We start from the raw sequence: 126,011 nt of genomic DNA on the forward strand, positions 1-126,011 counted from the left end.
CTATTCACCTGCCAAAGCTCACAGCTGCGAGCATCCCCATGTAGGGAGCTGGGTCCCCAAACCAATCAGCCCCAGGACCTGGGAGCCCCTTATCTCAAGGCCTTGCAAACTTTTCCACAGTCTGGACTCACTTCTTAATAGAGAAAGTGTCTCACGGACACCTCTGCTCCCAGTCACCTGTCACTCCTCCACTCAAAGCTTCCTCATCAGATCCCCCTTGCTTCTCTACCAGTTCTGCCATTGTCTCCCCCTCCCTCTGTCTCACCATCCATCATGTGCTATCCACCCCACTCCTGGCCTCTGCACCCCATCCCCTGGGCCACCCCACTACCACCACCACTCCTGTTCTCGTCTGCCTGCCTGCCCTCTGTTCGCTATCATGCAGGTCATGGAAGAATTGATGGAATGGAAAGATGCATAGCTAGGAGTTCTCAAGATGGTCTCTGCACTGCATGGGTATCTAGAGTGCATCCACTGACCTCCCAAAGTCCTGCCCCAGCCTGCACAAGGATCAGTGTAAAGCCTGGGACGGACCTTTTGGGGCAGCCTCTTGAGTTAGGAACATGGCGGTGACATTGCGATTAAACCGGGGGCCAGCTTCTATCTTTGTCCATCCAGCAGGGGCTTTTCAGAGACCCTGCTCGTTAACCAAGGTAAAAGTGACAAATTAACCCTTCCTGGAACAGATCCTTCCCTGTGACTCCTGGACTCGAGCCCTTTTATCCAGTAGGCCTGGACTCCGCTTTTCAGAAGCAGCTCCCCATGCTGGCTGCTCCCCATGCAGATGATGCCTGTTTGCATGCCCCCTCCCCATGCTCTGGAATGCAGAGGGGCCCAGTGGAATGCTCCAAGCCACTGGGTCTGCATGTACTGCGCTGAGAGAGGAGGGATCAAGCCCCGCAGTCCCTGCACCTGTCTCCTCATTCACAGACAAATGACAGGCCCCAGCCCAACCAGAAAACCTCATCGCTGGAGCCCACTGCCACCAGAGCCAGGGAAAATCCGCTGTTCCCCAGGCTAACCCTCCCTCCAACCTGGGTGCTGCCTGGCACCTTTCCCTACCATCAGGACACAGGTCACATGTCCACAACCTCACAGCCACTGTTCTTGGAGTAGGGTTACCAGAGAGCAACTGTGAACAAACAGGAGGGGGGTGGGGAGTAATAGGCACCTATGTAAGAAAAAGCCCCCAAAACAGGACTATCCCTTTAAAAAACAGGAAATCTGGTCACCCTACCCTGGTGCAGTCCTGGCCTCTGCAAGCCATGAACCCATTCACCAGGGTGGGTAGAGTGGAGCCTCTATAGCACCAATGAAATCACCGTGCAGGGCTCAAGCTCAGAGAGGGGAAGCATCTGCATGTGACTGTAGCTACTAGCAGCTGCAGGAGCAGGATGCTGCAAAGGATGATTTAGGAGCCTTCCGAAGAAGGCAAAGCAGAGCTGATCAATCCCAGACTGATTCACAGCCTCCGTGTGCGCTGCAAATGGGCTCTGGCACCGTACCTGCATTAGCAGCGGCCACTTCCTGATAACTGTTTTAATGAGAGAGAAAGTGAAATTGCCGTTGCAACAATCACCATCCCCTAGGCCCTGCAGTGTGAAGCGGGAGCAGCAGCTGCACCATTTAGCTGCATTCTCACTTGCTCCCATATCCTGCAGCAGCTGCCATTAGCCTATACAGAGCCCAGGAAAGGACTCCCTGAGCAGCCAGATTTTAGCAGTGTGGCTGCAAGAGGATAAATGGCCCCAATGGGGCACCTGCAAGGCTGAATTCCACAGTCCCTCTCCCCATCAAACGCAAGCTGCAATTCGGAGGGTTGCACTGATTACAGAACAATCCCACAATGCATCATTCCACAATAACAGAAAGAGAAAGTCACCTGAGGCCTGTTCAGGTGGAAACCTCTGAATGCTGGCACTAGGGGCTGGGCTCTTTGCATGTTCAGAGGTGGCTGGGTGACTCGGGGCAGTGGGGGGTTGTGACTGGACAAGGACAGAAATAGAATTCTGGAGACTCAGCAGGCATCAGGGCTCAAACTGCTGAGGTCAGAAGCCTGAAACTCAAGATTTGTTCTCTGTAGCACTTGCCCTGGGTTTTCCCTTAACTGGCAAATAGCCAACGAATGATGAACGAGGCAGCAGCAGGCAGGCTGCACACACTCATGGCCTCTCCTGGGGCTGGCTCATTAAGCACACTCATCACATCCCAACAGCTGCAGAACTGGCTCCCCTGTCTTGTGATGTGCTCCCTGGGCTGCTCCAGAGGAAAAGCCCAATGAAGAAGAGCGCCCTCGCCCCTTAACTTGGGACAGAATGGGAAGGAGGCCCCCAGCTCCAGACATGGGCTGCAGGCTCTGTACAACTGTGAGAATGGGATCAAAGCAAAGCCGGGCTCAGCTTGATGCTCCTGCCACAGCGAGATGGCTGAGCCACAGAGAAAGCTGCAGCAGGAGAGCTGAGAACAACCCTGGTCACAAGCCGTTTGCTGAGACTGAAAATGTCCCAAAACACTTTTTATGTTTGCGTTTTGTAAGTCTGCTGGCCCCTGGCTGGCTCTTGCACCTCATCCCTGGGGCACCAGAACTGTCTTGCTCCCTCCGTCTGTGTCACAAGAGATATTTGTATGGGAAAGCCACCCTGCTCCTTAGCTAGTCCACTGTTCTGCTCCCTGCTCAGCAGTCACACCACGCTCGCTGCAGGATCCAGAACGCTCACGGCATTGCAAATTAGTGCTATAACAACCCAGCATGACCCGAGAGGTGCTGAGCACCTGGAGCTCCCTTACACCTTCCCAGCCTCAGGGATCAGCTCCGGTAAACCTGCTTCTCTTCTCTGTCCCACCAGAACTCCAGCTCTTGACGCCTTGCCCCTTCATACTGCCCCCACCCCACCACCCGCCTGCCTCTCTGCCAATTGGCCTGTTAGAGACAGCTCTTAGCTTCCCTCTCTTCCTGTTCTTGGCATCCTACTGATGGCCTAAGGTGCTAGCCACCTTATAGATTCATAGACTCTAGGACTGGAAGGGACCTCGAGAGGTCATCGAGTCCAGTCCCCTGCCCTCATGGCAGGACCAGATACTGTCTAGACCATCCCTGATAGACATTTATCTAACCTACTCTTAAATATCTCCAGAGATGGAGATTCCACAACCTCCCTAGGCAATTTATTCCAGTGTTTAACTACCCTGACAGTTAGGAACTTTTTCCTAATGTCCAACCTAAATCTCCCTTGCTGCTGTTTAAGCCCATTGCTTCTTGTTCTATCATTAGAGGCTAAGGTGAACAAGTTTTCTCCCTCCTCCTGATGACACCCTTTTAGATACCTGAAAACTGCTATCATGTCCCCTCTCAGTCTTCTCTTTTCCAAACTAAACAAACCCAATTCTTTCAGCCTTCCTTCATAAGTCATGTTCTCAAGACCTTTAATCATTCTTGTTGCTCTTCTCTGGACCCTCTCCAATTTCTCCACATCTTTCTTGAAATGCAGTGCCCAGAACTGGACACAATACTCCAGCTGAGGCCTAACCAGCGCAGAGTAGAGCGGAAGAATGACTTCTCATGTCTTGTTTACAACACACCTGTTAATGCATCCCAAAATCATGTTTGCTTTTTTTGCAACAGTATCACACTGTTGACTCATATTTAGCTTGTAGTCCACTATGACTCCTAGATCTCTTTCTGCAGTACTCCTTCCTAGACAGTGTCTTCCCGCTCTGTATGTGTGAAACTGATTGTTCCTTCCTATGTGGAGCACTTTGCATTTGTCTTTATTGAACTTCATCTGGTTTACCTCAGACCATTTCTCCAATTTGTCCAGATCATTTTGAATTTTGACCCTGTCCTCCAAAGCAGTTACAATCCCTCCCAGTTTGGTATCATCTGCAAACTTAATAAGCGTACTTTCTATGCCAACATCTAAGTCGTTGATGAAGATATTGAACAGAGCCGGTCCCAAAACAGACCCCTGCGGAACCCCACTTGTTATACCTTTCCAGCAGGATTGGAAGCCATTAATAACTACTCTCTGAGTACGGTTATCCAGCTAGTTATGCACCCACCTTATAGTAGCCCCATCTAAATTGTATTTGCCTAGTTTATTGATAAGGATATCATGCAAGACCATATCAAATGCCTTACTAAAGTCTAGGTATACCACATCCACCGCTTCTCCCTTATCCACATGACTCGTTATCCTATCAAAGAAAGCTATCAGATTGGTTTGACACGATTTGTTCTTTACAAATCCATGCTGGCTATTCCCTATCACCTTACCACCTTCCAAGTGTTTGCAGATGATTTCTTTAATTACTTGCTCCATTATCTTCCCTGGCACAGAAGTTAAACTAACTGGTCTGTAGTTTCCTGGGTTGTTTTTATTTCCCTTTTTATAGATGGGCACTATATTTGCCCTTTTCCAGTCTTCTGGAATCTCTCCCGTCTCCCATGACTTTCCAAAGATAAGAGCTAGAAGCTCAGATCCCTCCTCTATTAACTCCTTGAGTATTCTAGGATGCATTTCATCAGGCCCTGGTGACTTGCAGGCGTCGAACGTTTCTAAGTGATTTTTAACTTGCTCTTTTTTTATTTTATCTTCTAAACCTACCCCCTTCCCATAAGCATTCACTATGTTAGACATTCCTTCAGACTTCTCAGTGAAGACAGAAACAAAGAAGTCATTAAGCATCTCTGCAATTTCCAAGTTTCCTGTTACCGTTTCTCCCTCCTCACTGAGCAGTGGGCCTACCCTGTCCTTGGTCTTCCTCTTGCTTCTAATGTATTGATAAAAAGTTTTCTTGTTTCCCTTTATTCCCATAGCTAGTTTGAGCTCATTTTGTGCCTTTGCCTTTCTACCCTTGCCCCTGCATTCCTGTGTTGTTTGCCTATATTCATCCTTTGTAATCTGACCTAGTTTCCATTTTTTATATGACTCCTTTTTATTTTGTAGGTCACGCAAGATCTCGTGGTTAAGCCAAGGTGGTCTTTTGCCACATTTTCTATCTTTCCTACTCATCAGAATAGCTTGCTTTTGGGCCCTTAATAGCATCCCTTTGAAAAACTGCCAACTCTCCTCAGTTGTTTTTCCCCTCAGTCTTAATTCCCATGGGACCTTACCTATCAGCTCTCTGAGCTTACCAAAATCTGCCTTCCTGAAATCTATTGTCTCTGTTTTGCTGTACTCTCTTCTACCCTTCCTTAGAATTGCAAACTCTATGATTTCATGATCACTTTCACCCAAGCTTCCTTCTACTTTCAAATTCTCAACGAGTTCCTCCCTATTTGTTAAAATCAAGCCTAGAACAGCTTCCCCCCAGTAGCTTTCTCAACCTTCTGAAATAAAAAGTTGTCTGCAGTGCAGTCCAGGAACTTATTAGATAGTCTGTGCCCCGCGGTGTTATTTTCCCAGCATATATCTGGATAGTTGAAGTCCCCCATCACCACCAAATCTTGGGCTTTGGATGATTTTGTTAGTTGTTTAAAAAAAGCCTCACCCACCTCTTCCACCTGTTAGGTGGCCTGTAGTAGACTCCCAGCACGACATCACCCTTGTTTTTTACCCCTTTTAGCCTAATCCAGAGACTCTCAACACTTCCGTCTCCTATGTCCATCTCCACCTCAGTCCAAGTGTGTACATTTTTAATATATAAGGCAACACCTCCTCCCTTTTTCCCCTATCTATCCTTCCTGAGCAAACTATACCCATCCACACCAACATTCCAATCATGTGTATTATCCCACCAAGTTTCAGTGATGCCAACAATGTCATAGTTGTGCTTATTTATTAGCACTTCCAGTTCTTCCTGCTTATCACCCATACTTCTCGCATTTGTATATAGCCATCTAAGACACTGGTTTGATCTTGCCTCCCAGTTTTTCCCTGACCCTCCTTTCGCTCTGCCAGTATAGCCCACGCTCTCTCTTGTTTCCGACCCATCTCCCAGGTCTTCATGTTCCCCACTTACCTGTTGGCTTTGCTCACCTGTCCCCGTCGAACCTAGTTTAAAGCCCTCCTCACTAGGTTAGCCAGTCTGTGTGCAAATAGGGTCTTTCCCCTCCTCGAAAGGTGAACGCCATCTCTGCCTAGCAGTCCTTCCTCGAATAGCACCCCTTCTCCCAGCACAGCCCACAGCTTCTTCTGCAGTCCTGTTCTTCCCACTCCCCCTGCTGCATTCAGTGCTGACAGGTCTCCACCCCAATTCCCATGACTCCAGGAGCTCCTGATTCTCACCTCCACCATGCTGTCTTCTTCCTGAGGGTCTCCCCACCTCCACTCACTCAGAGTCCCCTCCCTCTTCACTCTCTGCCTTGGCAGCTTTATGCATGCCTCAGGCACCAGCAACCAGCTCCGTGTAGCGAACATCAAACCCTGCCTCTCAGCCCAGCTTGAGACAAGTGGGGCTGTTCGGTGCATCGATGTGACAGAGGTACAGAGAATAGGCACTGGGCCAGGGAAGGTCTCATGATAGACGAATAACAGGGACAGCTAATGCACTTAACACTGAACTTCAAAGGCAACACATTTAAAACAGATTAAAGGAAGCATTTTAAGCTCAGCAGTTAAACTGTGGAACTCATTGCCACAAAATACCATGGAGGCCCAGAGCTCTCTGTAGGTTCAAGAGCGGATTGGATGCTCATATAGACAATGAGATCACCCTGGAGGGACATAACAGGATATTTTATAGAACAGATTAAAAAGCCTCTTGCTTCAGGGCAGGATTAAATCACTTAGTGATATGGGCTACTGACCACATGGGCAGGTTCCACCAGCATTCAGAGCGTGGGGCATCTTGCACCTTCTCCTGGCCACGGTTAGAGACAAGACCGGCCTGGATGCATTGCTGGTCTGACTGGGAGAGCAGCTACTATATTTGTGTGCACCTCTGCCCTGTCTCCAGTGTTTCACCTGCAGAGGCAGCTGGCCACCTCTTCCTTCGAGGCTCAGCTTCCATCACACTGTCCAAAGGAGAATAAAACATTAACCAAAATAGAAAACAGGAAAGAATTAAACAAATTCAAAGAGTTAAAATAGAACCAGGCAAGGGGAGCCCCCCCTCCACACACACATGTAAGGGGCTAACACACAGGTACACATGGGATGAGGCCTATAAGCCAATATGAGATAACGTACTGAAAGGCAAAGGATAATCAAAATAAATGGGAAAAACAAGCATGAAAAGGGGAGAAAGAAGCACTGGAGCAGCTGGAAGCCTGACTGAGGAGGTACAGGAATACAGCCGCAGCTTGCAGGGCACCACCCCGCACCCTGGCACCTAAGCAAGAGGCCCAGGTTAGGGAGCTGTTCCCTGACCAGCAGTGTCATCAGAACCCTGCCTACTTCTGTCAATGGGCTGAAGCCTTGGGCATGCCCAAGCATGTGAATGCACAAACCACCGCGTACATCTACACTGCAGAAAGAGGGGTGCTCATAACTTGGGTCATAAATGGCAGTGAAGACACAGCAACTCAGCTTTTACTTTGGGTTAGCCCCTTGAGTTCAACCCCAGGCCCCAGTAGGCCTTCACTGGAGCCCTAACTCAAGTCAAAAGCTGAGCTGCTGTGTCTTCCTTGATGCCTTAACCTGAGCTAGCTAAGCTGAGTTGGGAACACACCTTTTTTTGCAGGGAGACATATCCATGGCAGGGTTTCCATCCACTGTGCATTTCAACCATGCTGTCCTTGCCTTTGTCCTGGGCTCAGCCATGTTGTAGCCAGTGCCCTCCCCCAGCTGCAGTGGTAGGGTGCACTTGGATCAGCGATTAGCACCGGCCAAGCCATTGCTAGCAAAAGAGTGAAGCAGCTAGACCATCTCATTAGCTCCCTGTCCGGATCCTGACAGTCCCTGCTGGGAAGGAGAGAGACTCAGGGGTCCTGCTGGGAGCTTTTCAACAGCGCTGATTAACCTGAATATGAAAGAGAAGGGTCACATGTGGGAAGCATTATAGAAATCTTCCTAGTGAGAGTTAGAATGCTGGAGCAGAAGTTGTGAGATCAGGTTACTCGGCTCTTGACTGTGCTATGTGATCTGGGCTAACTCACTTTCCCCTTTCTGTGCCTCAGTTTCCCATCTGTGAACTGGTAACAGCACTGGTCCACCCCACAGAGGTGGTAGGGAGAGGAGGATTGGAAACATATTTATTAGATGTTTGCAAAGTGCATTGGGCTTGCTCCTCACAGGGGCAAGGTTAGCAAAGAGTGACGTAGTTATGGTTAATTGTTGTCCCAGAAGGATCCCTTGAGGCTGCTGAGCTCACATAGAAGGCAGATTACTCTAATGCAAGGCGGATGACCACTGGCTGTGAGAGGAGTCTTGTTCCTTACCAGCCCCAAGATCTCTGACACCCAAAGCCCTAACCAGGAACATCATCAACTAATTTGAGGGGAGGAAAATCAATCTGTCCAGATTCACCCCAGCAAACCAGGCATGACCAAGAGAGGGCAGATTCCTCTGGTGGCACTTGACTGTAAAAGCCATTAACATTGCACGGTTCCTTATGAAGGTCTGTGTGACCCACGCTAGGAAACCAGGGGCTTGCACACTACGACAGCCAGCCGTTTGCTTTTGAGCATTCAGAGACGTGGCCTGCAGGGTGACGCTGGATCAGCGGAGCGCCTGTCACTTCTCATAGGAGAGAGACCAGGTGGGTGAGGCAATATCATGCATTGCACCCACCTCTGCTGGTGGGCGAGAGGAGCTTTTGCACTGCACAGCACTCTCCTTCAGACACCTGCTCCCCTGGGGGAGCCAGAGAGAGAGCAGTGGAATCAGCAGCTGGAGGAGCCCAAGCTCTCAGAACCATGATGTCAGTGGAACTGTTAACTGCACCCAATAGCGACCTGGCCTGAGGGATTGAGAGCAGCAGCCTGGGCACATGCGGTGCGGAACAGGGAGGTAACAGGGATCAACACGCTCGCTGGTGCTGATGGAATGAGGGAGGGGGGCAAGGCACAAGGGGGCATGTGAGGTCAGTTGCTAAGATCTGACCTTGCAGATGTACCGTCTGTCTGGCCAGCGTATTTAAATTGTAGGTTCCTCCAGGCTGGAGCCATGTCTCCCTGTGCATTAGTGCCATGTGGTGCCTGATTGAGCCTATGGCATTGCTAGAATAAAAATGACAAACCACCCCTGCTCCCAGCCTGCCCCAAAAGCAGGTGTCAAGACTCCCATGGAGCCAAGCCTGGGCTGGCATCTAGTGAGGCCCCAGGTAGAGACAGAGAGTGCACCAGCTGATGGTAGTACACAGACTCTGGCACTGGCCCTGCCCTATTGGGGGATTCTGGGAAGGTGCAGTTGGCTCTCTCTGATCTGGGTGGCTCTACAGGGCCATGGTATCTCCTGCGCCCTGGGCAGACTCACCTCATGAGCCCCAGGAGGTTTCACTCCCTGGGCACAGAGACTGCTGTTGTGCCTGGTCCTTGTGTGGCATGTGCAAAATGTGAGCGAAAGGGGCTTCTCGTGCTCCTGCAAAGACCTCCTGCCCCTGGGGCCTGGCCCGCTTGGGCCCCTCCCCCAAAGGATTCCCCCCACCTCCACCCAGCCCAGTCAGGGTCCTCCCCAAAATGACCCATTCTGCAGCTGAGCCCAGGACCAGACTCAAACCCCTCACCCAGAGTCCCCCCAAGGGGGCACAGACCCGGTCAGGCCCTTCCCTGTTAAATTAAGAGGAGAAATATCTCAAGGCCCAGCATCCCCTTTGCATGCTGGTTTATCAGTGCTGAGGACAGAGTATTAATCTCATACCCCTGCTGGATCACATCTGTAGGTATAGGGACTATGGGGCCATCCAGGCAGCCTGTCTCCCTCCCTGAGCCTCACCTGCTCTGGAGACAGGGACCGTGTCCTTCCCTTGTGCGATGTGCCCGGCCTTGCATGCGAGAGCAGAGACACTGTCCTGGCAGTGCAGCACTGGCTCCATTCCTCCCTCCATGGGCTCTGCCCTCTCTCTCAAGGCGCTTCCTAGAGGCCGCGTTCTCCATGATCCTAAGTGTTCCCCGGCACAAACCCAAGCCCCTGGGGGGATGGTCGCTGTAGTAACCTGCTCACCTCAGGGTTCAGGATCCGTGGCCCCACGCAGCCACGAGACCTCCTTGCCAATCCCTCCTGGCGCTGGCTATGGTGGCTGGCCATTGCGCAGGAGAGAGGCTGGACGTGGAGGTGCTCTGCGACTGTGGGCCCATTTCGCTGCTCCCTTCGCTCACGTGTCTGGGCCGAGCACCTCTAGGCCACGGCCGCTGGCTCCCTAGACACCTTGCAGCAGCAGTGGGCACAGCCAGGGTTCTTTGCTCACTGTCCCCTTCGGGGCCCCTGATTTGGCCTCTGACCTCATGCCCGTCTCTCTTCTTCCTCTGTTGTCCCTTGAACTCGCTTGAGCTGCGGGTCCAGTAGCTCCTCCCATTTAGCTGGGGGAGGGGCCCTGAGATCTGGGCAGGCTTCTCCCCCAGCCCACCCCCGGATGTCAGTGGGGCCTGGCTCAGTGTCAGAAAACAAACTGTGAAGCTAAGAGGCTGCAAAGTGGTGGGCAACAGGTGACGGGCAACACTTTCTGTCCCACCTGCCCTGTTTTCCTGCGGCCAGACAGTCCTGCTCCCACGGGGGGTAGCTGGGCTTGGAAACGGGCCGTTAGGTGTTCCCTCACACAAGCCCCAGAAGGAAAGCGAGGCTCAGCCCACGCCAGAGACGCCTGGATCCGCTGGCGAAGCCACGGTGGCTTGGAACAGCCATTCTGCTGGGGAACCGGCCCCTCGCGGGCACAGTGGGCTGGAACTCCAGGTGAGGAAATCGTCCAAGTGTTCACAGCTTAGCCCCTCTCAGGTAGAGCTGAGCAGGGTTTCAAGTATGCATACCTGCAGCGCTCAGGGGCCAACGGGCCCATGCATGAGCCCCACCCCTCCCAGTGCTCTGAGTCCAACAGGCCCACGCACGTGCGCTACTCCTCCCCAATGCTCTGGATCCACACATGCGACCCTGCCCCAGTGCTCCGAGTCCCAACAGGCCTGCACACACCCCCACCCAGCGCTACAGGTCCAACGGGCCTGTGTATGTGCGCATCTCCACAATACTCCGAGTTCAACGGGCCCACGCACATGCCCCCCCAATGCTCCAGGTCCAGCAGGACTGTGCACACACGTGCCTGCAGTGCTCCAGGTCCAACGGGCCCACACATGCATGTCTCCACAGCACTCTGGGCCCACATGCAGTCCTTCAGGGCTCCAGGTTCGACAAGCCCGTGCACGTGCCCCCACAGCGCTCTGGGTCCAACAGACCTGTGCTGTAGAGCTTGGAGGCCAGTGATGCATTTGCTGATGGCTCTTTTGGGTCACAGACACTGAAGTATGTTTCTGGAACATCAGGTTTGCAGTTTCACACCAAGACTCAAGTGTCTGTTGTTAGGTGTATCTCCCCATGTCACTGGACAGGGCATTTCCAGACTCTCTGATGCTGAGGGTTTATGAAATGCAACACCCCAGACATGAAGTAGTGGATAACTGAAATTGGGTTTCTTTTGTGCACCGGGCTTCTGGTCTGGGAGAAGTGGGCCACAGGGGATGCTGTATGTGAGGGAAAAGAAACCTCCGCAGTCCTTACTACAACAGCATGGCAAGGATTGAGGAGTGAAAGGGGGTAGTACTTGCAAAATGTGCTTCCTAGGAGTTCTGTTTGTCAGTCAGCTCACCCTCCTCTGCCCTGCCCTGCCCCAGTGATTCATCTGCTCAGAAGGTATTTAAACTGATGAAAAGCAGGGTGGGGCAAGAACTTAGGCAGTGGATGGCTCATAGCTTTTTGCTGCTTCCTGTGACACAGAGACCCCTTGGCAAAGGACCCCCTGTTCTTTGCAAACAACTTTCACCTCATAAAGAATACCATGTCAGTATATCTACTGAAAGCTAATCACTTGTCAAGCTTGACACTCATTGCGAGATGTATGTACAGGTAATATCTCAGGAATAATGTATTTACATTGAGAGTACTCTACATGGATTTGGAAGTAAAAAGGTAAAAAGTAAAGATTAGTCAGCAGGAGGTCTCAATAATTGGACATTCAGACAATGGGAGTTGTCACTCGGCCCTGTCGGGCCTGTGATGCAGAGCAGGGCACAGTTGTTTGGCCTGGGACACTACAAAAACTTTGAATGGGAAACCAACAGAGGCAACAACAAACAGTTAAAACCACGTAAAGTAAAAAATAAACTGTACAACAGGACAGTTGTTTGCCTCATCTATAATCAAACCAAAGACTGTTTTCAGTGTAACAGTGTGAGAAATTATGCTGCACCCAGTCACAGAAGAGACCTTGGGAGGAGCAGGGGAGCATTCATGAATGCTTGGATCCTAGTTAATCTGAACCCAGCCAGCTCTTCAAGAGACTGAACTTTTGGTGAAAAAGATCTATTCCATTAGACAAGAAAAGTGTCCACCCAGGTTTGCATGCTAGATTTTCTTTTGTATAATAACCATTTGCTTCCACCACTCTCGCTCTTCTAGTCAGTCATTTTTCTTTCTTAAATAAACCTATTTTTGCTGTATCATAAGTGCTCACAAAGTGCTGTGGAGTTTATGGTAGAATTGGTAAGTTGGGGTACACTGCACTTTTGGGTGCAGAGGATCTGGAAATGGTTGTGAGCAGCAGTGCCAGGGGTTGGATACCACAGGCAGGGAGCTCAAGGATCAGGATGCACCTACTGTTAACCTACAAGGCTTAAGAGGAGATTGTTCGAGTGGCCCAAGGGCTGGCAGTGTCTGGGAGTTGGCACCCTGCCACTGCAAGAATGAATCTCTCTTGCTGGAGGTAGGAGGTAACAGTTCTCACCATCCTGGGTACCCTGAGACCCATCACACCTGTTTCCTAGTAAGCAGAGATAAGAGCAGGCTAAAGTGCAGGCTGGAGGGAGGGGAATTTGGAGAAATGAGGCAAATGGGCTTCTCTCCCTGGCCCAAACACACAATGTGCAAAAATAGCAACCTGTGGGTGGCAGCAGGAAATTGTTATTTTACAGGAACATTTTGGGCTCTAATTCAGAATAAAAAGAACTTTTACCATTTTCCCCCCAAAATATAAAGTTTTAGGATTTGTATTGCAGTGGCACCTAGGGACCCTAATCAGAGGTCACCAGGATCTCAGTGTGCCAGGCCCAGGACAAAGACAATGGTGTAAGCAGCTCCACTCACTGCTGTTGCCCTTCTGTGCCCTGTGCTAAACCCCTCTCTAGCTCCATCTTCTATGGCCCAGCCCTTCATCCAGGTCTCCCTTTTTGTTCAGTCCCCTTTTGGAGTAACGATTCCAACTCAAGAATCCACACCAACATCCAAACAGATCCTTCTGCCCCTGGGGAGCTACATGGAAATTCCCTGCTCTTCATCACTACTCCCAGGGACTGCAGCATTCCTTCTTTGCTCCTTCTGCTCAGCACTGCCTCCATGCTTCTTACAGCCTCTATCCCAGAGCCTCCCACAGGAGCCTAAGCTACTCCCTGTGGTTCTCTCCAGTCTGCCTCAGCACCGGCCCTTCTCAGAGAGCAGAAACTCACCTTTTCCCACTCTCCTGGGTCTCCCCCTCACAGAGTTCTTGTCCCTCTCTACGTAGTTCTTTCTGACCCTTTCACAGCTGGGATCTGTAACTGTAACTGAGTGCAAATCAGGATCAACAGGGTTTAGCTGCAGGGTCACAGGCAAGGCTGAGCGCATCTCCCCTTAAAGAGCCAGCGAGCTTGGGATGGATGGCCTGGAATAGATACAGTCAGACAAGGGAGTACAAAGAAACACAGACAAAAATGAGAAAGCCCAACGTGTGCTGCCACATACACTGATCTCTTCTGTGGACAAGAGTTCCTCTACTGGAAGAGGGAGAGGAGGAGGAAATTGTGCTGTGTGTGTTCAAGGTGTTGTGTAAATATTTAATTATTTTTTCAACTTGTGAGAGGGAAACTGTGGCCTTAGCCCTGCCCTACTCGGGAGGGAGCTAGCTCATTCAATTAAATTGCTAGGGTGCCCTATGTCAGGGCAAGAGGCTTTTACAGTCTAGAGCAGGGCCGCCCGGGAGGGGGGGCAAGAGGGGCAATTTGCCCCGGGCTCCGCAGGGGCCCCCAAGAGAGTTTTTCAGGCCCCTGGAGCGGGGTCCTTCACTCGCTCCGGGAGTCCCAGAAAACTCTTGCGGGGCTGGGCCCCGGAGCTTCTTCTGCTCCCGGTCTTCTCCAGCGGGGGGGGATCCTTCTGCTCCGGGGTAGAAGGACCCCACCGCCAGCGAATTACTGCCGAAGCGGGACCTGCCGCCGAAGTGCAACCCGGTCTTCGGCGGTAATTCGGCGGCGGGGGGCCCTTCCGTTCCGGGACCCGCCACCGAAGTACCCCGAAGAACCGTGGCAGGGGCCCCCCGCCGGTGAATTACCGCCGAAGACCGAGTTGCACTTCGGCGGCGGGTCCCGCTTTGGCAGTAATTCGCCGGCGAGGAGCCCCCGCTACAGGTCTTCGGGGCACTTCGGCTGCGGGTCCTGGAACGGAAGGGCCCCCCGCCACCGAACAGGACTGGCTGTAGACATTTCGCCGCGCGGGGGGCGCCCTGCCGCTTGCCGGTCCCAAGGCTCCGGTGGACCTCCCGCAGGCGTGCCTGCGGATGCTCCACCGGAGCCGCGGGTCCAGCGGAGCCGCCTGCCTCCGATGGCCCCAGGTCCCCGAAATCCTCTGGGCGACCCTGGTCTAGAGCTCAATTTCAAGCTGTTATTTTTAGCCTAAATTATTCTGGCTGACATGTTCTGAAGATAAAAGATGCTGCAGGCCAAACCTTAGCTGCTGCAGGCTTAGCTGGCCTCGATCTGTCTGCATTGCCCAATTACTGCAGTGGCAGGACCTTGGTAAGGAGCTCTCTTGCTGAGTTGGGAACCTAATTAAGATGGTTCTATTCTTTTTAGCCTTTCCATAATTATCTCACTGATGAGATTTGAGAGCTGTCAGCCCCTTTAAGATCATTCTTCCTTTCTATTAGCCTCTTTCAGAGTCACACAATTGATATCCTGGGTGGAAGTTCATACATTGCTGCAGGATTGCACCGCAGCTCCTCCCTGCATATTGAAAGAGTTGGATGGTGATGGTTTGGTCCATGTATCAACGTGATTGAGAGAAAACCTGCTGACATCAAAGACCACCCACAGAGTGCACATTTTAAATGCACAGCAATACACAGACTACAGTGGCAGCTGATCAGGCCAATGCTGCAAGATACTTACAGTCTTTTACTTTATTTCTGTCCAGTTTCAGCTCCAGTGCAGCTCTGGGTCTTGTGTGCAGTTCTGAAAAGCCTCCTTGATCTTCCTCTCACTGAAAAGTTTGATAATCGTTTGTACAATAAGATTCTGTGATAGAATCATAGAAATGTGGGATTGGAAGGTACCTCAGTAGGTCATCTAGGCTAGTCCCGTGCACTGAGGCAGGACTAAGTGTTATCTAGACCATCCCTGACAGGTGTTGTCTAACCTGCTCTTAAAAGTCCCCAATGATGGAGATTCCACAGCATCCCTACAACACAGCAATTTGTTCCAGTGCTTAGCCATCCTGACAGGAAGTTTTTCCTAACGTCTCACCTAAACCTCCCTAGCTTAAATTCAAGCCCATTGCTTCTTGTCCTGTCCTCAGAGATTAGAGAACAATTAATTACTCTCCTCTCTGTAACAGTCTTTTATGTACTTGAAGACTTTTATCATGTTCTCCCCTTAGTCTTCTCTCCTTCAAAGTAAATAAACCCCATTTTTTCAATCTTTCCACATAGGTCATTTTCTAGACCTTTAATAATGTTTGTTGCTCTCCTGTTGACATTCTCCAATTTGTCCACATCTTTCCTGAAGTATGGTGCCCAGAACTGGACACAATACTCCAGCTGAGGCCTCATCAGTGCTGTGTCCAGTGAAAGAATTATTTCTCATGTCTTGCTTACAACATTCCTGCTAATACATCCCAGAATGATGTTCACTCTTTTTGCAGCAGGTTTATATTGTTGACTCGTATTTAGTTTGTGATTCACTATACCCTCACATCCTTTGATGTAGTACTCCTTCCTAGGCAGCCATTTCCCATTTTGTATTTGTGCAGCTGATTATTCCTTCCCAAATGTAGTATTTTGCATTTGTCCTTATTGAATTTCCTCCTGTTTATTTCAGACCATTTCTCCAGTTTAAGATAATTTTGAATTCTAATCCTGTCCTCCAAAGGCTTGCAATCCCTCCCAGTTTGATATTGTCCACACACTTTATCGGTGTAATCTCTATGCCATTATCCAAATAATGTATGAAGATATTGAATAAAATTGGACCTAGGCCAGATCCTTGTGGGACCCATTCACTATGCCCTTCCAGCTTGACTGTGAACCATTGGTAACTCTACTCTATGAATATGGTTTTCCAACCTACTTTATAGTAGGTTCATCTAGGGTATATTCCCTGAGTTTGCTTATGAGGCCCTGTTAGACTAGATAATACTTAGGCCTGCCCTGAGTGCAGGGGACTGGACTAGATGATCTCTTGAGGTTCCTTCCAGTCCTACGACATGATAGGATTCCATTAAGACAATATCAAAAGCTTTGGGAAGCCTCCAGTCCTTGCTCCCAGGATCACCCACTCCCATGACCCTGAATGTGGTAATCATCAAGTTAACAAGAAGCAGCCCCCTCAACTGAGGGTCCATTATAACAACAGATTGACAGAGCCATACGAGTACCCAGAAGTCACCTACTACAAGACAGGCCCAACAAAGAAAGTAACAGAACGCCACTAGCCGTCACCTACAGCCCCCAACTAAAACCTCTCCAGCACATCATCAAGGATCTACAACCCATCCTGAAGGATGATCCCTCACTCTCACAGACCTTGGGAGACAGGCCAGTCCTCACTTACAGACAGCCCCCCAACCTGAAGCAAAAACTCACCAGCAACTACATACCACACAACAAAAACATCAACCCAGGAACCAAACCCTGGTTCCAACTCTGTCCGCATATCTATTCAAGGGGCACCATCATAGGACCTAACCACATCAGCTACACCATCAGGGGCTCGTTCACCTGCACATTTACCAATATGATATATGCCATCATGTGCCGGCAATGCCTCTCTGCCATGTACATTGGCCAAGCTGGACAGTCTCTATGCAAAAGAATAAATGGACACAAATCTGACATCAAGAATCATAACATTCAAAAACCAGTAGAACACCACTTCGGTCTCCCTGGTCACGCAATAACAGACGTAAAAGTGGCAATTCTTCAACCAAAAAAACTTCAAAAACAGACTCCAACATGAAACTGAAGAACTGAAATCAATTTGCAAACTGGACACCATCAAATTAGGCCTAAATAAAGACTGGGAGTGGATGGGTGTCATAAACAGATAGTTAAGGGTAAATGTCTCTTTTACCTGTTAAGGGTTACAAGCAGTGAACCTGGACCACCTGACCAGAGGACCAATCAGAAGACAAGATACTTTCAAATCTCGGTGGAGGGAAGTCTTTGTTTTGTGTTGTTTGTCTGTTGTTCTCTCTGGGTTCTCAGAGTAACCAGACATACCTACAGGCTCTCTAATTTTCTGTTCAAATAGTAAGTACAAGTACAAAGGCGGTTTAGTCTTTTTGATTGTTTTCTTTACTTGCAAATGTGTATTTTGCTGGAAAGATTTTAATTTGTATTTGTGCTGGGGGGAAGGCTTCTCTCTGTGTCTATAAGCTGAAAGACCCTGTAACCTTTACCATCTAAATTACAGAGAAAACTTTTACTTTTTTTCTTTCTTTTATTAAAAACTTTTCTTTTTTAAGACCTGATTGATTTTTTCCCCTTGTTGAGGCTCAAGGGAATTGGTGGGAGATAGGGAGAGAAAAGAGAGGGGGGAATGTGCATTTCCCTTTGTTTTAAGATTCAAGGAGTTTGAATCACAGTGATCTTCCAGGGTAACCCAGGGAGGGAAAGCCTGGGAGAGGCAACGGTGGGGGAAAGGGTTTACTTTCCTTGTGTAAGATCCAGGGGGTCTGGGTCTTGGGGTCCCCTGGGAAGGTTTTGGGGGGACCAGAGTGTACCAGGCACTGCAAGTCCTGGTTGGTGGCAGCACTACAAGATCTAAACTGGTAATTAAGCTTAGGGGGATTCATGCTGGTACCCCATCTTTTGGACGCTAAGGTTCAGAGTGGGGGTTATACCATGACAATGGGTCATTACGAAACCTAATTTCCCCCTACTATTACTCACACCTTCTTGTCAACTGTTTGAAATGGGCCACTCTCATTACCACTACAAAAGTGATTTTTCCTCCCTTGGGATCCTGCTGAATTGTCTTAATTGAATTGTCTTATTAGACTGACTTCATACTTGGTAAGGCAACTCCTCTCTTTTCATGTATTTATACCTGCTCCTGTATTTTCCACTCCATGCATCTGATGAAGTAGGCTGTAGCCCATAAAAGCTTATGCCCAAATAAATTTGTTAGGTGCCACAAAGACTCCTTGTTGTTTTTATTATAACCACTGACACTGCTGTTTATAGAAAGAAGCCACTGCAGCCTATTGGAGCAAAGAATGCCCTTTTAAAACATTTAGAAGTAGGAGTTATTGTTATCAGATCATTAACTCTGGAAATACAAATTTCTATAATCTAATACAAAGATATCCATAAACACTTATTTTTGTATTGGGGGGGCCACAAAGCTGGAGGGGAAGTTGTTACAAACTATTATGTCAAATACAGAGATTTGCTTTTCTTTTTTTGAATTGATTGAACCACCTGGAGAACTGGGAAAATACAGAAGCAGCTGAATTTAAATTCACCATTAGCAGTGACGCTACTCATTCCTGACCTGTTTCTGATTAAGTACTTGGATCTCATAAAATGAGGTGAGAGGTGTTATGTACCAGTGCATGTAGTAATATACCTAGACACAAGGAAAGTAGGGAAGGACTTGGAATGTCTTTAGGCTTATCATTTTTTGTTACAAACTTTTTACTTAAAAGTAACTGCACATCTGACTTGCAAAAAGTGATGACTTTACAAAGGAGACGCCAATCTGGCCATTTTAATTTAAAATACCCACAGCAATTGGACCATGTTTTGGCCTAATCGCTCATCATATTTAATTATTGAAGAAAAAGCCATTGAGAGTCGCTGGAGGGCAGATAAGTGTTCTCAATGGATAATTATTTTATTTTTAGATTTTACATTGTACCTTTAAAATGAATGATGGCTTTGAAAATTGATAAATGAAAGAGCTCCCAGGCAGAGTTATTTGCAAATAACTGTTCAACCCAAAGCACATTTTAATGGTCAAATTATAAACCCTATGAATTCACATGATGCTTGGTAAACAGTGCAAAAACATGCAACCAAATAAACAAACATTTTTTAAAAACAGTCTTGTGTGACTGAACCAGTTCTGTTTTAAAAATGGGGCTGAGACAAAGACCAAGAAGTTTTCTATAAGGAACATTTTTTGAGAAAGTGATGGAACGACAGAAAAGATTGCTTTATAATTTAATGGCTCTTTCAACCTGAACGCTTGCATTGATACTGGGACACTAAATATATAGCTGTATAGGCGCACACACAGTATCAGTAGAAATCCTGACAGCCATTAGCGGTTACATTACTGGAGCACCTTGCTAAGTACTAAGTTACTGAAAGCTGCAGTGAGAACCTTTAACTCGGGTTACCCTATTTCTCTCAAATCTACTTCATGTTTGACTAACCTAAAAACAGTCAGAAAAAAATTGAACAAATCTGTGTCCTGTAAGATTAATTTTTAATCTATGTCTTTATTAATTTGTATCTTACAATCATTGTAACAAGTTTAAGGAGACAATCTGTGACTTCAAGGGCTAGCAGCAATGCCTCACCCTATGTAATTCAGTGTTTGTTCTTATCAGATCTTCGCAGATACTGGAAAGTTTTATTTGAACAGTTTGAATAAAACTCACAAAATCACTTTACTGACCCTCCAAGTCCTTTTTGTTAATGTTCCACAAATATTCACAAGAGGTTTTTTTGGTTTTGTTTTGGGTTGTGGAAAAATCATTCAAATACTTGTGCAAATGTGTCTGTGGAAAGGTTGGGGGTGGAAGTGTCTGAACTTTCAGATTTCCCTACTTCCTATTTATGAAAAATTGGGATCCAATTAGGGCACAGAATCCATAAATCATGCCATATATGACCAATCACACAAGTAATTAATAGCAGAGCACTGCAGTACTGTAAATAGCAACTCCTCATCAGAAATCTGTTCGCATAGGATGTTCCAACAATTTGGAGTAATGAATAAAAAGTTTGTGGATAAAAGTAACAAACATAAAAAGAGGCCTAAATTAATAAAATTATTAGCTACAAAATTTGCACCTGGGTGAAATTTTCATTATAATCACAAGGATGGTTATTGATACTTTGCCTCCATCTAGAGCAGGGCTCTCAAACTCAATTTATCTTAGGGCCAGTGCCAGTCCTCAAATCCTCCCAGCGGGCCAATAATGTCACTCATGCTACCCAGAACCCGCCCCCACTTGCTTAACGCACTGGGAGGGAGTTGGGTTGGGGAAGGAGGTCTGGGGTAGGGGATTGTGGTGCAGGCTGTGGGAGGGAGTTTGGATGCAGAAGGGGTGAGAGGTTGGACTCTGGGAGGGATTTTGGGTTTGGGAGTGGGTCTGGGGTGCAGGCTCTGGGAGGGAGTTTGGGTGCTGGGTGCAGGCTGTGGCAGAAGGTGGGGGTGCAGAAGGGGGTGGGGTTGCAGGCTTTGGAAGGGAGGAAGGGGAGGGATGCAAGCTCTTGGAGGGAGTTTGGGGGTGGGAGGGGATGTGGGTGAAGAGGAAGGGGATGCAGGCTCTGGGAGGGAGTTTGGGGGCTGGGGGTGTGTGCGGAGGGGGTTGGGGCTCTGGGAGGCGGGGACAGGAGTTTGGGGGTGGGAAGGGGTATGTAGGGAGGGGATGGGGGTGCAGTCTCTGGGAGGAGTTGGGGAGTGAGGTGCTTGCCTGGGACTCCAAGGCAGGCCGGGGGACCTCCATGCGCTTCTGCCCCAAGCACTGGCCCCGCAGCTTCCCATTGGCCGCAGGGGCCCTCAGGGTGGGGCCAGCGTGCGGAGGCACAGCCCTGCCGCAGCCGCGTTTGGCGAGCAAGCAGGAAGCCACTCAGCTCTGCTGCACTGCCAGTGGTGGGCGGGGCCCCGGACCATTTTAAATCACCTGGGGGATGCGTAGGGGAGGGGAGCGCCTGGGGAGTGCAGGCAGGGCCAAGGGAGAGACCCAGCCCCAAAATTGCTGGAGCCCCACGGGCCACATTGGGGAGGCTACTGGGCTGCAGATGGCCCCTGAGCTGGGCGTTTGAGATGCCAGATCTAGTGCTTTAAAAGCTCCTTAGGTCTGCAGGATGCTCATGCCTAGATCTCTTCTTATATGGCCACCAAATCTAGTAATAGACAAGCAGGGGCAGACACTTGTTGAAGGCTCAGCACTCTTGGACTGATCTAATTCTGTCTTAATGTGTTAGGGCCTTTGTGCACAGCACATGTACAGCGCCAGTGATTGCTTGGACAGGATTTCTGGTTTTCATATCCAAATTTTTGTCTGTTTTTAAATCACCAAAGGAAACCTGGAACTTCATGAAAAGCTTGGATCACAGGTATTAAATTCTCTCTCTCTATACTGAGACTATTTTTCTTTTTTCCTCTTTCCTTTAAGCACAAACACCTCAAGATAATTTAACCATTGAAAACTGATTCTTGACCTCATTTTTAAACCCATTATATGCAAACTTGTTTGCATCCTCAACAAAATCTGCTTGTCCTTACAAAACCCCAGCAAAGCTCTGAGTTTAAAATCAACAGTACCAGGGAGCTGAGAGGGGAGAGTCAGTCAAGAACCAGGGACTGTTAATTGAATGTTGCAGTTACGAACCAGCTCAGGCCAGAAACTGGGTTCCTACTGATACACTAATTTTTAACTTGTTAACTTTCAGTAATGGTCTGAAAATCCCAGAGCCACCATTATAGCGGAGGTACCTTCCTCATCTTTCCAGAGTTTACCAAGGTCTCACTGCAGTGCTGACCAGAGACAGAAAGCATTTCCCAAGCTGTAAAAAGGTCTAAACACAAAGTACAAAAACTGGCAAAGTGTCAGTCAGGAGGTTGTTCTCTCCAGATAACCTTCCTGAAGAGGGAGTACTAGGCCCGGTCTGCACAAAAGAGTCATATTTAATACACTTGTAAAAACACGGTCAAGTGACAGGAGTATGGTCTTGTAGCTAAGACACCGCAGGGTGATCAGAGAGCTAGTGTGAAAAATTGGGACAGGGTGATAGGCGCCTATATATGATAAAGCCTCATATCAGGGCTGTCCCTATAAAATCAGAACATTTGGTCACTCTAAGGCACTGGGCTGTGACTCGGCTGATTTGGGTTCAGCTCTTGGCTCTGTTTCAGATGCCCTGTGTATAATCTCTGTGCTTCAACTCTCACTTCTGCAAAATGGGGGATAAAGAAACCAGGGAAGCATTACCTCCATTTTGCAGAAGTGCTCAGATACTCTGCTGATGGGGGCTATGGAAGCAGAGATAAGTCTGACTGGTTTATAATTAGTTCATATATGTGGACAGAAAAAAACATTATTATTAGGGTTAAAACATGGTTTCCACCATCGGTTTTTCTGTTCACATAGGCAACAGAAAACATGTTGTAACTTAGAGGGGCCACACCCATATTTTCAAACCTTGTGTAATCATTGCTAGTTTGTAGCTGAGACATACCAATACCAGACAGCGTACAATGCTAGGAAACCAACAGACAGTTTTGATCTCAATTTTATCACCTGTACTGAATCAAGTGATTGTGGCTGCCAACAAATATTTCTCCAAATAAAATGATGTTGCCTATTGTTCTGGCTTTTGCTTTTTTAGGATGCAAATGCCTGTGCAAATAGGCAGCTGGGATGAAGTCCTCTCATACATCCAAACTAGCGTGACCAGACATCCTGATTTTATAGGGACAGTCCCGATATTCTGGGCTCCATCTTATATAGGCACCGATTACTCCCCACCGCTCTCCTGATTTATCAGGTTCAGTTTTCTTTGGTGTGCAGCTTCCACTCAGAGGAGGTGACATTATGGGCAGAGACTGTTCTTGGATTTATGTGCACAGTCTCCCTAAGGTGCTGTACCTCTTCTGGATCAAGTCATACAAGAGGAATTAAATTTACAGACCCCTGGCAACAGTTACAGGATTAAATTCTCAAATGCTCTGGAAGAAGAAAAATTCCACATGCACAACAGACATCCAAAATGGCTCAACATAATTTATTTTTTTATGTTAAAATGTACAGAGTTCTTTTGAAAGTACTTGCTAGAAAGGGAAAAAAAAGTGATATTACATACAAGGAGAGGAAGGGAGGCCAGCCGGCCAGGAGCGCATGACATGGAGAATTACAAAGGCATCTAGGCCCCCCTTCCCCTTAGCTTACAAGTCACCATGAACAAAGTACAAAGAGGTTACAAAACAGGAAAAGCAAATATAAACAGACAGGAATAGACTTAGCTTCATTTGTACATGCGGCTTTTAGAGGCATCTGGAGCTCTATTCACACACTCTAGAGATCTCTTTAAAGAGAATTTTTATCTTTCTTAAAATAGTTTTTAATATTCTACAACAAAGATAAAAAATTTTAAAGATGGAATGAAATGAAAAAGCTCTTATTTTAAAAGGCATCAAAGTCACTAACAGTGATTTTTTTAAATTTCTTTTAGAAGATTACCCAAGTTATCTTGCTAAAAATACATTTTTTTTTAAACAGAAGTGAAAAAATGGTAGGTACCAATATTACTTGTGTTGGATAATTTCTTTTTATAATATAGAAAAGAACTTTTTTTTCTACAATAGTTCTACAGTCACAAAGGTTTGTGGAAAAGGGAGCTGCCCAATTGATTAAAAAAACATACAAAAACCAAACCAAACATAACACCAAACAAACTAAATTCACAGCCCTCATTTCAACAGTTTCTCCTTCTGTCTTTAACCCTCTTTCTCCCTGCTCCCCCGCCCTCCCTCCCACAACCACGAAGCAATGACACAGCTGAAGATCTAGGAAGGAGAGGGCAGCACAGTGCGCTTTCTACATGGATGAGTTAAAACCGGAATAGTATATACAGAGAAACAGGATTCTACACAGCCTCACACATGCTCAAAACAAAGAAATAAGGAGTGGAAGTCCTTGGAGTTCTGCCTTTTTATATTTGGCAGTTATTGAAGAAAGGTCCGTTTTAGTGCATCTGAAGAAACCTCAAATCTTCATTTAGATGTTTTTTTGTTTTGTTTACAACTAATTGTTTTTATTATTGTCTGTATCTCTACAGAATATACAATAAAAGAGAGAGTTTTACACTAAAGGGTAAATAATGGCCCTTCTTTGTATATTTGCTGGCATGCCAACAGGTGCAGTCACTCTCTTTTATGATACACAGTTGAGTAGCAGAAAGAGAATAGGAACAGTGGGAATAGCGTGGAACACGCACACTACAAAATCCTGCTGACTAGGTCCCACTGCTGTTGCTGACGGTCCCACTCCCATTTCCTCCCTTGAGAGGAGCTGAAATTCCCTTCACTTCCCACACACAGACTCAAAGGTGATCAATTTCTTAAGCAATGATCTCAAAAGAAACCGGGAAAGCAGGAATGTGCCTGTTTTAACACCATGACTCCCCTGGAAAAAGGACACACCCAGCAGTTTCCCCCCACATGCAGAGGAATGGAATAGTGACAAAGACTCTGTAGGTTTCTTGTCAAGTCACTGAAACGTACGCTTCATCTTCCAAGATTATGTGAGTAAAGGAATATAGAGGCAGATCACTGGCAATGGCTGCTCTTGAGCTCAGTCAGACTCCAAGGCTCAGAACCAAGACCCTTAGCATTTCAAAGTAGATACTAAAAACTAGTTTGGGATCTCAGAGTTATGGCTGATTTTCAGGTTGTCAAAACAAGACCCTGTAGCCATTTTCTTCTCTTTCTGATGCACAGTAACCATCACTTATCCTTCTAGTGGTTGCGTTAGGGTTCCATACAGTTCTCCTTTGAGATGCTAATGCTAGTTCAGACTGACAGTGTGTGTGTGCTGGAGAACATTTTAAAGTGACATTATACTTTCAAAATGAAACATACAGACTGTATTTCAATTAATTAATCTATGAAGACATCAGTGTGAGAAGAATTTTTGTTTATATATAATTCCAATTGTACTGAGGGGTGAGAGGGTCAGAAAGGGTTAAGAGGAGAAATTTTCCTGCCTCATTGGAATAGTTAGTTTGTCCTCCATGTCCTGAGTCTCCCATAAGTGCCTCCTGCGGGACTTAAGTAGGAAATGCAAGGTGGGGACTAGAGGGATGGGTTTTGTTGCTCTTTGAGATGTCTGACATTTTAACGACTGCAGCATTGGGAGCTGCACACAGAGGGACATACTGGAGGAAGAGGAAGGGGTGGGGAACATACACTTGAAAGTAAAATTTAAAAAGATGATTCACTGGTAAAGATATTCTGTCTGTGTGGTCAGCAAAGTAAGGCTCTTTTTAAATTATGAAAAGATTTTTGTGCACGTTTTCCCCCTAAAACCATTTTAAAATGACTTCAGCTGTAAAATGTTTCAGGATTCTGAAGGAAACAAAAACCCAAAATGAACGAACGAAAAAAGAATAAAGACCAGGCTTCCTAAAAAATAAAATAAACCAAAGAAAAACCCTCTAAATCTACAGCAATATTTTTAACTGGAAAAAGGTCCATTTTCTCTGGTTCGTCAGTATAAAAGGTTCCTTTATTTATATATATTTAAGTTTTTAGGTTGCACGTTCATCTCGCTCATCTTCTCATGTACGGTCCGTTGAGCGACTGCTTGGGCACCCCAGCAGCATTCATGTAACTGTGATGGGAGGGGCCAGTATACATCATGTTTCCATGAGGATTTGGCTGCATAGGCTGCTGGGTATAGGCCTGGCTCCCCATCATTCCCATCTGCATCTGCATAGGATACTGTGCTGTCTGGTTCATGTACGCAGGGTTACTATGGTAACTGCTGTTCATCATGGGCTGTGTCATCCTGTAGCTGTTCATGGCATTCAGGGTGTTCATATTCATGGAATTGACATTGTAGGGGGGAGTTGGCATTAAGTTAACCCCCATGTTCATACCTCGCTGAACAGCTAGTGCACGAGGGCCAGCCTGCATGGCAACTGCTGGTGGGCTGCGGCCATAGAGCTGCTGCTGGTGTGCAGTTGCAGAGGGCAGTGGTGCTGATTTAGAACGAATGGAAATATGCCCCTTAACGGGCATTTGCCCCTGCAACCTTTGTGTGTGGGGGATACCAATGTTGGTAGCAGACATGTTACACTGAAGCAGAGGTGATGTGAGGTTCATGGTAGTGGATGCCAAGTTTGGTGGGGGTGTCATGGTGGCTTGTGCTTGCGGTGTCCCAGCTAATGGATGAGATGGAGCTAGCTGAGCCAATCCTGTGTTGGACAGAGAAACACTGGTTGCATAGGATGTCACAGCAGGAGAATGGCTATAAGGCATGGCATGAGGGTCCATAATGGTGTTTGTCAGCTGCTGCAACTTGGCTAAACTGAATGTGGCTGATGGCTGGGAGTAGCTCCCAGCACCAAAATCTCCTGGAATCCTCTCATAGATACTTATGTTGCCAGTGCCCCCTGATTCAGGTATTTCCATGATCATAGGTGCTGGGGTGAAACTATTATTCATGCTACACTGAGACAGTGGAGGTTGTTGCTGGGGTGGAGGTGGAGGTTGAGGCTGTTGTGACTGAGGCTGCTGCTGTTGCTGCTGCTGCTGCGGCTGTGTTGCTGGTTGCTGGTTGCTTGGAGGCCTTTCTACCACACAACTCTGAGGGGACTTAATGTTGCAGTTTGCAGCAGGCTGGACAGTGCTCTGTTGCATCATGCTGCAGCTGTTGCCAATGTTTGCCATTTGCTGAGTGACAACACAACTGTTCTGAGTTAGGCTACCAGAGGAGGACAATCCCCCATAGGAGCAGCTGCTCTGGGAAGAGTTATTTCCACAAATGCTGCCTCCCATAGTGGAGTCATAACTGCTGGGGTTTTCGTAGTTCTCTGTGGTGCTCTCAATGCTGCCAAGGTCACTGAAGCCACTATCCACTACCTGCTGAGAGTGGTCTGATACAGAAGGCACATCCATCATGGGGCTGGTCTCCATGTTCTGCATAGAAGGTGCGGACAGGGATCCTTGTTCAGGGCTTATCTGGGTGTAACCACTCTCCAGAGCAGGCACGTTGGGACTGCTGACAGAACGCACAGATTGGCTAGGATGGGACTGAACAGAGGATATTGGACTGTTGTGTTCTGAGGCATGGCAATCTTCAACCATTGATATTTGAGGGTCCTCATCAGCTTGAGTGTAACTCTGCAGAGTCTGACAAGCTGCAAGAGTTTCCTCACAGTCCTGGTATGCTACATCATGTTCATTACTTTCCTCCTGCGTCAAGGATTGGACTGCTTGGACAGTTTCTAGATCTAGTTCACTATGAGGAATCTCTTCCTCTTCTTTTAATTCAATTAACCTTTCTTTAGTATTTTGCTCTTCTTCATGATCGTCCTCAGAGCCAGGGACATGTTCTGAGCCCACTGATGTCTCATGGGAAGCCTGCTCTTCCTCAGAATCTGCCTCTGCTTCATTTTTGCCCTTTACCTCTTCTCTACTGCTCTGTATACTTGTTTCTAAAAAAGACTCCTGGACATCAGGCTCCTCCTTTACTTCTTCTCTAATTGGCAGTTCCTCCAATTCTTTCTTCTTTGCAGATTCCAGATGACCATCATCTTCATCATCTGCATCATGGTCTTCATTTTGGTTTATAACTACTGCAACCTCATCCTCTTCTTCCTCGTGGTCATGCTCAGGTTCTTCTAATTCTTGCTGTTCTTCTTCTGATTGCCTTTGCTCTTCTAATACCCGTGGCTTCTCCTCTACTTCTTCCTCTACCTCAGGCTCCTTAACATCTGCTGCTGGACTGCTGCTGCTGTCCATAGGAGAAACTGCTCTCACTTCACTGCTGGCTGTATCTTCCTCTTCTCCCTCTCCCACCTCCTCTGTTTCCATTTGCACATCTTCCTCCTTCTTTTCCTCAGCGAGGGGCTGCTCCTCTTTCTTCTCAAGAGGCTCTTCTTTCTCCTGCATTTTGGGTTTACGCCCTGGTTTTGAATTAGTTACCATGGCATCAACTCCCTCATCCTGAGCAGATACTAGCACCTTTTCCCGGTTCAGTTTAAACCCTGGTTTTCTACCAGGTCTTTTCTTCCAGTGGATTGGTTTGCGACTTTTGCCTTTTGGCCATCCCTTTTTCTTTTTCATGGGTGTGGAAGTATCTGGCTCAAATGGAGAAACCTTTGCTTCACATTTTCTGAGCACAGATACTGGCTTCAAGGTAGGGGTGCCTGGAAACACAAAACAAAAATATCACTTAACTTTTCATAATTACTTGAATGTTTCCTTCTCCTTGCCTTCAAAGGAATCCTCCGCCCATTTCAAAGTCCCAAGCATTCCACCCCATTTATTTATTCAATGTTTATGAACAATAAAACGGAACAGATAATTTTTAACCCTTTCCCTCACTGCAATATTTGCTCATTAATAACACATGAAATGAGTTGCATTTGCAAAGAACATATTTTTAGAGTTTTGAGCCTTTAATATATAATCCAAATTCAGTGACATACTATACGTTAGAAGAACTAGAAAGGACCACCATAACTTTGCAAGTATAATTAATGTGTTTTTAATAGGAAAATATTCCACTTTAGCAAGATACTTCCCACACCTATGAACATACATTGCACATGTGTTTACATTTAGTTCTGTTCTTCAGAAGAGATCTAGGATCCAGAACTATTTCCCTTTCCAGTCATTGCTGAAATTGATTAAAAATCAAAGTAATTATATAGATCCAGTAGAACACCAGAGTTATGAATTCACCAGTCAACTACACACCTCATTTGGAACCGGAAGTCAGCAATCAGGCAGCAGAGACAAAAAAAAGCAAATACTATACCGTACAATACTGTGTTAAACAAAAAGATTTGACAAGGTAAGGAAACTGTTTCTGTGCTTGTTTTATTTAAATAAAGATGGTTTAAAAAAAGCAGCATTTTTCTTCTGCAAAATAAAATTTAAAAGCTGTATTAAGTTAATGTTCAGTTGTAAACTTTTGAAAAAAAACCATAACTTTTTTTTCTGAGTTACAAACAGCCTCCATTCCCAAGGTGTTCATAACTCCGAGATTCTACTGTAATTTAATTTGGCAGCTGAAGAACATTTAGTTTCTGCATAAATAATAAAAGGAAGCCAAATTTTTCTCTCTTTTGTCTATTTTTTGATGGATCAATTTTCACCTTTGAGCTACTTTCCAAATGTTATTATAGATTCATAGATATAAGGCCAGAAAGGACCATTGTGATCATCTAGTCTCACCACTGGTATAGCACAGGCCCTAGGACTTCCTCGAATTAATTCCTGTTTGAACTAGAGCATTTCTCTTACAAAAATATCCAATCCTGATTTAAAGTTTTGAGTGATGAAGAATCCAACACAGCCCTTGATAAATTGTTCCAATAGTTACAAATTTGCACCTTATTTCTAGTTTGAACGTATCAAGCTTCAACTTCCAGCTACTGGATCACATTATACGTTTCTCTGCTAGACTAAAGAGCCCTCTATTTCTGCTCCCCATGTTGGTACTTATAAATTGTGATCAAGACACTCTTAACCTTCTCTTTATTAACTTAAACGGACTAAGCATCTTGAGTCTCACTATGAGGCATGTTTTCCAATCCTTAAATAATTCTTGTCTAACTGATCACCGTATTTGAGGTTGAGAAGGAATTTTTCCCCGGGTCAGATTGACGGAGACCTTGGGGTTTTTTTGCCTGCCTCTGCAGCATGGGGCACAAATCACTTGAAGGTTTTAACTAGAGTAAATGGTGAATTATCCGTAACTTGAAGTCTTTAAACCATGATTTGAGGACTTCAGTAATTCAGCCAGAGGTTAGAAGTCTAATACAGGAGTGAGTGGGTGAGATTCTGTGGCCTGCAATGTGCAGGTGGTCACATTAGATGATCACGATGATTCCTTCTGACATTAAAGTCTATAAATCTTGTGGACATCAGACCTGGACATAATACTCCAGTAGTGGTTGCAGTACCAAATACAGAGGTAAAGTAACCTGCCTACTCCTACTCAAGACTCCCCTGTCTATACACACCAGGATCACATTAGCTCTTTTCGCTACAGCATCACACTGGGAGCTCATGTTCAGGTGCTTATCTACCATGAGCCTGAAGTACTTTTCAGTCACTGCTTTCCATGACAGACTTCCTCATGCTAGAAGTATGGCCTACATTTTTTGTTCCTAGAGTGTAATTTTATATTTGGCTGTATTAGCACACATATTAAATCCAGCTAACCCAGAGATCTAGATTGCTCTGTATCAGTAGCCTGTACTCTTCATCGTTTACCACAGACATTCTTGCTCTTTATGGGCCTGTTCCTACAAGATGCTGAGCTTGTGTAGAGTAGAGTTTGTGAAGTCAAGTAGAGTTTGTGAAGTCAAGTAGAGTTTGTGAAGTCAAGGGGAAGTTGGAAGTTCTTGATACTTCTATTAGTCTCTCAGCACCGTGTAGGACTCAGTCCTATCCGCAGTAAATTGCTGAAAAATTATTAGTTCCTATATGTTTTCATACTTTGAGTTCAAACCAATGGAGTCACCCTAAACAATTTCTCTCTCTCTGTTTAGTGTTAAATACTTCAAAATTATTTGAAAGGTGTTGTCCTACTTCCCATTCAATTGACATTTAGTCATGCTGCCCCATTTGGTTCTTTAAAAAACCGATTACTAACCTTCCATAACTGTTGTTCTTCGAGATGTGTTGTTCATGTCCATTCCGTGTTAGGTGTGTGTGCTTGCCACATGCACTGGTGCCAGAAGTTTTACCTGTAGTGGTATCCATAGGGGACTGGCTCTGGTGCCCTCAGGAAAGGCGTGCATATGTGCCGACAGAAGGGGCGCCGCCGGCTCCCCCCTTCCTCAGTTCCTTCTTGCCGAAACGCCGACAGAGGGGAAGGAGGGCGGGTCATGGAATGGACATGAGCAACACATCTCGAAGAACAACAGTCACGGTGATGAGTAACCGTTTTTTCTTCTTCAAGTGCTTGCTCATGTCCATTCCATGTTAAGTGACTCCCAAGCAGTATCTGTGGAGATGCGTAGGAGTTCATAGATGTATTGATTGCAACACAGCTCTGCCAAAGCCAGTGTCATCTCTGGCCTGCTGTGTGATGGTGTAGTGGGTTGTGAAGGTGTGCACCAAATACTACGTTGCGGCCCTGCAGATATCCTTGATAGGGACTTGTGCTAGGAAGGCTGCTGACGATGCCTGAGCTCTCATTGAATGTGCCGTCACTATCGGTGGAGGTACAACCTGCGCCAAATCGTAGCAAGTACAGATGCAGGTAGTAATCCAAGACAAAAGCCTTTAAGACGACACTGGGAGGCCTTTCATTCTGCCAACCACCGTGACAGAGTTGAGTCAATCTACGGAAGGGGTTGGTATGCTCTAAGTAGAAAGCCAGAGCCTGCCTGACATCTAGAGTGTGCAAACCCCTCTCCTCGTTGGACGTGTGAGGCTTTGGACAGAACATCGGGAGGAAAATGTCCTGGTTAACACGAAAAGGCAACACCACCTTTGGAAGGAAAGTAGGATGGGGAAGTAAAGTAGGATGGGGAAGCAACTGAACCTTGTTCTTGTAGAACAGCGTGCATAGGGGCTCCGAGGTGAGGGCTTTAATCTCGAAGACTCACCTCGCTGAAGTGATAGCCATAAGGAAAGCAACCTTAAAACGGCAGATGTGCAAGAGAACAGGAGGCTAGAGGTTCGAAGAGAGGGCCAGTGAGCTTAGAAAGGACTAGGTTGAGGTTCCATTGGTGCACCAGGTCCTGGACTGGGGGAAAAAGCCTTTCAAGGCCCTTAAGAAACCTGATAGTCATTTCATGTGAGAATATCGATCTGCCTCAGATGTGGGGATGGAAAGCCGAAATGGTTGCCAGGTGCACCTTGATTGAGGAGAAGGCCTTGATGTTTTAGGTGAAGCAGATAGTTCAGAATGGACTGCAGAGAAGACTGGGTCAGGGAGATCCTCTGCTCTGATGTCCAGCAGGAGAAGCACTTCCACTTTACCAGGTAATCACTCTGGTGAAGAGTTTTCTACTCTCCAATAGAATGTGCTGGACTTGACTAGAGCAGGCCTCCTCCTTTGGGTTCGGCCACACAGCATCCACACTGTGAGGTGGAGAGAGGCAAGGTTCGGGTGCAGCAACCTCCTGTGATCCTAACAGCAGGTCTGGGCAGTTGGGAAGCATCCACGGGGACTCTGTTGCCAAATCCATGAGCATGCGGAACTAATGCTGGGGCGATCATGATGACTTTGGCTCGGTCCCTCATGATTGTCAGGAGGGTCCTGCTGAGAAGCGGAATCGGCGGGAAGGTGTATATCAGGTCAGGAGGAAAGCGTCTGAGAGCGATCTGCTGTCAAGCCCTTGAAGGGAGCAGAACTGGTGAGACTTCTTGTTCTACCTGGTGGCAAACAGGTCCACTTGGGGAGTTCCCCAGCTCTGTAAGATCATTCTGATGACCTCCGAGTGGAGGGACCACTCGTGGTGAGAAAAAAACGACCTGCTAAGGTGACCAGCCAGCATGTTTCGGACACCAGGAGATGTAGAGCCTTGATTTATATGGGGTGCCAAGTACAGAAATCCCCCAGCTGGAGGGCTTCTTGACAGAGGACCGAGCGCCTCCTTGCCTGTTGACATAAAACACGGAGGCCATATTGTCCATCAACACCTGTACCACCTGATGGGATAATTGCAGAAGGAACAATTTGCAAGCCAAACAGATGGCCCTGAACTCCCTGACACTGATGTGCAATACCAGTTCTTCCTGGGATCACAGCCTCTGGGTCTTTAGTGATCCAAATTGGCTTCCCACGTGTCCGACACTAGCACCATTGTGGGTTTTGGGGTCACGAAGGGTACTCCTTCGGGCATATTTACTGGGGTGGACCACCATTCCAGAGCAGTAAGTACTTATTGTGGAATTGTGAGGACTCTGTCCAGGTGGTGCCTGGCTGGGGTATAAACTGACATCAGCCACATCTGGAGGGGTCTGAGATGTAGTTGTGCATGTCGAATTAAATACATGCATGTCACCGTATGCGCTAGCAACTTGATGCATACCCTGGCCGTGGTGACTGCGTGATTGGTGAGTTGGGTGATTAGGCCTGATATTGCCTTGAATCTAGGTTCTGGGAGAAAGGCCCTGGCTCAGATAGAGTCTAGAACTGCCCCAATGAAATCTATTCTCTGTACTGGAACCAATGTGGATTTTTTTGTTCATCAATAGATCCAATGCTCAGCAAGTGACTTGGATCAACTCGATGCTGCGATGAACTTGTACCCTCGAACGACTCTTGATGAGCCAACTGTCAAGGTAAGGGTAGATTTGAATGCCCTGGTGCCTCAGATAAGCTGTGACCACCCATGCATTTTGTGACCACCATTGGCGCTGTAGCCAGGCCAAATGGAAACACTACAAACTGGTAGCAAGCTTGTCTCACTACAAACCGAAGGAACCTTCTGTGTCTGTGGAAAACTGAAATATGAAAATACGCGTCCTTCAAGTCGAGGGCGGTGTATCAGTCTCCAGGATCCACAGAGGGGATAATGGAGGCCAAGGAGACCATACAGAACTTCAGCTTTTTGAGGTATTTGTTGAGGCCTTGCAGGTCCAATATGGCACACAGATCCCTTTTAGCCTTCGGTATCAGAAAGTACTGAAAGTAGAAACTTTTCCCTCTTAGATGCATGGGGTCTTCCTCTACAGCCCTTACTCGCAGGAGAGCTTGCATCTCTTGAGTGAAAAGTTGCTTGTGAGAAGGGTCCCTGAAGAGGGTTGAGGTTGCTGTTAGGTGCACCCGCAAAATACCCGCTTGCTTCCAGGCTGGTAGCGGGGCAGAGCCCAAGTGGGAGGAAGGAGCTAATTGTTGGCCTTGATGGTGCTTGTAGCCCTTGCCCTTCTTACAGTAGGGCTCTGGTCAGGCCTGACCACTTGGGTCTTTGAGGCTGCTGCGGTTTAAACCTCTTTCTAGCAGAGGCCGGTGTATAGAAACCAAGGGAACGTAGAGTAGACCATGAATCCTTAAGCCCATGCAACCATGTCTGTTTCTTCTGCACATAGGGCTAGGCCATCGAAAGGGAGGTCCTGAATTGATTGTTGAGCCTCCGTCAACAGCTGTAGTGATGGACCTGGCCGCTGAGTTCACCGTGTCAGAGGTGGCCTGAAGGGAGGATTTTGCCACATTTCTCCCTTCATCTAAAATGGCCAGGAACTCCTGCTTGGAGTCCTCTGGCAGTGAGTCTGTGAAGTTGGCCACAGGATACCACATATCAAAATCATACCTATCGAGTAAGGCCTGATTGTTTGCCACTCGTAATTGGAGGCTGGCAGATGAATAAACTTTTCTGCCAAATAAGTCTAGCCTCTTGCCATCTTTGTGTTTGGGAGTTGTCCCAGGTTTTCCCTGCCTGTCTGTCTCGTTGGCAGCAGAGACCACTAGAGAGTTCGGAGCCGAGTGGGAATATAAATACTCAAAGCCCTTCGCAAGGACTTAATACTTCGTCTCTGTCCGTTTGGAGATAGGCGGGAGAGAGGAGAGGGGCTGCCATAATACTTTCACCAGCTTTACTATTCCTTTGTGGATTGGGAATTCAACTCTAGACAGGGCCATCGGGGCCAAAATGTCAAATAAAGTATCAGAGGGTTCTGCCAGCTCCTCTGCTTCCCATCCCAGGTTTGCTTTAGCAGCTCCTGGTGTGCTTTGGCATTGTCCTGTGGCACTGTTTGGGACAGTCCCGCCACTGCCTTGTCGGGCGAGGGTGGGAGGAGGGACTGGCTCAGCATCCCCCGCACCACATGGGTGGCCTCCACCAAGGGGGGTGGGATAGCTCAGTGGTTTGAGCATTGGCCTGCTAAACCCAGGGTTGTGAGTTCAATCCTTGAGGGGGCCATTTGGGGACTGGTCTTGCTTTGAGCAGGGGGGTGGACTAGATGATCTTCTGAGGTCCCTTCCAACCCTAATAATCTATGATTCTATGATAAGGTCAGAGGATGCTCCTGGGCACCCTGCTCAGACCCTTCTTCTGAGTCCGGAGAGGGGTGGGAGACTGCCGCTGACCTCCTCTCTGATGCCTCCAACACTGAATGCTGCATCTGGGTTTAAATAAATAAATATATGGAGATATTCCTATCTCATAAAACTAGAAAGGACCTTGAAAGGTCATTCAATTCAGTCTCCTGCCTTCACTAGCAGGACCAAGTACTGTCCCTGACAGATTCCATCCCTCCCATCTCTAAATGGCCCCCTCAAGGATTGACCTCACAACCCTGGGTTTAGCAGGCCAATGCTCAAACCACTGAGCTATTCCTCCCCCACAATGCCACAGGTTCCAAAAGTGCCACGAGGTGGGCCATGCACCGGCTGGTAGCCCTGGTGGAACCCTCCCAGATATGGCTGGGTGTGCCTGGCTTGAGGAACCCGCCATCTCTTCAGCCTCCGAGCCTGAGGAAGAAAGTTCCTCCCTTGGGGACCACGGTGGCACTAATGCCACATCCATGTCCCCTCCGCACCTAACATCCCGGCGTCTGCGGCTGGGGGAGAAGTGCTGGGGCTCAGGGTCCCGGTGCTGCTTGTCCAGGGACCGGTGTCGGAGCTCAGCGGATCGGCAACGGTACACCAGTGATCGACAGCTAGTGCTCTGGGAACAATGCCAGGAATCTGGCTATCGACAATCGGGCAACAGAAAACGAAGTCTCGACTCCGGAGCTTAGTGCAGCAAGTCTGGTGATCTGTGTCTCAGCTCCAGGGACCATTCACGCGGTTCTGGGGATTGGCATTGTGGTCCTGATGATCTCCGTTGTCCCAAGGAGCAGGTGGGACCCATGCCATGATCCCGGGGACCAGTGGCATGCTTTGGCTCTGCGTTGACTGTTCGGCGAATGATGCCACACCTTGGGGGACCAATGCCAATAGTCCGGCAAATGGTGCCAGGAGCTCCGGTTGTTATGGGCAGGTTGGAAGTGCGTCCCCGGGAATTGCTGCTTTGACGTCGACTGCCGTGGTGCCAGGGAATGATGCTGTGCCAATGGAGACCGTTGGCCAGGCCTCAGTGCCAGCTTCCCTCTGGAGATGAGGATGTCTTGACGGGGCATTGGTGGCACCAGCAAAGACATGATGTCTTTTGCAGCCTGAAAGGCTTCTGGAGTCAATGGAATCTCCTGGTGGTGGGGACCTCTGCCACTACCTGGGGTGGCTGGTGGGTCCCTAGGAAGGCTGGATAGCCTAGCCAGCGATGCAGGTACCTAGCTGAGCTCCAGAGATGTGCTGCCCCGCATGGACCTATGCTCCTCTTGGGACTTTCCCTTCCCAGTACGGGATGTTGAGGAGCACCATCTCCTGGGGTGCTTTCTCTGCTTTTTAGCAGGTACCAGGGACCGGCGCCGGCAGCACACTTCGCACGGATGCCACGGTGCTTGGTGAGGAGTCCAGTCTTGGCGGCTCAGAGACCAGTGTGAGGGCCAACTTCATGAGGAGCACTCTTAGTCTTATGTTCCACTCCATTTCAGTTCTTGGCTTGAAACTTTTGCTGATGCAACACTTTTTGCTAATATGAGTTTCCCCCAAACGCATCAAACAGCTTTGATGAGGGTCATTGACCAGCACAGGCTTTTTGCAGTGATCACAGGGCTTGAAGCCCGGGGACCAGGGTATCCCTCATTCCTGAGCTAAGTCCCTTAGGGGATTATCTAACTTATCTACAGTATTATTTAGCTATTAAGAGAACAATGAAAACTACTTATCTAAGAATTATTTACACGATAGGAAAAAAAAACACTTCCCAAAGCAAGGAGACCCTCCAGCACCATCATTGGTGGTAAGAAGGAGCTGAGGAAGGGGGGACCCGTGGCATCCCTTATACTGGCGCATATGTGCACCACTCCAGAAGGCGCCAGAGCCGGTCCCCTACAGATACCACTGAGGGGAAAACTTCTTGCACTGGTGCATGTGGTGAACACACACCCCTAACATGGAATGGACATGAGCAACCGCTCTAAGAAGAACTTAAATTTTCCATAACTAGGAGACACGATAAAATTGAGAGAAGAAAAAGGTAGATCAAACATCAGGGAAAACCTGGAAATGTTATGTAATAGTTTATATAAAAGCTTCCCAAGGAAAAGTACTGGAAGTCTCATAGCTTAAAATGGACCAGATAGATATTTTCTTATCTCTAATTTCTACCATCACAAAACAATGTTTAAGCTGTAAAATGAATTCCCTAAAAGATACGTGACGTGCAACATGTTCAAGTTATTTTTTTCAATCTTAACTATTGCACGTTATGACATTTTGTTATTCTTTCTGCCTAATCCATGTTACATTAACCCTTTTTTCGCATTTAATTTTAATGTAAGTGTGGATTAACACCATAGGAACACAATAGTGATTGGTGCTATATAAATAGCAAAGACAGACAGAATTACATCATTACCTCTTCAGCATTCAAGTACCTTTAGGGATGATTCTCCTCAGCTAATGAGAGGCCAGTTGAGTACTATGAATTACTTAGGAAGTTCCAGTAAGAATCACTGAAGGTGGCATGAGAACAGCAAACATCTCTTTCTTATGGTCCTTTATTTTTATCTGGCTGTTTGCCCTCATACAATGTAGGCAATCAAAGAGCTCCCACAGCGTATATGCAATGTATTAGGCAATAATGGAGCATATAAGAACTGTGAATTAGGTTATGAGTGAAATACTTGAATGAGAGATGCTACGTCTATAGTGTTACAGCACACTAAATGCCACAGTTCAGACCAAATTTATTTTTCTTGTCTGTATTAAAGGTTTAGGACCAGAGCACTTTGGGGAAGGATTAGAAATTGAGGGCAAGTATACCCAATATAAATGAGGAATAGATCCCCAATAGACCCTTTATTGTCTATTCCTCCTACTTTATTTAGTCACCGTAAGGAGATGCTGAGTAAGACATTACTGGGATTTGCTTTGCGTTTATTTCTCTTTGCGTAACCATTACTGCAGCCACATATATTTCCTTCACTAAGGAACTGGAACAGATGAAATGTGAAGATGACCTGTTATCTCTTCACATACTGAGATGATACTTAAATATAAAAATACATTTTTCATATGAGTTATAAATATCAGAGGTTGGTTTGACTGGTAATCTGTGCCTAGTTAGATATTTTGTCTGGAAATTACAGGGCAGTGTATACCACTTCCTGAGGGATTAAGGCTATCACTCACTCAACACCTTTAATTATATCAAGGTGCCAATTCACAGCTTGCTCATTAAACATACCGTTAGTGTCATCAGACTCCTCTTCATCTTTGGACTTCCTCTTAGAGGAGGGTCTGCGCCTGAGGGTATCCTGGGGGGGTAAGTGGCGAAAGTAGCCCCGGGTGAACAGTTCACTCTCATCCTCTTCCTCTTCCTCCTCAATCTCAAAGGTAGGCTCTAATCGGGGCATTGGTCTCTCAGAGTCCGAGTCCTCAAAAGGTTCATCCAGTACCTCTGTGGTCTCAGAGATTGTTTCAGTGACAACACTGCTGTTGTGGTGCTTGCGCTTACGGACTCGCCTCTTCCGATGGAGAATTGGTTTCTGGGTGAAGAGGGGGGAAAAAGGCATTTGATCACATACAGCAAAAATAAACCACTGAAAAATGGAAAAAACCAAACTTCTGAACTCAACAGTCTGTGTGGGCTCAGGATAGCCTCCCCTCCAGAATCTAGAAACTACTGAAACTATGGCCCAGATTCTGCCCTCAGTGATTCAGGTGAAAATACAGAGGAACACTACTACTACTACTGCCCTGCTCTTGTATAGCAATTTTGTCAGTAGATCTCAAAGCACTTTGCAAAGGAGATCAGAGTCAATTATCACCATTTTACAGATGGGGAAATTGAGGCACAGAACAGTGATATTAGTTGCCCAAGCTTACCCTACAGGCTAGTAGCAGAGGTGGGGCTAGAACCCAGCCATTCTGAGTTCCAGTCCAGTGTTTTATTCATTCGGCCACACTTCTATGAACGTAACTGGATTTACACCAGTGTAACAGAACAGAAACTGTTTGTAAGAGCTGAGAATCAACAATTCATCCATGACCTGCTATATAACTGTTCGGCAGGTTTAGCGTCCAACAGGATCACAGCTAACTAACATCATTTCCGCACATATGTATGTGAATTAAAACCAACTACACAGATCGTGCAGAAAAGATGATTTCTTCTTTTTGTTTGCAGCATCCTGCCACTAAACACAAGGTTTTTTGGTCATGTTTATAGAATTCGTATCTCCAAAGTCAGGCATAGTGAAGCCCTCAGATTGTAATTTATTTTAAACTTGCTGATTAGTTAACATTGTTTTGTGAAGCTTCTTTTCCAAAGAATGCTATTTCCATGTTTATTGCATTGTATATGACATGACATAGATGTATTTTATAACAGAAGGGAGTGAAAAATAAAAAGCCACGGGGAACATGGGAAAGCTTCACTTTCTGATACAATAGAAAGTGTCTACTAAAAGAGTTAGCAAAAGTGTTCTCCACATATTGCCTTCTCTACACATTCGAGAATCAAGGACAGTCCCTCAGATTATTTGAAAAGAGGCAGATCCGTTGCTATACTGTAACTTGTGTAGCTTTAAACCAAGTCTCTTTAGCAATGGACCCCAATATGGTACCAATCCATGGAGAATGTGTACTGCAGCATGCAGCCAGAGATGAAGGAGCACAAGAAGCACATACCTTTCGTTTTAATGTTGGCTTGGTGAGAACAGGTGGAGAGTTTGAACGAGGACTCACAGGCTCATCCTCCTCCTCTTCGCTACTCTCACTAAAGCACCTCAGGAGAGTTCTATCCCCATCGCTATAGCGCCGGGGTAATCTGTCACACTCCTCTGTGAATCTGCATTTCAGGGGCTCAGTGCTGTTCTTTAGCTGCCCCCTCCACATTTCCATGCCTTCGCTGTATCGCCTCCGGGGGGCTGACGACTTTTCAGCTTTGCTATACTGTCCCTGAGGGACTGCAGACTTTTCCTCATCTTCACCATAGCGACCCCGTGCGGCTGGAGATTTCTCCTCACATTCTCCACATCGCCCATGAGAGACTGCTGACTTCTCCTCGCATTCACCACATCGCCCCCGCGAGGCTGCTGACTTCTCCTCGCATTCACTACATCGTCCACTGGGGACTGCTGACTTTTCCTCCATGAGCAGTTTCTGTTCCTTCTCACTAAAGGGCTCCTGCAGCTTTTTGCCTTTTCGGCTCCATCGGCCTCTCCGTGATGTCTGGCTGTTTGCAGGAAGACTATCCAGGGGAAGAACTTGTTTATTTGGCCGTGTAGAATTGTCTGGAATTATGTCTGGCTTTTTTTCACTCTCTGTAGGAGAATAAGGCTCTTGCTCCTTCTTCTCCCACAATACAGATTTTACCACCTGAATTAAATAAAAACAAATAAATTTCACATATTTTATTTAAATTATGTTTCCATCCTGCACTCCATCCTAAAAAAGCTCTTGACAAGACAAGGCACAGTACTGGAAACTGAAGGACTCAGAACAAGGTATCAGGGATGACTCCTGGGAACTGCAGAACTGCAAATGGATAGCTCTCAAAGGGCTGCAAAGGGGTTCCAAAATCCCACTTTGATAATGTTCTCCCACAAGCTGCTTGACAGCTTATTTCTACCAGTGGCCATTAGTTTACTGAAACCTGCTGGAATGAAAATATAATAATTTTACAGCAGAGTCCAGTATCTGTTAAACCTTGGAGGAAGTGAGATGTAAAAGCCCTTTTTCCAGCTATTTGCATATGGTCAAAGTCAACAGAAGTAATTTTCTATAGCAATGTAGAGTCAAGTGCATTTCACAGTTTAAATGCTATAGCAGTGTGCAATCAGCTTGCCAACAAGAGTAAGGTAATCTATTTGGGTCTCTCCTCAATGCTGTTACTGATGTAAGTGGGTATTCACCCACGAAAGCTCATGCTCCAAAACTTCTGTTAGTCTATAAGGTGCCACAGAACTCTTTGCTTTGACGTGACAAAGTGCATTGCTTGAGGATATGATAGCCTCCAAGTTTCCCATTGCTTTGTGGGCAATGATATAAGGGCAGAGTTACACTGTTTTGGTGCTCTTCACTGTGTATTTTCATACTGGCTAACGTCTTCTGCATTTTTAAGTGTAAACTTAACTTTGAATATCTAGGTTCTCTAATGTAAAAAAACAAATATTATTTAAGGGAAAAAAAATCCATAGGAGAATTTCTAAATTACAACAACCTTGGTTCCATTTTTCCAGGGTGTGGTCTGGGCATTTCTGTAGGTTAAAAACAAATCAGTAATTGTTTAGTGACAGCAGTCCCTTTGTAATTTCCAACCACACTGCACCAGGATGGGCTCTACTTCCCTCCAGACTATGCTCCCTTTGGATTTCACTTTTCTGGTTTCTGATCTGAAAACAGACAAGCAACCTAACCAAAATTCTGATGTCTTCAACCATTTAATAAAAGCCTATAGCTTCCCATTTAAACTTCTAGACCGGAAACAAAACACCTGTATTGTCTGGGGAGGTACAAGAGCCGACTGAGTAGGACTCAAATGGCTATGGTCTATATAACGAGAAGAGATTCACTCTTACACTGACCTCTCTTTCCTTCTGCTGCTGCTCTTCATTTTCTCCTTCCTCAGTCTCTTCCTCTTCATCCTCAGAGACAACAGTGTTGGAAACTATAACAGGTGTCCAACGCAGACATTCTGGATCTACATCTACAGGCCGGAGATTCACCTGGAGCTTTGCCATATGATCCTGGATAAGTTTCTCCCGACGAACAATAACAAATCTGGGAATAGAGAAAAATCCTTCAGTCTGCCATAGGAGTGGTGCACACTGTAGACATAGACACAGAGAAACCAACGCAAAGCAAGATATGATAGAAGGACTCTGTACCCTCAATCAATGCCCATCATGTCAGGATTCAGGAAGGAAAGGCAGCAGAGGACAGTCTGACAAGACAATATTCTAACATCTGAGATATCCTAAGAGTGGGAGGGAGGGCACCTTCAGTCTTTAGAGCAGTGGTTCTCAACTTATTTATTGTTGTGGGACGCATATGTGGCCCACAAAGTATTAGCTGGGCCGCAGGTTGAGAACCACAGTGCCCCTCAACTAACTCCCCTGCCCACCCTAACACCCTATGCTCAGAGCCCTCTGCCCAGAGACCCCTCCACAGAGTGGGGCCAAGAGTGGAGAGTTGGTCATGCGGCAGGTACCCTGACCCCAGACCCTGCTGCGTGGGCCCAGGGGGCAGTTGGCTGCCTGGACCCCAGAGCCCACCCCGCGGCAGGACTGCCTGGAGTCCATTCCATAGTAGGGTTGCCCAGAGCCCACCTTGAGGCAGGACAGCACAGAACATGGACCTCGCTGCACAGCAGGGCAGCTGGGAGCTGACAGCCCAGAGCCTTTAGCACACACCTCAGTTGGGCTTCAGCTATGTGCTAATTGGGCCACATGTTCAGAGCTGCTGCTTTAGAGAGACAGCACTAATGTCTTTCCATTCCTTGCCACTGGTAACAATGATATTGTTAGCTACAGAGCAAACTGCAAGTTGAACATTACAACCTCATTTGATTTTACGGGTAAATAGTGAGGTGGCAAAGTTTGCAGATGATACAAAATTACTCAAAATAGTCAAGTCCAAAGCTGATTGCAAAGAGTTACAAAGGGATCTCACAAAATTGGGTGACTGGACAACAAAATGGCAGGTGAAATTCAATGGTGATAAGTACAAAGGAATTCACTTTAGAAAACATAATCCCAACTATACACACAAAATTATGGGGGTCTAAGTTAGCTGTTTCCACTCAGGAAAGAGATCTTGGAGTCATTGTGGACAGTCCTCTGAAAACATCTGCTCAATGTGCAGCAACAGAAAGAAACGCTAACAAAATGTTAGGAACCATTAGTAAAGGGATAGATAATAAGACACAAAATATCATATGACACTGTATAAATCCATGGTATGCCCACACCTTGAATACTGCTTGCAGTTCTTGTTGCCTCATCTCAAAAAATATATATTATAATTGGAAAAAGTAAAGAGAAGGGCAACAATGATTAGGAGTACGGAACAGCATCCATAGGAAGAGAGACTAAAATAACTTGGACTGTTTATCTTAGAAAAGAGACAACTCAGCTAAGATATGATAGAGGTCTGTAAAATCATGAATGGTGAGGAAAAAGTTAATAAGGAAGTGCTATTTATCCCTTCACTTAACACAAGAACCAGGGGTCATCCAATTAAATTAATAGTCAGCAGGTTTAAAACAAAGAAAAGGATGTACATCACACAACGAACAGTCAACCTATGGAACTTGTTAGATAAGTTTATGGAAGATAGGTGCATCAATGGCTATTAGCCAAGATGGTCAGGGATGCAACTCCATGCTCTGGGTGTCCCAAAGCCTCTGACCGTCAGAAGTTGGAACTGGATGACTAGATGGATCACTTGATAATTGCCCTGTTCTGTTCATTACCTCTAAAGCATCTGATACTGGCCACTGTTGGAAGACAGGATACTGGGCTAGAGGGACCATTGGTCTGACCCAGTATGGCCATTCTTATGTTCTTAGATGAGGGTATTAAGACTGTGGGATTGGGTGTATGTAAACTGGGGGAGAGGCAGCCTAAAATGAAGGGAAGGAAAGGGTGAGAGAGAGAGAGAGAGAGAGACACTCATTACTTAGGGTACATATCAAAGACTTAATGCTACTCAAGAACACAGTCAAAAGGCTAAGTCCCAACTACAAAAATATACTTTAACTGTGTTCATGGACATCAGTGTTATAACCTGAGCAGCTGACCTGGTCACTTTTATAATGTAAACAAGACCTTGTTGCGGGACAAAAAGTACCTTTGCTCATGTGATTTTGAATGACACCATATCATACCACCTCCCCAAAGAAATAGGAAAAGTAAAAAAAAACAAAACAAAACACATCACTGCTATTGTGTAAGAGCTGATGGTATTTTACTTGGCTTTGATGTTCAGATTATATATTTGCCCTTCTCAACATTCACCCTGATTATTGGCATATTACTGTGTGATATGTCCTGCTAGTGCTGTCTGAGCAGTCAGAGCTGGCCCTTGGGAGCAGGAGAGATATTACACCACCCAAGTCTATGAATGTGATCCCTCCTCCAACTCCATACAGCTGTATCTGGATCCCAGCTGGGAAGCAGTGGGACTGCTATACTCACTGGTCCTTGCGAAAGTCAAGCATTCGCAGGTGATGCAGAGTGGAAGTGATGTCTTGAGGGCAGATTCCAGTGAGTTTGCTTAACTTTTTGATGCTGATTTGCTTGTCATTTTGATGATAAAGGCACTCCAATATTACACTTTTCCAATAAGCCATGTATGAGAGACGGCCCAGATCAGACAATGGCTTCTCTGGGGACCCTGCTTGGCCCTCACGCTTTGATAGCAGATAGCCTAAGGAAACACAAAGCAACTTCTCACAAATACTGGCATACGTAGATACCAACTATTACATCCTATCCCAGTGCCAACATTATAGAGAAGTTTGTACAGTGGCATTCTTCCAAAAAAGAGATGGAAGGTGTTTGAAAACCAAGACTATATCCTGCATCTACAGGAGACATCAAATAATGTCAGATCTTTTCCATCTCTAACCTCCATTATTCTATAATGCATTCAGAGATTTATAAACTGCATCCTGCTTTGATTACAGATTAGGGGAGAGGGATAGCTCAGTGGTTTGAGCACTGGCCTGCTAAACCCAGGGGATTGTGAGTTCAATCCCTGAGGAAGCCACTTGGGGATCTGGGGCAAAATCAGTACTTGGTCCTGCTAGTGAAGGCAGGGGGCTGGACTTGATGACCTTTCAGGGTCCCTTCTAGTTCTATAAGATAGGTGTATCTCCATATATTTATTTATGAGCTATTACCACTAGATGGCACAATCTGCCTATTTTGAACCTAGAGAGACAATATGGGTGTTCTTTTATTGGACTAACTTCTGTTGGTGAGAGAGACAAGCTTTTGAGCTTACATTGAACTCTTCTTCAGGTCAAGAAGAAGAATATAATGAGAAAGTGCCTTGGAACTGGTCTCTGGATATTAAGCATGCAGTTAAAGTGCAGAAAGCCTTCTAAATATCTTTTTCAAATTTATTTTATAGTACACTAATATAGTAATTACAAAACAGTCAACTGTTACTCTACTGTTTTTAATCATTAATGAAAGACAAGAGGGAAAAGAAATATTTCATAACTGACTTTAGCCTAAAACAGTAGCAACCTTCTCCTCACAGCACACCCAAATATTTTTGTGCTTGTGAAACTGAATATTCAGGCACAAAACTTGATTAAAATGATGACTGATGATTTCAAGGGGAAGCACGTATTTCCACCACTTGGCTGAACTAAAAAAACCCAAACCTTTTCTTAAAAATATTATGTTGGGAAACTTCAGTTAGAGCCCTGAGCATCTCATATTCTGGTACAGATCTAGAGAGCTCTAATGGGCCTAAGACTGCCTATCTTCCTGTGATATACTGCCACAGTTGTGATCAGAGGAGGCGAGGATGCTAGATATAACAAAGGCAGTGGCTGGCAGACAAGTCATTCCCTACCAGAGCCAGGGGCTCCCATTCCTAGTCTGAAATAACCCAGATTTGTTGACTTTCAGGGCATTCTGCATGGCCCATGTGTTTCACCTGGTCCTTGAAGAGACTTAGGACTGGTCTACCAGGGAAATTTATTGGCAGAACTATTCCAGTATAGTTGTACCACTATAACAACCTGTGTGGACACTAATTCCAGAATAAGAGTGTTGATACAGGGAGTTACCTCAGTAGAACTAGAGTGGTATAATTATACCAGTATCGTCGTGCTGTTAAGTGCAGACAAGCTGATAGTGGAGACTGAGGTACTGACCAATGTAATGGGATGTTATTGTTTGTATTTAGAGCCACTGGTCAGTAAGAGGAGCTGACTGAAATTTGTTTGAGTTCATAATTTTATATAATTGACAGAATGCTCAGAGCCTGTGTATAGGTGGTTTTGATTACTCTAAAACAAAAGATAAAATAAACTATTATTAGCATCTACTTGAGAAACTATAAGTTACTTAGTTTAGCTGCTGACAGTTTCAACAAGCAATGTAGTTTTAGGGTTTACTTTATTTTGGAAAGAACTACTAAAGTAGGTTAAGCTTTTGCCAGAAACTCTGCACTGAGCATCTCTACAGCTTTTGGCATAAGGCATTTATGTAGTAAACATGGGAATCAGAGGGAGAATGATATATTTGTTTTCAGCATTTAGCTTTCCACCAGTTTAAAGAGCAGAGCCCAGAAGCCTGAATGTTTTTTTGTGTTCTCAGAACAGAGCTAATTCTGGAGAAGGTATTTCACCCAAGAAAGTTCCTGGATACCTGTACATCTTCCCCGTCTAAAACTATGAAAGGCCAAACAAATATGAAAAGGTGAAAAAAACATGAATGTGAAAGTGATCCTTACTGAAATCAATGAGGAATCTGCCATAGCCCTTACGCTGGTACTGGGGAAGAATCATTATACAGGAAACATTGTACTTCTGTTGGCAGTGCTTCTCCTGATAGAGAAAAGAGAAAGAAACTTGAAAAACAATGGTTTAGTGAGATAGAAAAGAAGCTGCTGTGTGAGAGCTAGTAATTAATCCTGAACTAAAGACTAAGAATGAAAGCCCCAGTCACAGCTCCTTGGGGACAGCAATGCGTATCAGCAAAGCACAGTCCCCAATGAGTTAAGATGGAACAGTACCAAGTCATTGTCATTACTACTGAAACAACCACCCCAGGAGGGTGAAAAGACTGAGACAGTGACATCTGCTACCTTCTTCAACTTAGAAACAAAGATAAAAATGACGGTCAGTATAGGAATGTAAGTCCCCACCAGTCACTCAAAAGCACCAAAATGGAGGTGCTAAACACACTGAGATAGATTCTAATATCCAAGTAACATTGGTGTAAATCTAGAGTAACCCAAGATTCACACCACTGTAACTGAAATCAAAATCCAAGTCACTGTGTGCTGGTCTAGAAGTTGAAAGATGATCATTGATTACAGCCACTGGGGTTTTTTTTTGGTTGATTTTTGCTTTGTTGCTCTGATGGCTAGGATTGCAAGCAAAACAACTATTGCTGGGATAAAGAGACTTGAAAATGTAGCTATTTGAAATCTTATGTTTGGCTTCCTATGCTTGACTTCTATATGGGGAACACTAAGATATTTTCAGCATTAGCGGAGTGTCCGTATTCCCAGCATACAAAATAAAAAGTTTGAAATGAGATTCAAATTGCAGACCAAGAAATGACTTTATCTGCTGAAGAAGAGCTTAGATAGCTGTATGTGAGTAACAATGTTTACTTCACAAGCCGTTCTACCTAACACCATCAAGGGAATAGGAAGTCATTTAAAAACTTCTCCCTTTGAGCTGCTAAGTGCTGTACTAGTTCCTTAGAGGATATGCTCTGTTCAACAATATTAAGAGGAAATTTGGCTTTATTAGTTGCTACATGTCCCTGAATTCTTCATACACAGTCTAAAGCCAGGACTGCCACAACTAGCGAAAAATGCTTTGACAACACTGTATCTCAAACTGACCCAGAACAGGTCCAGCTCCAAGTCCGAATCCAAAATTACTCCATGCTAAAATACTTACTTTTGAGAAATAGCCTACAAGGTGACAGCCCTTGACATCATTCTGTGTCAGCACATAGAAAAGAAATGGCTCCACATCATAATAGAGTGTCTTATGGTCCAGGAAGAGTTTTGCCAGCAAGCACAGGTTCTGGCAGTAAATGGTACTGACATTGCCATCAACCTTACAGAAACAGAGAACAAATGAAGTTATTACACTTATTACCATACAATTATCTGATTCGGTTGGATATCTCGATTTATTCTAACCCTCAAACTTAAAGAAAGGATTTCCAGATAATGCATAGGTGGCTCAGACGATTCTCAAAGTGGTAGGGTACACTTTGGGGCACTGATCACTCTGTTATATTAATATATCATCGTGAAGGATAAATTAAAACCCATTTATGGCTTTTAACATATTTTGAGGTTACTGATCTACTCATGAACTTAGCGCTATGACACTCAGGGCTATCATTCACTTCTTCATTCTTTATAGAGCTGAATAATTTAAGGACAAAGAGAGGGCAAGATTTTTAAGGGTATATGAAATCCACTTGATCTATATGAATGCCGTAAAGACATCAGTGTCACATTTTAAATGACACAGGAAAGCAGCAGTTATCACTCATTTTCCTAACTTACCTCAAAGACTGAAATATTGTTCTTTCTGTAAATTTCATTGGCTGGAGGATGAAACCAGCCACATTTTTTCATGTGCTGCTGGAGAATAGTTCTACTTTTCATATACTTCAGACAGAATTCACAAAGGTACAATTTAGGCAGCCTGTAAGTAAAGGTAAAGAAAATCAAAATCTATAAATACATTGTATGCTTTTGCTTATTAACTATAACAAAAAGTACTAATTCCTCAGTCCTGCTAATACAGAACTTGAGGGAAAAGAAAATGATAAAAGAGTCTCACTAACCAAACAACTTAACCAAATATCTGTTTCAGCCAAAAATATAAAATATACCTCAAGCCACCCCATTTCCTTATTCTACAATGAATACACATTTTACATATATTCAGTGTTCCACATACTGAAGTATGAAACAGTATCCAATAGAAGTGGTGAAGGTCCCATTATGTGTGTCAGCTAAAACTCTGGAGAAATACTGTACTATAAGGAACAGTTCAGCATCAGGCGGTGGGTAGGTGGGGAGTGCTAGATGAAAGTTTTGTAATTTTCTTTCCTTTCAATCTCTAAGTTCTATGAAGCCTTTCTCTGTTCAAGTCATTCACTTTGATGGGGTTGATGGTGAGCCTGCTATTATTGACTTGACTCCAATTACTCTCTCCAGCTACAGTGTTAATTACAGTTATTTTAACTAATCCCACAGCATGTGGAAGAGTAAGAATGATTTTTTATAGCGATCCCCGAAGCCACATGACTGGGTGAGAGAGGGTGTTTTGTGGTTTCAATCTTTCCCCTCTACGGTCCTATTTAAAGCTGGTCCACATTCTGAACTGACTTTTTTTCTGAAGGTTGGACAGCTTGTGGTTTAGACAGTTTGCAAAGTTTTCACCGAATAGAAAACAATATAAAGGCGAACAAATAAATTTTACTGTTTCCTACACGGTAGTCCCCTAGGTCAGGAAACAAAGAGATTTACCGTATTTGTGTTTGATAAATGTGAGGTATTATGCTGATAACAACTGTAAATAAATATCTGGAAACAAAAATAATTTAGCTACAGTGCATACAGTGTAATTTTAAACAAATTATTCTTAACAACTTTTCTGCTTATTTCTTTTCCATCTCTTTCAAGAATACATACTGCTATTTCGCAGCTCTGAATCAGATTATTTCAAAGTTCACCTCAGCACAAACTTTAACAGTTTATATTGTAATGTATGCTAAAACTACAGAACTGATGAGACCTCAAACTCAGCTTCTCCAGTTATCTACATGTTTAGTAACAATGTATTGCCAGATCACTTAGCTTGGGAGTGCTTTCTTCCCTGGGAACACAGCATCTCAACTCTGTGCATATCCATCTTGTGATACCTTTCAAAAGCATTTCTAATACTTGCAATATACAGGGATGTGAGAGAATTTACCAATTTTTTGATTAGGCCTAAACAGACCCCAAGACACTCATTTCATTATTTATCATAAACCACATACATTTAAATATTCTTTATGTGCTAAAATTCCAGTTCACCAGCCTGGGATTTCTGCACTTGCCAGAGTAACTATCACACAATTTGTAAACACCAATGACGGTGAAGACTTTGCACACTGTACCTTGAGTATTCCTGTGGGTATGGGGAGGAGTACCAGGTGTGGATTTCATACTTCCCAAACTCGATAACCGAAGGGCAACGGACTTGTGGATCGGGGGGCCCTGTCACCCCTACTTTCTGTTCAAGAAAAGATATTTTTGTAAATTAGCAAATCAAATACTTATCAGTTTCAGGAATACAGTGGTGATGGGGGGAGGGGAGGAAATATGTTTATATCCATCTAGTCTGTCTTCCTCTACATGGCTCCATAGAGAAACAGGAAGATGCTGACATCCGCTTTTAAAGCCAGCAGCAATACCACTTACTCTTTATGTACGGCACCCAATCCAGAGACGGGAGAGCTAGCAAACATCTTCATGCCAATGAGATGCATTTAACATTATCCACATTTGCTGCAGGTCACAGCCCCACATATAGCCAGCACACAACAAACACTCTTATAAATCACTCAATCTAATCTTCTTTCAGTCTAGGTGCTCCTGTGTCCCCATCACCGCAATATCTAAGCAGAGAAATAGATAACTGCTGATGGTGTTCGGACATACACATATATATATCCGGTGATAATGTATACCCACCCACACCACATGCACTGCTGTGAGTTACAACAGTGGCAAACAAATCTCTATTTAGGGTGTGGTCACTGGTTTAGGATGTTACCCAAACTCCCATTCACAGTTCCTTGTGTGAGTTTGCTGGCAAACATTCTCCAGGATATAAGCCTTGGAATCCGGGAATTGCACACCCTCTCAATTTTTTTCAGCTTCTCAGTCCATGGCCACATTACTTCAAAAGGCTTCAACACTCACATGGTTAAAATCCAAAGGTTTTCAGTGACTTTGCATTGTCACATGTCTCAGCCTGGACTGCACAGCTAATAATAAATGAGACCTCTTACCAGTAGGTTGTCAGATATTAATGTGAAGAGTGTCAGTGAAATGCCTATAAATAAATGTCTTCCAGTAGAACAAAATAGCTAAAAAGATCCTTGGCAATTGGGTTATGGCATGAGATGCTACCATCCCAAATCCAGATTTTTCCATTTAGTATAACTATCTGTTAAGAACTAATGCAGAAGGAGGGAAGCTCAGATTATTATTCATTCAGCTCCCCTAGGCATACACATTTGAACAAAATACCTCAAGATACAGAAAAGAGCAAAAGCCTCCTGTCCTAGAGTTTTATCTAAAAGCACCACATGGGTTAATCAGTAATGGAAGTACTCGGTTCATATTTCCTTCCATTCTTACCAAGGGTAAGTTTTTTCAGAGGCTGACCAAAAAAATTTCAAAAATTATAGTTTGGTATCTGTGTATGATCAAAAGCTCCACTACTTGAAAAAATGCCTTTTCCCCTCAGCTTATTGATTCCATAGGCCCTTCCCTTTTAGGAAAAGCCCTGGGGAGTTGTCCCTAATAGGAAGGGAACTAAATGAAGGAGTGACTTTACCTTCCTTTGGACAGTAAAGATTTTACTGAAAGAAAAAAAAACCTGTTCCAGCTGGATTAAAACAACCTTTGGTGCTAAAAGCTAACATTAGTGATAGGCTAGTATTTGGATCCCATGGTGAAATGAAAGTGCAATCACCCAACACATTTCAGAATGGGATATATGCAACATGAGAATTACACCTGTTGACAAAAGCTAATTTATGAAGAAAGGAGTAGGGAGCTTTTTATATCTATGTAAATCCAGTGAAGAATCTCCAACGCTTTTCTGATAAGAATCTCTATTCTTGTCTAGTTGAACATTACTGCATACTCTTCCTTCATTGCTCCTGAGAGCAACAATGCAGAGTTGGCAGTCAGTCCCAACACAATCATCCCAGGCATCGCCAGGCATATTACAAGGAAGAAGAACAAAGAGTAATGTGCACCTGTGGCAATGTCTCCTGCGTCTGTGCCCTCGCATCAGCAATCAACCTCTCCTCCAAATGAATGCCCAGTGTAAATGTGGAGACCCAACTCCAGTACAGCTGCTTGCACATTGCAGTAGACAGGAGAAAGCTCCCACCAAGAGACGTACTGAACAACTCGCAGGCTTGCTGCGGTCTGCCCCTACACTACTTCCGACTCTCACATTTACAGATTCAGTCTCTTCCCTGTGCTACTTTATTCAGCTTCTGCATTTCCGTTTGCTCAGGTGCAGCATTTAGCTCAGCTCTACACAGGCACTTGCATCAACTGCATCTCAACCACTGTTTAACCCAATCCCTGCCAAAACCAACCCACAAGCTACTTCACTTTAAAATTACACTTGCCTTCACCAGATTATTTGCAATATCAAATACATTACATCTAGTTTGTTTTTCCAAAACTTGTTCCTTTTCTGGCCAGCAAGTGTTTGAAAATGGCATCTACTTACTAAATTTCTGTCCAAATTCCTGGAAGATTAGTTTCAGATTTTCATTTACTTTTCTAAGCCAAAATTCTCTGACTGAAAAAGCTACTCATTATGGCACTTTATAAGGGGGTTGCATTTTTTGTTGTTTTTTTAAATCACCCATGTAATAGTATCAGAAACAAGCAATTTTGTACAGTGCTGCTGCATTTGTGCTGGGATCTGAAGGGTTAATGGCTCTCATATTCGTTTGGTTTATCTCACTGCTGTGGTTTAGCGCAGACTTATCACAACTCATTATTCATTAACGCTCTTTGTATATAGTGACTATATTTAGGTTGGGTTCATTCCAATTACTATGGAATAACAGAAGATAAACAGAAGCCCAAATATCTGGAGTAAGAGGAACAACCTGCATAGGAACAGTTATACTTAAGGAAAGAGCAAAACTTCTAGTTTTAGAAGGAATAGCTCATTCAAGCCTGTGAAAACTATAAAAATGGACAGAACAACACAGAGGCTCACAGCCAGATGGCGATTTTATATAGGCTAATGCAATTTTTATATAGGAAAACAGAGTTCGGAGAACTGGCAATTTCTCAAGGAGACAATATTGCAAGCACAAGTACAAACTATCCCCATGCAAAGGAAAACTAGAAAGAATAGTAAGAAGACAATATGGCTCCATTAGGAGCTTTTTAATGACCTGAAAATCAAAAGGGAATCCTGCAAAAAGTAGAAACATGGATGAACTGCTAAGGAAGAGCACAAAAGAATAGCAAAAGTATGTAGAGACAAAATCAGAAAGACTAAAGCACAAAATGATTTATACCTAAACAAGAGAGAGAAAAGGCAATATGAAGAGGTTCTTTAAATACATTAAGAGCAGGAGAAAGACAAAGGAAAGTACAGATCCTCTGCTTAACAGAGAAGGAGAGCTAATAACCTATGACATTAGGAAGGCTGAGGTGTTTACTGTCTATTTTGCTTCAGTCTTCACTAAAAACGTGAATGATGACCACATACTTAACACAATCAATATCAACAACAGGGGGAAGGAACAAAAGCCAAAGTAGGAAAACAACAGGTTAAATAATATTTAGATAAGATAAATGTATTCACTTTGGTAGGGCCTGATAAAATTCATCATAGGATACTTAAGGAACTAGCTGAAGTAATTTTAGAACTGTTCAAGAATCCATGGAGGATGGATGGCGGCTAAGAGGATGGGAGAAGGGAAAACATAGTACGTATCTTTAAAAAGGGGGACAAAGAGGACCCAGGGAATTATATAACAGTCAGCATAACTTTGATAACTGGAAAGATACTGGAACAAATTATTAAACAATCAATTTGTAAGCACCTGGAGGATAACAAGATTATAAGGAATAGCCAGCATGGACTTGGCTAGAGCAAATCATGTCAAATAAATTTAATTTCCTTCTTTGACAAGGTTACTGGCCCACTGAATAGCGAGGAAAGCAGTAGATGTGATACATCTTGATTTTAGTAAGGCTTTTGACACAGTCCCACGTGACATTCTCATAAGCAAACTAGGGAAATGTAGTCTAGATGAAATTACTATAAAGTGGGTACACAACTGGTTTAAAGACTGTACTGAAAAAGTAGTTATCAACTATTCATTGTCAAACCGGGAGGGCGTATTTAGTGGAGTCCCATCACAAGGGTAAGTCCTGGGTCCAGTATTATTCAATCTATTAATTACTGGGATAATGGAATGGAGAGTATGCTTATAACATTTTCAGATAAGATGGGAGGAGTTGCAAGCAGTTTGAAAGACAGGATTAGAATTCAAAACAACCTTGACAAATTGGAGAATTGATCTGACATCAACAAGATGAAATTCAATACAGACAAGTTCAAAGTACTTCATTTAGGAAGGAAAAAGCATATGCACAACTACAAAATGGGGAATAACTGGCATGACAGTACTACTGAAAAGGATCAGGGGGTTACAGTGAATATAAGTTAATGTGATGCAGTTGTGAAAAAGGCTAATATTTTGGGAAGCATTAAGAGGAATAAACATAAGACACAGGTAATTGTCCTGCTCTACTTCGCACTGGTGAGGCCTCAGTTGGAGTATGGGGTCCAATACCAGGCGCCACACTTTAGGAAAGATATGGACAAACTGGAGAGAGTCCAGAGGAGAGCAACAAACAGTATAAAAGGCTTAGAAAACCTGACCTATAAGGAAAGGTTAAAAAATATTAGGCATATTTATTTTTGAGAAAAGATGACTGAGGTGGACCTGATAACAGTCTATGGGTACGTTAAGGGCTGTTATAAGAGAGTGGGGATCAACTGTTCTCCATGTCCACTGAAGGTAGGACAAGAACTAATGGGCTGAATCTGCAGCGAGGGTGATTTAGGTTAGATATTAGGCAAAACTTTCTAACTGTAAGGGTAGTTAATGTCTGGAACAGGTTTCCAAAAAAGGTTGCAGAATCCCCATCGTTGGAGGGTTTTTAAGAACAGGTTGGACAAACACCTGTCAGGGGTGGTGTAGGTGCAAGGGGTTAGATTTGCTGACTTCTCAAGGTCCCTTTCAGCCCTACAGTTCTATGATTCTATCATCATCCTGGGCCAGAAATAGAGGATTTACTTAAAGAATACCATTCTAAGTAGGCTAGAGGCTCCATACAATACACTTCCTATTATTTAGACTCCAAATTGCTACTATTTAGGCAGTCTAAATATACAACAGCTCCCATCAGCCAATCCTGCTCTACTCTGACCCTTCTAACGCAACATCCTTCAAAGCTCTCCACAGCTCTATTGTTACCTACTGCTCATCTTGTTCTCCAGTACTCTTATGTTCTTGTCCTAAGACCTGTCAATTCAGTGCATTTTTAGTTTCCTCAAACATGAAACAAAAAATATAAACAAGAGATGTATGTATCAAAAGCATTTTATAATCTTTTACTGCAGCTCTCACCTTCCCTATTTTGTTTGCTGCCTCCATCTGACCTTTGTCTAACAGACTGTAAGCTACTCATGGCAAGGATCTGTCCTTTCAGTTTACCTGTAATATGCTATGCATGCCTAATGATTAAGGCTGTGAGTCTGTCACGGAGGTCACAGATTCCATGACTTTCTGGGACCTCCAGGACTGCTGCAGCGGCTGGTGTGGCTTGGGCAGCCCCTGGGCCAGATGCATGGCCACTGCTGGGGCAGTCTCGGGCCACGATCCCTGAGCTGTGGAAGGGGGCTCAGGGCTGGGTCAGTGGATTGGGGCACAGGAGGGGATGAGGGCTCCAGGTGGTGCTTATGTTGGGGGACTCCCCGGAAGCAGCGACATGTCCCTCGGCTCCTAGGCAGAGGGGTGGCTCTGTGTGCTGCCTCTGCCCACAGGTGCCATCCCCGCAGCACTCCCAGGAACCAGGGCCAATGGGACCTGTGGAGCCGGCAATCAGGGTGGGGCAATGTGCTGAGGCCCCCAGCCACACCTCCACCTCGGAGCCGTGCGGAGCCAGGTAGGGAGCCTGCCCTCCCTGCCAACCCTTCTCCATCCTCCCTCCACCCCTCCAAATAGCAGTACCCCGGGATGCTACCCTCGAGAGTACTCAAGATTTAGTCAGGCGTATATAGTACAAGTCATGGACAGGTCACGGGCTTTGAATTTTTGTTTACTGCCCGTGACCTGTTGATGACTTTTACTAAAAATACCCATGACTAAAACATAGCCTTACTAATGATGCTATAGGAATAACTGCACTACATTCAGTTACAGACAAACTGCATATATGGACAGAGATACTGAACTAATCAGATGGGGCAGGGCAGTGCCAGACAGATACAACCCCTCAAAGCACTTAAGTATAAATTTTCTATTTCCTTAAGCCCAGATCTCTGAAACTTTGCGAAGAATGATTAAGGGGACATGCAGGAAAAATACAACTAAAATGTTCACAGATATTCCACACAAAGATCATTTTGCAGAATAAAACAGACATTGCTTACATTTTTTTATATCAGTCTCTCACTCACTCTGCACGGGATCTTTCTCAGTTTGACCAAAAACACCTAAAAATATAATTGGAGAGACAAGGTGGGTGAAGTAATATCTTTTATTGGACCTACTTCTGTTGGTGAGAGGAACAAGCTTCTGAGCTTACACACAAACTTTTCTTCAGAAGCTCTAAGCATGAAAGCTTGGCTCTCTCACTAACAAAAGTTGGTCCAATAAAAGACATTATCTTATCCATCTTGTGTCTCTCATATCCTGAAACCAACATGGCTACAACTACACTACATACAACAATAAAAATGTAATGATTTTTAAGTCCAATATCTCAAAATCTTCCAAAGATAGAAGCTATGATGATCTCTCCTTTTCAATGCCAAAATATTTCAGAGTCCTGCATTGCAAGATCTGAAATATCAGATTTTATCAAAAATGTGGTCACTGGACTACAGCTGAAACCTGATCACGTTGGGCTTCAGGCAGAGGCTTTTTTGTTTTGTACTGTTTTGTGTGGGTGTTTTGTTTATTTGTTTGTTTCGGGGGGGAGTGTTTGAGTGGAAGGGAGGATTTCCTTATTTGAGGAAGAGAACATTTACCTCGCAGATGATTGCTTTTTTTTTTTTTTTTTTTCCCAATGATTGCTGGATCATAGAACGTTAGAATAAGTCTCAGGGGGTGTGTATTAGTGACTGGACAGAGGGCATGTAAGATGGTCAAAGGTGAATGATAAACAATAGTATAATTATAACATACATTATTTTAGAACATAAACCTCTTCTTCTCATGAATTTTTTGTGGTTTGTGAAGCGAATCAGCCACAGCTTTCATCCTCCTTGAATCAACTACTCATTACTATACATTCTCTCAGAAAGGGGGATGGGGCAATTAGCTTCTCTGACAGACTGATTCAGCAGTAGGTGTTCTTTTTCTCTATGTTTCTATTTGTAGCACAGGTTTAAGATTTCCCAGACACTAATAATTTGACTTTACCTGCAGTGCTTGCTCCTGAATATCTCGGAACAACTCCATATCTTTTTCAGTCATGACATCCTGGCTCCCAAGAAGCCGCTCCTCATTTTCCTGTTTTCCATCCCAGCCATCCTGATTGTCTGTGAATAAGAGAGAAATTTCTCACTGATCATTAGCAAAGCTATAAGTGCATTCTTTTCCTCTAGTAAGAAGAGACTCAACTGCATTTAGGCTATGTCTACACTAGCACTTTTGTCAGTAAAACTTATGTTGCTCAGGGGTGTGAAAAAAAGACACCCCTGACAACATAAGTTACACTGACAGAAGCACTGACTTGGACAGAGCTAAGCTGGCAGGAGACGCTCTCCCGCTGATATAGTTACCGCCGCTTGCTGGGGGGTGGTTTAATTATGCTGACCAAAGAGCTCTCTCTGGTTGGCTTAGGGTGGCTACACGGGAGACCTTACAGTGATGCAGCTGCAGTGGTACAGCTGTGCTGCTGTAAGGTTTCTAGTGTAGACATAGCCTTAGTGTCTTTGCCATGTTTCTGATGGGTATGTTTTTGTTTGAGACCATACTTTCCCCCCCATGACTGTTCTGTGAATTTTGCTTAATTTTACTGTGACAAAACTGTATCCATATTAATAATTATTGCTAAAGAGAGATTTCCTGCATGGCATTGCTGAATATTATCTACTGGTTGTACAAGGGTAGTTAAAGTAATCAATGACTAAGTGATTAATCATCTTATTGGTTTCGGGTGCTTTGGAAAAGGGGATATTACTTGACATATAATACAGGAAATTACACAAGACTGAAAAAAGCATAAAAACGATCACTTGATTTGCAATCCAGACTGCATTCTTTAGCTGAAAAAAATGCTTGAAACTTGGAGACAGAGTGAGGGGAGTTAATGCCCTCCACAGTGCCATCTAGTGGCATGTAATAATGTGTCCAGGACTGCTCAAAGCTGAAGTTCCATCTTATATTTAGCTGTGACATGGAGTACACTTCCCAAACCCGAAGAAGAGCTCTGTGTAAGCTCAAAAGCTGTCTCTCTCACCAACAGAAACTAGTCCAATAAAAGATATTACCTCATCCACTTTGTCACTCTATTATGACATCAAATTGATTTTTGAACAATAATCTGTTACTCTCTAGATCAAATTTCCACCATCTACCAGCTCTTATCTGTTCAATATCTTTTACCTCAGAGAACCCTTTCCTGGCTTAAAAGAGGCTGCCTTCACTGGCAAGGGGACAGATCCTTTACCTGTGGGCCAGTCTGAAGTGCTAGATCTTCTGGTGCCCTTTTTCCTGATCCTATATTGCTGAGAATAGTCCACCATTTCCCCACGAGCTTTCCGCCCATCAGGGGAGGGGGTAAAGAATTTGGTAAGGCCATCAATGAGCCCTTTGGTTTTCTTGTTAAATTTCAAGGTGGTGCTGCCATCTCTGCAAAAGTCCAGGGCATCGATCCGTTCCAGGTATTCTCCTTCTGCTGACGACGCTGACTGGATGGATAGAGTGATCTTCCGCTTCCGGCCCCGATCAGGGCCAGTTCGAACTTTACTGAAGGGGCCTTTTGATCTAAAGAATCAGTAGGTGAAAAAAGGGCTAGTCAGTAGATGTGGCAGAGAGAAAGAGATTTAGGTAAGGTAATAAACTGGTTTAACATCTATGTACCATGCCAATCACCATGGTATATAGACATCAACTGCATAATTCTAAGTGGTAATCACAGCCCTGTTTACTGCATGACAGTCTGGGCCTAAGTTCCACAGCAAAATTCCCAGACTATTCCTGCTTACTGGAAATTCTCTAGCAGATTCATTTAAATATAAAAATGTAGGTTTTTACTGAATGAAAAATGAAATTGAATTATACAATCTGTACAGCAGCCACAGTATTAGTAATGTTCATGTTAAAGTCAGTTTATTTATGCTGTCCCCACATCTTCCTTTTTTGACTGCCAAAGATTTTATACTGCCAGTACAACTGCATTGTAGAAACCATCAGGAAGAAGCTGAAGGTGCTGACAGCTGAGCAAACAATTAAGGACTGTGGGATATGCACATTCGCTGGCTGCAGGGCCGGCTCTAGGTTTTTTGCTGCCCCAAGCAAAATAAAATTTGGCTATCCCCACCCCAGCCCTGGGCTCCCCCCGAACCTCCCTGCTGCCCCAGCCCTGGGCGTTCCCCTCGTCACCTGCACCCCCTGCTGCCCCAGCTCTGGGCCTCCCCCTTCCCGCACCCCCCTGCCGCCCCAGCTGTGGGCTCTCTCCCCCCTCCCCGGCACCCCAGGCCTTGGCTCACACACACCCCATGCTGCACCAGCTTTGGGCACCCTTCTTCCGCCCCCACCAGTACCCCCCGCCCCATCCCCTGCCGCCCCAGCCCTGGGTCACTGGTGACTTGCTCCCAGGGTGGATCATTCAGCAGGAATTTTGGATGTGCACAGAACACAGATAGGATTGGTTCCCATATGGTTACAGAACTGCAGTAAAGTTGAACAATTTCCAGTTTGTGTGATTGGAGGCTATCTGGATGCATATTATAAGACTGTCCTCCATACATGAGGAAAAGTCAAGGTGCCTTTATTATTCTTTTGTTCCACTCTTTGTTTCTATGGGGAATTTGCCAATGCAATATCACTGTCTTCTTTTAAACAACTTAAAAAAAAAAAAAAAGCAATGACTGTTGAGAATAGCAATTCCAGTCCTAAAAACCACTGAGAAGCATTTCTTGCTCAATTTTATCTACTTTTTCTACAGCAAATTACAGTGGATCAGTATATTTGATTTGGGAGAAATGAAGTAACAGCTGTCCAAATTGACCTTGAGCACTCCTGAATCCTGAGGTGTTCAAATCTGGAAGGCAGGTGCTAGATTCCCTTTCTGAATATTAGCTAAATCTGGAAAGGAAAAGTCAATATCTGCTTCCAGGGCACAGAAGTGGAAATCCTCCTACGTGCCTGGTACTGTATCTGAAACTGCCCAGGTCCACAGCCTCCTCACCCCGCTTACTTTTCATTTTAAATTCGAGTGGGATCCATGTACCTCCCTTGCTAGGCTTCAGATAAAGAGAGGCACTGCCCATTTAGTCCACCCAATTCCTTCTTTGGGGGCTGCAAGGTGAGATCACACCAGTATCCCTAATCCAGTCTGGGGATGTCTTCTGAAGGGGATATCTGGGCCAAAGCCTTCTACTCCCTGGGCACACCTGTTCCCCATTCACAGTGCCATCCCGCAGTGAGCTCGAGCTGCAGCATGAGGTTTCAGCTATCATACTTCCTCCCATTTCCTCTTGGTAGTGGCCAAGGGACTGCTGGGAAATGTAGTTCTTTCCCTGCTCCAGGGCTGGCTTTATAGGCAGGGAGCCAACCAAGGAACTACAGCTCCCAGGGCCTCCGTTGGTTCTCAGCTCCCATGCTCAATCCCTGCTAGCTGCCGCCCCTGCAAATGGGCTGCCCCAAGCAGCTGCTTGCTTTGCTGGTGCCCAGAGCAGCCCCTGGCTGGCTGTTTCTGCTAAAACAATCACTAGTGAAACAATTAAGAGTGTTGAGATTTAAACTGTCATCTTTTAGGTTTTAGACTTAAAAACCCATTGAAATGGATAAGGCAGTTTATGCTTCTCAGAGCTATTGCTTTAGAATGTCCGTTGACTCAGGCAGACATCAATGAAACAACTGCTATTTTCTTCACAGGTTTACTTTGCAACCTAAAGTTATGTCTACACAGCAAAGAAAAACTCGTGGCTGGCCTGTGCCAGCCAACTCAGGCTCATGAGACTCTGGCTGCAGGGCTACTTCATTACCCCTCTCCCCGTCCAAGGTCCCAGAATCTGGGCTCCAGCCCAAGCCTGGAAGCCTACACAGTTATGAAACATCCCTGCAGCCCTAGCCAGAGGTGGTTGGCATGGGTCAGCCTCAGGTTTTTCTTTGCTGTGTGGACATACCCATAGGGACTAGAAACATGTTTTTTTAAATGCAAGCTTGATATCTGAATTTTGCATCTAAGTCTGCAGTCATGAAATTGTGAAATACATGACCTGCCTTTCTTGTACTCTATTAGGTTTTAGAGTGGTCTCATCTAAGCCTATTATGTTGTAGGACTCCCCACTACAATGAAGGAACAAAAGAGAATGCTCCCTCCATTGACCTAAGCATCAGTGCCCCTTTAAGACTCTCACAAAATATCACCTCAATGGGTTGCTCATATTCAGCCGCTTCTGTTTCAGATTTCTGATTAATTGTGGCAATATATGTAACCTACAACTTTTCTAACTTCCAGCAATATTTCCAGAGGACTATAGAGTGCAGCTAGTCTATGTTGATAGGAGCAGAGCCATGCTGCAATAGAGTCCTGCTGTAAACCAGCAAAGCTAGTCTGAAGTAACAATCTAAATACTTTAAATCTAAACATCTAGTTATGGCAAAGGGAGAAAGAACTGAACAAATGCCCCAATGCTCCTTGACTGTACACAGTAGTCTGAGAAATTAAATTCTATGTAAAAGAGTTAATATTAGAACTGTGGAAAAATTATGTACTAAGAGTATGCCTACACTTAAAATGTTACCGTGGCACAATTGCTTCGGATGGGAGGGATTCTCTTGTCGGCAGGTGAGAGGTTGTAGCTAGTTTGACAGAAGAATTCTTTCATCAATTTAGCGCAGGGGTTAGGTTAGAATAACTACATCTCTCAGGGGTATGGATTTTTCACACCCCTGAGACATAGCTATACCAATATAAGTTTCTAGTGTAGACCAGGGCTAAGAGATAGTCACCCTAGGTAGGACACAAAGCCCCCCACAGAAGGCCCATTTATTCCCCCTCTCCTGCCCTCACTTTCCTTTTCTCCTTAAAGCAACTTACGTTGTGTTTTGGTTCTTTAACCTGTTTTTGGGACGTCCTATTGGGTTGGCATAGCGTCGTTTTATCTGTGCTGCCTTCTTGTGTAGAAGTTTTCTTCCTTTCTTCCGTGGCCGGCATATCTGACATATCCACATACCTGGAAGACACACAGCCTCATCACAGGATGGAGGAAAAAATAGAGGCAAGAAAGAGTACAGGTCCCTTCCAGCTGGAATGAAGAACCATCTGACAGACCCCCATTACTACAAGATTGAAATAAAACTACCTTTCTGTCCTAGCAACTAAACTCAAATCATGCCTTGGTGGAAGCACTCACTCCAGAAAGGCTCTATAGTTAAGTTTTTAAGCATGCTTCCTGCAAGTATAGAGGAGCCCAGGCATCAGATTATCAGAAGAATAGTACAGAAGGACATCCATTTAATGAGTTCCTACTGTACTTAAGGATAGTGCCTCCAAACGAGGTGGAGACATCACCACACCACATGGGAAGACTTCGACATAGACTTCCCTTATACATGGCTTTTGAGGTATGAGAAGAACAGAATAAATTGAGCTTATGCTCCAGGAGCTACTAACTACACAAACAGAAATATCTCCTGCCACTTTAAAGACTGCATATCGGTTTCTTTCTTCTACACAAAGCTGCTCTCTCACCCAAAGAAGCTGATAATGAAAATCTGCTACCATAACCTCCATCCTCTCAGACCTCTGAAAACTTTTAAACCCGGAATTTAACATTTTGATTCTTTCTATTGAAAGCAGGAGAGGAAGAGAATAAAGGATACGCATCTGCAGGTTACATGAAATACAGGGTCTCCTCACGCTATGGCTTTAAGTACCTGAAAAGTGGTGCAATGAGGGAGATAAAGATGGGTAAGGACGAGAGGGGAATTCTCTTATTTTCTGATATGCCAATAGTTTCAATTCACCTCTCCCCCAACATCTCTTTTAATTCCTCCATTTGTTACACAGAGTCCTCACCTTTCGGCATCCTGGTGAGAGGTGGGTCACAGCACTCCATGTGAAAACCTCGGTCACATGAATCACAAAATAGCATATTATCCTGTGGAAGAGACAGACAGCTCTGGTTAGCTTCACACCAGAGGACTGCACCAGGTCCAGCTCTCAGTTACCACTGATCCCAGACAGGCTATGTCAAGTTCCCAACCATAAATGTACACAGTACTGGTTAGTTTGGAGTCTCACTAGGTAACCAAAGATAAGCCAAGCAGAAGCTGTAAATGTTTGGTTCCAGAAGTACTCACTGCATTTTTGCCCTGATCTCGACAGGAGCTGCAAGTTTTGCACTCAATGCACTGCCATCGTAAGGCCTTCACTCGAACTGTTAGCTCTGGAGAGAACTTCAAACAGGACGGATGACCTATGAAAAAAGGATAGATAACCCCAAGGAAGCAATTCTGCTGCTGTCACTGCTCTGGACATACACAGAGGAGGTCTAATTAGTCATATCTTTCACATACAGTTTCAGATACCCAGAAGCTCCTTCTATTTCAATACAGATCTCACCAGAACTTGGTACTCCAGCTCATACATACTTACAGCTCAAAATCAGACACATTGCAAGAAGTTTGGCAGCCCCATTCCTAGTTGAATACATTTGGACGTAACTGAAGAAATTTTTGTGCACTGATTTACTCTCTCATAGAGACAAATAAAGATCTTTTTTAAAGCTAAATTGTCCTTTGTATATCATTTTGAGCAGATGACTCTCATGTGAGGTTTCTGTCTAGAGTGAACTTCTAACTTGATATTTTTTTGTAGTCGTTTGTAACTAAGTTTAGATCAGAGTCAGACTGCAGGCACTTTATAACTACATAACAAAAAGGCTGTCCCTACTGCCAACAATTTACAATCTAAGTACAGGACAAGGTACAACAGATGGATACAAAGAGAAAGGGAGCACAAGGAAACAATGAGACAGTAATGGTTGCTAAGTTAAGCAGTGGTCACAGTACATCAGCTACCTAGCCACTGTCAAGTTTTTTTGCAGGCATCATGGCAGAACAGTTTTAAGGAGGGATTGGCAAGGGGACAATGAGGTGGCTTTGTAGATGTTTATTGGGAAGTTCTCCCAGGCATATGGCGCAGCATGAAAGAAAAATTTTCAAATAAGCATAGCTGGGTTAACAAATGGACAATGAATGCTGGCATCATTGGTGGTAGAGGAAATAGATTATAGGCGGTGAAGTGAAGATAAGTAGTTTACATTTGATGTGGTGTAGAGAAGAAATGCAGTGAGTCTGAAAATTGATGTTTGCAGCAAGCGTTCTGAATGGATATATATGAGGCAAGATAGGATTAGTCAAACTCAGAGAGGAGGAGGTTGCAATAGACAAGATACAAGATGAGAAGAACTTGGATAAGAATTTTTATTGTGTGGATGGAGAAGAAAGGCTGGATCTTAGAGAAGTTATGCAAGAAAAAGTGGCAAGATTTAGAGTGGGTCAATGAGAAAGCTGATCCAGTGCTGCAGGTAAAATGAGGTGAGGGCAAGGAGATGAGCAGCTAAAGGATCAAGTGAGTCATCAACATGGAACAAAGGCACAGAGGATGACTGTGGGATACTAAGATGAGAGACAGAGACAGATTTTGGAGAAGTCCTACAGCATGTGTTATATAGGAGGTTGGACCAGATGATCACAATGGTCCCTTCTGGTCCTGGAATTGATGAAGAGACCACGGTGATCATTTAGGCAGACTTCCTGTGTAACACTGGCCATAGAACTTCCCCAAAATAATTCCCAGAGCAGATTTAAAAAAAAAAAATCCAGGTCTTGATTTAAAAATTGCCAGTGATGGAGAATCCACCATGAGTCTTGGTAAATTGTTCCACTGGTTAATTACTCTCATTGTTAAAAATTTATACCTTCAGGAGGTCTTGGATAAGTGTGGTATAAATGCCTCAGTTAGCAAAGCACTTAAGTACCTACTTAAATGCCGAAGTGCTTTGCTGAACTGGGGTCAAAGAGATGATAAAATTGGCCATACAGAAGACAGCTTTCTAAAAAGTTTACTAAGGGCTTATTGAACTAGTTATGTGGCAGTTGAATGCAACTGTCCCCCAAACTGAAGGAGCATAAAGATCAGCTAGCCAAACCCTATTGTTCCCCATCCAGGACAGTTATGTGGGGACATACTAGATTAGAGGTTCTCAGGACAAAATTTTTGGTGGCCTCAGAATACGAATACTCTCACACTTTTTCCTAAAATACTTAATTAGCTTTAAGGAAACCCAAATAAATATGTACAAATTATAATGATCTGGATATGTATATATTTACTGATAGCTAGTAAGTCTGTTGTGAAAAGTGATCTTAACAAACATACAGGTATTACTTTTCACAGCAAACTTACTCAGCCCTGGCAAGCCTGGAGACAAATTAATCCCTGGATGGGAGGGTCGGGGGAGGCAATGGGGGCCAGGGGAGATGGGGGTTGACGGAGGTAGCAGGGGGCTGGAGCCTGAAGCCACGTATCCAGAGCCTGCCACTGTGCCACCCCAAGGCTGAAGCCCAAAGTCTAAGCCCCAACACCCCTGGGAAGGCAGGGAAAACACTGGCTGCCTGCTTCTACAGCGTTGTGCCCCAGGTGACTCCAGAGGGGGGCAGGGCCCAATCCCTACTGGTAGCCCCAGCAATCAACACCAAAGTGGTGCATCCAGGAACAACAGGGAGGGGAAGGGGGTGCGACTTTGCCCTCCCTCCCTCCCATCCCCACCTCCCCATCACAGTCCAGGAGGCTGTGGCCACAAGAAAGGCCCCTGGTGGCTGCATTTGAGAGTTATAGTTGTTTCCAGGAGCGCTGTAAATGGTCACCTACCACTGTTGCCACAATCAGCACACGAGATGAGCTCCTCAGGTTTTTTCTCACGATTCTGTTCTTTTGTACCAAGGCAGAAACTGCAGATTGGGATTGGTTCAGCAACCGGCTGTAAGGGAAAGCAGAGATCGAAGTGCTCAATAATTGATCAATCTATAATCCGTTGAACAAATTTTCAACTAATTATACAACACAGAATTATATTCAACTTAGCGCTAACCTCATGATACAATATACACTGTATGGATGCGTCTGGGAATTGTAGCTTTAAGAGCAAATTAACATACATATAAAAACTATTAGAAAACTGTATCAAGAGAACATTAAGGTTGCAGGTTAAGCACTCAACCTTAATTTTGGCATTTCCCAACTTTAATTCTGTACTTTCAGTATGATCCCCTTTGTACATCTGCATTATGGTACAGTTTTTAATTACACGATGACACACTAAGTGCTCCAATATATTATACAATCTTAGATGTTAATCACATCTACTACAGGATGCAACTTTATGCCAGAAAGAGATGCACAGATCTCATTTATATACAAGATGCTTCAATGTGGCTGGACCAATCAAACAGTGGTCTAATTGCAAGCTAAAGACTGATTTTATGTAGCAGTAATACAACCTGGAGGATTCAGTTGCTATGTCACTTCTCTCTACCAGAGCAGACTTCAGCGCACACCACACCCCAGACAGAGACGGAGCAGTGTTTTCCACAGTGTCCACAAGATGGAAGCACTCAAGACAAATGTTGTAGAAAATTACTACAGTGTGTATCTTGGGGCTAGATGCTAACTGCAAAGCAGGACCTGGAAAGGAATGACTACTTGGGGAAAAAAAACAACAAAAAAAGCATGGATAAGATCAGAAGTTTTAACCCGCACCCTCAGGTTAAGGAGATTTTAAGAATAACCTACTGATACATCTCCAAGTGCCTATCCCACTGGTTCTGTATCTAATTACATCCCTGGGAAGAATTAGCTAAGGGATTCCCTTCCATTTCCAGTTAGAATTCTGGCTAAGGACTTGGCTACACTGGAGAGTTGCAGCGCTGGTGGTGGGTTTACAGCACTGCAACTTACTCACCGTCCATACTTGCAAGGCACATACAGCACTGCATCTCCCTGACTGCAGCGCTGGCTGTACTCCTGCTCTGCCCGGGGTATAAGGATTGCAGCGCTGGTGATGCAGCGCTGCTTCGCAACTGTGGCCACCAAAAGCGCTGTAATTGGCCTCCGAGGTATTCAGAGGTATCCCAGAATGCCTGTTCAGCCACTCTGCTGTTTTGTTGTGAACTCAAGGCTCCCGGAGCTGCTTATCTAAAAAACAAACACAGCTCGTTTGCTCGAGCAGAGGCAGGCAGGGGAATTCCTTTGGAATGTTCACAGTTTGCTTGAGGAGAGAAGCAACATGGTGGGGGTGGGGGGAGGAGTCCGTTTTGGAGCAGCTGCTTATGTGGTCTGAAGGCTATTTGCATTTAGTGAATAAAGGGGTGGGGGAAGGGGTTGAAACTTTTAAAATGATTGAAGGTTGGTGCTGTGTATCTTCCAGTCCTTAGAACTTGCAAGGCAGGGAGCTGACACAGTGTCAGCTCCAAAAATCCACTCTCTCTGTCTCCCCCACGCTCCCTGTCACACTCCACTCCACCCCCCTCTTTTGAAAAACACGTTGCAGCCACTTGAACACTGGGATAGCTGCCCATAATGCACCACTCCCAACAGCACTGCAAATGCTGCAAATGTGGCCACACTGCAGCACTGGTAGCTGTCAGTGTGGCCACACTGCAGCGCTTTCCCTACACAGCTGTACGAAGACAGCTGTAACTCCCAATGCTGTACAGCTGTAAGTGTAGCCAGACCCAAAGAGACCAAACAACACAAGAATAGATGGACACAACACACAGGGTATGGCTACACTTGAAAATTCAAAGCGCTGCCGCGAGTGCGGTCGGAGCGCCAGCACTGGGAGAGAGCTCTCCCAGAGCTGCACGTAAACCACATCCTCTATGGGTGTAGCTTGCAGCGCTGGGAGCCGCGCTCGCAGCGCTGCAGCACTGATTACACTGAGGCTTTACAGCACCGTATCTTGCAGCGCTCGGGGGATGTTTTTTCACACCCCTGAGTGCAAAGTTGCAGCGCTGTAAAGTGCCAGTGTAGCCAAGGCCACAGACACTTTCTTCTTTTGTTTGAAGGAAGAAACTAGGAGGATCTGACATGTTTCTTGTTGGAAGGGAAAACCAGGTAGGATGAGCCAGGTGTAAATATCTCCCTCCACAGTTAGGATGGTGATGTGCATGGATCCCTTGTCTTCATTTAAAATTGGGAGAGGAGAGGATAATACTAAACACCCACAAACCTTATTTTTTCATTCCTGGTTAGGCTTAGGAACCAGACAGACAGTTAGTTGTTCAAGGTTAGTTCTGGAAACTATGTGATCTGCTGGTGCATTGATGTTATGTTATGTGAATTGAGATATTTTAGGAAATTGCCTTTACTCTCTTCCTTTTGTATTCTCCTGTCAGGTGTTTTTATCCCACTGCCTCTCCTTAGCTACAGTGCCCTCTTTCTATGCAGCACTTATTCCTCCAAGTGCAAATTACCTTATTATTAAACAAACATGATTTCTGTCATAACATTACCACCTCTCTCTTACATAGCTATTTTCATCAGAAGATCTCATAGCACTTTACAGAGGAGGCAAAATATCATTATCTGCATTTTACAAATGGGGATACATAGGCACAGAGAGGTGAAGTGACTTGTTCAAGGTCACCTAGCAGGCCAGTGGCAGAGCTGGAAACAGACCCCCACATCCCTCCAGTCCTAGTCTTGTACTCTATCCTCTGGACCACTGCAGCTCCTACTCAATAAGAATCCCAACAAGAACAGCTGTCCTCCTCTTTCAAAGCAATGGCACATGCAGGGGCGGCTCTAGGTATTTTGCCGCCCCAACCACGGCAGGCAGGCTGGCTGTCTTTGGCGGCATGCCTACGGGAGGTCCCAGGTCCCACGGATTCGGTGGCATGCCTGCGGGAGGTCCGCCAAAGTCGTGGGAGCAGCGGACCCTCCGCAGGCACGTTGCTGAAGGCAACCTGCATGCCGCCCTCGCATCGACCGGCATAGCGCCCCCCATGGCTTGCTGCCCCAGGCACGCGCTTAGCATGCTGGTGCCTGGAGCCACCCCTGGGTACATGCAGTACAATCGTTTTAGGGTTTAAACTCAAATTCAAAACAATTATTACTGACATTTTTAATTCATTATTTATAATCAGTGATAGATCAGATCAATCATTAACATTTTTTTAATCAGAAAATATTTCTCATTCATGAACTTCTTTTAAACCTAGTATGTTAATTTGTTTTGAATTCTACCAGCAACCTGCTCACTAAATAAGACCATCTCACATCCTGGATTTCATTGTGCCTCTTCTCTCATCTCCCCTCCAAAGCGAGATTTTGTTTCAGACTGAAGTCCTATAGTCCATTTGCATAATGAATATGAACTATATCAGAATAATCTTTCAGATACAAGTTAGTAAATGAAACAATAAATGCTGTTGCTAACAGAAAATGATTTTACATAACTGACCATTAGACAATAAATAAGGATATCTTTATGCTAAAATCTGAAATTGTATAGATTTCCAATTCAGTCAGAATTAAGGGCTAACATGATGTTAATATTCCTTTGGTTAAGTTCTATTTGACAGAAGCAATGTAACCAGAAGAGAGCTCTACAATGACATCCAAGTTGTGATTTTATATTACGCTACCTTGTTTCAAAGGTGGCAAAACACCAGCAACTCAGAAAGCAGAATTTAAGCAATTAAGGGTACTTACATATCTGCTTTGAACATAAAAGCTCTGTTCTGTTCTAACAGAATAACTCAATATAAACAATAAACTTCATTGTTTTAGGACTGAATTCTGTGTCAGATCCTAACCTCAGCCACTCACATATCTCAAGGAAAACTTTACAGGCTACTGTTTAGTGAAGCCTCATCATCTTTAAAGGACTGCAGGATGATAAAATTACTCCATACATTCAAATAAGCCTGAAGGATTTCTGATCTACTCTTCAAAGCCACATGAGTGTTCACATCTCACACTAAGCTGTCATCTGGAAATAAGAATTGCTAATGTAAATTACATAGAAAGAAGTTACCACTACATATACAACGTCAAAAGAATGCAGAGATGTAATTAAACTACTAGCAGCCTGCTCTCCCACTCGTATGTATATGTGCATCACAGAGGCACCAGAAGACTGCAGGTACATACATCACACCAGTACCCAGCACACACAAGATAAAGAAACAGGAAATCACAACTGGAACACTGTGCACAGTTCTGGTGATTACTGTAAAAATCCATGTACTTCCCCTGACATTCAAGTTACATCAGGGATGTATTTGGCTCAGGCTCTAAAGCGGTGATCTAATGGACTAACCACCATTGAGAGTTAGAAGACCTGTGTTGTATTCCCATCTTTGCTACCAACCCATAGTATGACCTCAAACAAGTCATTTAATCTGTTGGTATATTAGTTAGCCCATCTGTAAAATTGGAATGCCACCACTCACTTTTAGAAAGAACTCTGAGATCTATTAATTTAAAGAACTATATTCACAATATACTGTTAAATCAATATCCAAAAAGTTTCACTAGTAATATTAATCTTATTTTCTCCTCAGTTCTAACTTGTCCTATTTCCATAAATGTACAATTGAATGATTCAATCACTTTGATCAGAGAGATAAATTATATTATACAACTGGAATAATAGCTTTGAATTCGTATGTATATACAATAGTTTGAGAGAGAGGTATTTTTACAAATAATATAGCACCAAGAGTGCTAAGTGATTTATAGACAAAAGAGAGAATTCCAGCCTAAAGAAATGACTCTCTAAAGAGACAATATAGACAAGGGAACAGAAGCAAACAACCCAAGTGATGGAGCAACACATCATGCCACAGCTCTGGAGGTTTTTCGCCTTCCTCTGCAGCATGGGGCATGGGTCACTTGCTGGTGGATTCTCTGCAGCTTGAGGTCTTCAAACCACAATCTGAAGACTTCAATAACTCGGACATAGGTTAGGGGTTTGTTATAGAAGTGGATGGGTAGGGTTCTGTGGCCTGCTTTGTTCCGGAGGTCAGACTAGATGATCACATTGGTCCCTTCTGACCCTAAAGTCTATGAGCTCTGATATCAGATACACCAGCATGAACCCCGGCATATGTGCAATGCCTCACTCAGGTCAAATCAGGCTTAGCAGATGCACAAAGGTCCAGGTACACAAATCTAATTGCAGAACTGAGATCTATGTTAATTCACTCTTTCCCATGTACAACAACACTATGCACAGAAGTGGACTAAAAATTTACTGCTATTGCTTCATTGTACTGATGACTGGTTGCAAAACCGCTTTAAATAAAGACTTCTGCTGCTTTCATACACAAAAAACTTCTTAACACTGTAATCTTGAATCAAATTTTCTGTATTTGATCTCTGCCTCAAACTGCACTCTTTTGCCGCTGAAGGTTTGAGCAATATCCCTTTAAACTTTCACCCTGAAAAAAAAAAAATTTTTTCAAAAAAATTCTCATCACACTTAAGATAGGTCTTCAGCCAAACAGCTAAATTTAAAACATGAAACTAAGGAGATAATCCTCAATGAAAACCAGCAATCTGGATTGATTTTGTTTTAATCAAGGTATGGCTATTTGAAAACTACAAACTCAGCCTGTATAGCAGAAAACTACCTTAAACCTACATGTGCGCATTTAAACCGATCCACTGCACATGCACAACTAGTTAAGTGCACATATGTTAGTTTCAAGAATTTTCAAGAACCTCTGGTGAAGCTCAAAGAGAATGTAAGCAGTAGTGAGCTGAAGCTGGTTTGCACCGGTTCACGGGAACTGGTTGTTAAATTTAGAAGCCCTTTCAGAACCGGTTGTCCCGTGCGGGACACTGGTTCTAAAAGGGCCTCTAAATTTAACCACCAGTAAGTTGAAGTGACAGGAGCATGGCTAGGAGGGGAGCAGGGGAAGCAGCTGCTCCCCCAGGGCCACCCAGAGGATTCAAGGGGCCTGGGGCAAAGCAATTTCGGGGGCCCCTTCCATAAAAAAAGTTGCAATACTATAGAATACTACATTCTCATGGGGGCCCCTGTGGAGCTTGGGGCAAATTGCCCCACTTGCTCCCCCTTGGGCTGCCCTGTGCTCCCCCTGTTCCCCCACCCCTACGAGCCAGAGGAACCTACCAGATGCTTCCCGGGAGCTGCCCCAGGTAAGCACCGCTAGGACTTCCCACCTTGCCCCCCAGCAGGTCCATCTGGCTCTTAGGGATGGGGTGGGTGGGCACCCACTACAGTGGCCCATGAGACCCTCCTGCCCAGCCCCTGAGTTCCAGGCCGGGGAGGCTAGTCCCCAGCTGTTCCCCCTCCCTTGCAGCTTCAGCTCGCCCCGCTGAAGTTAAATGTAAGTTAAATGCGCCTATGATGCAACTCTACTGTAACCCACAATTTCAGTAGCTAGGGGACTCACCTGAGAGGTAGGAAATGCCTGTTCAAATCCCTTCTCATCATGCAGAGGAACTGAAACAGGGTACCCATATCCTGGATGTGTTCCCTAACTACTGGGCTAAAGATTATAGGGAGTCTGCTTCCTCCTTCCCCCTGCTGTTTTTTTAATTTAGTTCTCCTTTGTTTTTGTCAAATTGCCCAAAAATTGAAACAAAATTTTTTGAGTCAGGTCACCTTCCTCTGCAGCATGTGGGTACGGATCACTTGTTAAGATTATCTGGGTGGGTATATCTCACTTAATTTCCCTGCCATTGCAGGGCCTTGAGCACTTTGCATCGTAGTCCCTTCTATTCTCTGCCTGTGGCACATAATAGCTAGATGACAGGAAGAACAGTCCCCACCTTTCTCACTTCACCCCATTCTAGAGCCTCCTGGTGGGAAGCTAGTGTACATTACATGTCATTGCTACAATACTTCTCCAAAGTGAACAGCTCCAGGGTCAGTCTCTGCTGCTGCAATTTTCTCAAGCCACACAAGTTTTGAAACTGACTTCATTCTTGTCAGTTTCCATACCCTCTACTTAGAAGCCTGTAGGTGACAGTGATACTGGCAAGATTAGGTCAGTTTACCCTCTACTATACTTGGGAAAACTCAAAAATAGCACAGGCACTGGGGGCTAGTTTACACTGGCAAGGCTAAAATGCTACCGCAGCAGCACTTTAACATGCCTTGTGTGGTCGCGGCGCAGTGCTGGAAGAGAGCTCTCCCAGAGCTCTAAAAAAAAAACCCACCTCAACAAGGAGCAAGGCTCCCAGCCCTGAGGCACTGTTTAAACTGGCACTTTATAGCATTGCAACTTGCTGCGCTTAGGGGGCTGTTTTTTCCACACCTCTAAGCAAGACAGTTGCAGTGATGTTAAGCCAGTGTAGACAAGCCCTGAGTAAATTTGTCTACAGATTTAGGAAGACAGCACTGCACTGGTTTACATTCTGTTTGTATTGGAAAGATTACCTCCACCTCTACATATGGCTCCCACAACAGCTCATCGATGGTAGTCTTTCATACAGCCAAAGGGCAACATGAAGCACTCAAGCCTAATCTTTGATATGTTGCCTCTAAAGTACCAGACCAATTTCCTTCCATTTTTGTCCTCCCTTTCACCTTGTGATCTTATTTGATGTGGACCCCACAGTGAAGGATCAACCCATGCCAGCAGGAATGGCAGAGGGAAACAGATGAGAATCATTAGTTTTATAGGGTTGCTGCTAGCAACACTGGGAAATGCTATGTGTAACAGCAGCACACAACCTCCTGTAGGTTTCTCCTGCTTGTTTTAAGTTATTTTCATTTCTAAAACACTGTTTAATCACGGTATCTGGTCTCTTTTTTCCCCCTTATATGTCTTGTTTGTATATGGGTTGCTCACCAACAGAAGCATAGCTCTCCTACCAGATCTCTTCAACAGGCTCCTGTTAGAAGGACCAGATTCTGAAGAGCAAATGAGCCTGCTCTTCCACTGGAAAAAAACTGAACTAAAGAGACATCTTGCAATTTGCTCTTAACATGGTAAGATTGGCTCAGAGCTGGATATGCAGCCCATCTAGATCACAAAAGATCAGTGTGATAAATTCAGTTGATTGTATTGATTAGTATGCAGTGTTGTTGTAGCTGTGTTGGTCCCAGGAAATGAGAGAGAAAAGGTAGGTTAGGGAATATCTTTTATTGGACCAATAAAAGATATCACCAGACCCACCTTTCATTATATCAGTTAGTGAGCATGCTGCATGAGCTTTAGCGTTTGGGAGACCTTTAAGACCAGCCTCTGGTATGATATGTCACAACAGTAAGAGACTAGATACTGTGGTGAAAAGTCCTTTAGGAAAGCTCTCAGGTAGACAATACATTCTGGAGGTGACAGAAGCTTATAATGATGGCTACCACCTCATTTAACTAAGGCTACATCTACGCTTAAAATGCTACAGTGGCACAGCTGCAGCTGCTCGGCTGTAGCACTTCAGTGTAGACACTCACTACAGCAATGGGAGTGGCTGTTCCATCATTGTAGTTGATCCACTCCCTAAGAGATGGTAACTAGGTCCATGGAAGAATTCTTCTATTGACCTAGCACCGTCTACAGCCGGGGTTAGGTCAGTGTAGCTTCTTCACTCAGGGGTGTGGATTTATCACATCCCTGAGAGACACAGCTATGTAAGTTTTCAGTGTAGACCATCCCTAAGAAGTTCTCAATTTTGAGGGTGAGGGGAGCATTTTTGGCTGCCACTCTCAGGGATTCAAGGAGTGAAGATTATGCAAGAAAAGTCATCTTTGATTGAATACCTGAAGTATGATGACCCTATTAACCTATCTACTAAATCAGTAATAAACAAACTTGACCCTGGAGTCCAATCTTGTTTGTGTACCAGATAGAGGGGAGGCAGACAGATTTCATTTAGCAGTGCAAAGACAGGAGGACAAAAAACTTTGTGGGCCAGGAATCGCATGATTCTAAACTACATGGAAAAGGAGCTCATGGCAACTGCAATGAGTTTCACACTCTTAATATGTAGATATCTCCCAAACACAAGAAGACTATTTCACTCTGTGATGAACATAACAGATTCTGAACGCACTCGTGGATCATGTAAGTTCTGCAACAAGGAAGTTTAATAGTCACTGGAGAATAAATGCCAATTTGCTAGAAACGATGACCCTTTCTGGCAGGAAAAGCTTGTAGCAAGGGAATCTTCAGCTTTCCATTCTTTCTAAAGCAATCAGTTCTAACTAAAATAACAAAGGGGAGTTGAATGTATATTTGTGAAATAGCCTAGATCACTGGTGTCAAACACCAACCCCACAGGCCAGATCCAACCTTTAATTTTAAAATTAAAAAATCATTTTAATACCAAATTTATTTAAAAAATAAGGTATATTTCTAGCTCTTCTTGTTGCAGTTTGACCCTTCCAAAAATGAATGTGACCAATGTAAAACCAACACAGAGTTGTCCTCCAAAGCCCACAGAAAACCTGAAAAGAGAGCTGAAAGGTATGAACTTTTATTGTCTCATTGTTTCTCTCTATTTCCTTCTCTGTTTGTTTCATTAGCCTTTTACTTTATCTTATATTCAAATTCCCTGGCAGAAGGGACTATCTTGGTGTTAAGTGTTTGTGGGGACCTGAGCTAGCACCCTGGATACTACCGTCATACCAATAATAAAATAATTAGCATTAATAAATGAACTTCCTTCATTAATCTCAATGGGGTGTTAAATCTTAAGGCTAATGATGACACTTAAAAAGCCAGACTTTGCAATAATTTAGGTGTGCATTTAAGCACCTAATTTACACTGTTACCGCAGCTGTGCCCCTAAAATAAGTAACTGCAAATCCCAGTAAAAAGTGTCTTAAAGATTTTTTGCATCATCTTCCCACTAAGTAATACACAACGCAACAGTAATATACCTAAAAGTTTAGTTATCACATAAGGGCCATAATGTAATGCAAAGTGGGAAATCCACCACAGGCCAAGGGTAGTATATATGCTTTATATTTGTAGCTCACAGAAAATAATTTAAAATGTAATTTGATGTATCTGAAGAACAAGTTTGACACCACTGGTCTAGGCTGAACTGTCATCTCTCCCAAATGTGTGATATTGCATAATAGAGCCTACCCTTTGCACATGTCATGACAGTGGCATTCTCTTAGAGGAACTTAACTGGCAGAGCTCACAACACTGTACATGTAGGGAGCCCAGACAGCCTGAGCTAAGGACAGAGGAACTGCTATGTGGAAAGGTATGTAACCTAAATATCCCCCCCTCCGCTAGCAGTAGCAGACGTAGCCGAAGGTCCTCTACATACATGCTATCTCTGAGTCATCTGGAGGCTAAATAGTTTTCTTTAAAAAAAAGAAAAATTCCTTTGTTAAAATAAAAATCTCTATAGAAGCCATCAGTAGATATCTGGAATTGGCATTTCCCAAACTGTATTCTAAGTGAAAATTTAGTATGGTAGGAACATTGAAAAGCATCCTCTTAATTCAGCCACATGAATAGAATCACACAAAACCCACAGGAACAAGGATGCTAAAAGAACATTAACATACTCTGCAAATAGATCAACTGAAAATGACGGTCCCCTGCATAGGATACCTCCTCAACAACTGTAGCTGGTGGGAGGTATTTTTTTATTTAAGTCCAAACACACATATGTAATCATTTGGCAAAAAATGGAGTTAGGTTGCAAGAGTAAACCTAAATGGAAAGGAGTTCAATTAGGAACACCAGGAATTAAGATAGTGAATCAGACCCATAACCCGTTTCGTCCAAAATCTTGTCACTGACAGTGGCCAGTACCAGTTATTACAGAGGAAGGTGCAGGAGCTCTGAAGTGGGGTAGACCAGGAGTTTCCTCCTAATCCACAAAAGCTAGAGGTTGGTGCATGCCATGAAACAGGAGGGTTTATAACCCTTTTAAACAGTTCCCTGTCCCCCTTCCCCCAATAACTTTGGATATTCATGTTACCTCTCTGTGCGTGTGTGTGCGTGTGTGTGCGTGTGCATACAGACTCCTTTTGTAATTCTGCTAAGATCTTGGTCTCAGTGATATTTTAATGGCCAGGAATTCCACAGGCTAATAGAGTGTTGTGTGAAGAAGAGTTTCCCTTTATCAGTCTTGGATTTGTAACCTTACAATTTCATTGAATGTCTCTTTGTTTTTGTATTATGGAATTTGGTGAAGAGAAGATCCCAACTGGCATTCTCTATACTATTCATTATTTTGTATATTTTTATCATGTCCCCTCTTATTTGTCTCCTCTCCAAGGTAAACAGTTCCAACCTTTTCAATCTCCCTTACTATAAGAGTATTCCCATGATCGTAACTATTCTTGTTGTCAGACTCTGAACCCTCTCTGTTATCTCCTTTTTTGAGATGCGATGACCGGAATAGGGATGTAAATATTGTTTTAAAAGTTAACAGTTTAAACAATTAAAATTATATAGTTTAAATGGTTAACTGATTAAAAGGAGAGGGACTGGGGCCACTCCCGCTGGCCGGGCTGGGGTCAGCCAGCGTTGGGCTACTGGAGTTGGCCAGCTGGCCTCAGGGTTAACTGGTTAGACTAATGCTTATCGGCTAACATTTTACATCCCTAGACCAGAACTGATCAATTAATTTAGAACCCAGTAAGGTGTATGAGAAGTTAAAATAATTCCCTCCAATATGTATGATTCTGCATTTATCCATACTGACTTTCGTATGTCACTGTGCAACCATTTTACTTAGCTTAGTTAGATCTTTTTTGAAGTTCTTCAATCTTCTCCGGTCTTAATTAACCTCAATAACTTGTGTCACCTGCACATTTTGCCACCTGACAGCTCATCTCTCTTTTTATATCATTAATAAATATATTTAACATCACGCCACTATTAACTTTCTGCCCTGGTGAAAACCAAACATTTAGTCCAAATTTTTGTTTCAGTCAAGTTTCTGATCCATACAGTACTTTGCCTCTTACCTGAACCCTTTAGTTTCTTTAGGAATCCCTTGTTAAAGGCTTTTTCCGAGGTCATTTCAAAATCTAAATAAATGTCGACTAGTTCCCATCTATCCACCAATATCTTGACACATTCAAAGAATTCTAGTAGATTAGTGAGGCATGATTTTCCACTGCAGAATCTGCGCTGGTTAGACCCTATAATATCATGATTTTAGTACTTTATAATTCTATTTTTAACTGTAAATGCAACTGGTTTATCAGGTACAGCAGTAAGATTTACTTGTATAATCCCTAAGTCACCCCTACTGCCTTTTTTAAATATAGGTACAACAGCTGCTACTCTCCAATCCTTCAGTATTGTAGCTGATTTTAATGAGATTGGCTATTTTAGCACGCAGCTTTACCACTTCATACCAAAGGGATGTGTGTATTTCCTGCTCCTTTATTTCTCTGTCCTCTCACCTCCCACAAAAACATGCTGACACCCAGGAAGAGAGCCAAAGCATAAAGAAAACGCAAAAAGCACACACTATTTTTTTTAAGTTGAGATTAAAGCCTTGTTTTAAATAAAAATCCCTCACATATTTTAATACAAGAAGTCAGCAGCAGTGCATTCTAGAACGCATCCCTGCAAGACGTCTGCCAGAACCCAAAACAGGTAAGCAAAACAACAGAATAAAGAGTGATTCTCCTTAACGGTAACTGCTTAAATCCCTAGAGTACACTCCCAGAAGGCATGCACCGTTTTTCTGGAACAGAAAGTGAATTCCCTCCTACTTACTAATAGGAAAGATGGCAAGTAATTTCACTAGTCTCTGGTTCAGTTTATTAATACATAAAATGGGGATAACACTTACCTGCCCCATAAAAATTTGCAGCATTCTTCAGCAATGGTCCAGATTCACAGTGTTATGACATTTTAGATTAGAGTAGTGCGTAAGCTCGAAAGCTTGTCCCTCTCACCAACAGAAGTTGAGCCATAAAAGATATTACTCAACTTGTGTGTCTATCTTTTTGATTGCTAAATATGACACTTTTATGATATAGAGAACACAAGCTTTTTAGAAAAGCTGAGCACCCAGTACTCCAACTAAAGGCAACATGAGCTACAGGCACTGAAAATCAAACACCTCTGAAAACCAAGCTCACAGTTACTAGGATGATGGATGCCTCAGACATGCATGTAATTCAGTGCGGGGTAATTGACAAAACTGGGTGACAAGGCAACAAAATGACAGCTGAAATTCAATGCTGATAAATGCAAAGTAATGCATATTGGCAAACAATCCCAATTATATGTACAAGATGATGGGGTCGAAATTAGCTGTTCCCACTCAAAGATGTTGGTGTCATTGTGAAGAGGTCTCTGCAAAAATCTGCTCAATGTGCAGTGGCAGTCAAAAACGCTAAAATAGTGTTAGGAACTATTAGGAAAGGGGTAGATAATAAGACAGTAAATATCATAATGCCATTATATAAATCCATGGTAGGCCCACAGTTTGAATACTGTGTGCAGTTCTGGTCACCCCATCTCAAAAAACATACATTAGAAATGGAAAAGGTACAGAGAAGGGCAACAAAAATTATTAAGGATATGGAACAGCTTCCGTGTAAGGAGAGATTAAAAAGACAATGCTCAGCTTGGAAAACAAACAACTAAGGTGAAACATGATAGAGGTCTATAAAATCATGAATAGTGTGAAGAAACTGAAAAAGGAAGTGTTATTTACTCCTTCACATAGCACAAGAACCAGAGGTCGCCCAATTAAATTAATATGTAGCAGATTTAAGACAAACAAAAGGAAGTACTATTCACACAATGCACAATGTTGCCAGGGGATGCTGTGAAAGCCAAAACTATAACTGGGTTCCAAAAAGATTTAGATAAGTTCATGGATGGTAGATCCATCAGTAGTTATTAGCCAAGAAGGTCAGGGATGCAACCATGCTCTGGGTGTCCCTAAGCCTATGACTGCTAGATGCTGGGACTGGATCACTTGATAACTGGCATGTTCAATTCATTCCCTTAGAAGCATCTGAAAAGTTCTCCTTTTCCAACAATTTTTGTTGTTGTAAATTTCCATGGATAAGTGGCCTCTCCCCATTCAACATTTATGTATTAACGATAATACAGTATTCCAAAACTCCTGTGATGTATATTACATTAACACCATTCAGATGCTGTGCCTTATACCTCCTTACACAGTGGGATGACTAATATCCAACACAACATGGAAAATATTTCCTTGTCAAAGGTCCTATGCCCAATAGTATTTTCATTCACAGAATTACATTTCCACCTCATAACTCTTGTTTTAACACAGGCACCTATCATAGATTATCAGAGTTGGAAGGGACCTCAGGAGGTCATCTAGTCCAATCCCCTGCTTGAAGGGGGAACCAATCCCCAGACTGATTTTTTCCCCAAATCCCTAAATGGCCCCCTTAAGGACTGAACTCACAACCCTGGGTTTAGCAGACCAATGCTCAAACCACTGTGCTATCCCTCCTCCCCCCTTTTAAAGGTCATCGAGTCCAGTCCCCTGCCTTCACTGGCAGGACCAAGTACTGATTTTTGCCCCAGATCCCTAAGTGGCCCCCTCAAGGATTGAACTCGCAACCCTGGGTTTAGCAGGCCAATGCTCAAACCACTGAGCTATCCCTCCCCCCAGGATTCTGTGATAATAATTGGAGATATATGTATCTCCTAGAACTGGAAGGGACCTTGAAAGGTCATTGAGTCCAGCCCCCTGCCTTCACTAGCAGGACCAAGTACTGATTTTTGCCCTAGATCCCTAAGTGGCTCCCCTTAGGTATGAAAAATGTGTTACCTTAAAATTTCACATTACGCATATTCCTTTTTTCGTAAAGCATCTGGGGAGGCAATATTTAAAATCAGCAAGGGCCTGTGGAAGTCCTACCTTTCTGTAATTTTAAAATCCTGCATAGGAGAGAACTGTACTCATTCTTTTGCAACACAGTGAAATAGACATGATCCTTGCTAGAATCAATTATTTGCCAAAGAACTGTGCTCTAGAATCATGGGCAGTGGGTACTGAAGGCAGGGGAAGGCTGAGCTTCCCCAAACAGCCTTGCGTAGCCCTGCCCATGCTTCACTCCCAAACCCCTTTCTGCTTCTTGGCGCTGTGTTATGGGGGGCTCTTCCCCCTGTGGCTGGGGCCCCAGGCTGGGGCTAATGGGAGCTGGCCTGCGCTCTGGGGCTGAGGGGAGGGGGAGATCCACGCCCCCTGGTCACCCGGTGATCTGGGGCTGGGGCCCAGACCTCCTGCCCACCCGGCGCTCTGGGGATGGGGGCCGGGCTGCATTGCCCACCCACCAGGTGTTCTAGGGCTGGAAGACAGAGGCCAAACAGCCCAGCCAGCATACTGGGGGTGGGACGTTCTCAAGCGGCCCAGGGCTGGGGGGTGGGCTGGTGGCTGCACGGGGAGGGGGGTACCCCTGGGCTTCAGTGGGAGGAGAGGAGCCTCGAGCAGAAGGGGTAAGCCGGACCAGGGGGCAAGCCTCCCCAAGCCCAGGGTTCACCCGCCACTCATGTCTAGAATCTAAATTTTTGTAGACTTCATGGTTGAGACAAAAGACTAAAATCTGAATTTCTGCCCTAAGGCAAAATTTCTTTTCTAAGGGCTCTACCCATACAGTGCATCTGGTGAAGACATTCTATCCCAATGGGAGAGTTCTCCTGTTGGCATAATAAAATCACCTCCATGAGAAGAAGTAGCTATGCTGGCAGTAGCGCTACCCACACCAGGGCGTTTATGTTGGTGTAACTTATGTCACTCGGGGGGGTGCTTTATTCACACCCCTGCATGACATAAGTTCTGCTGACATAAGCTGAACTGTAGATATAGTCTAAGTATGCAAACAGCCCATCTGAAGCAATCATTGACAGGTGAAATGTGCCAATTCATTTCAGTATAGTTTTTATGCTGAAACCTATTGACAGTTTAAAGGCCATCATTGCTATTTCACAGTTCAATCATTTTAGCAGAAAAAAGCAGTTAATGTTTATCCACCATTGCTGAACGGAATAGTGGCATGAAGATAGTTGGTTTATGCCACGGGTTTCAGGGGCAGATAGCTCAAGCCACCACTCAAATTTCTAGTCCTCTATGCTCCTACTCCAGGGCAAGGAAAGATGGATATGCATGTCCTCTCCACTGTAAGAAGCTCAAGCACATTCTAAGTGCTAAAATCCCAAGCCAATTCTCCCCATGTCCCCAACTAGCCCTTTATCCAGTAGCCAAAAGCTACATCTTTCATCTGACAAATTCCTGTGTTTCTTGACTGCTTTCCCTTACCAGGAACGTTGCCAATACAAGTCCAGTGGCACATCGTTAAATTAATATTGGGGGCAGTGGTGGAAACATTCATAAAAACATTATAAAAACTGATCTGAGATTAATTTAACATTAAAATAAACACATGGAATACTAAACTGATTGTTTTCATTTTTAAATAAAAAACCTGTTTCTGAATTGACTTGAAGTTGTCAAAATGTCATGATATCTAGTGCAGTTGACCATAAGAAATTGAGAGTGGTTACTGCAGAATTTAGATCCAGCAGGCTACACTACGGCACTCAGCAAGCAGGAGCAAACAAGATAGGTACAATCTAATAAGCAAGGGTCCAATTAACTAACAGGTGAGTGTGAGAGGCATGTTGCAGTGAGCGTACTTCATTACATTGTTTATACCAGCATCCCCCTCCCAAGGAACTAACTTCCAAGATCACCTCCACAGAAGAGAACTTTCACTTTACATGTGCTTTTCTCATACTTTACCCATCTACAGAGATCACTTCTCAGTGATTGGTAAGCCTGCCTTTATCTCTGCCAGGGAAGACACTTTGTTTTAAAATATTTCAGAATACTAAAGTTTGGGGGTGAAATCCTGCCCCTACTGCAGTCAATGGGAGTTCTGCCATTGACCTCAATGGGGATTTCATCCATGGATGAAATATAGTTGAAACTTCCTGTCAGAGAGCCAGAGACAATGGGAGTTTCCTGAGAAGCTGAAAAGGGCCAAACCTCATGTAGAGGACAAACTTTTCTCCTACAGGATCTTGCTATCCCCTATATTACAACTGAATCTAAAATCAGTCATTACCGTTAATATGTGCATATGCAACATGCTTCTGTTTATCTCCTACAAGAACTCTCAGACAGATGAAACATAGTGTAAGGTGACAGCCTCAAGCAACCCAGCATGTTATTAAAGATGAACTGCAAAACTAAAATAAAAATTGAATCCCAGATGTGTACTAATACAACTAATCAGATTTTAAGGGGCATTCCATGATAACTAACCTAAAATATTAACTAAATTTTCATTTAGGTTTGCAGTTCACTTTTGAATGGTTTCAGACAGTCTCATTAACAATTTCTGTTTCATATTAAAATATCCATGTCAGATTTCCAGCTATTCTATTCAAGTTCTTATACTATGCCTATCAAAGGGGTATCTGCATGCTTTCCAGTGGTGCATGAAGTTTTTCTCTTTCCTTCTCTCTCTTCCTCTCCCCAGGGGGAAAAGCGTATGTGGCTGCATGTTTGGGACCGGGCAGGAGGACATCTGGCAAAGCTTAAGAGTTGGTTGCACTAACTAGCTTGCAATTTTTGGGCAGTTTTTGTCCTTAAATACATTTTTTTTTCTGCAGTCTGAAGTGGAGGAACTAAATGTATATCCCTCCACTGAAAACAAGTTCACTCAGGATAGTTGTGCTCAACCAGCAGCCACTGCCCTTTGTGGATAATCCAATTTGGCAACCATGCCATGCCATTTATTAAAGCAACCCACTAGTACAGCAGGCGAAAGCGTTATGGTACTTCCTTTGGGAATAAGCATTGGTCTATTTCATGCAGCTGATGCCTGCAGAGAGTTCACATAGAACTCACTTATCCTACGAGAATTTTAAAAAGTCTCAGTACAATTAAAAATCTTTCTTGATCTTCTGTGCTGTTCTTATCACTGATTCTTTCACTTTCTTGCGCAGTTTTGTAAAGTAAGGGATTTTGTAAATGTAGCACTCTTTCAAAGGCCTTGGCTACACTCACACTTTACAGCTCTGCAACTGGGGTGTGAAAAAACACCCCCCTGAGCGCTGCAAGATACAGCGCTGTAAAGCGTCAGTGTAATCAGGGCAGCAGCACTGGGAGCGCGGCTCCCAGCACTGCACGCTACACCCGTAAGGGATGTGGTTTACATGCAGCGCTGGGAGAGCTCTCTCCCAGTGCTGCCGCTCTGACTACACTCACACTTCAAAGCGCTGCCGGCGCAGCGCTTTGAAATTCCAAATGTAGCCATACCCAAAGAGAACAGAAAGAAAAATCTTTTCCTTCACAACTAGAAGACTTCCTGTTTTCATCAATTCTGAGGCTCAAACAAGATACTAAAAAGCAAACACTTTTATATGTCCAATCAGCTCCAATTTTTGTATTTAATATCCCACCCTATAAATTTTTATTATTAGGATAATTATAATAAGGCTGAATGGAGATGGGAGCCTCGGGAGAGAATCCCTGTATCAGAGAAAGCAAAATTGTAAGAATGGAGAGATCTCACTGATGGTCTGTTTGCTCAGCAAAGAAAATCCTGGCATGTGAAGAATATAAGCACACAATAAGAGATCCGGGAAAACAAGATGAGAAGCAGCCAGCTTAGTGCTGCAGATTTTTGGCAGACATTCAACTCCTTCTGCTGTTTTTCTTGCAAGCACATCTATCTGTGTAATGTCATCAGATCCAGAGAGCGAGGGAGGCAGAGAGAGAGAGTGACAGTGTTTTATAGGCTGCCAACCTCTCAGCACATGCTGTTACTATACAAAGGATGTCTAGAAAATCAATGTGCTGTACAGATTCAGAGACTGCACCCTCTCCTAAAAACATCTGCAGGAAGAGAACTGCCTATGGAAAGGAGAAAAGCCCTTAATTAAAAAGACCGTTTTCAGCCAGTGAGACAAGATGGGCAAGGTAACATCTTTTATTGGAACAACTTCTATTGGTGAGAGAGACAAGCTTTCGAGCTTACACAAGCTTTCGAGCTTACACAGAGCTCTTCTCCAGACCTGAAGAAGGTGTTACCTCCCCCACTTTGTTTCTCTAATATCCTGGGACCAACACAGCTACAAAAACACTGCATTCTGCCAGTTGCTCAGTTTTGCAACTCGCATAATTCTTGGAGAAAAAAAAAATCTATCCTCTAACCCCACAGAAAAACCTCCTGGGTTACATCAGTGACTCATAAGATCAGTGCAAGTCATGGTCAACAATTTGAATGTACTATGCTTCCTACGGATATTTCAGTGCTGTCAGATGTTCATCAGATATCAGCACCACCACTACTGCATATATGTTCACATACACCAAAAGGTTTAGAACACAATCCTGCTTTGGGGAAGAAGGACCTACATAGTCATGTGGTTGGGACATAGAAGTACTGAAACTGTGCCGGCACAGAATTAAAATCACATTGTACAAACATACATTTAGGTGTTTACGTAGCTCTTGTAAGAGAATGTATAATCTACCACACACTGACTATTAAGAGAACTGCAACAGCTATAGTATATTAAATTTACCAGATAGGAATAAGCCACAACCCATTTATTCTGGTTCAAAATACTCAAAGCTATTTCAAAAGGTACATGCTGCTCAAATTGACCCAAAAATCTGCCTCATGTGACAGCAAAGTGCAAGAAGAGGGGAAAGACTGGAACCAGAGAAGTAAATTCATGATTCCAGCTATTTAAATCTGAAATTTCACAGTGTTGTAATTGTAGGGGTCCTGAACCAAAAAGGAGGTGTTTTTTTTTTGGGGGGGGGGGGAGGGTTTGCAGTACTGCTATCCTTATTTCTGCGCTGCTGTTGGCAGTGGGGCTGTCTTCAGAGCTGGGGAACTGGAAAGTAGCGGCTGCTGGCGGGGAGCCAAGCTCTGAAGGCAGAGCCAATGCCAGCAGCAGTGCAGAAGGAAGGGTGGTAATACCATACCATGCCACCCTTACCTTCTGCACTGCTGTCTGCGGAGCTGGGCCCTTAGTAAGAAGCTGCCACTCTCTGACCGGCCAGCTCTGAAGGCAGCAGCGCAGAGGTAAGTGTGGCATGATATGGTATTGTCACCCTTACTTCTGCACTGCTGCTAGCAGGGTGCCGCCTTCAGAGCTGGGTGCCCGGCCAACAGCTGCTGCTCTCCAGATACTCAACTCTGAAGGCAGCTGAGAAGGCTGGCAATACCACTACCCCACTGCAACTCCTTTTTGGGTCAGGACCCCTAATTTGAGAAATGCTGGTCTTCCCCATGAAATCTGTATAGTATAGGGTAAAAGCACACAAAAGACCAGAGTTCATGGGAGGAAACCAGATTTCACGGTCCGTGACATGTTTTTCATGGCCGTGAATTTGATAGGGCCCTAGTGATGACACAGCCTAGTCACCTGAGCACAGACCTAGGGTCCTAGTGTATTGGGGAGGCTTGCATTCAGGTGGCTAGCCCGTGCTACAACGTCTGTGCTGCTGCTTTTAGTATACTAACTTGAGCAGAGCTAGCGCATATATGTCTATGTGGCCTGGGAAGCACTCTCCCAGCTGCAGCACAGACATTCTTATGGAGGACAAATTATTACACTGCACTACAAAGAAGATAAAAGAAAATACAACATTTATCTTTATGGCATTATATAAATAGACAACACATCCTGACCTTGAATACAGTGGTCAAGTTTGGTCATCTCATCTCAAGAACTACATCAGAAAAAGTAGAGGTCCAAAGAAAGACAACAAAAATAATTTAGAGGCAGGAAGCGAGGACAGGGATTACACACAAGAAAAAAGAGATGATCATAGAAAAATAAAATAATGGTCACACAAGCTCTTTTAATTTATCCCTTCTCATAATGGAAATGTAAGAGGCATCTGAAGCTAAAAGGCAAAACAATACAAATACCTGCTCTTTTTATTTTTATGAAGGGGGGCTTATTTCACACTGGAGGGGACATCTGAAAGAGTGCCATATTTGTGGGGCTGAGGTGACATGGGGTAGTTAATTGCTCAGATTTTAAGCCAGTACATCGAGGCTGAACTCATGGCAGCTATGTCATCATGTGAAAAGCCAGCTGAAAAAATGGTGAAAGGTGTCAGGGGATGAAATTTCAAACATATAACAAAGAGAAACAAATTTTTATTTTGAAATTAAAAATGTATTAGATAGTCATCACAAAGGAACTTTATAGCATGAAAGATACTCAGATGCTATAATGACGGGGACAAAATAAATATCTAAGTAAATAAAAAATCTTTTTTCATTTGCAATTCACCTTTGAAACACACCAATTCTAAAAACACAACATGAGGCAGAGGTGCTTGGAGTGCTTGTTAATACTGGGCCATTGTCTCATATGACTGGGATTCCTAAATTACCATTAGCACTATATAGCTCTGGATACATCTCTTGAACCATTCCAGAACCAATAAAACATCTGCTCAAATGCTGACAATCTTGTAGAGTAGTATGCCTAATAGAGGAGAAAATCCCAGGCTCACGCAAGTAGAACTTTCTCGAGGACCAGCATGTCCATGATTTGTTTGCAGAGCTCAGATTCACCTGGGAGAATTTTCCATTTCCAAGTTACCAGCCAATGAAGTATGGAGTTGGGTGCCAGTTCCCCAATCTGCAGATCATATTTGGCCCTTTGATTCAGGACTCTAAAATACTAGTTACTGATAATGATATGAAGTTTTTCTCTAACCAAAGCAGCATTCTGCAAATATCCACTGCCTTGCTCTTGTTGCAGATACTTCCCCAATTTTTTAGGAAAGTTATGGTGTCATCTTTACGTGCGAGGAGTCTGAAAATTGTAGCTGGTCATAACACTCCTTTTCAGATAGTGAGATTTTTCTCCAAGAGTCCATAGCGTTATACAACAATGGTAGAGAAATACACCAACCAAACCAGCAGAATTATGTTGGTTCCAAATCCCAATCCCTGCTGAACATCAGTAAATAAATGTCTTTTTATCTTTTCTAACAACAAGTTTTTTTCTGGTCATTATACAAATAATTTCCACAAGCAAAGTGACTCTTTCTAGCTTTGGGTACTATTACAGTTTCACACTGTGATTAGTCATTCCTGTCACAGGTAAGAAACAACACCTTGATCAGAGTCTGAATCTGAACTGCCATTAACACAGGAGCATCCAATATATGATACAGTGCCCTACACAAAAACACTGCCTGACATAAAGACAGAGTGGTTATAAAGGGATTAAAAAGACATTAGAATTCACTGCCTGGTGAAAAACTTGAACTCAAGAATTCTATTTCCACTTTACTCAGCCCTACCACACAGGTGAAACTATGTGATCCAGCCTCATAACTAGTTAAACTCCGTTTATCTAATTATGCAATGCTATGAACTAACTCTGCATATACCCCTTCTCTACCAAAAGCCACTACAAACAGCTTTCTAAGGCCTCCCTTCACAGCAAGATTTAACAAAGTCTCATGTCCTTGAGCCATAGTCTTCATTAATATGTCCAACACAGGAAAAAAAGAAAAAAATCCCACAACAAACAAGTTCACAACCCTCAACAGTGGGTACTGTGCAAAAGACTTGAGACTTTTAAAACCAGACTAGACCAAACACTAGAAAGCAAGGGCAAAGAGTCAGAACGGGTGATCCTTCCTATGATTTGTAGCACCTCTGTAATTTTAGCAATATCCATTTTATAGATAAGTAAACAGAGTGGTGGATTAAATTGCCCAGGGCTCAGTAAGGGAACTAACAAGTCAGGGGAGTCCAAACTCCCAGTCCCACATTTAAGTAATAATACGCTATGTACGTAGCAGTATGGTGAGATATGGAATTTGTTCTGTCCAATCAATTCTTAAAAATGTGCTGAACTGATAAGGGAGAATGGACAGTTAAGAATGCATAGGTGATTCAGAAGAATTCCAACATGTGTAGTACACATCTAACACTGCCTACACTACCTACAGTGAAACTTCTTAAGCAGTCTACAGGCTTTACTGTATTATGGAGGTAGGGGTCCCTAAATACTGCTGGATCTCTGGATAATGAACAGGCCTTAAACTAACACCATTCCTACAGTATCCCACCTGATATGGGAAGCAGTACTGCCATCTGCTCCACAGAACGGTGTTCACATATCCTGCAAGATCCCTTAGGAGATAAGGATTCTCACTTTAGTCCTCAGATTTGGAAAATAAAGGGACAAAGCGCTTTGCTAAATAAAACAGAATGGAAATTAACAATACTTATAACAGCTCTCCAGGTCAAATTTAGTTCATGATCCTTTGGAAATGCTAACAGCAATACACACCCACCTACTGTCTCTGCAGAGAGCAGAGGTCAAAGGAATCAGCAGTCTTCTGTCACACACAGGATTTGTATTGCCAGATTTTCTATTGCTAGCTTATCAAGTATTTCTTTTTAATAGGAATTCACAATTTTCCTTTGGCTAGTAGACAATTATTTTATCCAAAGTTTAAACCATTCTTAACCAGCTATTTCAACCACAGCAGCGACATTCAGGGAGTCGAAAAACAAAAGCAGTGCACCAACTCAGCCAGGAAACTGGAGGAGAGTCAGTGACCTGCTGTCATTCTCTGTGCTGTTTGTTCTCTTTACATAACAGAGCTTTAACACTAGAATCAAGCTCTTGTGTACTTGGCAATGTACTCCAGCATGCACCCTCCCAGTCTGTCCATATTTTACAGCTCTCTGTGATAAATAAGGTTCCTTTATTAACTGCACTTCAGGGATGTGTCATTCCACATCTGCCAACAGTCTCCTGGACAGAAAGTACTAACAACACTAGGGTTCCAGCCAACATGCTGGGCCAATTTCATTTAATTAAAGGCTGGTATCCTGTATTCAACTCCTATTGAAATTGTGTCAGAATATTCTGTTTAGAACCCAATTTTTCTAATGTGCACAGCTGAGACAATCATATCACCACAACACTCCAATGTCTTTCCACAGGCTCTCCAACTTTTGGATTTTTTTTTAGTACCAATAATCTACTCTAGCTACTTCCTTTGATAAAGTCCCACACAGACTGTCCTGCCCTCGTAGTGCATTGTTTCCTGTAACTATCAAGGAAACCCCAAAACGGAGTCCATTTCTGACACATTTGCTATTAGAAACGGCTTCACCTGTTCATTAAATCAAGCAAATGAAGTTCATAGTAATTTTATGACACTTGGGTTTCCAGAGTTACACATAGTGCAGATGGAGGCCATCTGTTAGAAGCCATGACTTTCCTGTCAGAGGAAAACGGTGTCCCTTTTCCAAGGAACAAGCTGGAACAGAGCAAATCCTAATATTGCTCCAGCTGGGAGCCAATGCCAGCACAACTAGACTCTGAGTCTAATTACATCACTCTAGCTGCTGCAGATCCTTTGTGCAGCTTCCAGCAGAAAACCAATCCACGAACAACTTTACTTACCAGCAATGGACTTGTGCCTCAAGACCCAGAATAGGCATTTATTTTAAAAGGTTCTACAGCACAGCAAGGGCAATATTAGTTATCATGTGAATAAAGTCCCCTCAAGACCATCCACCATGCGTATCTGCCTTTGACAAGTGAATTTTCTTCTTGGATAAATGAAATTTAGCTTCAACTTTGACAATCACAGTACAGTGGCTTTGAAATGTGAGTTTGGTAGCGGCACCAGCGCTGGGAGAGAGCTCTCCCAGCGCTGCAAGTACTCCATCTCCCCGTGGGGATTAGCTTACAGCGTTGGGAGCCGCGCTCCCAGCGCTGGGGCACTGTTTACACTGGCCCTTTACAGCGCTGTAACTTGCTGCGCTCAGGGGTGTGTTTTTTCACACCCGAGCGAGAAAGTTGCAGCGCTGTAAAGCGCCAGTGTAGCCAAGGCCTCTGTGCTGTTTGCGATGGGGCAGGAGAGCCCCACAAGAACAAGACCTTAAGGATGCTGTGTCCATTATATTCTCCAATCAAGTGACAGTCCTATAGTGCGATAAATATAGACAGATATAAATAGCAAATAGTTTGCATGCTAATTTTGCATAGACGTATCAGTTATGTTCCTTATGGTAAACAGATAACTACTGCACTAAAGTAAACACTTCTCCCATGACACTATTCAGTGATAGAAACTCTCCTACTCTTCAGCACCAGAATTGCTTCTGCATAGTTCTGTGATTATAGAGACACCTCCTGCAGGACAGTGTTTAAATATTTGCAGAATAACACAGCCCTCTCTACTTTTAACTGACATCATAAAAATTCCAAGGAAAGTAGAAATGGGAATCAATTAACACAAGGGGTACAGATCCTTCCAGAATATTTTAAAAGGACTGTTGATAAATTCAAAGTAATACATATTAGGAAATAACCCCAATTACACAAACAAAATCATGGGGTCTAAATTAGCTGTTACCACTCAAGAAAGATGTTGGAGTCATTGTGAATAAGTCTCTGCAAACATCTGTTCAATGTGCAGTGGCAGTCAAAAAAGCTAACACTAGGAAAGGGGTAGATAATAAGACAGTAAATATCATAATGCCACTATATAAATCCATGGTATGCTCACACTTTGAATACTGTGTGCAGTTCTCGTCACCCCATCTTAAAAACATATTAGAAATGGAAGAGGTACAGAGAATGGCAACAAAAATGATTAAGGGTATGGAACAGCTTCCATGTCACTGGGACTGTTTAGCTTGGAAAACACACAACTAAGGTGGGATATGATAGAGGTCTATAAAATCATGAATGATATGGAGAAAGTGAATAAGGAAGTGCTATCTACCCCTGCACATAACACAAGAATCAGAAATTGCCCAAAGCAAACAACATGCAGCAGGTTTAAGACAAACAAAAGGAATTAACTCTTTACATAACACACAGTCAACCTGTGGAACACATTGCCAGGAGATGCTGTGAAGGCCAGAACTATAACTAGACTCAAAAAAGATTTAGATAAGTTCATGGAGGATAGGTCCATCAATAGCTATTAGTCAAGATGATCCGGGATGTAACTGCATGCTCTGGGTGCCCCTAAGCCTATGACTGCCAGATGCTGGGACTGAAAGACGGGATGAATCACTTGATAATTGTCCTTTTCTGTTCTCTTTGAAGCATCTGGCATTGGCCACTGTTGGAAGACAGGATACTATGCTAGATGGACCATTGGTCTGACCCAGTATGGCCATTCTTACATTCTAACTGCTCATAAGAACATAACGACAGCCATACTGAGTCAGACCTTTCTAACTACAAGACAAAACTTTCTAACTATAAGACAATTGGACAATACTGTCAGGAATAGTCTAGGTTTTCTTGGTCCTACAATAGCACAGGAGGCTGGACTTGATGACTTCTCAAGGATTCTTCCACTCCTACATTTCTATGATTCTGTGATTTCATAGTTGTCATAAACAGATAGGGAACCTGAGACATTAACCCTTAACTGTTTGTTAAGCCTTTACAGGTAAAAATTCCTGAACACAGGCCATCAGGACAGGGGACACACTCTCTCCACTAAGCAATATCATTCATCAGGACAAATTAAAAGTTAACTTTGGAAACATTATTTAGCCACGTCAAATAGCAATGCTGGTTGAAAATAAGGCAGCCTGAGATTTCTTTATGATTTTTGGAGAATCCTGAATTTTGGGACTCAGGACTTCGGAGTTCTATAGGAACTTTGCCACTAATGTGCAATGTAATCCTGGGCATCAGTTCAGCTGTCTATAAAATAGGGATAACATGTACTGGATCATAAAGAGACAGTAACAGTCCACTGCACCACCTACAATTGTATTGCATCCTTTTGCACTATTAGGGCAGAATATTGTATCTTATTAATGAAAAAAACTACATTAATGGAATCTTAAAGTTACAATTAAAATAAGGGTCATACAGCAAAAATAACTGACATGTTGCATGTGAGATGAGTACATTTGATTCCTGTTGCTTGTTAAACATTTCTGTTCTGTTTAGTAAACACAATAAAAATATCCAACATCTGCTAAGCGGCCAACTCATAGTTGCTGTAATAAGATTATCTTCTGCATTTGACTTTTTTTAAACTATGCAACCTTAACACGGCATTAATAAAGTAATGCAGTATACAGTATACTGTTCTCCCCTCACCCTTATTAGCTTCTGACTGCAGTCTTGTGCAGACCAGGTACTGTGTTTGAGCTATAGTTCAATTATTCCCTCTAGCTCAGTAGTTTTCAACCTGTGGCCCACAGACCCCAGCGGCCCACAGACTGTGTCCAAGATTTCCAAAAGGATCCGCAACTCCATTTGAAATTTTTTAAGGGTCTGCAAATGAAAAAAGATTGAAAACCACTGCACTAGTTCAACCTCCATCCTTACTCCCAAATCCCTCAATTACACACTAGGTAACTTACAGATCGTACCAAACATCCCACAGAGAGGCCCAGGCTTCACTTTCTGTTAGGCTCATTCATGATAGTATATGTCTGCTGTATGTTTTGAGATCTTGGAACTATGGATGTAGCGTTTTGCTCCCACTGTTGCTAGGACAGAGTAGTGTCTATCGGTTATGACTAGGTAGCTAGTGTGCTGTGAAGGATGCTTCACACCGATCAGAACAATCACACCGATCAGAACAATCTTACTGCTATCTTGTGCTTCCCCCCATATTTGGAGTAAACACCTGTTCTATACTTAAATTGTAAGCTTTTTGGAGAAGGGAACTCATTTATGTGTTTTTACAGTGCCTAGCACAGTGAGTTTTTGACCTGCAGGAGCTACTATAAGTAAGTAATAATAAGCAGGTCTCCTGTGACAAATGTTATCAGTTGATGAAGGGCCTTTAAACCAGAAACCTGTTGTCAGATGTGCAAATTTAACAGGTTCTTAGAATACAATGCAGTACCTTGGCAAGAAAAGTTAGAAAACACTGCTTTTTGATACAAAGTCGCTTATTATGAGATTTTTCAATACCCAGGGAAGACTTTCTTTTGAAATACTGCAATTCCCTCTTCAAACATCCAAAAGCCAGTGCATCGCTAGGAAATTTCCCAGAATTAAAACACGGTACATAACACATACTTCATATATGCAAACTTACTGAGATATGAATTACTGTTTACGTTTCACAATTCAATCAAATAAACCAAGAGCTCAAACACAAGTAATCTTACGATAAATTAACCTTTATTGCTACACAAATTGCAAACTTTTGTACCTGAAGTTAAGCAAAGGGGAGGGATAGCTCAGGGTTGGAGGACTGCCCTGCTAAACCCAGGGTTGTGAGCTCAATCCTTGAGGGGGCCATATAGGGATTGGAGCAAAAATTTGTCTGGGATTGGTCCTGCTTTGAGCAGGGGGTTGGACTAGATCGGGGTAGGCAATCTATGGCATGCGTGCCAAAGGCAGCACGTGAGCTGATTTTCAGTGGCACTCATACAGCCCAGGTCCTGGCCACCGATCCGGGGGATTCTGCATTTTAGTTTAATTTTAAATGAAGTTTCTTAAACATTTTAAAAATCTTATTTATGTTACATACAACAATAGTTTAATTATGTATTATAGACTTATAGAAAGAGACCTTCTAAAAAACATTAAAATGTATTATTGGCACGCAAAACCTTAAATCAGAGTGAATAAATGAAGACTCGGCACACCACTTCTGAAAGGTTGACGAACCCTGGACTAGATGATCTCTTGAGGCCCCTTCCAACCCTGATATTCTATGATTCTAAATAAAAATATTACTGCACAGATATGAGGTAAAGAAATAGCAAGTAGGATAAAAACTCATAATGTAATAACTAAAACAATCTTAAAACTGCCATGTCAGTCATGCCTCAGTTATCCCAGAATATTTCAGCCTGTTGCTCTCCAAATTTCTTTCTCTGCACTTTACCATACAAGCCTACCCCAACAGAAAATAGGGCCAATAGAAGCTACAGATTAAAACATAGAGAAGTGAACAACAACAACAAAAAAGACAATTCTTTCCACCTACCAGAGAATAGAAATGAGGGCAAGCACAGCACTTTAGAACTTAAAGGTGTCTATCATTAACTATCATCGTATACAGATAACCAAACCTCAATGCTGAATTCTGCACCAAAAACCCATTTCAAAATCTAGATAATGTTTCTGGGAGACTTCAGACTTAGCAGTTGGAAGGGTGTTTCTATTGAATTAATCTCTGAAGCCAAAGTTTGTGTTTTGGATTTTTCCTTGCCTTGAATGCTGTCATGTGGTATTAAAAGTACACGCTGCTAAAATTTGGCATAAAAATTATATTTTATAAAAAGAGGTTTTCTTTACATGTCAATAGAAACATTTTTAAATAAACATTCCCCTGGAGTGTTTGTCACCCAAACATAACTGTGCACTTAATATGAGAAACTGAACGTGAAATTGACTAGAAACTAGTTATAGACAATTGATACTTGGTTTTCAGTTTCATTGTTCAAGCTAAGAGAAACGCACATACTAAATTGCATACGATGTAAATTAGATTTTCTGTTTCTAACTTAAAGCATTATCAATAGTATAGCAAAGAAGTTAATTGAAAAATTCCTGGGTAAAATTTTCTACATCAAGTGCCCACACTCGGCTCCTAAATCCACATTTAAGCAACTAAATAAGTATGGCACATTCATCAAAGATGCTGAGTACCTGCAGCGCTTACTGACTTCAGAGGAAGCTCTTATTGCTTAGCATTTCTGGAAGTCAGGCCAGCGTTATTTAGATGACTAAATGTTACTTTAGGATCCTAAAATTGAACCATAGGATTCTTAAAACTGGAAACATCCCTTTAACAGTTATTTAAATACAATGAACGGTTAAGAGAAAGTGGCAGTGGGGAAACCCAAATTATCTCTCTTTTATTCATAGTTTTTCTAGACTGACTGAAGTTCATCTGTTGCAAATAAACGTTAGAATTATACAATTATCACTCTTTTAAAAACATAGGTGGGATGAACAGCACAGGGGACAGATTATAGTATATTGAGCCTTTCACATCTGGATTGCTAGTTCAAATCCAGCCCAGAACAGCAGTGGATGAAAGTTATCACCAACTAATGGCTATTCCACACATGGTCTACAAAGGAAATAAACTGTGACTCAGGTCATTTCCTACTAGACAGTTCTTCACACTCAAAAGGTATGATTACACTGAAATTAAACACCCACGGTTGACCCATGTCAGTTGACTCGGGCTCGGGCTATGGAGCCATTTAATTGCAGCGTAGATATTCAGGCTCGGGTTGGAACCTGGGCCCTGAGACCATGCTCCCTCGCAGGACCCCTGAGCTCGAGCTCCAGCCTGAGCCCAAACGTCTACACACAAATAAATGGCCCCAGCATCCAAGTCAGCTGACACAGGTCAGCCGTGGGTTTTTAATTGCAGTGTTGACACAGTCTCAGCTATGGTCTTTGGGTAATTAACTACCTTGTTGATAGTTTCAGCAGCAAATCCATGCCCTGAATTGAGTATGGAGACTGAGCTCTTCTCAATCTGAGCGGTCTCACTATGTCAAAGTTAAAGGCTATGAGGTGAATGCTGCACTATCATTACTCGTACTGTATTTGTTCTGTGGATAAAGGAACTAAAGTCTCCAGTGATGACAAAAAAATCATATTAATTAAAACAAAAGGGCAACAAACAAAGAATATCTTTCTCAACCTTTAACATTCAAATAAATTTATTTAAGGTTTGCCATGCTGGCATGTATTGTAACTGTTACTATATCAGACAAAAAGTTGGATGTCCTGCCTTTGTCACATCACAAGTACATCCCTCCCAGTTACCCAAATGCCTGTGTCTTTAACTACATCATGACCATGACCTGCAGACCAATTAGAACTGGCAGAACTTTGAAGACATGCTAACAAGAGAACATACCCTGACAGGCAGTAATGACCCTAGTGAAGCTAGTTAGAAACTCAGCATAGGTTATGCAGTGTACTCCAAGAATATTTGAAGAGAAACATTGTGGAGTTCAAGAAGGAGCATGGTTAAAGTCAGCAGGATTAGTCATTATAGTTTTCTTCAGTACATGGCCTTTCTGTCATAGCTCCAATGCAAAGGTTACAGTAGAAATCCCAGATCTGAGCAGTTACAAGGAAGTGCATGTGTTTTTAATTCTAGAGGGGGTTGGGCATTTTTAAACATCTTTATTGAACTTTTCATTAACATTTTACTAGGGGATATACTTGGGGGACAAAAAAACATAAAAGACACAGGATTTGTGGTATTCCATATTTTCCTTCACTGCATTTAGACAGCCTCATTTTAAGACACTGCCATAGAATAATCCCACTGAAGGATCATACTGGTGCCACAGTATTAATATGAAACCAGCTCCAGAGCCTAGATGTTCTCTCTCAAACAGCTGACACTAAGATGTGCTACAGTTTCCCACTGTTACTACTATCAGTTCAGCTGCCACTGGTTTTACTGCTTGTGTACAAACAGTTTCCATACTGCTGAAATTATTTTGGTTTAGTAACCGATATTGTTAAATTAGTACAAAAAATTGTAGACCAGTATTTACTAGTAGTAAGAACATTAGCTTAGACTAGAGTAGACAGAGCTCCAGGAAGCCACAGAGATTAAGTATACTGTTCTCTAATTCTACTCAGCTCAGGTCAATGTCCCACAGTGCTGAAAGTAACAGTGCTCTGTTTACAATAGTGCTCTCACCTGTACAGTCATCGATGGATTTTTACTAGTGGTAGCAGTAGCTGGAAATTTTAGAAAAGAAACTTCCTAATGCCATCAAGGTCTCAAAGCTTGTAAAGACGATAAGAAAGAACCCTGCCTGGACTGTGAAGCTGATTAGAGAGGCATTGAGATCTCATCAGTAACAAAAGGATGTCAGCAACAAGACCCTCCCCACCTTGGGAGTTGAAAATACTTTAGCCAGTAGGGTGGATGGGACAAAGTCACTTTCAGCACTGTTGCAGAAGGCATTAGAGACTTGCAGTGCAAAGGGATCCTTTGTTGGCAACTCTTGTCTTTACTTGAAAACAAACTCATTGACATAACATCCCCAGTGGTAAAACAGGGGCAAGAAAGAACTGAACTAGGTGTCAATTTCACTCTGCCAACTTTATCTTGAAGCTGGAGAGGTCAAAAATCTTATACAGAGAGAGGGATAGAAAGAAACAGGCCAAAAATATGCACAGACTAGGAGACACTAAAACGAAGAAGATAAGTGTTTCATTTTAGGAGTCTATACCTGAGTTTCTTTATGATACAATATAAATAATTTGGTTTCATTAAGATACATTAAAAGTGTCCATTCCACTAATACCTTCCCTGTCCTCCACCCCTTCCCCCATTTGCTCTATCCATCTGTTGATTTTCAGCAGCTAAAACTTAATTCTTTGAGGCAAGAACCGTCATTTATTATGTGCGTGCGTTGAAAGCACTTAACACAATAGGGCTCAGGTAGCTGATTAGGGCTTCTAGATGCTATCAGAATACAAATAAATAATAAAATAATAGGTCTGAAATAGTGAATTGGGCTGGTAGCTAAATGAAAAAAATAAAATTGATTTATTTTTCTTTTTTATAATTCATCCAATTTGAACGCATGTGAGGATAATTCCCTGCTTTTCCTATTGATGTAAATGGAGTTAAACATATCAGATAAACACAACCTTCTATTCTGGAGAGTCTCCAACCAACCCTTTGATTCAACACCATAAATATTGGGGAGGGAAGTTTGTCATTTGCAGTTTTCAAGCGGCAGGCACAAATTACCAACCATGAGGTTTTCTCTGCTCATGCTCAGAAACTGGGAAGAAACAGAACTATTCATTTGCTGCAGAGTTCTCAATGTCTCCTGCTCATTTTCAACTTACCAGTTACATATTAAAGAGAGAGTGACCTCAAATTTTAAGCCTGTATCATCGTGTTTCATCAGCTTCAAGGAAATGTTGGCGTATACCTGGCTCTTACCTTATCCTTTTCATGAGGAAGGAGCGACACTGGAGGCAGACAGGAAAGAGACTCACAACTCTCTTTCCCATCAGCATTGATGGCTGCTTTAGTGTTGAGTTGGTACAAAGGTCCATCTTTAAGGAGTCTGCCATGGCCAACAGCACGCTTGACAGCCAGTCGCAATTGCTGGTGAAAGATGGAAGTGCCACTACCTCCAAACAATGCAGACACATCCTTCTGACCTTTCAAAAAGCGTTCAATATTCTTCAAGGATGAACCACTGGACTCTGCCAAGCCCTCAATTGCCCGTTTGATCAGTTTATTCCAGTCCACGTTTGGTTTACCATCCAATTTTCCATGGTTTCGAGGTTTAGGAAGTGCTATTCTCCCAGGATTATCAGGATCCTTGTAGGAATTGAGACCTTTGTTGGAAACTTTTAATATAGTTCCATCTTTAACACTCAATTCTAGTTGTTCCAGAACAGTTTTACGGTCCAAACCATGGGATGAAGACACTGCATTGCATATCCTCTCCTCTGAAGGGCGTTGTTTTTGCTTCTTCACCTTTTTGATCGCCTCCAAAATCCACTCCGTATACAGCGGGTTAGCGAGTTTTACCATGGTGAAGAATTCTGTATATCCATAGAGTCGTTATCCTTTATCCCGATGCTGAATAAGCTTCACACCACGGGAAAACAGATTTTTGGAGGATGGGAACCAGTTAACCATAGCATACACGTTTTTGGAGCTGAATTACTCTCTGTTTCTCAAACATTAATATTTTTAAACTGAAAGTAGAAAAATGATATATTCTGTTAGGAATTTCTTCATGCTTTCAATAAATCCATCAACAGCTCCAGAGCAAGGTTTTCACAAAGTTGTAAAGAACTCAGCACATCTCACCTCAACTTTGGATTTCCAATCTCACATCAGGAAAACTGGAACATTAAATCTGAAAAAAATGAGAAAATAGTCACGCCCACAAAGAAAGTCATAAGTGTCCCATTCTAGTTTGCATAGTCACAAATATACAAGAATATTGTAAATTCTTCTAATCTATCATTGAAGTTTTGAAGCACATTTTGTAACAATGCTGAAGTAACACTTAGGCTATGTCTTCACTTAAAAACAAAGTTTGGATTTTACATGGAGACAGCTAACAATGTAAAATCCTACTGGAAACAAAGCACTGTAGTTTCTGCCTGGATGTAGCTAGTCAACGTAACTCCAGGTGGGAGATATAGGGTTGACCTCAGTTAGCTACATCAAGGTAAAAACTACCCGGTGCCTTATCTCCATTACAATTTTACATCATGACAGCTATCCTGACGCAATAAACATACCTAATTTTGCAGTGAAGATATAGCCTTAGCCTGAAACTTCAATACAAAGTAACTAAAGGATTCCGACTGCCACAGGCAGATGGTAAGTTTTGCCTCTTGCATTGACATTCAAGGAGTTGCAAACAGTTTATTGAAAGCTTCACCATTTTTATACGAGAAGTTTTATAAGTTCCAAGTTAGTCAACATAAAACCTCTAGCTCTTCTGTCCGGTATCCTGCTTTCTAGTAATTTTAGAGAATCTGCCAATAACAAAGGATTTTCAAACATGAAAATTAGATCATCTACACTGTCCCCCACAACCAGGTTTAAGTGTAATAACTAGGTAGAAGTTTAGAACCTCTGCTTAAAACAAAATCTACACAGAAGGAAAACAGTATTTAAACAGGAGTTGTATTACCACTATAACAGACATAAGGGTAGGTATGACCACACATACATCTGGCTGCACCTTTCTATTTAAACTGTAACTGACAGGGGATGCCTCTGAGTCACCCCACACCTGGACCCCGGGGAAGGGGACCCTGCAATCTCCCATCAGGACATTTCCCTGTCCTAGAACATTCTTAATAGCGAGGCCAGGCTGACGCTGGTGTTACACTGGGGTGATGGCCCCTCACTCATTCTCCAGCTGCATGACAAGTACCCCTGCACCTGTCACAGCCGGTCCCCACCCGCGCTATAGGATAGCCCACAGCACAGAAGAGCCTGCGGGATGGCGCCCCCGGCCGGACCCCCTGGACCCTGCTCGGGCGCAGGGACTCCGCTCCCGGGAAATCAGGGCACCGGCCCCAGCGGCAGAGGGCACCCCAGGGGGCACCGCGCTGCCTCTCCCTAGAACAGGCAGCCCAGCCCGGACCGATCTTCCGCACCGCCGGGCCCGCCTGAGCCGCGCTACCAGGAGCCGCAGTCGGAGGCCGACTCAGCCCGAGCGCCGCGGCCCGCGCCGCCGGCCTCATCCGCGGCCTCCAGTGGACGCCGCCGCCTCGGTTGCTGGGCTCGAGCGCGCTGCGGGGGAGCGGGGCGGCCGGGCCCGGGCTTGGCGCAGAGCGGCGGCGGGGCCGGAACAGGCCGCGGGGCCTGGAGCACCCAACGGGCCTCCCGGTCCCTGGGGCGGCAGGGCCCGGCCAGCCGCCTGCCCTCGGCCCCCGCGGCGCTGGACACCGGAGCCAAGAGCGGCCGAGACGACGCCACTTACCGGGGCCTGCGAGAGACGCAAACCGCGAGCCGGAGGCCGGACGGCGGCGAAGCCCCAAACTGACACGGCGGCCATCTTGGGTCCGGAGCGCTGCGGCGGGGGGAGGGGGCGACGGAGGGGAATAGCCTGCGGCGGGAGGGGGATTCGCCGAGAGAATAGCCCGGCTACGAGGGGTCGGGGCGCCGCCCGGGTGCCGTGCCGGCAGCAGCGCGCCTGAGGGGACCGAGAGGGCCGCCAGAGGAGGGAAGGAGTTGGGGGAGGGGTTTGAGGGGCTGGGGAGTGGTCGGGGGGGGTAGAGGGATTGGGGAGGGGCACGGGGGTTGGGGAGAAGGGTCTAGGGGAGGATAGAGGGGGATGGGGAGGGGCGGGGGTGTTTGGAGGGACTTCGGGGAGGGGGCTGTTTATGGGGGATAGAAGGGTTGGGGAGGGGGTTATTTATGGGGAATGGAGGAGGCTGGGGGGAGGGATGGAGAGGCTTGAGTGGGGGTTGGGGGGATGGAAGAGTTTGGGGAGAGGATGAACAAGCAGGAGGAGTTATAGGGGTGGATGGGGTTTGGGGAAGGGTTGGCATGAATGGGGCAGGGGATAACTGGAGGGAGGGATGAGGGGTTAAAGGGAGAGGGGATGAGGAATAATGTGTGATCAGATCATTAACAGGACTAGAGGAACCCCACAATGATCTAGGCCCAGTACTAGGCAGGGATGGTAAAATGGACAAGTGTTCAATAAATATTTCTGTCCTGTATTTGTAAAGAAGCGGCATGGCATATTCATGTCTTACAATATTAAAGAAATACTTTCTATTTCAACAGTAACTGTGGAGGATGATAAACAGCATCCGCTAAACTTAGAGCTCATCTATTCTTGAAATGCTACAGTGGCACAGCTGCTGCGCTTCAGTGTAGACACTCACTTCTGCAACAGGAGAGGTTCTTCCATCACTATAGTTAATCCATTTTCTCCAGGAGATGGTTGCTAGGTCAATGGAAGAATCTTTCAAATGACTTAGCACTGGTCTACTCCGGTGGTTAGGTCTGCTTAACTGTATCACTCAGGGGTGTGGATTTTTCACACCCCCGAGCGATGTAGCTGGGTTGACTTAACTTTGTGTAGACCTGACCTTAAACTTTTAAAATATGTAAGAGTGGTGCCATGTTTACACTACGAACTTTGATTGACACAAGTGATGTTAGCATAAAACTGCCACAGTTAGTATAGCACTTGTACTCATGCATACTTGGCTTCTTATGTCAGTGCTGCACATACTCACCAGGAGTGCTTGTGTCAATGCACAGTGCAGTGCACCATGGGTCGGTATCCCAGTGTGCAACCTGACACCATCCAGCACGCTGTCTTTTGGAAAGTTTTGGCAATGCATTGTGGGGCAGAAAGGGGTTGTGCAGGGGTGACTGGGAGCAAGGGGTTAACCTCCCAGCATGCAACTGTCTCCATCCCATAATGTCACCTATATCCCATACTTTTCAGACCTTTTTTAAAAATCCCACAAACCCACGCAGCCATCCTCACTGTCAGTCATCTCTGACAGTTGCATGGAGCTCTCCACTATTGTCATAAGCATTACAAGCACAGGACACGCATTCCTCCAGTATTGGCAGAGCTGTAAGAAGAACTGAAAGAGCAGGGAACATGATGAGTTATTGGAGGACAAATTGCTGAGGGACATAGAAAGAAACAATTCAAGGTTGTCAATGGCATTCACAGAGCAGCTTCTGTTGGCGGAGCACTGCATCTGCATGGGATTGCATCGTATTACAGGCTTGAGATGAGGAGCATTGCCTGTAGAACTTCCAAATGTACAAGGTCGCATTTCTGGATGTGTGTGCCGAGCGCGCCCCAGACCTCCAGTGCAGGGACACCAAGATGAGAGTTGCACTGGCAGTAGAGAAGCTAGTGGCAATTGCACTGTGGAACCTCGCAGAACCGGATTGCTACCAATCATTAGGAAGTCATTTTGGAGATGGAAAATCCACTGTGGGGTCTGTTGTCATGCAAGTGTGAAGGGCCATTAATCATCTCTTGCTATGCAGGACTGTGACACTCAGCAATGTGCAGGACATAGTGGATGGATTTTCAGCAGTGGGGTTCCCAAACTGCGGTGGAGCAATAGACAGCACACACATCCCTATTTTGGTACCAAACCACCTTGCCACAGAGTATATCAACAGAAAGGGCTATTTTTTTATGGTTATGCAAGCATTGGTGGATTGCTGGGGATGCTTCACTGACATCAATTTTAGCTGGTCGTGAAAGGTCAATGATGCTTGCATCTTTAAGAACGCAGGACTGTTCAGAAAGCTACAAATAGAGACTTTCTTGCCCAACTGGCAAATTAGCTATGGTGATGCTGAATTGCCAATAGTGATCCTGGAGGACCCAGTCTACCCTTTGTCCCCGGCTCATGAAGCTGTAAACCAGCCACCTCAATAGCACCAAGGAAAGAGTTGACTACCAGCTCAGGAGGTGCAGAATGACAGTAGAATGTGCTTTTGGTGGTTTGAAGGGACACTGACGTTGTTTACTCACAAGAATGGATCTCAGTTTAAAAAAAATCCCAATGGTTATAGCTTCCTGCTGTGTCCTGCATATTTGTAAAGCAAAGGGGAAAAAGTTGCCACCAGGGTGGATGGTTGAGGTAGAGCGGCTCACTGCTGAGTTTGAACAGCCAGACACAAGGGCTATTAGAAAAGCTCAGCTCAGATCTATACGGCTCAGGGAGGCTTTGAAAGAGCTCTTTAATGGTAAGCCATAGTAATGTATTGTGTTGTACTGTGCTCTACCTGGCCCTGCTGTTTTAGGGCCTGTTAGGAATTATGTGGGGTACACTTATGAATATAGTGCTGTTAATTCACCTATGAATTTTTCGATGCTTGCTGTACATTTAGGATTTTTACACTGTTTCTGGTCATATGGGTTGTGTCATACCTATAAAGTAACAAGTGGGTGCTTTCAGAACTGCTTGGCACTCCGCACCATATGCTGTGAACTAATAAAGATTAATTTCCAAATAATAGAATTTTATTCAGTAACAATACCCGTGCAAAGAAAACTGTGTGCAGTTGAAAAACAAATACATTAAAAACTTAATACATTAATGGAACGGACCTTAACAAAGGGAAAAAACATTCATGCCATTTTACCTACACATGTAGCAACTATGACTTTCACAGGTCAGTGCCTGTGAAGCTGTGATTGTCCTTAATGTCCCATGGGGTGAAAAGGTAGGGGTAGAGATGTGGCCCCTGATATCATGATGAATGTTGAGGGCGCTTTAGGGAGATGATGTAATATTCTCCATGGACTGCTATGGGAGGTGAGCCTATAACTGTCAAACATGTTGGTCCACAAGAGTCTGCAGCATCTGTGTTTGCTGCTGGAGAAGCCCCATAAGATCCTGGTGCATCTCCCTCTGCTTTTACTGCTGAAATTCCTAATCCTGTTTAGTCTTTCCTTCTCCAGGCTGTTTGCAGTGTTCACCCTCCAGGCCCTGTGCTAACAGTCTGATGCAGCACCAGCTTGCAGGATCGCACTGAACATGTCATCCTGAGTCATCCTCTTTTTTTCTCCTTATCTGACTCCCCTTCCCATAGGTGTGGAAAGGGAACCCCTTAAGGCCGCAACAGCAGCAGCTGCAGGTAAAACACACAGAGGTAGCATTGTCAATATAGTCACAAGAGAAAGTAAAAGTTAAGATTCAGTGCTCCTCTCCGTTGCTCCCCTAAAGATTTAAATAAGACATGCTTATTGACACTTCTGCTTCAGAGTGCTTGTGCATGGCCCCACTCACAGCACCAGTTGTGGTGAGTATAGCCTACCAGGAATAAGGGAGATGAGGAGGTAATTGCTCACTTGCATGCAACTATGAGTACTGAGCAATGGTACTAAATACTGGCACCATTTTCCACAGGCAGTGGTCATTTTAGCTGATATCTCACTCCTGAGTGTAACAAAGGCATGGAGAACACAGCTGCTGCTGGCATCCCGAAGCTGCCTGGGCCCAGATACTGCTAGCCTGTGTACTATAATGATGCGTGCCGAAGTTACAGCTGACTAACATGGGAAAGTGTCCCACCCTTGAGGAAGAAATAATGCTGCTATCCTTAGAAACCTTCAGGAGAGGACTGCAGAGTACCTCCATGAATGTTTCATCGAAATCTCTCAGGGGGATTCAAGGAACCACCCCTATGTACACAGGCAAGAGTGGGCCATGCAGAGCAGTTTGTTTGAATGAATGAATGAATGAATGAAAATGAAATACAGATAATGCTACATCTCTTTGTTGTACTACTACCTTTTCTAGTACAAGTAAATGAAAAGTCGGTAGCTATGTCCTGTTTTGGGCAGGGCAGCGGGCATCAAAGTCAGGGGAAAGCTCAGCCTGCCCAAACTGCCTGCATAGCCCCACCCACACTCCACCCCCAGGCTCCCTCCTGCTTCCCACTGCACTCTGCTGCGGCTCTTCCTTCACCTGTGGCTGGGGCCCCGGGCCAGTGGTGCCAGAACTAGCGGGTCATAGCCCTCCTACTTGTTGAAAGTGGATAGGCCTGGCCTTCCCACTTTTCACCCGGGCAGACCCGACTCCCTTCCCCTCCTCTTCCTCTCGAGGCTCCACCCCATGGCCAAACCAGTGTGGAGGCCGGCCGGGGAGCCCGGGCAGTTGTGGGGAGCCGCAGTGGACCCTCCACCTGCCCAGGGAGTGGGGGTCTGAAAGCAATCCCTGGCCCATGTCCCCACTCTCCGGCCACCCGATGCAGGAAGAGGGTCCGCGACTCCATGCTGGTTCCCCACAGCTGCCTGCGCAGCTCTCCCCAACCTAGCTCCGGACATGGGGGAGGGCCTTGGAGCCGCAGCCTGGCCATGGTAAGAGCTGCATGGGCAGCTGTGAGGAGCCTTGGAGTCGCGGACCCTCCATCTGCCCTGGGCAGGCGGGAAGCCCTGGGAGTAGGGACACGGGCCAGGGACAGCTCGGGCCCCTTGCACCACAGGCAGGTAGAGAGTCCGCCGTGGGTCCCCACATCTGCCTGCCTGGCTCTTATCCTCTCATCTGTTAGGAGGAGGAGTAATATTGCTTAGAACTGGAAGCCATGGGAGTGGAGTTGGATGCAGGATGCTGGAGATGATACGCATGGCAGCATGTAACTGCGAATCCACCAGTTTTGTGTGTGATGATCGACTCCAAACTGGTGCACAGTACTCTACCACTGATTACGAAGTGGCAAGAGCTGACGTCTGCAAAGTTGGAGCACGAGCACCTCATGATGAACCTGCAGTTTGCTAAGAAGATTGTAACTTTAGCTGCTGTCTTCTTCAGCTGGACATAGTAACTCAGTGTGCCGTCTAAGGTCACACCTAGATAGACCAGTTCTACTTCATGCTTCACCTTCTGACCATTCAGTTTGTGGGTTGTGCTGGCATGATGAAGATGGAACAAACTGGAGACTGTTTTTACCTCCCTGAGCAATGGTAACTAGGTTGACGAAAGCATTCTTCCGTTGCCTTAGCTGCATCTACACCAGGGGTGCACTCTGCATAGCTACGGTGCTCAGAAGTGTGGATTTTTCAGACCCTGAGCAGCCTTGCTGTGCCAGCCTAAGTTTTAAGTGCATCCCAGGCCTCAGTCTTTTGTTGCAGAGGGTGTAAAAGAGTAAGGCCTGATCTACTGTTAACTTTTAAATCTACACAGGTAGGGCACTCAGAGGTGTGAAAAATTCACACCCTTAGCATCACAGTTAAGCTCATCTACCCACCAATGTAGACATGGCTAGATCGACAGAAGAATTTCTCCATCAATCTAGCTACCACTGCCCTGGGAAGTGGATTACCTACATTGATGGAAAAACCCTTTGCATTGCTGTAGGAAGCATCTACACTATGGCACTACAGTGTATAGTTGCAGCACTGTAGCACCCATAGTGTATACATGACCTAAGAAGAGGGAATGTGTTGGGGATGCTCTCTAGCTCAAATATTTTGGGATTCTAATTTGTGTTGAGTTTCTGACGTCACATCATCCTTTTATTTTTTTTCCCTGAGAAGGTAATACATTACAAGCTGATGTGTGTTACCAGAAAGTCAAGCCTTCTGTCCTGGAAAGACTCAGGATCTGTATACAAACTTAGGTCTCAAAGTCAGTGGGGCTCTGTATGAGCACAAGGACTCTTCTTCATGGCTCTAATTGCAAGATTGGGGCTTGGTTCTTATCTGTGCTGCACCTCTATGATGCTGAACCAGCACACTTAAGATCTGAGGAAAATCTCATTTTCCAGGATTCAGGACATTCACTCTAGATAATGTCCTTTGCCTTTGCAAGTTTGATTTGCTTTTTTGTTTTGTGTTGCATGTTCTGTATGCTCTCATTCCCTGTGTTATTCACAGTTCCTTAGAAACTTTAGGTTTCAGAATAGCAGGCGTGTTAGTCTGTATCCATAAAAAGAACAGGAGTACTTGTGGCACCTTAGAGACTAACAAATTTATTTGAGTATAAGCTTTCGTGGGCTACAGCCCACTTCATCGGATGCTGTAGCCCACAAAAGCTTATGCTCAAATAAATTTGTTAGTCTCTAAGGTGCCACAAGTACTCCTGTTCTTTTTAGAAAGTTTAGTTTGCTTTAAATCTGATTTTGATTTGTATATTCATGGAAGCACAATTTTATCTATACAGTGTTATAGACAGTTTTATGATTTTGACCAATAGCTTGCAGGACAGGGATCTTCTGTAGTTTTGGATGGACCTTCTTGTATTTAAATATATATTTTAATAAAAGCAAGAATAGGTTTGTCCTATTCTTGTAAGCTGTTTTGAGACAGGGAATTAGTAAAGTAAACTTGTGACTTTTTCTAATTTTCTTTCCATTTAATGTCTTGAATTCAGAAACTTCTCTTTTGGGGCAAAAGGAACTTATTTAACACTAACTACAATAATTTATCCAAGTTAAAAGGGACTGTTTGGGTGAGTAACTATTTATTATTTGCATTATGATACTGTCTGGGGAGCAACTGAGAACAAGGTCCCATTGTGCTAGGCACTGTACAGAGTAATAGACAGTCCCTGCCCTGAAGGGTTTTCAGTTTAAATTGACAGCACAGGCAAAGGTTAGGGGAAAAGACAGAACACACAAGCAGAATGATGGTTTGCAAATGTCATACTGGTGTCAAGATTGTTTTGTGGGGATCTGATGGGTTGTTGTTTAATTCTTCGGGGGAATTGTTACAGGATTAGCTAAATGGAAACACAGTGGGCAGATGAAGGCAGGGAGGGGAGCATTCAGGGCAGGTGGAAGAGACAGAAGGGGGGCAGAAGTTCTTGGAGTAAGCAGCTGAAGGGCAGAGTCCAAAACCAGGAAGGATTCTGACATCCGTGTCCAAAAGTCCCTGTTCCAGCAACTTCTGCATCTGCTCTTGCAGGCTTAAGAATTTCTCAGCCTCCTCCCTTTCCTCTCCCCACCTCTCTTCAAGCTGGCTCCTTCCTGCAGTGTCTTTTGCCCCCAAGCCCACATGACTCAGGTGTGGGGGTGCTGCACAGGTCCTGTCGTCCCAGAGCTGTGGTGCTGAATGTGAGAAAGATAATTAAGAGGTGAGGATAATTTCTGGGAATTGAAGGTAAGGAAAGTGAAACTGAGAGGATTGAACACACAAACGTGAAACTAAATGATGCCTTTCTCTGATTACATTAGGTTGGATTTATTATATCAAATTTTAAAATGTTCAGAGTGATACAATTAAAATAAGGAATTTTTTCAGAAGTCAAGTACTGCCTGTTCTCCCCCTCACCCTGCTTTCCATTTTCACAGCACAAACTGACAATTACACCGGCAAGATCATTGCATATGGTGTGCTGCAGATAATAAAAAGTTGTTTTACCCATCAAGATAATGTACACTTTGGCAACATCATTTCTCGAATGCCCAGTCCTTTGGCTGTGGCTGCACTCATCTTTCATGGGGATATGAACTTTTTAACTCAGCTGTGGCTTTTTGCTGACCTTTGATTCCTATACTAACCAACAACACTCTGAATTCAGCGCTGGAAGCATCTTTCACTGGACTCTTCTCCTTTTAGTTTCCTGTTTAGGTTTATAGTAAAATCCCCAGCAATCCTGGGAAGAGCATTTATTTAGTTTAGAATGAAATATGGTCTCCACTTTGACAGCTTAGAAGCAGTCAAGCTGCATTTCTGCAGCAGTAAACAGTTGTGTAACTGCAAATTGCTCTCCACAGGTACTAGCAGGCCACCAGAACATTCTTGGAAAAGTCTGAATTTCAGAGTAGTGTCCCAACTGATCCAGGTGTCTCTCAAAGGCCAGAAGAGCTCACAGGATCTTGTCAAGGTATCTTATGTAATAATTTTATGATTATTTTTCCATAACTCCTTGGAAACTTGAAATGGAAATCTATTTCCTTGACAAAAATTGTTTTGTTGTGTGCTTATTAATTTACTGTAGGGCTGCTCATGAGTTGGCATGAGAACTTCTGCAGATAAAAGATATACAATTATTTGGGTTTTTTTGAAAAATGCAAAAAGAATAGCAAGATTTTGGAAATAGGGTGACCAGACAGCAAATGTGACAAATTGGGATGGGGGTGGGGACGGTAATAAGAGCCTATATAAGAAAAGACCCCAAAATTGGGACTGTCTCTATAAAATCGGGACATCTGGTCACCCTAGAAATAGATGAATAGAAAATAGTAATACTAACATTGCTTTTCTTTGCCTGGGCAGGGCTCTTAAAATATTTTATTGTTTAAAATAAAGTTACCTTGGGAAAGAAGGGTCCATGATTTTTCATTACAAAGTTATAGAGAAGAAAGACCTGTACAGAACTCTTTACAGAGTTTACTGCTGTTATCTTCTGTTTGGCACAGCTCTGTAGCAGGCTTAGCCAATGCAGGAAAACTTGTTTCTTTTAAAAAGGGAAAAGTATTGCGATAACAAATACCCCATTTGTTTAGGGGTTTACCCAAAACCAAACAAATGGTATTTATTTAATAGTAATTTTGATGATGATAATAATAATATGTATGGCATCATTAATGCCACAAATATTATGGTGATTAAAAATAGCATGCATTACTATCCATTCCTTGCTGTTCTGTAGCCATTTTCACCTGGTAATAATGTTGCTTTTATTCACATAGATCCTTATGTTGAATATCAAATGTTTACAGTTTCTCCTTCAAATAAAATCCACTAGTATAAACATATTATCCATTAGGATCAATTAACGTCCAACTCTCTCAAAATCCATGTAAAGGTGAAATCTGTGCAGACATAGAGTTTTAAACCCATTGACCCATAGCTGTGCTATATTAGAGGCATAATGATGATCTGGCATTTAAATTGGCTCTTTCTTCTTCTTACCGCTGAGAGCTCTTTTCAGCCAACGATCCCAAATAGTTTACAGACTTAAACAGATACACAAGCTCTACTCAAGGATCACTTCACCCAAAACTGACATGCATCTGCTTTGAGGTCAAAGACAGCAGCTGTCTGACAGTACACACTAACACTGCATAACAGTTTTGGAGAGGGAGTGTAGAGGAATCCTATATCCAACTGCAGAGGGGGCATTTAGGAAGGCAGGATGTAGTTCCTAAGCTGGAATTTGGCCAGGACATCTGGGTTAATATCCATAATGTTATGAAAAGCATCACAGGATCTTTAATGTTCATGAGTGGTCAGGACCTTAATGTATAATAGAAAATATAAATATACTATAATAAATAATACATCTTTATTTTAAATCTCTCCTTGCTGAAGGATTCTGGCTGTTGTACAATGAATAAACTAAGAGCAATTAATAAACTTTAGGACACTGGCTAATCTTCATTGCTTCCAGACTGGCCAATTCCTTAGGGATTGAGGAGGCCTGTGTGGTCTTTGTACTAAGAAAGGGATAGGGGAGAACAGTTCATTTTGGTTCTCCTGGTCAAAGTTAGTTAGGTTACTATGAAAATGTCAAAGTCTGGAAGGAAAGACTGAAACTTCTGACCATTCTAGGGATGAAAAACCACTGCAGAAAAGATGACCTTCTGCATTCAGCTCTCAATCAAAAAGTCTGTAGACCAGCTCATAATATTTGAGGCAGACTTCATCAATACAGATAAGACCCTTTCAAACTGCAGGAACTCTCAATTTTATCCAATAGAGAGTAGAAGATAAAAGACCTAATAATCCCAGTTAGACACTGATTTAATTATGTTTGTGAAAAGTCATGGACTTTTTACAGTTTGTTACAATGCGGTTATGTGGCCATGTCTGTGAGATTTCATGCTTTATTCTAGAGTTCATTTATGTTTTGGCCTTTTTTCATAGCAATGCCTCGATATTCGCAAATGCCCAGCACTGCTGTTGACTTGTGCAGAAAATAGGGAATGGTTATAGCTACCAAGTTTTGTGCAGTTCCATGTGAGACGTTTTGGGCAAATGATTTAATCAGCTAATTTGTATAGAACCTTTGGCTTTAAAAAATTGTGTAGATTTAGTGCTTGTGAAAGGTGTTGACTTGGTCTTCTGTTTAGCTAAAGCAGAACAGTAGGGCAAGCTTTCCACAAACACTGACCATCCAGGTATGCCTCACCCCTGATCTTGGGGAAGAGGAAAGGACTTTCCTGCAGAGATAGTAGGGATAGTTCTTAAAAGGGAGTCATATATGTATTCGCGGACAAAATAAAACCTACATGAAAGTGGAACTGAGTTTGAGAATACATATTAGTAAATTAAGGGTAAAAATATAACTAATAAGGATATTATAATTATCCCTAAATGAAGCATAATAAATCCACAAAATTCCTAGTTAAGGTTACACTTGAAAGAAATCCAAAGATGTCAAGATAAGAAATGTTGCGTGCAGTGTAGTTGTAGTTGTAGCCATATCAGTCCCAGGATATTAGAGAGACAAACTGTGTGAGGTCATATCTTTTATTGGACCAGATTCTCTCCCCGACAGAAGTTGGTGCAATAAAATATATTACCTCACTCACCTTGCCTCTCTCGGGTAAGAAATGCACAATTAAGGCCTGGTCTACATTAGGAATTTACAACGGTATAGCTATGTTTCTCAGGGAAATCCATACCCCTGAGAGACATCGCTATACCGACCTAACCCTGGTGTAGACCAGCACTAGGTCAATGGAAGAATTCTTCTATCAACCTAGGTACTGCCTCTTGGGGAGGCCTACAGTGATGGGATGCCTTCTCCCATCAGCATAGGCAGTATTTATACTGAAGTGCTACAGCTGCAGCAGTGCCACTGCAGAATTTTAAGTGTAGACAAACCCTCAGGAACTCAAAAAGCATTAATTGTCAGACACATAGATGAACATAATTTGTTGGGGAAACGACAACATGGTTTTTGTAAAGGGAAATCAGGCCTCACCGATCTACTAGAATTCTTTGAGGGGCGTCAATAAGCATGGACAAGGAGGATCCAGTGGACACAGTGTACTTAGATTTTCAGAAAGCCTTTGACAAGGTCCATCACCAAAGGCTCTTAAGCAAACTAAGCTGTCATGGGATAAGAGGGAAGGTCCTCTCCTGGATTGGTAACTCGTTAAAAGATAGTAAACAGAGGGTTGGAATAAATGGTTAGTTTTCAGAATGGAGAGAGGTAAGTAGTGGTGTCCCCAAGGGGTCTGTACTGGGACCAGTCCTATGCAACATATTCATAAATTATCTGGAAGAAGGGGTAAACAGTGAGGTGGCAAAATTTGCAGATGATACAAAACTACTCAAGATAGTTAAGTCCCAACCAGACTGCAAAGAACTAGAACAGAATCTCACAAAACTGGGTCACTGGGGAACAAAATGGCTGATGAAATTCAGTGTTGATAAATGCAAACTAATGCACACTGGAAAACATAATCCCAGCTATATATATAAAATGATGGTGTCTAAATTAGCTGTTATCATTCAAGAAAGAGATCTTGGAATCATTGTGAATAATTCTCTGAAAACATCCACTCAATGTGCAGTGAAGGTCAAAAAAGTGAACAGAATGTTGGGAATCATTAAGAAAGGCGTAGATAATAAGACAGAATATATCATATTGCCTCTTTGTAAATCCATGGTATGCTGCCTGCAGATGTGATCACCCCATCTCAAAAAAGATATATTGGAATTGGAAAAGTTTTAGAAAAGGGCAACAAAAATTATTAGTGGTATGGAATGACTTCTATATGAGGAGAGATTAATAAGACTGGGACTTTTCAGTTTAGAGAAGAGATGACTAAGGGGGGGATATGATAGAGGTCTATAAAATCATCACTGGTGTGGAGAAAGTAAATAAGAAAGTGTTATTTACTCCTCAGAACATGAGAGCAGAGGCACATATTATCTACTGATCAGCTCCATGTACATCTTTGATGCTATATTCAGGATAATTAAATGTTTTTGTGATACAGTAACAACTCCTTTCATTGATATAGTGCTCCAATAGCTCACCATGTGTGCATGTTGTATTGACAGAGGCTAACAGTCACTGAACTAATTTAGAAGGCTCATTAATAAAGGATGATTTATATTCTGGATTTACAAAGGAAAAGAGTGAAATATTCCTGGCATCGCCAACTCTAGAGCCGAGATGGAAGAAAAAGCAGATGACTTCACCATAAGGAGGGAGAAATGATCTTCAGACGGATAGATAACAAAGGGCTGTTTGTGTTTATGTATAATTAACTGGCTTGCACAGTGAAGCAGGTAGGTGTTACTCTGCTGCATATATTGCATGTATGCAGCTCATTCAGGAGGCCAGAAAGGGTGCCCTTCTTAAACCAATATGTTGTAAGAGAAAGATAGTACCCAGGGATTTCCAAAAGTGAAGGCATGTTTAACACACTTGATTAATTGCTTTTGGAAAGTGACAATGAGAACAGACAGTAGTGAAGCAGCAAAATAAAAGGCTATCTAATATTAGCAACTGTAATCCTCAATTGAATAACAATTGACTTAGTAACAGAGATAGGAAAATTATAGTAAATGGTTACAGATCAGGTAGCAGAGGTGTGACAAGTAAAATGTTGCAGGCATTGCTCTTGGGCCCAGTTTTGCTCACAATATATCAATGACACAGAAAAGGGAATATGCAAGATGTGCAAATTTGCTGAAGACATAACTCAGAAGACCAGCTGGTACCATAGAGCAGGGCATTGGATTGAAAGGCACAGAACTGAATGGAGGCTGGAGCCGACAAGGGACTTTTGTGTTTTAATGTAGAAAAATATAATAAAATAATAGAGAGAGGACTGAAAAGGATAAAATGAATTCTGCCCTAAATTATCCCCATCAGCAAGGCACTGATTAGAAGAAAGGTCTGGCGAACAATGATAACAGAAAACTAAATTTACCAGCTCAGCCAACAAGAAATCAAAGAGGAAAAAGGAGGTAGTGATAGAAGGATAAAGCAGGAATGAGAAGGGGTCACAGGGACAATGAGACCAAACCTGGAGTGCTGGACACAGTTCAGGGTTTCGTGTAGCAAAGAGGATATTGAAGATGACGCTTGTTTCCAGTAGTGCTCACGCTATGCTAGGCACATCCCAAAAAGGCACCAGTGAGTCAAAGGGCAATGAGGGTGCTAAAACTCTCAGAGGGTACATACGTAAGCCAAGGTTATAGGAAAGGGTTTGTATTCCCTAGAAGAGACGAAGGTATTGCTGAGGGATATCCATTTTTAAAGGATGGAGGGAATGTGGGTGTCAGGAATGCATTTGCCAGAGTAACAGGCACAGAAAGAAAAGGGCATAAACTGAAGCCAAGAAATGTGTGAGTACGAGTTGCCAAAATATATTTGATGAGCAGTAAAATGATGTGTTCCTTTCTGCTACTTGTCTCTGACTGAGAACTGATTAATTCAACACATATTTAAACATAGAATAATCAAATCATAGAAGAAAACACTTGAGTCATCATTTACATTTCATCCATACCCCTTTTTCTATATTTCTGTTGTGTTGCCTGTACTAGAAACCCAGTTGCTAATCTTGGGTCATTCAGATTTCACCATCAAGGGCCACATTACCAATTTGCCAGGAGCATGAGAGAGGCAGGTAATTTACATCTATATACTTTTGCAACAAAAAAGTAAATGTACTCCAGTATTTGTTTGTGTTTTTATCTTCCTCGGTAGATTAACAGAAATTTCTTTCTGGCTGCAGTAGAAAAACAAAACAGTTCTTAGAAGGGAAAAGCAGTCATGAGATTTGGCCTAATAGAATTTGTAGTGTCCATGAATGTACCTTCAGGCTCCTTTATTGCAACTCATATCTAGGAATGAAGCTTCACACCTGGAAAATCATCAATCAATACAAAATGCAGTTGTCTTCTTAGTGGACACATCACCCCAGTGTTCCTTGCTCTGTATTTAGTCCTCACTAAATACAGAGTCTATTTCAAGATATCAGTTCAGATATTCAAAACCCTCCATGCAAATGGCCCTGGCTACCAAAGAAATCATCTCTGTGTCCACAGTGATGACCTCCCCACAACAGTTGCTTTCCCCAAAAACAATGAAACTGTTGACCAATAGTAGGAGGCTCATGAGTGTGAGGGACAGAACTTTCACAGGGGCCAGACCTACATTTTGAAACTCACTTCTGCAAGAGATGAGTGACACCAAGCCTCACCCTATTCAGAACTAAGATCTTGTCTTCAATAAAGTTGTACCAATGTAATTAAGTTGGTTTCTAAATGTAAATCTCATCTCTTCAATTTAATTTCCCTTCAAAAATTTCTTCATACACAAATGGATACCCAACACACCCACTCACTCACACAAACTGCCTATAAACTAATCAAATTATTTCTCTTACAGGCTGGGAAGGAAGAGAGATTATTATTATTCTTTCAGATTGGGAGGCAACAGATGCGAAGGTAATGGGGGTTAGAAAGTACCTAAATAGAAAGGTAGATCTCCCAATCCAAGTGTGCATCCACACTAGGAAGAAAAGGTGTTTCACCATATATTAGCAGACATATGGTAACATCCTAGTGTGGACAGGGCTGTTTTAGTTTTCACATGTTAGCAGATTGAGGTAAACACTAACTGGGGGAAGCCTAAAGCTAATATGTGGCAAAATACTCCTTTTTTCCTAGTGAAGACAAGGCCTAAGATGAATTAAACTGGAGGGTGGCCAAAGCTGCGCTTACTCCACAGTCTCCACATTTAGCCATTAGAGCACTCTTTCGGGACTCTTCTTCTAGCCTCTCTTCACCATAAATTGCTTTCTGTCTGTCCTTGATCTCAGCTTTTGGTAATGGAGTAGGTTGGAAGATTTTTTGTATTTAGAGTTTTTAACAGCTGAAGTCCAACCTAAGCCTCTCAGTTCAAGCCTTTACTGAATCTGAAAAGAGGAAGTAAAATCTCCCCCCAAAAGTTCCTTGAACATTGATAGGGAATGTGAACACTTATAAATAACCAATTCCTTGGTACTGAGTCCATGGATGATCCCAGTAAGGACAGATGCTATGGTTACTGATTTATGGCTGTGAAGGACTTAAGAACAGTCCCAATGTCAATGGAGCTTCAGACATGCTAAAAGCAGCTCTTTGCTGCTTGCTGCCCAGAAGCTGCTTGACAGGGTCCCATTTCTCATTACTTACTTTTCATCTGAAAATTGTGTTTTCTGGCCTAAATTGATGGTTACAATTATTATTCCTCTGAATTATTTCTAATATGAAATTCAGTAACTGTTTAATAATTCACAGAAACAGTACACAACAGTTTTAGACCAGAAGCAAAGGAAAAGCAGGCAGAGGACTTTAAGGAGGTGGATATCTTGATTCTCATTAAGTTTATTACATTAAATGTTTTAATCTTGTCTTAGGTCCTTGAATTTGTACTTGTGTTCTTGTAGACCACCCGTGATACACTAGCTGAAGGTTCTTTGGAGATAACATTACCATGTATTTTTGAGGTATATATTGTTTTTTCAGTTACTTTTCAAACCAAGTCAGAGATGGGACCTCATTCACCAGGATTAGCACCTTACATTTGAAATATATATTGGTACATTCGTGTAAACATTACATGGGATACACAAGAAGAATTGGAGTCTTGCCAGTTTTAAAACACAGTGAAAGACTCGTCTTTTTGTGCAAACCTGTTCACAAAAACAAAGGTCTACAATGATCTCTATGTTCTCCAGGTGAGGATTTAGCCTTTTTAGGGTTCTGTATAAATCAGGGGAGGAGTGGAGAGGTTAAGCCAATATAGGGAGAACCAGTGTGAATCTAATTTTTGTTACATGACACCTAGAGAGATAGGGGAATTAGAAGTACACCTCTACCTCGATATAACGTTGTCCTCGGGAGCCAAAAAATCGTACCGTGTTTTAGGTGAAACAGTGTTATATTGAATTTGCTTTGATCCAACAGAGTGCGCAGCTCCTCCTTCCCCCCGGAGCACTGCTTTACCGCATTATATCCGAATTCGTGTTTTATCGGGTGGTGTTATATTGAGGTAGAGATGTATAGACAGCAGACGTTCAGTGTCCTGCATGCAAATCTCAACAGTGCCCCCTGCTGGTTTGGGTTGCTTTCAAAATGTTTTGTTTAAGGCATCTTAGGCCTGGTCTACACTATGCGTTTAAACCAAATTTAGCAGTGTTAAACCGATTTAACACTGCACCCGTCAACACAACGAGGCCCTTTATATCGATATAAAGGGCTCTTTAAACCGGTTTCTGTACTCCTCCCCGATGAGAGGAGTACCACTGAAATCAGTATTGCCATGTCGGATTAGGGTTAGTGTGGCCGCAAATCGACGGTATAGGCCTCCAGGCAGTATCCCACAGTGTACCATTGTGACCGCTTTGGAAAGTAATCTGAACTCAGATGCACTGACCAGGTAGACAGAAAAAGCCCCGCGAACTTTTGAATTTCATTTCCTGTTTACCCAGCGTGGAGCTCTGATCAGCACGGGTGGCGATGCAGTCCCAAATCCAAAAAGAGCTCCAGCATGGACCGTATGGGAGATACTGGATCTGATCGCTGTATGGGGAAACAAATCTGTTTTATCAGAGCTCTGTTACAGAAGATGAAATGACAAAGCATTTGAAAAAATCTCCAGGCTATGATAGACAGAGGCTACAGCAGGGACTCAGCACAGTGCTGCGTGACAAGCGTAACGGAAAGCCAAAGAATCAAATGGACGCTCATGGACGGAGGGAGAGGGGACTGAGGACTCCAGCTATCCCACAGTCCCCGCAGTCTCTGAAAAGCATTTGCATTCTTGACTGAGCTTCCAATGCCTGTAGAGTCAAAAACATTGTCCGGGGTGGTTCAGGGTATATCTCGTCAATTTACCCCACCTCCCCTCCGTGAAAGAAAAGGGGAAAAAATCGTTTCTTGCCATTTTTCAATGTCACTGTATGTCTACTGCATGCTGCTGGTAGATGCGGTACTGCGACGCTGAACAGCAGCATCCCCTCCCTTTCCTTTCTTGATGGCAGATGGTACAAAATGGTGGAGAACCGTCATCATCCCGTGAGTGCTCCTGGCTCGCCTCGGTGAAGTCGGCCAGGGGCGCCTGGGTAAAAATGGGAATGACTCCCTGTCATTCCTGGCAGATGGTACAAAATACTTGGCAACTGTCCTCATCATAGCAGCTGGAGCCTGAGGTCCATCAGCCACCCCTCCCTTTCGTGTCTAAAGAAAAGATTCTGTACTCCCTGGACTATCATAGCAGCGGGAGGCTGTGCTCCTCTCCGCCTCCGCCCCTTTAATGTCCTGCCTAGACTATCATAGCAGCTGGAGGTTGCCTCCCCCTCATTTTATCTCGCTAAAAAGTCATTGTTTCTTATTCCTTCATTCTTTATTACTTCATCACACAAATGGGGGGACATTGCAATGGTAGCCCAGGAGGGTTGGGGGAGGAGGGAAGCAACTGATGGGGTTGTTGCAGGGGCAACCTCTAGAATGGCATGCAGCTCGTCATTTCTGCGGGATCTCTGGGGCTCTGACCTGGAGCGGCTGTGCTCTCTGGCTCTCTAGTAGACTTGCCCCATATTCTAGGCAGGACTGACTCTATTTTTAGACAAAACATAAAGAAGGGAATGGCCCGGGGAGTCATTCCTATTTTTGTCCATGTGCCGCTAGCTGACCTCAGCGAGGCCAGCCAGGAGCACCCATGACAGCAGCAGACAGTACAAAATGATTGATAACCGTCATCGCCAATTTCCAGTTGCAAACGGTGCAAAATGATTGATAACCATCATATAATCGCCAATTTACAATGGCAGATGGTGCAATAGGGATGGTAACCATCTCTGCTACCTTGCAAAGGCAAATGAATGCTGCTGTGTAGCACTACAGTACTGCCTCTGTCAGCAACATCCAGTACACATACGGTGACAGTGACAAAAGGCAAAACAGGCTCCATGGTTTCCATGCTATGGCGTCTGCCAGGGTAATCCAGGGGAAAAAGGGCATGAAATGTTTGTCTGCCGTTGCTTTCACGGAGGTAGGATTGAGTGACGACATTTACCCAGAATCACCCGCGACACTGTTTTTGCACCATCATGCATTGGGATCTCAACCCAGAATTCCAATGGGCAGGAGAGACTGCGGGAACTGTGGGGTAGCTACGGGATAGCTACCCACAGTGGAAAGCTCCAGAAAGCGACGCTAGCCTCAGTACATGGATGCACACCACCAAATTAATGTGCTTAGTGTGGCCGCGTGCACTCGACTTTATGCAATCTGTTTTACAAAACCGGTTTATGTAAAATCAGAATAATCCCGTAGTGTAGACATACCCTTACATCTAGAGCTGGGTAAATAATTTATTTGTTGGTTCAACCTGCAAACCGAAAAATCAGAAACAGTAGATAGATTCCGAAAATGTTCAGAATTTGTCAGCAAATATGTGTGTGACCTCTAGTGGTTAGGGCACTTGCTTGGGAAGGAGAAGATCAGGGTTTGAATCCACACACTGGCTCAGGGATTCAACTCAGAGCTGTATCCTCCTAGATGAGCATTCTAACCACCAGGCTAGGGGTACGGCTACATTTGGAATTTCAAAGTGCTGCCCCGGCAGCGCTGCAGGAGTGCTGCCGCGGCAGCGCTTTGAAGTGTGAGTGTAGTCAGAACGGCAGCGCTGGGAGAGAGCTCTCCCAGCGCTGCATGTAAACCACATCCCTTACGGGTGTAGCGTGCAGCTCCCAGCGCTGCTGCCCTGATTACACTGATGCTTTACAGCGCTGTATCTTGCAGCGCTCAGGGGGGTGTTTTTTCACACCCCAGTTGCAGCGCTGTAAAGTGTGAGTGTAGCCAAGGCCTAGTATAGACAATTCTGAGAGGATGAGGCCTTGGCTACACTGGTGCTTTACAGCACTGCAACTTTCTCGCTCAGGGGTGTGAAAAAAACACTCCCCTGAGTGCTGCAAGATACAGCGCTGTAAAGCGCCAGTGTAAACAGTGCCGCAGTGCTGGGAGCATGGCTCCCAGCACTGCAAGCTAAACCCCATGAGGATGTGGAGTACATGCAGCGCTGGGAGAGCTCTCTCCCAGCGCTGGCGCTGCGACCACACTTGAAACTTCAAAGCGCTGCCGCTTTGAAGTGCAAATGTAGCCATACCCTCAGGTCCTCCTGTGAAAGGTGTTCTCCTTTGTATAAATACTTAAATATTCATTGGACCATAGAGAGAGAGTTAGCGAAAATGACAGTTCCTTGGTGATTAAGCCTCTCGCTGGGAGGTAGGAGTTGTGGATTCAAATCTTCTGTCTGCCTGATTTAGAGGAGGGATTTGAATACACATCTCCCACATCCCAGGTAAGTGTTCTAACTGCTAGGCTGATAGATGGACAGACATGCTGTCTCTCACTTCTCTGAAGCTGGCCCAAACGAACTTGGTCAAATTTATAAATAGTTTCAGCTCAATCAAAAGTGTATTTTTGGCACATAACATATTTGTTGAAAAAATTTCATCCTACTTCACTCTGATGGAGGAAGGTGGGTTGCCTAGCATGGCTGTCAAGAGACCAAGGATTGTTAATGCCATCAATGCTGCGTTAGAACGGGGGAGACTACTAGGACTCACACTGTTGTTGCCTTCATTGCCATATATTCTTTGTTGTGGTGTACAGCATGTTCAGTTATTTACAGTAAGGGTACCAAATTAATTCTGTTGAGAAGACAAATTGCTGTTTACAATTATTTGGTTTTTTGTGCACGCAATTAACTAATTTTTTGACAAAGTGGTGATAACCATGCAAGTTACATGCTCAGTCATGTACCTTTATTGTAAAATATGGCTCATGACATGATTCAAGAGTTGCATCCCAATATAGATAACTAGTTCACATCTCTTAGAGCTGTTATTTCAGGCTGTGTACACATTCAGGAAAACCACGCTGCCTCAGTTATGTATAGGCTATACGTTTCATATTTTTAAGATTTTCTTTACAATAGTAAGAGCTCGAGATAGGCTTCTTTTAATGAAAACTTGCATTCTTCAAAATCTTAATCTGTCATATAGGCTGAATAAATAACAGAAACAGATCATATCTGTCTCCTGGATCCTATGTTTAAAACCTGTTTGAGTGTCTTTTCACAGACCTATGTTACTAAAAGCTTTAAAATCAGACTAAATTAATAGTGTGAGAATGTATCTTAGTAATGAAACGAACTAAATAATAGGTAGATTACTGTTGCATGTAACAGCGATGTGATGGTGTCATATATGTTCTTATGTGGCTGTATAGTCCAATCTGTGAAGAGCAAGATCACAAACAGATATCACACAGAAATGTGCAGGCTCCCTCTTGATATTTGGCTGTCTTTTTGATTGATTTTTCACATCTGTCTTCCTCAAAGTGTTTACAACCTTTATGGATAGTTGCTTTCCATTCAGATCTGTCTGTGGCTCTGTCTTCAAAGTTAGTAGTAGTTGTGCTGCATGAGGTGAGATTCTGCTGAAGTGTGAAGGGCTTTCACTGACTACCCCTCTTGCATTTTCTGAGTTTCAGCTCACTGTAGAAACGTTTTGTTGGGAGTCTATCATCACTCATTCTTATACTATGACCTGTCTGTTTAAGCAGAGCTTTGATTACATTGCCTTGTTGCTGGTTGTTTTTGCTTTTTCAAGGACTTTAATGTTTGAGACTTTGTCTCATCATTTTCAGAGTGGTACCCGTGTTAGTCTGTACCAGCAAAAACAACGAGGAGTACTTGTGGCACCTTAGAGACTAACAAATGTATTTGGGCATAAGCTTTCGTGAGCTAAAACCCACTTCATCAGATGCATGGAGTGGAAAATACAGTAGACAGGTATATATATATACAGTACATGAAAAGATGGGAGTTGCCTTACCAAGTGGGGTAGTCAGTGCTAACGAGACAATTCAGTTAAAGTGGAAGTGGGCTATTCTCAACAGTAGAATACCAAGGGAAGAAAAATCACTTTTGTAGTGGTAATGAGGGCAATGTAATCAGGGTGGCCCATTTCAAACAGTTGACACGAAGGTTGAGTAACAGTAGGGGGAAATTAGTATGGAGAAATTAGCTTTTGTAGTGACCCATCCACTCTCAGTCTTTATTCAGGCCTAATTTGATGGTGTCCAGTTTGCAACTTAATTCCACTTCTGCAGGTTCTTGTTGGAGAAATTTTTTTGTTGAAGAATTGCCACTTTAAGTCTATTATTGAGTGTCCAGAGCTTTATAATAGAACAGATATAACATACATGTTTCACACGCTTATAAATGGGGTGCTATCTCTGCTGAATTGTATATCATAGATTCAGAGACTCCAAGGCCAGTGGAGAGCACTGTGATCATAAAATCTGATCTCCTGTATAACACAGGCCATAGAACTCCCACCCACACCCCACCCAAATTATTAGAGATAATTTTTTAGAAAAACATCCAAGCTTGATTTAAAAATAGTCAGTGACTGGAGAATTACTCGGGTTGTCCCATTTATTCTTTTTAAAAACTGGCTCAGCTTTAGCTTTCTTCCAGTCTTCTGTGCTCCAAGACTTATTGAAAATCAATATTAACAGTCCAGTGAACTCCCCCACCAGCTCTTTTAAAACTCTTGAATGCAAGTTTAGACCTGCTGATTTTAAAATGTCTGACTTGAGTAGCTTCTTTTTAATATCTTCCAGAGATATTAGTGGAATGGAAAGAATGTTATCATCATCATAGGGTGAGACTATGTCATCTGTTTTTCCCCAAATACAGAACAGAAATATTTATTGAACATGTCTGCCTTTTCTAATTATTATTTAAATTTCTACTATTTCCATTTTTAATGGACCAATACCATTGTCAGGATTCTTTTTGTTTTGATCCCTGCAGCTCCTTGCCCCTGTGGAGAGGCGGGGGACCCCAGCAGCTCCTCACCACCACCGGCAGAAGGGGACCCCAGCAGCTCCCCACGGCACCGGCAGCAGGGGGACCCTGCAGTTCTAAGCAGCGGTTGGAGGGGGACGCTGGAGTTTCGACCCCCATGGGTGGTGGTGGCCCCCAGAGCTCCCAGCTGCCCCACAACTGCCCAGCCCTTCTCATTTTATCATGAATATTTTTAGTAAAAGTCAGGGACAGGTTACAGGCTTCCGTGAATTTTTCTTTATTGCCCGTGGCCTGTCCCTGACTTTTACTAAAAATATCTATGACAAAATCTGAGCCTTTATCATGACTGCAGAAAGCTTATATTAAGAAAAAACTATATTTGTGGTGAGATATTTCAGAATATGGATGGGAGGAAACTGACACTGGAAATAAAAGGGGTACTTTTATTTTAGCTTTTGGTGGACATGAAGGAACAGAGATGTGCTGCTAAAACTGGAGCAGCAGGACATCCTGTCTGAAAGCAACAGCATGTTTCTCTTCCCAGACCTGAGTGTTATTAGAGAGGGTTTGAAGGAGGAACAACAGATGTTCTTGTAAGTGTTAATGGGACAGTATCTGCCATATTCCATGAGCAGGTGGAAACACATTTTGGGGAGGGCTCTCCAGATCCAAGCACTGCAGGAGAAAACAAGGCCTATACAATGTGGAACTAGAAGAGATATAGAATGCGAGTGGTGAGAACAATCAGCTGGCCAGCCAGACACCCACGGAGAAAAATGGGCGTGAGAGGAAGGGAGTCATTTAGTTTGTGTGTTACACTATGAGTTTGTTACTGGGTTTCTTTTTCATTGTGCTAATCTTATATCTGAGCTGTCCACCCCGACTGGAGAGACAGATAATTTGATAACCAGAATAAGGTGAGGTTATTTCTGTGCAGCCTCTCCAGCTGTTGCAGCTTTTCACTAACCAAGACTGTATGTAAGCTTTTTGGGGGTGGGGCTGTTACTTACTATGTATGATTATTAGAGAGACAAGGTGGATGAGGTAATATCTTTTATTGGACCAACTTCTGTTAATGAGAGACACAAGCTTTTGAGCTGCACAGTGCTCTTTAGGTGATTATAGCACCCAGAACCATAGGGCTAGGATACATGACTGAGCCCTTTGGGTACTATAGTAAATTCTATTGTTACTGATGCTTGTGATTGTTTTTCTTAAAACCCCAGCTGCTGGAGGGCTGTGATTATATGAGAATCTTGGTTTTCATTTACCTCTAGAAAAAAAATGGAAGTTTCCATCCCTTCTGCTTGCAGAGAGAAATATGAAACCCTGAGCTGAGCACAGAAATGAGAAGAGCACGGACAGGCTCAGAAATGAGGTGAAGAAAAAGCACCCATTTTAAAAAATGGTTTGAAGGTGGGGGTTGACTTTTGACCATACTGGGTGATGCTGAATGTAGGGTGATTAGATAATAAGTGTGAAAAATCAGGACGGGGATATGGGGTAATAGGTGTCTATATAAGACAAAGCCCTGAATAGTGTGATTGCCCCCATAAAATCAGGACAGCTGGTCACCCTTGCTGAATGCCTGTTTATCTCTGGCTGTGTGAGCTGGCCTTGCATGGCACTCTGGTCCAGAGACCTGATCAGGCTGTGGTGCCAGATGCTATACCTGCCCTTGGCTCAGTGCTCCCCTGGGAACAGCTGGCCTATGCCTCCCACAGCAAGGAGGGGGGTACTCTGCTGGGAGGTGAGCCTACCAGTGGGGGCAGAGCTCTGCTTTCAGCAGGGAGGGCGCAGCCAAAGCCTATTGATGCAGAAAGGCGAGAAAGGGCGAGCGAGCTCAGCTGGTGCCCGCAATATGCCCAGGACCGGTAGGGGGCGCAGTCTGGCTGGGATGGCGGCGGTCCGGGGAAATGCTCTCTTTGTGCAGTAGGGCTGGAGCACGCGGTCACTGGCTCTCGCACAGGCCGTCTCTCCGTCGGGTGGACTCCTGTCACGCTGAGCCGGGGGTGGGGCGTTCGTGGGGGGCGGGTCCTAG

At 43.8% G+C, this 126,011-nt stretch overlaps 1 protein-coding gene and 2 long non-coding RNA genes across 4 annotated transcripts in view; 1 reads left to right on the forward strand and 2 right to left on the reverse strand.

The window, feature by feature from the left end:
* LOC127045034 (uncharacterized) overlaps positions 1-7,700 on the reverse strand; it is a 9,041-nt gene extending 1,341 nt beyond the window's left edge. Inside the window, exons 1-2 of the long non-coding RNA XR_007772602.1 lie at positions 7,612-7,700; positions 6,749-6,955 (exon numbers count right to left, since the gene is read on the reverse strand). This is a non-coding gene — a long non-coding RNA (uncharacterized LOC127045034). The remainder of the gene's footprint in view (positions 1-6,748; positions 6,956-7,611) is intronic.
* Positions 7,701-23,268: 15,568 nt separating this feature from the next.
* KAT6A (lysine acetyltransferase 6A) lies at positions 23,269-101,765 on the reverse strand. 2 transcript variants are annotated; one of them, XM_050939812.1, is made up of 18 exons: positions 101,668-101,765; positions 100,032-100,080; positions 99,147-99,916; positions 66,147-66,255; positions 63,572-63,687; positions 63,288-63,369; positions 62,307-62,442; positions 58,707-59,023; positions 57,455-57,573; positions 50,138-50,253; positions 48,531-48,672; positions 47,908-48,069; positions 46,725-46,818; positions 44,447-44,678; positions 41,834-42,029; positions 39,936-40,625; positions 38,491-38,791; positions 23,269-28,437 (listed from the first exon to the last, which is right to left on the reverse strand). In XM_050939812.1, the coding sequence occupies exons 3-18, from the start codon at positions 99,747-99,749 to the stop codon at positions 25,835-25,837; spliced, it is 6,018 nt and encodes a 2,005-aa protein (XP_050795769.1). In that variant the 5' UTR covers positions 99,750-99,916; positions 100,032-100,080; positions 101,668-101,765; the 3' UTR covers positions 23,269-25,834. The 2 variants fall into 2 exon arrangements, with proteins under 2 accessions (XP_050795769.1, XP_050795768.1); XM_050939811.1 differs by having other exon boundaries at positions 99,147-100,080.
* Positions 101,766-102,140: 375 nt separating this feature from the next.
* Positions 102,141-114,396, forward strand: LOC127045021 (uncharacterized). The gene is made up of 5 exons (XR_007772587.1): positions 102,141-104,426; positions 105,145-105,320; positions 108,557-108,634; positions 109,902-110,011; positions 114,219-114,396. It is a non-coding gene; the product is annotated as an uncharacterized LOC127045021 (long non-coding RNA).
* Positions 114,397-126,011: the final 11,615 nt, after the last annotated feature.

This window comes from Gopherus flavomarginatus, chromosome 2 (genome assembly GCF_025201925.1).
Source record: "Gopherus flavomarginatus isolate rGopFla2 chromosome 2, rGopFla2.mat.asm, whole genome shotgun sequence".
NCBI lineage: Eukaryota > Metazoa > Chordata > Testudines > Testudinidae > Gopherus > Gopherus flavomarginatus.

Bases quoted from the DNA above. Each gene is read 5' to 3' on its own strand.
- KAT6A (XM_050939812.1), bottom strand. From the start codon at position 99,749: ATGGTAAAACTCGCTAACCCGCTGTATACGGAGTGGATTTTGGAGGCG. The intron at 48,070-48,530 runs GTAAGTTAGGAA...TGTTTCTGTAAG, and splicing joins ACAATATTTCAGTCTTTGAG to GTTGATGGCAATGTCAGTAC. The intron at 46,819-47,907 runs GTAAGTATTTTA...TTTCTCTATCAG, and splicing joins TTGTAGGCTATTTCTCAAAA to GAGAAGCACTGCCAACAGAA.